General features: G+C 44.5%; 1 protein-coding gene across 1 annotated transcript; it reads right to left on the bottom strand.

The window, feature by feature from the left end:
• Positions 1 to 19092: 19092 nt before the first annotated feature.
• Positions 19093 to 77777, bottom strand: VBP1 (VHL binding protein 1). Its single transcript, XM_078688775.1, has 6 exons — positions 77623 to 77777; positions 63869 to 63993; positions 57111 to 57177; positions 31769 to 31867; positions 26157 to 26295; positions 19093 to 19524 (listed from the first exon to the last, which is right to left on the bottom strand). The coding sequence occupies exons 1-6, from the start codon at positions 77698 to 77700 to the stop codon at positions 19454 to 19456; spliced, it is 579 nt and encodes a 192-aa protein (XP_078544901.1). The 5' UTR covers positions 77701 to 77777; the 3' UTR covers positions 19093 to 19453.
• Positions 77778 to 121896: the final 44119 nt, after the last annotated feature.

Raw genomic sequence — 121896 nt, 5'->3', positions numbered from 1 at the left:
ACGTAATCTACGCGTGCCTGAAAATGTACTGTAAAATACGGTGCTCATAAATTGCTGATATAGTTTTGGGTCGACTTCGCACTATATAAATATGCTAAAAAATGAAGAAGAAAAAACAAGCATTGGCACACACTTCTAAATTTACTATACACTTTCTTTGCAGTATTGTAATGATTCAGTTTGTATGTTCGTATTTGTAGAATGAGCGAGAGAAAGTCATAATCAAATTTGTTACTGGCAGAGGTAAGATTGTTGCAAACGCAGTTTACAGCACAATATAGTGTGGTAGGGCGCAGGAGCAGCATTTTGCAAACATAATTACACAGACACAGATAGATAGTTGAAGTGGATAGGGGCACGTGTTGTCGACTCAATTTTATTACGTTGCTGTTGGTAACAAGTAGAACAGTAATCATGATATCATACACAGATATTCAATTATAAACGGTTTATGACTTTTGATGTACAAAAAGTAGGAGCACTATATGTGAAATAATACACAGAAGATTCTATCATAAAGGGTTCATGAGTTGTGGTGCACTAAGGTAGGGTCGGTTTGTGTGGAGCCAGCGATGATGGGTGGTTGAGGCAGACCGCAGTGGTAAGAATGCCTTTGGACTACTGAACGTTGCCTTAAGGCCACGTGGCAATTATTTATGGTGCACTGAGTTAGTGGTACATTTAGTGCTCAGCGTGTGCGCACTCTAAGATGATGCGTGGTTCAAGCGGTCTGCACTGAAAGTATTGTCTGTTGCCTACTGGACTGCATTATCTGTATTCACGATTGAAACAAAAGTTGAAACATGTATGGAATACATTGTCAAAATGTTAATGTTTCAGGTACATTATAGTTCAAGTTGTGACCTGTGCTGTCCGCAGTGTAGACTGCCATTGAGTGTGCCTTTGCACTTGCAGCGTGAATTTTGTTATTCAACTGAACCTAGAACTGATATAAAAGAAGTTTTTGAAGGAAGGCTACTAAAGGGATATTGTGTAGGTTTGAGGGACATTATACTTTGTTTGGTACTGCACTCTGCAAATAATGAATGAAGTGTCTGTTGAATTCTGCCTGAATACGGCCATGTGGCGATGAATTATGGTGCACTGAGTTAGTAGTACCTTTGGCACGGAGCGTGTACGTAACCTGCGATGATGCGTGGTCCGGGCAGGCTGCACTGGGAGCAATGTTTTTTGCCTAGTGAATTCTATCTTAATAAAGTCACGGGGAGATGACTTGTGGTGCAGTGAGTTTGTGGTACCTAAAGAACTCAGCGTGTGCGCACGCGACGATTCGTGGTTTGGGTGGGTCACACTGGTGCAATGTCTCTTTCTTACTGTAATGCGTCATATGCAATCGCCATTCCACGTAAATAGTCAGCCGTCACAATGTAGATAGAAGGCAGTACTCAGTACAGTCATTGAGGAATGTTTTTTGTCGCATCCTTTAACAAAATCTGAGGACAGAGTACAATTGTCTCTGCCTTAAATAAATCAAGGCTGAATCTCATGCTGTCCGTAGTGCAGATCCAAAGCTGAATTCAAATTGTGAACCCTGCTGTCTGTACTGTAGATCAAAGGCAATAGTCAGCACAGATAGATGAATTATTTTTGTCATTTATTTTAACAAAATCTGAACAAAGTACAATTGTCTTTGCATTAAATAAATCAAGGGCGAATTCCCTACTGTCCATAGTGTAGATGCAAAGGTGAATTCAAGTTGTGAACCCTGCTGTCCTCAGTGTAGATCGAGATCAGTAGTCGACACAAACATAGAGGAATGCTTTGTCACATCCTTTAACAAATCTGAACACATACAGTACAATTGTCTCTGCCTTAAATAAATCGAGACTGAATTCAATGTTGTCTATAGTGCTGATGCGATCCTGGTATCAAGTAGTAAACTCTGCTGACCACAATGTAGTTCAAAAGCAGTAGTCAGTACAGACATTGAGGAATGTTTTTTGTTGCATCCTTTAACAAAATCTGAGGATTTAAGAGTACAATTGTCTCTGTCTTAAATAAATCAAGGCTAACTTCAATGCTGTCCGTAGAGTAGATCCAAAGCTGAATTCAAGTTGTGAACCCTGCTGTCCGCAGTGTAGATCGAAGGCAGTAGGGCTGTGGCGCTGAGTTGACAATGGGCCTGTATCGAGAAGGCACGTGGTCATGGCGGCAGCCACGTAGCAGGGTGAGGACCGTCGCTGTGGCAGAGTCTTTTCTCTTTGCAGAAGTGAACCACGCCCAATTCGTAGGCTAATTATTTATACTCTTGCGCTGGAGTTGCATACGTTGGACCAGTCCAACACAGCTACATGACCGAGATATTCCCCAGAGTCTGAGATAATATGGTTGTGTCCACTGTGCAGTACACAATATGTATCAATAGTATATCTACACAAGGAAAACTTTTTGGTTTGTATAGTGAGGTGTGTATAGCATATCACTGGTAATGTTAGTATTGTGTACATTATTGTTGATGTGAGAGTTCCTTCCCTTACACATAGTTAATTGTCACATCTCTGAACATTAACCTAGTGTGCAGTTGAGGGGATAGATTATCTTGGGAAGGTCCGTTGTCCTGTTTTGCGCTGCCTCAGAGGTAGCTAAAGGGGGGGGGGGTCAGGAGGGGAGGTTGTAGTGGTGGTGGTGCTAGGTGTACCTCTTATATATTTGTCTTTAGATATGGGTGTGAGTTGGATGTATTTCACACAGTACATGGTCGACGTCCTTACACTACTTAAATGTTGATATTAATGTGTTCGTGATAAATGGAACTATTGCCTGTGTTTTTAGGTAGCATTGTAGATTTGGTTTGTTGAAAGTATGGGAAGTGGTGTTTTTTTCTAAGAGAACGCCTAGTTTGTATATTATTAACGTTAGTTGTGGTTCTGGTTTGTAGCGATTGTCTTGGAGGAAGGAATAAATTGAAGAGTGGTAATACATCAGTTTTTACTACGTTGAGAATGGGATAATTAAAAAAAGATAGAAAAAACAGATGCTTAATAAACATAATTGGGAACTACAATTTAAAAAACCTTTGAAATTCACTGAAAAAAACATAGGTTTCAGGCAGGTTACAGTTCGGAATTATCATTTAAAAAACCTTTGAAATTCATTGAAAAAACCATAGGTCTCAGGCAGGTTATAGTTAGGAATTATCATTTAAAAAACCTAAGCAATTCACTGAAAAAACCATAGGTTTCAGGGGTGATATAGTTAGCTGGACATTTCACTCATACAAAACCATTGAAATTCCTCCGTTATAGTTAACTCTCGTGCCCGAGGAATTTCAATGGTTTTGTATGAGTGAAATGTCCAGCTAACTATAACCCCTCGGAAAACTTTGGTTTTTTCAGTGAATTGCTTAGGTTTTTTAAATGACAATTTCGAACTATAACCTGCCTGAAAGGATAAGTTATTTACCTGTAATCCTAGTTCTCTTCCAGGGGTATACTCAAAGTCATAAGCACTGAATAGTCCCGCCCACGTGCGGGACCCCGGAGCAATAGCCAATAATATGCATATATATATATATATATAAATACACATAAAATATATATATATATATAAATACACATAAAATATATATATATATATATATATATAGATAGATAATATGCATATACATATGCAGCCTGAAATACACCATACTAGGCTCAAAAACTGCCATTATTGCATGTAAAACTTTTACATTTGCTAAATAAAGACATATACATTACATTATATGATAATGTAAAGAAGAAACACTGCCCTGGGTTTCTTTGAAACACACAACCATTATTTTCAAAGGTAAAAACAGGCAGGATCATAGAGGCAGATTTAGCCTAGATAGGCTGCATAGTAACAACTGAAAAACTTGGCGCCGTGCCTTTAAGACCTCCATGAGCCTCCAGGCTCCCATCATGCACCACAGGTGACAGGTCAGTTCTTTTGGACGGCGTACAACAGTGTGATAACAGCATGGGTAACATGTAAAATAGACAGTCCTGGTATTCGCCCGGGGAGGAGGGTGGGTTGCTTATGAATATGATGAGTATACCCCTGGAAGAGAACTAGGATTACAGGTAAGTAACTTATCCTTCTCTTCCAGGGGATACTCATCAATAGTCATAAGCACTGAATAGAATAGCAAGCCCATCCCATACCCTGCGGACAAATACCAGACTCTCTAAACAGAATACTAATAAATATTACCCAAACAAATTCCTCAGGGATGCTTGACCAACCTGAGCATCCCCCTGAGTATCTGAATCAAGGCAGTAATGGCGTGCAAAGGTATGAACCGAACGCCACGTAGCTGCCTTACAAATTTCATGAATTGGAACATTTTTAAGCATTGCAATAGTAGCAGCTTTTCCTCTAGTGGAATGCGCTCTCGGCTTGCCCGGGAGCTGCTTCCGTGCCAACTGATAAGATAACATAATACATGACACAATCCATCTAGAAATGGACCTCTTAGATGCAGGCAAGCCTGTATTCAGAGGGCCGTAGTTCACAAACAAATGATCAGACTTTCGAACACTCTTGGTTTTATCAAGATAAAATTTCAGAACTCTTTTTAAATCCAAAGTGTAGAGCTTTCTCAACTGGAGTGTTCGGGTTAGCAAAGAATGTAGGCAGTGTAACTGACTGGTTAATGTGAAAATCTGAGAATACCTTAGGAAGGAATCTCGGATGAATCCGAAGCACCACTCTATTCGCATGGAAAACGAGATAAGGTTCTGCAGAACAAAAAGCCTGAATCTCACTCACCCTGTGCGCAGAAGTGATAGCTACTAGGAAGGACACCTTCCACGACAGATGTTGAAGGGACGCCTTATGAATAGGTTCAAATGGAGGACCCATAAATTTGGACAAAACCACATTAAGCTCCCAAGGAGTAGAGGGAGCCCTCACAGGAGGATAAACCTTCTTGAGACCCTCCAGAAAATCCTTCACAACTGGCATTTGAAAAAAGGAAACCTGAGTGGGGGACTTTCGATTTGCTGTTATTGCTGCCAGATGGACCTTTATGGAAGAATACTGTAACCCTGCTTTGGCCAAAGAAAGTAAGTATGGTAACAGTACCTGTTCTTGACCTCGAATAGGGTCATGACCTTCAGCAGTGCACCACATGAAAAAACGCTTCCACTTGAAAGCGTACGACTTTCTTGTAGAAGCTCTCCTCGCCTCTCTTAAAATGTGCATACAATCCTGCAAGAGGCCTAAATGTCCGTATTGGACGAATTCAGGAGCCACACTGCTAGCTTCGGGGACGGCAGGTTGGGATGGAACATCCTGACGTTCGCTCTGGTCAGCAGATTCGTATAGCAAGGGAGCCTCCTGTGCGGTACTTTGGACAGGTACAGGAGACCCGGGTACCACCATTGGCGAGGCCAATCTGGAACCACCAGGATCAGGTTTGTCTCGGACTTGTACAGTTTCTTGATCACCAAGGGAATGAGAGGGATCGGTGGAAAAGTGTAGAGTAATGTCTCTGACTAGTCCATCCACAGAGCATTCCCTTTGGACCCTCATTGTGGGTATCTGGAAGCGGAGACGAGGCATTTTGCGTTTTCGGCGTCCGCAAAGAGATCGATTTCTGGTGTCCCCCCAGGCCTGGAAGACGTCTCTTACCACTTCTTCTTTTAAGACCCAGTCGTGTGCTTCTGCAAAGTGCCTGCTTAGGTCATCTGCTTGGACGTTGAGGACACCCGGCAGATGGACCGCCGATATTTTCATGTCCAGAGCCAGAAGCCACTTCCAGATTGCTTGCGCTTCCAGCGACAGAGGTCTGGATCTCGTCCCGCCCTGCTTGTTCAGATAGTACATCGTTGTTGTATTGTCCGTTTGAACAAGCAGGGAGGATGTTTTGATCGCAGGAAAGAGAGCTTTGAGAGCTAGGTGGACAGCTCTGAGTTCCAGCATGTTTATATGATAGTCTTTCTTTCTCTGACCACACCTTGAATTTGAAGAGACCCAAGATGAGCGCCCCATCCCTGAAGGGACGCATCTGTCACCAGCGATTGTCTGGGTATGTCCTCTTGATAAGGAACTCCCACTACCAGATGACTCCGCTGCATCCACCATCGGCTGGAGATCTGTACTGACAGGGGTAGTGACAGTTTGTCCTCCCAACGATTGGAAAACTGGGACCACTGGTCCTCCAGAGACTGCTGCAGCGGCCTCATGTGCAGCCTGGCGTTTGGAACGAGGAAAATACACCATAGACCCTAGAAGAGACAAGATCTGCCTGGCCGTGGGTCGAAGAGTCTTCAGTAGCGTTTGACACTTGAGGAGAATGGAGGATAGTCTCGCCTCCGAAGGATACGCTTTTGCGTCCTTTGAATTCGGAAGTGCGCCCAGGTAGTGTATCCTCTGCGTTGGATTGAGGATAGACTTTTTGAAGTTTACGTGCAGGCCGAGTCTCCGCAGCTGGTGTATTCAGAACGTGAGATGTTGCTGTAGCAGAATCTGAGATGCACTCTTTAGAAGCCAATCGTCTAGATAAGGATAGACGAAAATGCATCTCTTCCTCAAAAAAGCCGCTACTAGGGGCTGGTTTATGAACCTATATAAATGAAAACAATGAAAAACCCTCAACCCAATACAATTTGCTCACAGGAGCCCAGAGAAGTAAGGGAAAGCCAAGAAATCCACCCTCCACCATCAGCACAGAGGTGGCTTTTACTGTATTATTCTGAAAATGATCCTCCCCACAAAATAGATTAAATGTGTAGAGCACTGGTAAATGTAAGTATCTTGGCGGTGACTTTATTTTTTTTTAGTGCTTTGAAGCAACTCATGTTCTGTGGTGATTAATAAAAACCAAGTTCATCTTAAATTAAACTGAATGAGATATAACTACTGCATATGTTACACCATACTATCTGGTTACATAATGCAAGTAACATAAAAAATGTCTATCGTAATAACAAAAAGTTGGGGTAAGAGATCTGTAGCCTTTTCCTCCAAACCAGCCTCACTGGTTTAGTAATAACTCGAGTTTCATCAAAGGATGGTACACCTTCAAATGTCTTCCTATTTAATTCCTCTACTTGTTCTTTTTGTCATAAATCCAAAATAGACCAATTATGTATCTTTTTCAAATACCTCTTTATTCAAATTATATCCAAGAGCACAGCCGACCTGTTTTTCGAGGTAACTTTCCTCAGGGTTTATGTGTTGAAATGGACATCAATTTATAAAGCTTCACATTTGTAATATCACGAATGATGAATTATCCATAATTCTGAAGTTGCCCCATATAGATATAAAGTGCTTAGCAGCACAAAATTGTACCATTAGAGGTAATTCTTCCATTAATGGCTAGGTGGCCAGAGGAAAACATGACGGTTTACCTCGTTTTGATGAATACAAAATATCTACCCAATTTGCAAGATAGTTCAGTTCACAAACTTTATTCGGATAGACGATGTATCCATAAAAGTGCGACAGTAATTAAAAATAACAATAAGAATTAACAATATGTAGTGGCAGAGATTACAGTTGTATGGAGAGAATAGCATGAAACATTTTAGATGGCAAGTAAAAACAATACAATTTGCAAGATATATATCAATATGTTTCATGGTATGACCATCTTGGGGATTTAATGAATAGAGCTAGTTAAAATCTGATAGTATCATAACTGCCTGAACTTTTCATACTGATGGAATTGTGCTGTTGATGGACTGGAGGAGCGAACCAATTGCATTTGGGATTTTGAGGAGCAGCAGGATTGCGAGGTACAAGGAGCGAGCTCTCTTGGTACAAGTCGGACAAGAAAACCAGCCTTAAGAACGTGCATCTGGGTATTACTTTTTCTGAGATTATTATTTCCTAATTCATTTCCACTGGGAGAAAAAAAACTTATCAAAACACTTTAGTTCAGAAATATCTACATCTTATAATTTGCTGTACGATTCACGCAGATGTGAAATATGATGAAAAAGTGAAGCATGGGAACGCAATGGACCTCTTTGAGTAGGTCAGAATCCTAGGGTGTAAAATTGCCCCAGAGAATACCCATTACTACACCCCACATTTTATCCGCAGTCGATTTTACCGCCCGATACACAGCTAGACAGGTCACATTCAGGACTATCGATGGTTCTGGTTTTACAGCAGTGTAAGATCATGCTTCCTCAATCTCAAACAGGACATTTTGGAAATAATATCTTTGCCCATGATAATGTATAAACCTGTCACCTGGCGAAATTTGCACAGGGTTGCAGATCCAAGCATTATTTGCAAAGTACTAGGATTGTCTTATCGGGTACAAGCAACAGTTTTTGTCCAATTTGCAAGGCATCATACACCTCAAAATGAGTTTGTAAGATTACTTATTAATTTCGTTATAAAAGGGTTGTTTATCTGGTGTTGAACTTTTATTTATTAAAAAAAATAAAACAAAAAAAAAGCCGCTACTACTGCCATGCACTTTGAAAAGGTGCGAGGAGCGGACGTTAACCCGAAGGGCAAGACTGTGAATTGGAAGTGGCTTGTTTGGATGCAAAACCGTAGAAACTTCCGATGCTTTGGGGCGATGGGGATATGAAAATAAGCATCTTGAAGATCTATGGAACACATCCAGTCCCCTTGATGCAGAAGTGGAATAATTTGATGTAAAGCCAGCATTCTGAACTTTTCTCGCCGAATGAATATGTTGAGACATCTGAGATCTAGTATGGGCCTGAACTCCTTGTTTGGACGTTTCTTTAGAACTAGAAAATATCGGGAGTAAATGCCTTTTCGACGCTGGTACCTCCTCGATGGCATTCTTTATGAGTAACGCAGACACCTCTGGTCTCAAAAGATGAATACGATGGGTGACAGTCCAGGAATGGAAGGTGGGGGGGGACTTGAATCTGATGGCATATCCATTCCTGCCAATATTCAGAACCCATTTGTCTATTGTGATGTTTTTCCACTCTTCCAGGCAAAAACGAACACTCCTTCCCCCCCCCCCCCCTGGCGTGGGTAACGGGCCCAGGGGAAGCAAAAGCTCACTTTCTGTTGCTGTTGCTTGTTCCCAGGTGCAGACTGCCTGGAAATGCCACCTCTTCCTCTACCAGGGCAACGCTGGGAGAACTGAGATCTTCCTTGATTTTGCTGTGACGACCATTGAGGGGTTTGAACACTCTGCTGGTTCAGTCTCCGGTCGTAAGGACGGTATTTTTTCTTGAACTCTTTTCTTTTTTCAAGCCCAACAGCCTTCACTGTATCGAGCTCTGTTTTCATTCGCGCCATCTCATCGTCAGCATGAGATCCAAAGAGTGATGTTCTGTTAAAAGGCATATTAAGTATCCGGTGTTGTGCTTCCGGCTTAAGGCCCGTGAGCCTCAACCAAGCTGAGCGCCTGGCGCAGAGTCCATGCGCGTAACCATGCGTAGACAGATCAGCAGCTGCACTAATCACCTGGTTAGCCACTAGCCCACCTTCATGTAAGATCTCAAGGAAGTCTTGTTTATCTTCTTTAGGAAGCTTTTCTGCGAAACGAGACATGGAGTCCCAAAGTGCGCGGTTATAGCAACCCAGCAAAGCAGAAGCGCTGGCGACTTTCATGTAGGAAGCAGAGGTGGCACACATTCTCTTCCCTACTGAGTTCATAGCTTTACTGTCTTTATCTGGCGGCACAGAGGATGAAGCCGTTCCGGTTTGATTTTTACGTGCCGCTGAGACAATCACAGAATCCGGTGGTGGCTCAGCCCTCAGAAAAAACGGATCATTGTCTGGAGCTTCATATTTCTTAGAGATCCGAGAAGGGACCGCTCCCAACGCTGCTGGAGTTAGGAACTTGTGCTGCGCAGGCTCCAACAGTCCTGGTACCAGAAGAAGCAAGGGCCTTGAAGTTAGCTTTTGGTGCAAAGTTTCAAAAATTACCGTTGTCTTGGTGGTAGAGACCGGCATTTCGATATTAAGTTTAGCTGCTCCACGACAGAGAACCTCATTAAAGGTAATTGTGATGTATTCCTATAGGTTCTGTATCGATCCCCCTATTCCTGACCCTATTCTGGTTAACAAGTTAACTAGCAGCCATCCCATGAGGCAGAAAACCCCCATGATGCAGAAACCGTTATCTGATTAAGCCACACTACGGCACAGGAACGTGTTATCTGATTAGGTCATAACGCTTGCCATCTAATTAGACAAGCGATATTCCTCCAGCCCCTGATAAGGCATACGGAGTTCTCAAAACAAATCAAACCTATGACAGACCTGGGAAAAACCCTGCGGCCATTGTTTTGATTTCATCGAGAACTTCAGCAAAAGAATGTGCTAACGACCAGGTCGTATGACATCCTTATTGACGTATCTATGTCCATCCTTACGTCAATCTCGGCACCTTAAAGGTATAAATATTACCGATATTGCCCTATGCAAACACACGCGGTGGTGACGAGATCGGAGAAGCCAGACTTGCCGAAGCCCAGAGCAGAGCGCAGCCCCGCCTTCCTGACGCGCTGAGAACGAGACGCTGCTTTCTGCTGCCGAGAAATCCAGCTCCGGCGCTTCCGGGTAGCCCTCGCAGGCAGCCTGGAATATCGAGACCAGAGACGAGAGATACCATCCCTCATTCATCCTAGACTCCAGGTACAGAACTGAATAACCCCTCACAGAGAATTCTTGAGTCAGTCACTTGGCAAAACAAACTTAACTTAAACTGCTACTTTCTACTCCCGCCCACGTATTAGGCTTAGGTCAGGTACATCTGGGGTAGGCGTAGTTAGAAACACCAGTTGAGTACGATTAGTCAAATGTATATGTGTATGTATCTATTTTATCCATTTTAAACCATCATATGGCTTAGAAACCATATCAATGTTTTTACAGTATTATTTTATACTTCTGCTTTTAATGTATGCACTTTACTTAACCATAAGTATTGCAATAATATCGATCCATTGCTCTTGTATGAGAAAAGAGACTGATCAATAAATAACACCTTTTTATTGAACACGCCCGTCTGTTCCTTTTCTCTACAATCTGGTGAGACTAAGAATGCACGTACTGACTGAGTAAAATAAGTCGTCTTTTGTTTTCACACGACTCTAGAGATACACTCTTGATTGGGGGAGAGCAAAGTTGTCATGTTCTATGGTTGTCAGAAACTAAATCCCTTCTTGTCTATCCAGGGAGGTTCAACTCCTCCTTGCCTATTCGAGAAAGTTTCTAGTGAACTCTGAGCTAGCTGGCAAACCCAAAACTTTAAGTCTAATATCGACAGTAGTAGACCTAGTTAACGTCTGGTCTAGGCCTATACTATTGAAGGTATTATTCCAATGCGCAGAGCCTATTGGGATAATAGGAACTACACTACATAATCACATCATCAATCGGTGATATCCTACTCGGAGGAGTTGATGACCGTGTTGGAGAATAGTCCCTCTTCGAATTCGTAGACCTTGTTGAAGATCTTGGACTGCGCCTCCTCGAAGAGTGGCGACGTGATGATCTAGGAGAGGGTGAGGACCGCATCCTCACTGATGAAGATTTTCTCTGAGGAGTACGCTCACGTCTCCTTGGAGAGTGTCTTGGAGGCGATCTTGATCTTGATGCAGGTCTTTCAGTAACAGGTGACCTGGAAGAAGACCTTGGAAGATTAATTCTCCTTATCTTCCAGTCTTTAAGATCTCCCAGCCATCGTGGCGAGACATTAGTCGTTAGCTGAAGAGGGGAAGGTGCTCTCGAGGGCTCTGCACAATCTGTAGTCCAGGGGAGGAAGAGGCAATCCCAGAAGACACAGTAGCAATGTTAGACCGGTCTTTAGACACCGTTCTAGGCCGCTTAGCTGCCGGAGAAACAGACGATTACTTTCTCGGCGGCGACCTCCTCGGCGTCTATGATCTCTTAGGTGTCGACATAGTGCGCCTCGACGGCAATGGTCTTCTCGGCGTCGCATGTCTAGACGCCAAATGGCTGGGGCTCCTCGACGTCGAAACCCCTGCTGGCCGGTACGACGTCGAGGCACCTCTCGACGGCGACCTAGACATATGTTCCGAGCCTCTCGGCGGCAAAAGTCGACGTCGATGAGACGACGTCGAGTCCCGAGAAGATGGTAAACAAGCAATACAGACCGAATGAGGGTCTGTCTTGGCCATTTATTTACCACAGGCCGAACACTTAACAAATAAGGCCGGCATTCCGACTGGAAAAATAGGCAAAAACCAGGAAAAAAAAATTTGAATTAGTCAAGCAATGACTAAAGACGTCGAGTAAAGACGAAAAAATTTGAAATATACCAGAAGAAAGTGATAAAATATCACAAACTGGCGAGCTCAATGCTCCAGGATCCTCACAGAAGGAGCCGGAAAAAAGAACTGACCTAACTGTCACCTGTGGTGCATGATGGGAGCCTGGAGGCACGGCGCCAAGTTTTTCAGTTGTTACTATGCAGCCTATCTAGGCTAAATCTGCCTCTATGATCCTGCCTGTTTTTACCTTCGAAAATAAAGGTTGTGTGTTTCAAAGAAACCCAGGGCAGTGTTTCCTCTTTACATGATCATATAATGTATGTATGTGTCTTTATTTAGCAAATGTAAAGGTTTTACATGCAATAATGGCAGTTTTGAGCCTTATATATATATATATATATATATATATATATATATATATATATATATATAGATCCCAAAGAAAAGAGCTCAACACAACTCCGGGATAAAAGTGGCTTTAATGATCTTTTTTCACGCTTGAGGGGAGTAGTCCATGCAACACTTTGGCAGAGTTTCAGCCACAATTGACTTTTTTCAGTGCCGATCCCACGGGCTCATTTACCATAGGGGTAAAAACAATGCTGGTGTTATGGCGACCCCTCCAAGTCATGTGGTTTCTTGCCCCTCCTACTTAAGGATATATACACATCTCGCGCTCTCCCTGCCAGGCAGAAGGATGCAGGTTATTAAAGTCCTCCAAGGGTACCCATACAGTGATGCAGACATTCCAAACGCAAAGTGATGTCCCAAATGTTTGGTTGTCGGACCCCACACCAACTCGAGTGCCCAGAGCGATGATGGGACACTTCTACATCCTTTATTCAGGCAATACGTATTGCCTCCTCTCATATATATATATATATATATATATATATATATATATATATATATATATATATATATATGGCTCAATTTCTGTTCCCAGTTGAAACCACAGAAGTAACGGACCACCACACGGCTTGCAGAGTGTCACAGCGAACTTTTATTATCCATTTTGCAGCAGCAGTTCAGGTAGGCATGACGCGTTTCGGGCAGGGACTGCCCTTGATCACATGACGGAAATGCAGTTAGAGTCACTTTAAATAGAGCACACACTCATTTTTTTCATCTATAGTAATACCACGTGTTCTAATGATCAAAACATAGAAAACGGACTTTTTTTAAAAGTGTAAGGTGTTTTACATGTGCACAGAAAAATTGGTAATTTTGCCTGCATGGCTATAACCTTTTAGCAGCATAATATATATTGCACATAAAATAGAATATTTACAATTTAGTTCATTTTGCAATGAACATATAACCGCTTAAATGCGTTTTGACTTGTGCAAATTTAGACTGACAGCATAATTATTAAAAACCACACAATACAACTACAATATCATAGTAATTCAATATGTAAAACCATTGCAACCAATAAATAACATATAAATGTTAAAATAATAAAAAAGACCTTATATACATAACAGGTCAATTAATGATTTACATGAATACATATCATATTTAAAATGATTGTGCAAATGGCAATTCACCAAACAAGTGGCTATACTCGTAATGTAGCTGACTTGTGAGTTACTTTTTCATACTGTCTCATAAAAATGTCACACTTAACTGTCCCGTTGTTACATAAAAACATACTATTCATAAAGTGCTAATGCTGAACTAATACAAGAAGGATAGTGCCACTACCCTTAAGCCAATGGTTCCTTCTAGAAGGAATGAATAATCAAATGTATTGTAGGCAAAATTACGATGTAAAGTGCTGAGTGAAATAGGTGCAACCAAAATAATATGAAAGGTTTAAAAACTAGTGATCCTGGAGAGAGATGTGAAATTACAGGTTCAATAAAGGTCGCTCAGGGACAGTAGTCAGATAGTCATTAAGGCATCTGGTGTAATCATACAGATCATTGGCGATAGGATCACCCCAAGTAACATATCTAACTGAATCAGTGGATGGGGTATTGGATAGGGTACAGTAATACGAAATTACAGGAAGGTATGCATGTCCTCCCTGTCATTAAGGCCGTTAGGATGCTTAGAATCAAGGTTAAGAATGTATCTTGTCTCTAACTGCCTTAGAGCCTTGTCCCTATCCCCACCTCGCTTGGGAGCCGGTGCCTGATCAATTACAAAGTAAGTAAGACAATTCACGTCTTTATTGTGGCTTACTTTAAAATGTCTGGCTACCGGGTAAGCCGGGTCACTATGGATAATAGCCCGAATGTGTTGCAGGATACGCATATATACAGGATTTTTTGTGCTGCCAACATAACGTAAGCCGCAAGTGCACGTGAGGACGTATATAGCGTACTCAGTGCGGCAATCATATTTACCCCTAATGGATTGTGCTTTGGTTTTGAACGGGGTGTTATAGGTGGCAGTGTTGGCTCCAAAGTTGCATGCCCTACAGGTAGCACACTTACGAAATCCGTTACTGGAGGGCATCCAAGTTTTTATACTAGTAGACCCAGTGGAGATCTCTTTAGATAAGAGATTCCCCATGTTTTTTGATTTTCTGAATGTCACGCTAGGATGTTCTAATAGCGTGGTTTTCAGAATAGGGTCTGTAAGGACTATGGGCCAATTCTTGTTCATGATGTTTCGTATTTTGCGTTCCTGTCTACTGTAAGTGGTGATCAGTCTTGGGGAACAGGTTTCAACCGCTGTGCCAGCATCTAACTCAATGGTGTTTAGTAACAGGGTGGATCTAGGTCTCATTAGTTTTGTTCATGGCCTTGTCAAGAATGTCCTCGCTATACCCTCTCGCTCGCATGCGTTCCAGACTCAACTGACTGCAGATATTAAATTGTTCCGGCGTGCTGCAAATGCGTTTTAAACGCAGCAATTCACCGTAGGGTATGCTGGCTATTAAATGGCGCGGATGAGCACTGCATGCGTGTAATATTGCATTTCCAGCAGATGGTTTTCTATATGCTGTGGTAGTGAGTGTCTCATCAGTTATCTGTATTTGGACATCCAAAAACTCTAGCGTAGTGTCACTTATGTTTGAAGTGAAGTGTAGATTGAACTCATTGGTATTTAAAAGTTCAACAAACTCCAGTGCACTTTGCATATTGCCCTTCCAAATAACAAAAACATAGTCTATAAAACGAAGCCATGAAATAACATTGTTTTCAAACACAGTCTTGTGTTCCTTCATGAGGACCTGCTTTTCCCAAAACCCGACATGCAAGCATGCGTAGCTTGGAGAAAAGCAGGCCCCCATGGCCACCCCTTGCTTCTGTCTGTACAGTTCCTTTTCAAACGAAAAGTAATTGTTATTTAGACACCATGAGATGAGGGAAATTAACATTTTGTTGTGCATAGCATATTCAGCAGGACGTATATTTAGGAAGTGTTCAACACCACGTAAACCACATTCGTGACGTATGCTAGTATAAAGAGACTCTATATCTAGAGTTAATAAAATCCATTCCTTTGACCAAGTTATGTTACCGAGGTGCCTTAAAAAATCACCAGTGTCCTTTAGATAAGAGGGCATAGTTCTTACCAGGTCCTGTAAATAGAAGTCAATGTATGAGCCCACATTTTCCGTCATACTTCCTATCGCCGAGATTATAGGGCGTCCAGGAACCGGAGTAGTGTTCTTGTGAATTTTTGGTAGTAAATATAGGAAGGGTAGCCTTGGGTGGGTGTTGAACAGAAACTTATGTTCATCATTTGATAACAACCCCTCAGATTTCCATTTAGATAGTTCTTTCTTTAGATTGTCCTTCGCTTTATTGTATTTACTCCACGTTGTTAGTTCATAACAATCATTGTTATTCAATTGTCTCTTGGCTTCTAAGTCATATTGTTGTTTAGGCCACAGGACCACGTTGCCCCCTTTGTCAGATTTTTTGACAATGACCGAAGCATCCTTGGCTAGTTTGTCTGTTAATTTGTTTAGTGCAACATGTCGTTGATTGATGGTAACATTTTTGAATTAGTCAAGCAATGACTAAAGACGTCGAGTAAAGACGAAAAAATTTGAAATATACCAGAAGAAAGTGATAAAATATCACAAACTGGCGAGCTCAATGCTCCAGGATCCTCACAGAAGGAGCCGGAAAAAAGAACTGACCTAACTGTCACCTGTGGTGCATGATGGGAGCCTGGAGGCACGGCGCCAAGTTTTTCAGTTGTTACTATGCAGCCTATCTAGGCTAAATCTGCCTCTATGATCCTGCCTGTTTTTACCTTCGAAAATAAAGGTTGTGTGTTTCAAAGAAACCCAGGGCAGTGTTTCCTCTTTACATTATCATATAATGTATGTATGTGTCTTTATTTAGCAAATGTAAAGGTTTTACATGCAATAATGGCAGTTTTGAGCCTAATATATATATATATATATATATATATATATATATATATAGATCCCAAAGAAAAGAGCTCAACACAACTCCGGGATAAAAGTGGCTTTAATGATCTTTTTTCACGCTTGAGGGGAGTAGTCCATGCAACACTTTGGCAGAGTTTCAGCCACAATTGACTTTTTTCAGTGCCGATCCCACGGGCTCATTTACCATAGGGGTAAAAACAATGCTGGTGTTATGGCGACCCCTCCAAGTCATGTGGTTTCTTGCCCCTCCTACTTAAGGATATATACACATCTCGTGCTCTCCCTGCCAGGCAGAAGGATGCAGGTTATTAAAGTCCTCCAAGGGTACCCATACAGTGATGCAGACATTCCAAACGCAAAGTGATGTCCCAAATGTTTGGTTGTCGGACCCCACACCAACTCAAGTGCCCAGAGCGATGATGGGACACTTCTACATCCTTTATTCAGGCAATACGTATTGCCTCCTCTCTCCTATATATATATATATATATATATATATATATATATATATATATATATATATATATATATAGATAATTAATCTTATGGTACATAAGGCCTGTTAGGGGTAGTCTTGAAAGCAAAGCTGTAGCCATTCCATGACCAGCGTCACAGAAGGAAATATTGGAAAGTTAATAACGCACCTCTTCACATCATTGAGAATTTAGACTCCATGTTGGTGTAGGGCAGCAGAACCAAGAGTAGGAATGCTGCTGAGGATAAAAGTGAGGAATATCTTTAGTATAGAAAAAACTACTAGGACTACTAAAGCAAGTTCTCGGGGATTTAGTAATCATTGTAAAGAAAAGTTGACAATGTAAGAACAACAAATAAACTGTAAATTTTGAGAACGTCGTGGACACCAAAGGGATATTCATATGCAGAGATTAAGGTTTTAGATTTAGTTCATTTTAATTTATTAGATTTAACGCCTCCAAAGTATTTGACAAATCTTACAAATATTTGTGCAATAAAAAAACTTTTAAAAATATTAAATTCAATGATAAATTGAATGAGTGTCTTGGGCTACAACTTAGGGCAGAGCTTCTTTCACAGTTGTCATTCTATTATTAAACAATGGGGGGGAGGGGGAGTAATTTTCTGGAAAATAAATTCAGGACTCAACTTAAAAAAAATCATTTAATTCCTGGCTCCCTGCTTTAAATGAGAAAATCAGTTCCTCCAGGTTCATTCATACCATTCTCTCTGTAACTGATTTGAGTGGAAAACCCTCCGTCCTTAATAAAAATCTCAGAATTTTAAGACGGTCCAAGGTGCCAATAAATTCCTGAGTGTGTGTGTTTGCGGACATCCACAATTTTGCAAGTGGTCAACCTTGCAAAACTTGCTTTTAAAAACGTTTTTCTTCAAATCTAGTTTCATCTGGTTTGAAGAACCAAAGAAGTAAACTTCACTTAAAGACCGATTTAGTTGTTGCAGGGCAACAGCAAAGTTATTCTGGAATTTATAAGAAATAAAAGAATTGAAGGCCAATTCTTTCTTTCTCAAAGCTTGCACTGAATTCCTAGAAGCACAGGGCAGGCCACAATGTATTATTGACCTTAAAGCCTTTAAGTAACAAATGACTTCAAAATGAACAAATAGCTTTAGCATGCATATCCTTATTATCGTAGCCTCTATTTTGTTCCAGAAAGAGAATAATAAAACTATCTTCAATTGAATAAGTCTGTGCTATGCCTCTTTCAGATGGAAAATATGTACTATTGCCAAAATCTAGAAATGGCATGGATGCCTCTGCCAAGGCTTTCAACCTTGATTGTTCTTTAGGAGGGAAATCAGACATTTGAAAAAATGTCATATGCATGTATACATGGCATGGACTTTATGTAACGCCTCCTTGCCAGCTTCCAAGGTTTTGGAAGATTTTTTTCCACAGAAAAAAATTTGCTCGAGAGATTTCTTGTTAAAATGATCAGATATGCTGATAAAGCTTCTAAATCAAATGAAATCCAATTGCAGCAATAGCACAAATAAACACCAGCAGCATAAAGTAGTGTACACATTAAAATACTGCTCGTGATTAGAGAAAATTCCCTTAAACCCTCGAAAATTAGTGGAAAGACATGGAACAGGGAAAACAAAAGAGGGGCAAAAAAAAGTCCCTTGCTGTAGTCCTTTAGGTATTTAAAGTTTTTTGGTTAGTCTTTTTATCAACCCACATAAATACTTTATAACAAGAGCTACAGTGTTTCGCGCTGGCGCTGGGACACCCTGTTGCTGGGGAAGCCATGCGCTGTACAAATATTCTAACATAAGTTTATAGCAAACAATTGTTTCAAAAGACCAGGGGGGTGAGAGGTGTCTTTAGAAACTTAACACTGTTTAGTAGACAGAATAAACGCTTGGGTAACAAATATTCTGCAGCGTAAATATGCTATCTTCACACATTGGGCAAATTCATGCATTTTCAACTTGGATAATCTATAATCAAGACTATACTTTTCAAATGGGGACAAGTGCAAGACGTAAAGATCTAGTCGTCACATTAATTAAAAATTAGTTTTCAACGTGAATTAAACACAAACACACAAAAATGGTAAAAAAATGAAAGCATTTAATTACAATACCCACCTACAACATACATGTTCTAAGATTTCAAAAATGCACATCACATTTCAAGGTTTTGTACAAAGATTGAGCAGGCCAAATATTTGTAGATCTTCTCTGAACAAGTTCTCATATTTTGCTTTCAAATTTATTCTTGTTTCATGAAGCATACATGAAACCTGTTTTAGGTTACAAATAAATAAAGCAGTGATCAGGAATTTTTCCATTTTTTACTTTATATTTTACAATTCTCTTCGAATTGAATAAATCCAGGGAGTATGGGTAATTAATTTAAAATAAAAAAAGGTGTCTTGTACATTGGAACAGTACTTAAAATCTGACAAAACTATGCTTTGCTCTTTGTAGGATCGTCCTTATTTCTTCTTTTTACATCCCAATTATACACTCTGGCCATATCTGGAAGAACATCACTTAAGGAAAAAACCCTCAAATAAACAAATACATTTACTATAATGTTTGCACAACACATTAGTACCTTGCAGGAGTGTACAGACAGCATATATACCAGTGTGCATTTAAGTTGCATCTCTGCCACATTGCATGTCAATCCTACCCAGCAGATGACTGAAACATTTTAAAAGTACAACTCTTTACAACTGGGAAAAAGATGCTTGATGCAGTCAACTGACTTTTTGAGCCAAGGAAGACATGACTCCATTTTAACTGCTTGTCTTTCTACGCACTTGAAATTAATTTGACATAGTTGACAAGAAAATACGTTTTTCCACCACAAAAGTAACTTCACTAGCCTAGAACATTTTACAAAAGGTGGCATTCAAACCATTTTCAATGCGGTCAACCATTTCATGTTTGATCCAGTAGTGGGCATTTGTGCTCACCCGGATTATATTAACCATTCCACTGGCAAATCTGTTTTTCATACCTGAAAGTTCCACTCCTGATTGCGATAGGAAGCTGAAGGTTGGATACAAAAGCCTAACTTGACTACTGCTTGATTGTAGGCAAATGCATTTGTCAGAATTACAGATTAAAACATGGGTAGTTTGGTCACTACACCAAAAGTCACTTACATGATTCATTTCTCCCATTTACCCCCCCCCCTCCCCTTTTCACTTACTTTCCTTGCCTTTTCAATTTCTCTCCATTTCCTCCCTTTCTTTAACTATTGTCCGTAGCACTGGTTCACACTCATGAAGAAAATTGCAAGACTTAATAATGCAAAAGTGGGCTGTAACCAATCATTTGTGCTGAACGCCATACAAAGTACATTGTAGCTAAATATTTTATATCAAATCAGCAATAATTTGCCAACATGCGTCATCCAATACGCTCTCTGCTGCAGACGGCATGAGCAATATATGGGTCTTGTCGCCTGGTTGGAGAGGAGGCAGTCAGTTTAGCACATAAGGTAAATATTCAGTACAAATGTTCTCGGGAGTCTGCTTGGGCATGACAGTCCGACTGGGGGAGGATCTTCACTAAAGATCACTGACAATACAATATCGGGAAAGACATTCGTGTTACAAGAGGAAATAAGTAACAAAGGTGCAAACTACTCTGGCTCTGTGGGCTGCGGCATAGTTAGTCATTTGTGTCAGGCTATTCTAATCAGAAACAGTATGTTGTAATGAAACATCTGGTAGCCGAGGTATAAGTTATAGATGAAGGTTTATTAGTCTTAGTTGCAGATAAGTAAATTCATAGCTAGGTCCTTAGGACAGCCCCACAAGGTGCAGTCTTCCTGCTGCCCAGCTAAACTCCAACTGACACTCGACCTCACAGGCACCCAAGCACTCCATTGCATCACCATGCACTCCCACATTTTACACACCACATTCACACTGGCTGAGCTGCAATGGCCAGAGCATCAGGGAACATGCAAAGTAAAACACAAGATATAACACCTGTTGTACTCCACTAACCTGATGGATTCGTCCAAGATAAGGCTAAACCGAATATGCAAGATGTAGAGCATGAGAGCTTTCAGGATAGTAAGACAAGAATGTGGGGAGATGGGAAAGGAGGGTGAGAGGTGATGGCATGACCAAGTGCCAAAGATGGCAGATGTGTCCACCATGCGCTGCAGTGGGAGATTTAACCAACAGTTTTGCACCAATCCTTCAAGGGAAAACAAGTGGCATGTAAAGACCCAGGTCTCTGAAAGACCACAAACCATCCAATAACTGCAGACGAAGAAAAGAATAATACTGGCAGCTCAGAAAACTGTGCTGAGTGGAAGTTGGCAGGACAGGCTTCATCCATTGCTTAGGCTTCAGAAGGTGCTTTCCTCTTAAAGGATGACTGACTGTCACTATCCGCAATCTGGGACTTCAGTTATTTTTAAGATAACCGGCAGTAAGCAAGCATATGTAGTGTCACAAAATTCAGCACGGATTCCTCACCAAGACTCTCCCACCAAACTACCTCATCATTATTCTGGTCTTTTCAGGCCTCATCTACAGACAGCCTGCCATGAACACATACAGTCCAAGATGTATAGATGCTTAGAAAAACCCTATACAGCCTTTGGCTGTTTGCATGTTTTTGTAAGCTGCCAATAGCGCTACAGGCTTTCCCTACCTAAAGTCATGGCATTTCGTGGAAAGTTACAAGGGACTATAAATAGACCCTTTCGCAACCCATCCAATGCTCTGCCAGGCCCACTCAAACTTACCTACCCCCATCACTCTAACCTCCCTTCACCTGCTCAGGTGACGATGTAGGCGCTGCCAATAGGAGCGCTATTAGTTTTGAAAATAGGTGGTGCGGAAAACAGGTGCAGGGTGTGGAGATCGGGACAGTAATTCAGAGTTTTTAAAAAGTGATCTGAAGCAATCACCACAGGCCGAATCATAGTATTTTTATTCTGTCTGTATTTTGGGATGGTGGTAAAGAAGAAGAAACGGAGGCAGCTGGAGGAAAGATCAGATGGGGATAGATTGGCGGGGGGGGGGGGGGGGAGAGGGATGACATACAGCCGAATTTAGTTTGTTTACAAGCAGGCACTCAAGAGAGCTCACAACATACAATCCTCCTGAGAAGACCCTTTGACATTGATCAGTTGGTGGAAGGAAATGAGGGAGAATGATGCAAACCAATGGCAAGCTCCAAAACTTCGAGAACAAGATGTTTTGAAGATCGCACAAGCGCAGTCTAGGCAAGACCTAAAAAGTTCAAGGCCAACCAAGAAGGAAGCAAAAGACAGCCGATGGACAGAATGCAGAGCAAATCAAACATTGACCCCCAGTCTAGAGATCTGGGTTAAATCCATTGTTCTTTGGCTCACAATGCCACCCCAGTTGAGACCCAGCCATATGTAAATCAGTCTTGACCCTGTTTTCCACGTCTGTGCATACCCAGGGCACTTAAAACGAGGATAAATGTTTGATTAATTCAGCATTCCGCCCATCTGTTTTTTTTTTTAACATCTGTTTATTTCGTTTTGGATTTTGTTACAATTACAAACAATCATGTGTACATTGTCCAACAGCATTACAGAAAGTTAGCATTATGGTCCGGTTATTGATGCTTTGTTGTATGCTTGTCTTGCAACTGCCACAGCTTTCACAATATTTTGACATTCCAGCAAGCTTACAATGTCTATAGTTGAATCCAACGTGGATGTTGCACTTATAGTTGTTACAACAGGTTTTAACATGAACAGTAACTTCTGAGCATTTGACAATAACTTCCCTTCAGGCAACAGTTTCTTTCCACATTTATTTACATATTATGGGATCTCTATAGCGCATGATCACCCCGAGCTTCTAAGTGTTATACAAGCCGAGTAGGTGATGTGTGTGTGACATGGTGTGTGTGATCGAGTTACCAGGAGGTTTTGAAGTTTGTGGCTTGGGGTGAGGGGTGCACAATGATAATACTTAGTGAGTAGTAGACAGCCAATTCAACACCCTCACTATTTGAATGTGTTTCTTGGTACATCATGCTATGAGCAGTTTCTACAATTCACTTGCAGGTTCAGCTCCCTTTCCGCTGCGGGAGTGTACAAATCGTATCTATATGGGGTGCAAGAGGGGAATGATCCTTGTGGACTGCCCCCATAATGAGATCGCTATCCAGCCTGCAACTCCCTGCCTCAACAACCAGGAACACCGGGGGTGACCGGTGAGGGGGCCTGCGTGCGCTCTGTCTGCATTCCCTGAAATTCTTGTATTCTAGCCTCCCAATGTATTGCGATTGGTTCTTTGCGGAGGCCCCGGATACCTTCAGTTCGGAGTGCAATGCCCTACTTCCTGGCCCAAGCTAGAAGCGATTGACTCCAAGCCATCAACACTGGGGGGAAGGGGCGGGGGTGGGGGTGGGTTCTTCCTTCTTTTTGTGATCATATGCTTAGCTGTCAACATGCCTAAATCTCGGAAGCGGGAAGTGACCTTTAGCTTCTTGCCTCTGGGGTAAAGGTGCATTATGCACTGCTCCCATGTACAGGTTGCAGCACTAACTTGATGCTGGTAAGTGTGTAACGATAGCTTCAACCTTGCCAACAACTTACCTACCCATTGAAGTTGTGATGGTAGGTAGTATTGTTCCATATTAGGAACCGATAGAGCACCATTATCTGTTGGGAGGTAAAGTCTTGTTGGGGCTATGTGACATCAGGATTCATTCCAGATGAATTCCTTCATCACAGATTCAAATCTCCTGAAATGAGTTGGCGCCACGGAAATGGGAAGGTGTGCAAAATAATACAGAATCCTGGGAAGTACCACCATCTTCAATAGAGCAATCCGGCCCGCAGCTGACAAGGGGAGTGTGTGCCAGAAGGACATTTGCGTGCGCAAGACGGTGGTCGATCTCCCAAGGTTACCCTCAAATAGGTCTTCTTGCCAGTAATAAATACGAATTTCTAGATAGCAGAAGTGTTGGGTCGCCAATTGATGCAGAGCGCCAGGTCTGTGTCACCTGGGCTAAAAGGGTACAGACAGGATTAGCTCCAGTTGACCCGCAGCCCAGACAGACCGTCCATAATCTGTTCTTTTTGCATTTGTCGGCTTAAGTGGGACGGGTATGCCCAGGCATGGGTCCCGTGCTCGCTACACCACCCAATTTAAGCCAGCCTGGCTGATGAGGGGTGTTACCCTGAAACCAGTCCCAGGATGCTGGTTTCTGGTCCAGTGAAGCAGTGAAGACCTGGCCTGGCAGTTCACGCGGGACTGTTCCCATGGGGAACAGGGTTAAGACTGATTTGCATGCGGATGGGTCTAAACTGGAATGGAGTGAGGAAAAATAAGTATTTAACCCCGATCTGAGACTGGTGTTGAATGTTAGATTAATTCAGCATTCCGTCCATCATCTATTCTTTTTGCAACCAAGAAGGAAGGCATGATACCAGAGTCTCAGGAGAACAACAAAAGGTGGAAGCACCAGCTTAAGGATGATAGATATGGGTAAATGAGAGTGTAATTGGGACGGAAGCACAAGACGCCTAGTGCTAAATAGAGACAAGCATTGGCAAAGTGAACAGGTTTTACCCATGTGCGAGCTATTGGCTTTGCCAATGTCTTATAGCCATGCTGTACAGCACCTTGGCTGCTGTTTTGGCATAGAGTAGTATAGTGGAGGTCAGCAGTATTTGTGACCAGGCTTGGCCGGCACTCAGAGGAACCTACCAAGCTAAAGCATTTCATGTCAATGGGCCTACATGCATGGGGCCGCAATGAATGCGTAGCAGTACACCCACAAGTTGATTAGCAAGAGTTTCGAAAACAACCTATAAAATTAACTTCATGAGGTAGTAAATCTGCTTAACAAAACGCTTTAACACAGAATACTCCTCAATGTGGGAACCATTTTGTGGATCAGAATAGGTTTCTAACCCATAGCTCCTTTAAAGCCTTGTCTGCTGTTAGAACTTCCCAATGCTGGACAATAATATAGTAAATGTGCTTACTGTTACTATATGTGTGATGACACGTGTAATACACAAAAAGAGGCCCACATTGAAGAACTTGTTGCCTAAACTTTTTATCAAAAGAGACTTTAAAAAGAGGGTTCTTTACCTCCTAAAACTGTAGGTTTTTATAAATGCAGGATATGTATTGTATGTCAACACACATGCAACTATTGCCTTGAATTTCAATACAACACGCACTAAAGAGACAAAATAGAACACTTCCCGAATTGCAACACCAGATATTGTGTGTGATTCTATACCTTTGTCAGCTTACCTATGTGGAAAGTACCATCGGTCTACTTAAGTTAAAATTCAAGAACACATCAGATCCTTAATAAATGCAGAGGCAAAATCTCCTTTAGCCATGGTCTGCAACGATAGTCACCATTTAAATTAACTAGGTGAAAATATGTTTCTATCACTCAGTTCCTACAACATGGATAGTAGGACTTTAGGAGGCTCCTGTGAACTATGAGCTATTTAAATGAGACTGATAATCTTGATGACAAAAATATGCAAGTTACTATTTTGCATACCAACACACTTTCGAGATGCCTAATATACAGTTCTGTTTGCTTATAGCTGTACATTTTGTGGCTTCTTTTGCTTATTACCCCAATTTCCATTTTTTGGGAAATCAAGATTGTGGTGACCACATGCCCAGGAAATTCAGAGTAAAAAACAGAGGAAGCATTTTAACTTTATCATTCTTCTAGCATAAAGACCTAAAGGGGACAATGGTCGACCTCTCCGACCCAACGAAAAATAGAAAAGTCCTGGTTTTTATCACTTCTGTAATTTTCCTCTCTGGCTATTTTGGGCTTTTCTTCAATCACACATTCTACAAGCCAGGAGCCCAGGTACTATAGTTTCATTGGCAATAAAATCAATTGGTAATCTCACCCAACATTAAGCTTCCTGCCATCATGCTGAGATACCATGTCACTACAGCAAAAGATTATTTTAATTGCTAGGGTAATTTACTGTTGTGATTCAGTTACCTTTTTTACAAGTACAAGCAGCTAATTTTGTTAAACAATCATCTAACAAACATGTGTTTTTAAATCCAAGTCCCTCTACATTAAGCTAATGGTTTTATCACTGAACACTGGTAGGACCAGAAGGCAAATCATAGCTGCTTTAAAACAAAGGATACTGACTTCTGTTGTAGTGAACTGGTCTCGAAGAAAATCCAGATCCTCTTCTGCTGAATCCAGGTTTCTCGTGGCTGTAGATAAATTCTTCTCTAACAAAGTTTGAGCATCATCTATATCGTATTCTAGCATTACATTTGCCTTGGATGAAAAACACAATAAGTATAAAAGTTTAAAAAAAAATGGCTGTGATACACTCACTAATCTAAACATGAGCTGGACTAAGTTCACCTTGTTACTCTTATGCACTTACAACAGGAATGAGCCATTAAGGAGGCTCATGCATTGTATATTATACAGTAAAAATGAAATCAGATAAACTGCCACGGACGTCAAGCATGCAAGTCATCGAATGCTGAGGTTTCTCCGAGTTCAGAAAATTAAGACAATATAATTTCTTGTTCTGCCTGCTTGTCACAGTCCGAAAATCTGATTGCCGTCCCACATCCTGTGAAGACAATATTATTTGGTCTACAAATTGCAACTTGTTCAAAGCTCAGCAGCCATACTCATTCTGAACTTACCTGGCAAGTATCATATTTCACAACATTTGAAGGCCCACCACAGGCTTCCAATTACAAATCATTCACAGTTCAAAATTCTGTTCTTCACTCAAACTCATACATCTTACCAGCCTGACTACCTCAGTAAGAGACTTCAACTATCATCCTAGAAGACCTCTCTGCTAATCAAACGCTTGCAGCAGTCCCTAGGATGAGGTGTTATAAACTAGGCGGTTGTTCGTTCTCTTGCTGTCAAGATTTGGAATTTGCCGCCTGTTCTTATACATCTATTGACCATCTTTCTGAAATTCATGTAACCTACATCCTTTTTGCTCTTCTCCTGGAATATTTGGCACCAAGACACACTTTTTATATATAGATTCAAATGAGGTTGGTACACACCAAAGAAAACCAGCACTGGCAATACCAATAGGTCTGGGACAGTTTTTGGTTCTCTGGTGCACTGAGAATAGAAGCGAGGATCGAGAATGGTGCAATGGAAAATGAACCCAACATAGTGCATGGGATGATGGGTCTTCTGGGGGAGGAAGGTGGGGTGGGGGGAGGGGGGCTGAGTTGGAGCAGCTTTCAGTTCAGTTGGGGGGACCGGGAGTTCAGAGATGGCGAGGCGTGTCTGATCATTCTCCCTTACTGGTAGAGGTGGGTAGGAGACGGAGGGAGGGTCCCAAGACACTGTCTGTCGGCATGGGATCTGTAAAACGCAGAACTCCTGAGGGGACTCAGAGCAGACGTGAGGGTGTACCTGGCAGAAAATGTTGGCACAGTGGACTCCCGAGTGACTCTCTGGGAAGCTCTTAAGGTGGTGCTCCGGGATAGGGCACATTGTAGGCTAGCGGAAGACAGAAGGAAAGTTCAGGCTGAGTTGCAGGCGTTGGAAACGCAGATTCTAGCTGCTGAAAAAGAACACTTGCACTCCAGGGACCAGGGGCACCTTCGGCGTCTGTCAGATCTGAAAACCCAGTATAGACAATTGGTGACGGGGGAGGCAAAGACGCAGGCCCTGGCTACTTTGCACCGCCTCTACGATGTGGGAGACAAATCCGGGAGGCTCCTGGCGTGGCTAAGTAGGAGAGAGAGGGACGCCCGCTGGGTTGACAAGGTGGCAGATCCTAGGGGGGGCTGTGCTGACACAGATGCTGAGATAGCAGCTGCGTTTAGGGCAGTCTATCAATCCTTCTATAAGGCGCGTGACCTGGGCTCAAAGGAGGAGGCCATGCAGTACATGGTGCATATTTCCATCCCGGAACTAGAAGAATCAGCCCAGGCAGACTTGGAGGCGGACATATCAGAGGAGGAAGTTAGGGTGGCTCTGGCAAGACTCCGACCGGGGAAGGCCCCGGGTACCAATGGATACCCGGCCGATTTTTTTTTTTTTTTTTTAAACGGCGGATCTCCTGACCCGACATCTGCTGGGCTTATTCTTGGATGCTGAAGTGGAGGGACAGTTCCCACTAGACCTCAGACAGGCCACGATTATCCCGATCCACAAGCAGGGGAAACCGACGGACAATTGCTCGTCTTATCGCCCCATCTCCCTCCTTAATGTGGAGGCGAAACTGTACACCACGATCCTGGCACTCCGCATGAGCAGGGTGATAACGGGGTTGGTCCATCTGGACCAGACGGGGTTTATCCCGAAGCGGGCCACAAGATATAATTTGCGGCGGACCCACAACTGGCTCAGGGCAGTAGAGGGTAGGGCTGGGCCCCACTGGTTTCTTTCCCTGGACGCTGAGAAAGCGTTTGATGCTGTGCACTGGCCGTTTCTGGAGGGTGTGCTGGAACGTATGGGCTTCGGACCCAAGTATCGAAGTAAGGTGGGTCTCCTGTATACCGGCCCTAGTGCTAGGGTTAATGGGACGCTATCTGAGGCATTCCCAATACAAAGGGGCACCAGGCAGGGTTGCCCTTTGTCCCCCCTGTTCGCCCTCTCTATTGAGGTGTTGGCCTGTGCGATACGGCAAAATGTAAGGATCACTGGGTTCCGCATAGGACCAGCGGATGAGACTGAGGAGAAGGTGTCACTATACGCGGACGACGTCCTGCTTTATGTCACACACCCTGAAACCACGGTGCCGGCCCAGTTTGAGGAGTTCGACAGATATGGTGATAAGTCCGGGTACCAGATTAATTGGCACAAGTCGACGTTAAATGATCCACAGGGTCAGGGGGAGTGGCCCACGCTGCCTGAGACACTGCTCACAACCCGGGAGGGGTTTATGTACCTAGGGATATTCATCACGACAGATAGTGCCCTATCGTACGACCGTAATATTAGCCGGGTCGTGCGCGCCTTTTCGGACGACGCCAATAGGTGGCAATTGCTTACCCTGACGATTCTGGGACGGGTGGCTATGTTTAAAATGGTTACGCTCCCCAGATTTCTGTACGCATTCCAGAATGAATATTTCCCTTTGACGTGTAAGGTGTTCCGTGATATTCACGCGGCACTACGGTCCTATTTATGGCTGGGTAAGCAGCCAAGGGTAGCGATCTCGACCCTCCAGAGACACCAGTATGATGCTGGAATTTATCTGCCTGACCTGGAGGCCTATTACTGGGCAGAACACCTGGTGCCCATTAATGAATGGCTGCACATGCCCGCCACACACCCCACTTATGTCTTGGAAAGGCACATGATGGGCACCCACACCTGTCTTTACTACCTGTACGGACGGAGGGGACAGTCTGGATTACTGCCGGCTACGAGAATCACACTGGGAGCATGGAAGAGGGCGACGAGGGCTATACAATGGGAACACAAACCGACGAAGCAAACTCCACTGTGGCACTGCACCTGGCTGAAGGAATTACACAAACTAAAGGGGTTCCAAGGGTGGGACGCCATAGGCATCTCTACTCTAGGAGACGTAGTCCAAAAGGGGGCACTGCAATCCTTCCCGTCGCTCCAAAAAGAGTATGGGCTCCACCGCTCCTAGTTCTTAAAGTATATGCAACTTAGGCATGCCTGGAGGGCGGAGGGGGCATCGCTAGAGGAACTCCCCGAATACGCCTCGCTGGAGGGCCGCCTCCTGCAGGAACAGATCCCCAGTAAGGCAGTGTCCCTCACATATAAAACCGTCATGAATAATAGGCCAAACAGTGATGCCAAGATTTGTATTAGGGGATCTCTGTTTATTTAACCAGATTAGATTGGACAGGGGCTGCAACATAGGTCCACCATTACTTAGACCCCCCTCTGTAAGGCTTGGGATCACTACAAAGTGGAAAGTGCGTCACCACGTAGTGCATATGGACATTGGGCAGGGTCAGGCCCCCTCCAGTAGATGGGATTCTTGTTGCGGTCTAAGAGGAAGCCTGGCCCAGTAGCCGCTCTATATGAACTTAAAGATTATTTTGTGGACCTGTTCAAAAAGCAGGATGGCCTAAAAAAATGTGCAACTATCACCAGAACATAAACTTCAATCAAATTATTTCTTGCCACCCACTAAGCCAACATTGGTTTCAATTTATTTAGGTCTCCCATAAGGTCTTGCAAAAAGGGAATGGAGGATAGCATGCGCTGTCTGCATCGTGATTTCAATGCTCAGATTTTACCCATTTGAAAGGGCAGGTCAATCCTGCCACCGGGCCAAGAGGCAGGTTTAGGAACTCTGACGTATACATATTTTTGCACCTTGACACAGTTTTCAAATCTTGTAGCCCTTTAATGACCTGGGGCATTGAAGAGGTGTGGGGGTCTAAGTCGGGATGAAATCGTTCAGAGGTATTTTTGATATTCCCAGTTTTCCTGTATAGTTGCCGAATAGCAAAAGAGGCAAGGCAAAAGCTTTATGCTAAGGGCAAATAGGAGTGGTGATAGTGGACACACCTGTCAAGTTTCTTACCGATCAAAAAGGCTGCGAGATGGCCATTGGAGTAAATCATTGCAGTAGTTTGTTATTACCATAGCCACATATGTGGGTCTGCACTCTGATCTCAGGAGGACTGTTGCTAGTACATTCCAGTCTACCCGGTTGAAGACCAGGTCTGTGTCAAAAGATACAAGCAGGGTTAGGGTTTACGCCTGTTGAATCTTTTCCACCAGGTGTATTGTGTGTCTAATGTTGTGGGTCTACTCACTAAAAATCCACGCTGTCCTGCGCGGATCAATACCAGCAGGATTTTCTTAAGTTTAGTGGCAAGAATTTTTGCAGGAGTGCTATCTGCTTATATGAAGAGCAAAAACCAATATCTTGCCTATGTTTCTGATCACAAAGATGATGGCCTCGGTGATAGAGGAACATATGCTCTTACCACAACGTAATGATAGAACAGCCCAGTTAGTTCATGGAATACCCGCAAAACAAAGGATTTGTAAAACTTCCCATTAAATCCATCCAGTCCTGGGGCTTTAATCTTGAAACATGTGATCACCTTCGAGCCCTCATCTTCTAAAATAGGGCAAATTCTTGCCTGTACAGTGGAATGAGTGAGTAGTTATGACCTCTCTGTGCAATGTGACTGCTGTGCAGTGTTCCGCTCTTTAGAAAAGAGGGAGCTCTATAATCCCTATAGTTTCTCCTCCTTGGATTGCAGAAGTGTCCTAAGAAGCCTTAATTTATTTTAAAGTACAACCTCTTTTTAAATCTCCCTTGGCACGCTAAGCCTGCACCCAGTTTTTTCCAATCTACACACAAGAGCTGTGCTTAAAGAGGAATATGCTAGTTATGCCATCAGACAGACTTTTCTCAGTTGGCCTTTTGCGTTTGCTTCTACCCATACAGGTCCAAGTTCCTAGTGGACATGCATAGCTTTCGTAGGACCAAGCACATGTTCAGTTTCGATATGTCGATCATTTCACCAGAGAAGCACAAGACTAGAATGTGTGTTCCCAGTGACTGCTGGGAAAACCAGTAAATGGGATGGTGATTTAAGTATTCTGAGCTGCAAGTAGAACGGAGGAAACAACACATATCCCAATGGGGTCAACAAATTCCATTACAACCATGAACTGCGTTTTGTTACAAAGAAAACGTATCAGTTCTTGGTGTTGTATTCATTCTGCAGGAAGAATTTAGGCTAGAAAAAATTGTTTATTGCTTTGAACATAAAATGTTAAGACCTGAGAAAGCCCCAACTGTACTTACCCCTAACCACAAACAAACTTTATCCGTGGGGGGAACAGATGCTTTACAGTAAAGATTGTCAGCCAATAAAAACCGTGTCTCCATTGGATCTGTGGATTCCTTAAAGAAACAAATATTTTGATTAGAAATTAAAATACACCTAAACGCTTTGTGAAAGACTGCCCAGAAAATGGGCTGCTAAACAAAAACGTATATATGTAATCATTAGCAAATCATAAACAACTACCACCTACCAATATTCAGCTTACTACCCAGGTTAATTTGGTCTCTGGTAACCAGAGACAGTATAGTTTTAATTCTAGTATTGTCTGCTCCCAGTACTCATTTATAACTTGCCTATGTACGTCAGCATTCCAAATTGACCCAACAACATACATGCACAGTGTCTTCATTACGTAGTGTATTTGCAAACCTGGAAACAGACAAAACTGGAATGCCCCGATGTGCACGCCATCTGAACCTAGTAGGAGCAGCTATCTAAGTGTTTCTTGAATTAGGTATGCAATGAAGAAAAAATTCCTCCATTAAAGCCTGGTGTTGGAAGGGTTGATGGCCAAGGTCCATTTTCAGAAAGCAGTGTTGACAGTCTTCTCAGTATTGTACCCCAACAGAATAGATTGAGATTAAGTGCAGGATTATGGAAACTGGACTGCTCATGCTAATAACAACTCATTTGATACCTGCTATTAAATGCTCCCAAGACATTGTTGGTTGGTGCAATCTCTAGTTGAGAATCTGAAACCATTTTGCCCATGCCTTCCCATGACCTGACAATTGTGTGTGCGTCTCCCAGTGTCTGTCGCTACTGGGTATTTCTGGTTCGGTCAGTGCTTCCATAGGAAATTAGTTTTTGTGTTGCTAATAACTTTGGCCCTGTTTGATGAATCCCCACAAAACATTCCAAAAAGGTGTTACTTTTTGACTAATTTATGCATCAAAAGTTTTATGGTGATGTATCAAGAGGGGTGTTTGGGGGGGGGGGGGGGGGCAAAATGCAAAATCCCCATGCATTTTCCATAGCCTTATTTAGGCAGGGCTACAGCAAAAACTGAATTGAATTACACCAAATTCGCCCCCACCCTCCCAGAGCCATTTAGGCCCGGGGAACCCATAGCTGGGGCCAAACTTACAAAAAAAAGTGGAGTCAGCGGTTACTTAGAAAAAATAAGGTTGAGGTCAGAGCTGCCCCTCCATCCCCTGAGCCATCAATAGCCCGAGGACTCCATCCCCGGGGGCCAGCTAACTTGCAGTTTCCCGTGAAGCCCATCCCCAGTACACAGCATTTTTCCTGCCTGCACCAGCAGGGAACCTTGTGTTTGCTCCAGCCTGATTGGAGCATTTTAAAAACTCCGCCAAACGGGAGTAAACAGTCTGCTCCAAGCGTGTGGAGATTTAAAAATGCTCATGCGGGCTGGAACCAGACTTGTGATCCGTTTCGCGGGCAGGGAAACAGATCAGATTGTTCCTGCCCAGAGGGAGTTGCATAAATATCTACTCCCTCCAGGCAGGAGCTATGTCAGATTTAGCAGCATGTATAGAAATAGCTGGGGCTGTGGGGGACCTGGGGCTCACACGCAGCTCCCAACATTCTGCATGGCAAGTGCTCTGGGTGGGCACCAGGGAACCCACCTTCAAATAATGGGGTGCCCGGGACAGAATAGGCATGATGCCCCCTCCCTTTATCCCCCAAAAATTATTTCCACAGATCTCCCTTTAAATACTGCAGAGTATGCAAAGGAGCCAAATCACCTACAAACTCCACTCGTTTGGCCCTGCGACTTAGTAGTATGCAACGGTGTTCCTGCTATTATCTAGGCTGATGGGCAGTGTGTTTTCTTTACAACTGCACGTTGAAAAATTATCTAAATCCCATGATGGAAAAAGGCCAGGCCCGGTTGCCAAGCCCCTGCTTTGTATGGCCAAAGGCTGTGCGCTGCCAGGAGTTTGCTGTACATATAGTAATAAAATATTACTTTACGTTAAAAAAAATTAGAAATTCACTGAAGAAAAAAAAAAAAGGTTGAAGTAATGTTCTAGTTAGGTGAACAGGTCAGTGAGAACATTTACCTTTTGAACTAGAATAAAAGCACAGAAAGTCACCAGTTATAGTTAGCAGAGAAAACTAGAACTTGTGCCCCCGCCATGCACTCCTTATGACATCACCTACTACATCACTCATGACATATTCTAGGACAACTCAAATGACAACACTGCTGACATCTCATATGACCTCACTGTGGACCTCATCCAAAAATTATTTTGTACACATTACTCTATAAACTAGTAGGGATTAAAGACCTGAAAGTACAAAATAGCACAGAATGTTATGAAGCATCATGAATGCCATAACAAGTGCAACTCCCTTAAGTATCAGCAAGCTTGACTTGTACCCCTCGGAGTCCTTTTTGACGTTTGAGCAGGCTATGGAGTCATTTGACCTCGGCAGCGGGCAATACCTGCAGTATCAGGGGTTGCGCTCCATTGAGCGCGCGATATGGCCACAGTGCCCAGAGGTGACCCCGATGACTCAATCCTTACACATATTATTGACCTGTGGCAGAGGACGGCGGTTAATTGCTTTATTGTATGCGGCTATGAAACGGGATTCAGCCCCCCCCGGTGCCGCCCTGTTGGGCTGCCTGGGAGGCGGATCTGGGAGAGACCCTGGACCAGGGCCAGCGCAGGCGCATTGGGTCCTTGACTCGCCGGGTGTCCTGCAACGCTCGCTTTAAGCTAATCCCCTTTAACTTCCTACACCGCACCTACCTTCCGCCAAAGTCGTTGAGTCGCTATTCGAAGGATGGGAGGGATAACTGCCCCAGATGTGGCATCGAGGGGACGGGCTTTCTTTATCTGGCCAGGGAGTGTCCATTGGTGGGCAGTTTTTGGACGGGGGTTGTTGATGCCTAAAGGCTACCACTGGCCTCAGTCTTGAGCTATCCCCCTCACATTGTATGCTAGGGTTAGTGCCCAAGCCCAAAAAAAGGAAACTTCCATACAAACTGCTCCAACTCATGCTAGTGCTTGCCAGGCTCAGGGTTGCTATCACCTGGATGGGTGAGAGGGCCCCTATGGTCACTACTTGGCTCAAGGACGTGCGGGAGTGGACGCTCGCGGAGGAAACCCACATGCAAATGTCTAGGAAGGAAGATAAATTAGAGGAGGATCTGTTGCTGTGGCGCTCAATGTGTATGGAGGGGTTTGCCGCTGAGGGGCATGAGGCTCCCAGTGATTCAGAGGGGTCTAGTGGTGACCTGTTTTCAGCACCTGATTCGTGGGTAGAGGGAAAGGAGGGCGAGTCCCACTATGGGGATGCCTGAGGGGTACAGAGCATGCTGCCGGGCCCGATGTTCCTCACGATGTTTGTAATGTATGATTTAAGGTGCTTTTATACCTCATGGTCTTATTGTTTCCAGATGTTGTCTGCTCTCGTATAGTGCCATAATGAGACAGGCGGGATGTATGCAACGGTTATTGATGATGCCGGGGAGTAGGGGGGAAGTATTTGGTTGTGTGTAAATACAAAATTGAAAATAAAGTTTATTTTTAAAAAAGTATCAGCAAGCTTGTGTTCAGTGAAATATTGACCCTATACCATACTCTTCATGGATGGCCTAGTTCACATTAACAATCCGCCACAGATATATGTGAAACCCTCATTGCACACAGGTTTAAATATGTATACAATTGTTCAGAGAAAGCCAAGTTACTCAAGATACTCAAGATACTCCAAATCCATTCCAAAATTTCTGCCCTACAACGGACAGCTTGCATCTCTAACAACAACCTCACAGTCACAGAACCTACATTGAGAAATAAAGCTGACAGTAGTAGAAAAGTGGGTACTGTAACAGTGTTTACTCTATAGGAAGATTTTAAACTGTGACAGGCTCAAGATGGCCGCTACATAGGAGCTCTTTGTAAGAGCTCCTGGGTTAGGGATAACTAGATTTTAGTTTAAATCCCTATTAAACCCAAGCAAAAAGCCATATTCGCCCCCACCCCTCCCCCCCACAACACGAGGAATAAACGACAACATACCTGGAGGTACCTGGCGACGAGAAACGAGAATCCATCGCGATTGCTCCCTGCTGGACCGGACCGCCAGGACTGAGGATCGACTGCCTGGAGGATCGACCGGACCGCCTGGACGGAGGATCGACTGCCCGGAGGTCCGACTGCGACGCGTTCGTGCCTGACCCGCGCTGTGGCGGTGATCACGAAGGAAGGGAGGCAGCGTCCATGTTGCCCTAGCTGCTGGATGTCCCTGGAGGCGTTCTGGAGGTGCTGCAGCGCTGGTCATCCCTGGCGCCGACGCTGGTTGCAGCTCACCATTGAGACAGGGGGCCCGGGACTGGGGGCTGGCCTGGGAGCGGTGCGGTGCGAGGAGCGGTGAGAGAGCACTGCCGGCGCAACTGGAGGCTTGGGGAGGGGAGCGGAAGAGGAGGAAGAACGACGACGATAAGGCCAGGAAGCGGAGAGAGCCAGCGGGTGAGAGGCACAACGAGAGGATGAAAGAAAGGAACTGAATTCAATAAAGCAAACGCGGGAGCATTCGAAGCGGCGCGCCTGACTTTAAAATGGCGGCCGCTCGAGACATTTAACCCTCGTATACTGAAGGAAGTAAACAACCAGGAGACAAGAAAGTGAAAAAGGACAAAGAAACACCAAACACAGAGAAAGGAGCCTACAACAGAGATAATATTAGGCGAGAAAGGGAAAATGGACTAAATGAATAAGTAGAAAGAGAAAAAGTCCCCGGATTATAGCAAGTACCAAAACGGCGGACATCTTGGAATATCCAGTTTCTTAACCACTACACCACCTCAATAAGGGCTAGCAATAATTAGTGTTACCAGAAACCACAACTACAAGGCCCCAAGAACTCTATTGGAAGTGAAATTATCATCACTGACATATTGAAATAATTAAAGTCAATATACAGTGTGTAGTGTGTTCCAGCAGGGAACTACACAATACAAAATAGTCAAAAGGCTTCTGGAGACCCACAACGTGAAAGCGAAGCGGAAATGGAGGGAAGATACCGAGGGTCGTCCGGGTCTCATGCAAAGAATATAGAATATCCTACCACTCTATCCAAAAATGCTGCCAAAAAAATTCAAACATACTACACTGAGAAAAAATCCGGACACTCTGTTCGCGGACCCATATTTTGATAGAGTTAAAGGTATCATGATGAATGACCTGATATTCTACACAGACAAAACCGCTAAATGGCGTGATGTCTTTACAAAAATGCTGTTCACAAAAATGGTAAAAAATATACCACATGGCACAAAAATAACGACCTCAATAACTTTAAGGAGTAATACAGAAGTATGCATTACTATATACAAAACGGGAATAGTGCTGATACAAGCAACTAACAAAGAACTCGAGAAATTTGAGATAACTTTCCAAACTTTAAAGGAATCCATAGTAGGACCTAATCACCAACAAAATATAGTAAGACCAAATCACCAACAAAACATGACCCCACCAGATATCACACCCGACAACAACTACCCTGTCACTAGAGATGTCAATTTAACTGACAATCAAATCTCTAACTCCGGAGATTTATCTGTAACGGCGATGGCAATACCGGAGAATGAGACTGAAAGGATAGAGGTGTATAATATCATTGAAAACGAAGAGAAGAACCAGACCGTAATGGAAGAACCATTGCCGCCATCACACGTGGCCACTCCAACTGAAGAGGGTAGCTCAGATCAGAGCGAGCTCCCTTATGATGAGAACTACGAAAGGAACATGGTAGAGGCTATACACCTTCCCCAACCTCCTTCGAATACGAGACTAGAGGTCCACGGATCTTTACCCACAAAAACACCCCCTACACCTAACAATATAGGAAACAATGATGACACCCTTAATAGAATCAGGAATCACAACCAAATTAAGAATACAACGATAAGATATGTGGCAATGAGAACAGACCATCCACAGAGGAGAGCAAAACGCAGAACGCAAACTGCCAGATCTATCTCACTTAAGAAATTACCCCGAACACAGAAAGAAATCAAGGAGCTAAAGAAACTAACAAGCAACATGGCACAAGACTCGATGAAAGTTTCACAGACAATTGGGAAAATCTGGGAGATGACGATAAACACGAATTCCAAGATCACACACATCCAGAATCTAATACTCCGACCCTACCGACCAAACAGGACCAACCCCATTCCAAACGAAGAAGCTCATGCCCTACTTCGATCTTATGAACAACAGGCTTCGAGAAAGGAAGAGATTATCGAAATTGTACCTATCGAAATTGTACCTATTGACCCTAATAGAACGTCCCGAAAGAATGATAGGAAAGCAATCCACCACAACCTACAACATATCCAGGTAAATACAACCGAAATAGAAAATGGAAACAGCGTCAACTCACAGAAAACACTGAACTGCCTACTACTTAACTGTCGTTCGGCAAATAAACACGCTTCAGACATAGCCGCCCTAATCCTCAACAAAGAAATCGACCTGGCCATCCTCACGGAAACATGGCTCAATGAATCATCCTCTCCTACCATGGATCTTCTAGTACCACCACAATATAACATTGTCAGGTTGGACAGACCCAGGAAAGTGGGAGGAGGTATAGCGTGCATTCACCGCTCAGAGATAGAGGTCAACCAATTCCAATCTGACCCTATAGAATCCTGTGAATACCTTAGTCTTAACATAAGATCACCAAATAATCAAAATTACAACCTACATGCGTTCTACCACCCACCTGGAGATAACGCAAAGTTCACAGAGCATCTTATGGAGATCATAACTGCTAACTCTAACCCAGATGCCAACAACATATTCCTAGGTGACTTTAACCTCCACTGGGACGACGGCAATGACAATATGGTCAAATCGATCAAAGACTTCCTCAAGGAGCTAAACCTCTCTCAAATATGCACCCAGCCCACTCACTCACAAGGAGCGACTCTAGACTGGATAATTTCTAGAAACAAAGAAATCTCAATCACCGCTATAGACCTGTGTGATTGGTCTGACCATCACGCTATAACATTCGCGATACCTACAATGAAAAAGGGCAGGAACATGCAACCTCGCAAGGTCAAAAAACTGATACGAGATACAAAAGAAGCTAATATTGAACTATTGGTTGAAAGATGTGAGAAAGACCTGAAGCCTCGTAACAACGGGCAGAATGTAAATGAGCTGACTGATCACTACATAACCTCAATCGGTAATATAGTCAATGACACCTTGCCTCAAAAACTGAAAAGAGTCTCGGAAAAGCCCAAAAATCCTTGGTTTAATGAGGCTTTGAACGAGGACAGGCGAAAACTGAGAATGGCTGAAAGGAAATGGAGACAACATCCATCCTCCCCCGAACTGAAGGCCCTCAGAAAAACCAGAAAACAATATAACTTAAAGATAACCAGCGCCAAAAAAGAATTTATAAGGGCTGAACTGGACAATGCCATAAACCGACCTCGAAAACTCTTCGAGATCCTAAACCAACAGTCAAACAAACTAACCAAAACGGCCCAAGAGAACCCAAAAATCCCATAAGTTGTGAGAAATTCTCCTCATTTTTCACGGATAAAACTAAACGGCTAGAAGTTGAGCTCACAAATGCAGCGGCTAACCTCACGACCCATCCCGCTACTAAAAATGAGGCGAATGCGACAACGGAAGATCCTCTAACAAAAAATAAGGCAAGTTGGGAAACATTTGAACTTTACAACCAGGAAAAGATCGCCAAAACACTAGCGGAACTTAGACCCAACAACCACTACCAAGACCCGCTACCGGCAAAATGTGCAAGAGAAATCAGCCACACTCTAGTTCCGATCTGGACTGAGATAATAAATGCCTCACTAGCACAAGGGACCCTCCCTGACTGCCTAAAAACGGGGCAGGTAGTTCCCATCATCAAAAAACTGACAGCGGATGCAACAGACCCAAATAATTATCGACCAGTGACCAACATCCCTTTACTGGCCAAACTTATTGAGAAATGCGTGCAAGGCCAACTGAGTCAACACATCGCTAAGTTCTCACTACTAGATGACTGCCAATCAGGTTTCAGAACAGGACACAGTACTGAAACTGCGATATTACATATTGTTGATGACGCCTTACAAGCCCTTGACCAAAATCATGCGTGCCTACTGATTCTAGACTGGTCATCAGCATTTGACACGGTAAATCATGAGATACTGATGAACAGACTACATGACAGGATGGGTTTATCTGGAAACGTACTGAAGTGGTTTAACTCCTTCCTGCAGAACAGGACTCAGCTATTCCTGGTCAACCAAGCAATCTCCTCTCCGTGCCCTAACACAATAGGGGTCCCTCAAGGTTCAACGCTATCCCCAGATCTATTCAACTTGTATGTAGAACCTCTCACAGAGATTCTTCGGAAATCACAGATCTCCTACCACATGTACGCAGACGACACGCAAATATATATGAAGATTGCCTGCAGTGATGACATTGACCTTATGAATGAAACTCTAAAGAGAGCGTTGCATTGGCTAACAGCCAATCACCTGAAACTGAATGCCAATAAAACAGAATTCCTGTTAATTTCACCGACAAGGAGCCACACAGAGGCAAAGGAATGGGCGAAATTGGTGACTGCGCTTAACTGCACTCCGACCCTAGTTAATTCAGCCAAATCTCTAGGAATTACACTAGACGAGAACCTAGACATGAAAGAACACATCAACGCAATGGCCAAGAGCGCCCGTTTCCATTTGAACTATCTAAGAAAACTGAAACCCTTTATCTCAGAAGCAGATCTAAAACTTGCTATCCAATCGCTAGTTATCTCGAGGATCGAATATGGCTGCACTACGTTAGCTGGCCTACCAAAAACATCCACTGCACCACTAAAAGCCTGTCTCAACGCAGCGGCAAGACTCATCACGGGAACGAGGAAATTCGATCACATATCTCCCCACCTGAAGGCACTAAACTGGTTACCCTACGATGCTAGAATTAAAATGAAGATGGCCTGTATCACACACAAAGCGGTCCACTACAACACGCCGAGATATCTAGCCAAGAAAATTAAGCTATCGGGAGGTAACAGATCAACTAGAAGCGCTAAAGAGTTGCTACTACGGCCGGCCTTCTTCCGGAAAAAAAAGACCTATGACCGAGCTTTTTCGGGAGCCGCCCCCAGAGTCTGGAATTCACTCCCTCCTTACATCAGGAAGATTCAAAATATTGCAGCATTTAAAAGGGAACTGAAAAGCCACATGATGAGTAAATACCCTACATAGAGATGACCACAGACCAGTGGTATGATCATTTTCGCCAAAGAGGACTGGAGTCATCATGAACAATCGGAAGACTAATAAGACAAATGACTGATTCCACTCAAGCCTCGGCTTTACACTCTATTGCTACCTCATATTTAGGTGATATCTGCACTATGCCTCACACCAAAAGATACTACCCCTACCTTAACATGTTAATATTTATGATCGTTGCAACTAGCTATACCCATTCTACTCTTATTGCTAATTACTCTGATATTGATCTGATAATAATATACAATCCTACCTCATCGAACCTGACTGTATGACTATGACACAACCTAAACCATATGCACCGCTTAACGCTAATTGCTCAGGCGTTAGGAATATATTTATCTAATCACCCTAGATAGCATATGGCCTCCTACCTACATATTTGTTTTAGCTGCTATAATTGCTACTATAATGTCATATTTTTTTTTTCTTAATCTTCTATGTCAATATGTAATCCTCTATCCAATCACCCTAGATAGCATACCGCCTTCTACCTCCATATATGTTTTGCTGCTATAATTGCTACTATAATGTCAATCTGTAATCCCATATGTTAAGCGCTCTGATACCCACGGGTCTTGTCCGCGCTATATAAAACACTATAAATAAATAAATAAAAATAAATACCACACGCTATTTGCACAGTGAAGCTCTTCTGAGAAATACAAGAGTATTAAAATGTATCTACTAAGAATAGTGTACACTCTATGCAACATTTGATGATAAAATACACTATTCGCTTAAAATAACCACGGTCTGAAAGTGCTAAAGATTATGCTACTTGCAGCCTTAAAATAAAAAAAAAAAACCTTTACAGATAGCCTATCTTCGGAAACAAAAGAAGAGCACATGTACATAGGTTAGTACCTGCTGCACACAGTCTAAGTTAGATAGAAATGGTCATGCTGTGACAATTCTGTTTAATAACTCAAGGCTGCTTACAATACGTGGTATGTAGTTTTTAAACTTGTGTGGAACATGCTGAACACAAATGTCACCTGCACACAGAGTTACACTTAAATGCAAACATTTATAATGTTTTTAATACCTCTACAACCAATGATGCATTAGGAGCACATGCGTTTTGTAAACACTAACACCCTTTAGCCGGACACAGGCAGTACAAAATTAGGTAGAAGAGTAATATAGTAGCTAGTTGCCACTATATAAACTATAAAATAAACTAACACTACTTGGATGATATCAGGGATGTAACAAAAAATGTGATGAGTAATGTAATATGTGAGGTCATAAGCAGTGCATGACGGGGGCACAAAGTATAGTTAGCTCAGCTAACTAAAACTGGTGAACTTGTGCTTTTTTATAGTTCAAAAAGTTTATGTTACTGACATTCACATAGCTAACGTTAACTTAATCTTTGTTTTTTCCAGTAAAATACACAATATACATACATGTATGTATATATACACACACACATTATATTATATATACACATACACACACACACTTTGCCATATTTCACTCCTGTGAGAGCACAAAAGTATCAAGCACCTATTGCATAACATTTGCTTGAAATTTTAAACACAAAATCAACAACAGTACTTTTTCTGAATGGCAACTGCCATATTTATGGAAATCATCCAAAAGGAACGGTTCAGTTACTATTGACTAGAGACAGTTATTGAAAAATATTTGAAGGTTGTTGACAGTGTACCACATTGAACCATTGTTGCTTATCTATTTGGATTGCCTAGGGTTCATGCACGGTCCTATTCTTTTAAAAAACATGTAACTCTTTCAGCAGGTAAGTGGTTAAAAGCAAAGTTCCTACTAACTTTAGAAATCAGCATCTCACCAAGACCTTAAGAAATGAAGAAAAAAAAAAAAAGAAGGACAGACACCAAAGTCAGGTGGAGTGGACTAAAAGGAATCAATATTTGGGATTCATTATAGAAACCATTAACCCTTCATTATTAGTAGAGCCACCCAGACCCTGAACATACCGTGCTTCAGTGAATCTCCGGTTTTATTTATTTTCAGTTTATATTTATACATTCTTATAACGTGCACCCACTACAACAGGGTAATCATGCTTTTAAGAGTAAAAAAGTCGGAGATTAAACTATAGAGTAGATAAAAGTAGCAACTGACATGCGAGCCACAAAGCAAACATTTCAAAGAGCGAGTGATACCTAATGAAAGATGGAAAGGGGGGGGGGGGAGCAGGGAGATTGAAGTAAAGACATGAGAAGCAAGAGTTCAGGTAAGGGGATCCTGCAAATATAGCAAGGTCATGAGAGATCGGATTTTGGTGGGAGAGATCTGAAGAGATGGTATAAGGAGTATAAGTAGCAGGTTCACAAAGGAAAGTCAGAAAAGGGTCATGATTATTACAGGAATGTTCCCTGCAAGGTGTACAGTTCTGCTACCCTGCACTGTACAGAATGGAGTCTAGTTGGTATCTTGATTTTTTAGTTTGGCTGTGTAGGGGTCATGTATTAGGACTTCTGTGGATGTACAAAAAAATAGATTACGAAAAAAGTAAGCTAGAAGTGATTAGTACATTCATAAAAATGGCTGATGGATAAACATCAATGACATTTTCATTGTAATTATCTCATAGGTACCTCTGGTGCTGATAATAGGGGTGTTTTGTAACCGCTAACTCCGTTTTATACTTGGATTTTGGTAGTGCAAACATGGGTGGTAGGAGTGAAGTCTGAATGGGTTATGTGTTTTATTTGGTCAGTGGGGACGAGAGGAGGCTTTATAGATTTGTAGGATTAAATCATGGTTTTCTATTTGTTTATGCATGCAAACCAATAAATAATTGAGATATTTGAGAATCTCCTTTCAGCTCTTTATGTAAAGCTTTTTCTTTGGAGCTGGGTTTCTACTTTATTGATGTTTATTTGCCCCCCAGTGTACAGACCGTGGACTACTGTCCGGTCATGGGTTTAGTACCTAGATCCCATGCTGGCTGGGTATACACTTGTTCTAATCCACAACAATTACAAATTGGGGAGGTTGTAAGATTATTAAATTAAATAGCATCTCTGTACAGGACACTAAGGCAGTACGTACTGCAGAATCTGACAGGCTGGGCAGTTCCTGTAGGGTCTGCACACAGAGGCAGGAATTCCTGAAGGCTATCATTACATAGGCTATAAATGCTGTTATGGACTAGTTGCTTACGAAACGTAACAAAATGGTTATTTCATGTATGAGCAGTTTTGTAGCTGGAAGAATCTTATGGATTCACATGCTGGGCATTACTGCACCATCAAGTTTTTTTTTGTGGTTGGGTCCGGAATATTATGGTTAGTCCACTTTTGCTTTTTTACCCCCCTCGTTCTCTGGTCATTGTCTATAGCCATTTGGTGTTGTCCCTCTTCCTGCGATGTAAGAAGTGTACCCTGGAAGCCTCTGAGCCTGGTCAGATTATTTTTCCCCTTTGGCAACTACTTTTGTACTCGCTGGCCTCTTCTATTTTTAGGCATTGTAGCATTTATATTTAGTTGTTCACCTCATTTCCTTGAAAGGTAGAGGGCGCATTTGAATACAGAAAATTCTACAAGCTGAAAAAGGACTCCTATGGTTAAGTAACTATTTAATTTTGCTGTATGAATCCTTTTCTGGATTCACATGCCTTGCATTGACTTTGTAGCGGTATTCTGGGTGACTCATGGCGGTGGCATTAAAATGAGGTTGAGCTCGTTTCAGTACTCTCTGCCCACATTGTACCCACAATAGTGTTTTGTGAAGGTGTTTATCGATTACCATGTGGCTGCCATACACATGTTCTTCATGGGCACATTTGCTAGAAAGGCCAGCTTGAATCCTTTTTTCCTTGTGGCGTGTGCTCTAGGTTTTATGTCCAGTCATGTTCCCACCTTCTGATAACCCAACTGGATTGTTTTAGCTATCTAACTTGCAATGGTGTCCTTGTTGGGATTTGCAAAGGCTACAAAGAATGGACTTGCCTTGCTTATCTTCCTTGCCCCGCCTAGATTAGAGATCCCAGCCCTTGGCACCTCTAGTGTATGCAGCATTCTTTAGGCTTGTGTTTTTGGTTGTTGGAAAAATCCTGTTAACTGGACAGTCTGGTTCACAAAGAAGTGCAATAGGACCTTTGGGGGGAAACGTGGGTTGGTCCTCATAGTTATCCTGTTGCTGTGTTTTTTTGCATATATGTTTCTTCAGTGGTTAAATCCTGTGGCTCACTCACCCTGTACAATAAAGTGATTGCAATTAGGAAAGTGGTCTTCCAGGTCAAGAACCACAGTTGTGTCTTATTCAGTGGTTCATATGGTGCTTTCACAAGTTGCCTTAGTACCAAGCTGAGGCGCCACACCGGCGTCCGTGTAATCTGGATGGAGCTATTCTTTTTTACCCACTCCAGGAATCTTTTGATCATTGGAAACGCAAATAAGCTTCTTCCTATATGGCCTTGTGTGTAGGCTACTATCACTGCCAAGCTCACCTTTAACCAGGTGTATTTCGGTTTGTCGTCTAGTAAGAGGGTGAGATACATGATCACTGTAGTGTCCTCTTCTTCTGAAGTGTTGACCTTTGCACTAAAGGTCACATTTATGCTATTTCACTAATTATGTAGTATTTTATTGTGATCGGGACTCTTACTTCCTTAAGAACATTTGCTGATCTTTTTTTTTTTTTTTTAAGGAGATTGCAGTGTCCAAACTGTCCTCAGGAGCCAGGCAGCTAGACTCTGGCTGCATGCTTCTGGATGGAAGACCATGCATCCTTAAAAGGTCGCACTTTCTTGGCAATTGAATTATATTTTCCTGTGCCATTTCCACCAGGTCAGAGAACCAGGTTTGTCTTGCCCACGGCAGAGCAATTAGAATCCATGTCATTGGAGACTGTTTGAACTTGCTTTTTACTAACGTTTTGAGGGAACTGGTGGAAAAGCATACATAATTTCCCCTGACCAGTCTGTCGACAGTGCATTCCACAGGGAGAGGAGGTGTGGGTGCCTGGATGTGAAGTATTGAAATGTTGCATTTTCCTGGGTTGCAAAAATGACAATCTCTTGTGCTCCACTGTTGGATGACCTCTTGGAGCATGCTGATGTTTAGTTCCAAATCATGTGATATAGATGCTTGTCTGCTTAGTCTGTCTCTTCGTTTTCTAAACCCGGCAGGTGTATTATCATCAGGTTTCTTCCTCTCTGAACGGCACACCTCCAAATCTCTAAGGCTAGTCTTAACAGCGTGTGACATCTTGTACCCCCTTCTATGTTCAGAAAGACTATATTGGTTGTGTTGTGCATCAGAATTTGGACTGTCTTCAAAGTCACTAGTGTCCGAAAGGCTTTCACAGCCAGGAAAACAGTCTTTAGCTCAGTGTTTAATTTGAGCTGGTGGGTTCCGGTGCTCGGCCCCAGCACTTCATTGCCAACACCAGCAATTATGACAGCCTGCCACATGGTGTCGCTGTTTGTTTTATTTAGAGATAAACCCAGAAGTTGTTTATAGTTCAACAAATTTAAAAAGTCAAAAACTGTCACCCAAGCCATTCACATAGCTCTGGGTGCCTAGAAAAGTCTTAAGTGCTGCACTTGTGGGAATGTGATGCTAGTAGGTGCGTTTTTAATGTTACTGGAAGCGTTGGCCAAAGAAATGGGTGGTGAAAACAGCGGTGGCATCCAGACGAGGGCCCTAGAACCAGTTTAAAAAAAATAATTAAATTAATTAGGCACTTCTTTAGCTCCAGAACACGGATGTGCAGGATAGCATCTTCCACACTCCATATTACTCTAAATTCTTCGGTCTCTCATGTGCGCTCCCCAGGCCATGAGGGACACATCAGTGGTGATGGTCACTGTTGGGGATGGCTGTAAGAAGGGCCTGTCTACAGTTATGTTGCCTTCGCTCCACCATGCCATCTCCTCCTGTCCTCTGTGTTACAACCACTAGATCTTCCCAACTCCCCATCACCTGTGACCATTGATTCTAGATCCACTCTTGCAGTGGCCTCGTGTAGTCATGCATGTGGGATCAGCGAATGCATGAGGCTTTCATGCCCATCATCTATCGCCACCGTTCTCACTGTCAGACTGACCCTTGCGGTAGCAGCAAGCCTGGTCTGCTATTGCCTGAATCCTCCTATGGGTGGAAATCGCACCGTCACAGTTTTGATACTTTCTCCCAGGAGATCCCTCTCTTCAGCTTTGTGGAGGATTTTTGAGTAGATTGTGAAACCTAGTCTGTAGAGAGGTTACATAACAGTCCTGGTGTCCTTTTCACACGGAGTATGAGCTTGCCTTGATAAGCCAGTCATCTAGTTACGGGTACACATATATTCCTTTTCGTCTTAAGTAGGCCGCAACTGCCGCTAGGCATTTTGCGAATACTCTGGGTGCAGAGTTGATCCCGAACATAAGCACTGTGAATTGGTAGTGTCTTGTCGATTATGAAGCAGGCATTAGTTTGTGATTCATGGGGACATGAAGCATCCTTTAGGTCTAAGGTTGAATTATAGCCCCTTTTCCGCAGTCACGAGAGAACGTCTTGCAGTGAAGTCATTTTAAACTTGTGTCTTTATAAACTTGAAGAAACGAAGGTCCAAGATTTTTCTTAGTGATTTGTCTAGTTCTAGACAAGAAAGTATGCCAGGTAGTTTCGCCGATTGATTTCTACTCGGCCACCCTGTCTAGTGCCCTCTTATTGCAGTAGTTCCTGAATTTCACTTTGCAGGCAGCACCTTCCCTCTTCTTGATGTAGTCTTTGGTTTGACTCAGAGTGGCCTCTTTACCAGTTCTATGCAGTAACCATGTTGGAAGATTTGTATGATCCTTTTGTCTGTGATTAGCCCCCTCTAATCCTGGAGGAAATTCTTTAATCTGCCCTCAACTGGTGCTATGTGGTGGGGCGTCTTGTAAACAGAGTCCCTTGCTGGAGGATATGGTTCCTTTGGAAGGCTTCCTTCTTTCTCTGGCTCTGCCCCGAAAGGGCTGCAGTTGTACAAATTGCCCCGGCTGCCGAGTACCCTGGTGTTGAGCCAGGGGTTGGAATGACAGTTGGGCGCTGCGCTTTTAAAACTGCCCCATCCAGCGGTTCTTCTCACTAGGGAACTGCAATGCTCTGATCCCTTTTGCAGTGTCATTCTACTTAATTTGCAGTACTGTGTTGTCCACAGTAACTCCAAACAGGATGTCCGCTGCGAAGGGTGCGTTTATGATGTTCGCCTGAACCTCATTTTTAATTCCGACAACCAGAGCCACGAGTGCCTCCTCATGGATTTTCCAGTTGCCTACTGGCTGTATCGGCAGCATCCAAAGTCTATCTCAGGCATGTGCTGGCTATTGCTTTACCTTCTTCTACAACTGCAGTGCCCCTTTTTTTATATTGTCCAGTGAGGTGTTTCAGGAGTTCTCCAACCTCCTCCCAGTGGCTGCGGGCATAGCAGTTTAGGAGCGCTTTAAAGTTTGTGATCCTCCATTGTGCAGCAGACCCTTTCCCCCCTTTTTCGGACATACCATCTCCACTCTCTTCTTTCCCTACTCAGATGGAGGGCCGGTCAATGTTGGGACATTTAACATCTTTCTTTGCCGTGGCCACGAAGATTGAATTGCATACACCTTTGAGAAATGTTTATATTTCTTATCCATCCTAGGTGTTACTGCCTTGCTAGATGCTGGTTCTCTGAAGGCATTCCTCCCTTGATCAAGCATGCTTTGCAGCATAGGGAGGTATTGGTTTTGGCTCTGGGATTGCTGGAGTGTCTCTAGGACGAAACAAGCCTGCACCCCCCTCTTACTGTAGTTGTGCCACATACTTATCTGCCACCCCCTTCACTATGGCATTGTACATCAGAATGTCATTGGTTGGTGAAGGTCTCTAAGGCTATGTTTCAGCCTAGAGAGCGATCCTGCAGAGACTTCCAGGGAACACGTCTCACATAACATCAATTAGCTACAGAAGAAGCCTGGTGAAGAAGAGGGGGACAAAAAAATAAATTAAAATAAAAAATAATAAAAAAGTTGTTGACTACCAAGAGGTTTCCTCCAACCACTAGATGGTGGAAAAATAAACAGCATGTGAATTCTGGAAAGGATTTATGCTGCAGAACAAAATTGCCTTTTGGATTGCTTATAAGACGAGCCAGTTGGAAGTATAGAATACTGGCTATGTGTCTTCTCCTTGGGATGGTGCTGTAGGAGTGCCACACATGACATGCCTAAACAAATCTACTAACCCACTCATAAAGGCAAGACAGATTTGATCAGGTGGAGCTATATTTAGGACCCTCTCGCCCGTTCTGGCAAGTTGATGAACAGGTGTTCTGTTAAGTCAGAGTGAAGGAGCAATAAAGAGGCCTTTAAATCTTGTTTTTATCTTGGTACATTTGCTCTGTGTTCAGAGAGAGGTCAGAAGTCAGTTTAAAATTACTTTTCATCAAGTGCAAGATGTATAGGAGGCAGGCATTGTGCTCATCCATCACGAAATTAAGGTCTTAGTATCTTCAGAGTGCCAACTTCTGTACTGCATCTGCTAAGGAGGTCAGCTTTTCTTAGAAAAGATCTAAGAATGTATTACATACAGAACAGGTTACTTGCATTTATTAATGATCTATCTGGTAGACTCTCTAACCAACCGCAGATTAATGACCTTTAAAGTATTTCCCTGGCACCATGATGTATCTGAAAGTTTTTTATTTCACTGCTCCTGCACTGGCTTTGTTCCACCTGCAAGTGACCTAGCAAAGCCACATGTAAGCATCACACCTGCAGGCTGACATTAGGTTCTTGCAGGACTCTTTCCATACCCTTGGACGTGAAGCACAAACAATTGGAGTTGCTTGCTAGCAGATGTATAATTAGGGGCCTTTTTAGCTAGTTCCATTTAAAAACTTTTTTTTTTTTTTTTAATTTCAGTAATTTTTATTGAAAATAAAGAGCATATTTACATGGTACTGATCACTCCAAAGCACGCGGTGGTGGGAAGCTAAAGAGAAATCTGTGGTTAGATTATCCAAAAGATAGAGCGTTTCAAAGGGTAAGTAACTGGTTCTTCTGATGGATATTTCAAACCGCAGATTAGTCGCCTTTAGAATAGATAGCAAAGCAGTACCTTCTAAGGTAGAGGATCAGTGGAGTGAGCTCAGACCAAAAGGTTGGGCAGGACTGAACAGGCAAGAGCGCTTTGTAAATATGTGCACGAACAACATTGCGGCCTGATGGATGTAAAGAACAGGCACTCCGAATGCCAAAGCACAGGAAGAAGCCGTCGTCCAGGTGGCATGGGTTCCCAGAACTTCTGGAGCCTGCTTTTTGTCCAACACATTGCAAATCTAAATGTTAAGGACTATGCATCTTGACAGGGTCCTTTTCCGCACCACCTTACCTTTCTTTGCCCTTGAGAACCCCACAAAATGCAGTTTGTCCACCCGATGATCTTTGGTGCGATTGATGAAAAATATTATAGGTCTTTTGAGATGCAGCTTTTTCGAGGAGTGAGGCAGGGCAAAAAAAATTGCAAGGGCGATATATTGCCAAATGTGAAAAAGTCCTCAGCACCAGTTTATCTGAGAGGGGGGGAAAAAGTAGTATAGGGCAGTTGCACCAAGAGGCTGTAGCGGAATATAATGTTTAGAGACAGAAGAGGCAATGAACACCTGTGCATAGTCTTGAGGAGAGTACACATTAGCAATGACAGGACTAAATTAAAGTACCACAAAGGCATCACAGTTTGGCACTGTACATGTGTTAACCTTTTAGTAAACTGCATCACAATTGGCGATCTAAACAAGGCCAGTTAGTTCGGTCACACATAAATGCTGAAAGGGCAGATAAACTGTCTTTAATAGTGCCCATCGCATAGGCCTGCTGAGGCAAAGACAAACCAGAGCAACAAAATATACAGCAGCTTAGCTTGCGAATGGGCTGTCCTGCAGGGTCCACACCAGATCACAAATGTGTCCCTGTGCCTGGCATAACAAGACTTCATGGAAAAGCTCCTGGCAGCACACTAGTACTGTCTGCTCGCCACGAGTAATCTGTAGCATCCAGGCAAGCACGAATTACATACTTGGCAGCATCTTGAATGGTTTTTGTCTAGGAGGCCCGAATCTCTTTTGGGGCATCCGGGCATGTGTCAATAGCCTAGGTGGCGAAATCTGCCTCAAGGCTAAGCTGATCAAAGAAAGCATGCAGTTTCCCAAGTACCTCAATCCTTTTTTAATCCTGGTTGGGGAGGGGGTGGGGGTAATCCAGGGAAGTAGGAGAGTGATCTGTGATGCCTAGCTACCAGCCTGTTCACTGGCAGACATGAGCAAGGCTTAGACCTCCTCACAGGCAGCCACGGGGGAATGGGGAAAAATCTTACATCAGAGAAGTATGTAGCCCATTGCATTCCAGTAAATCCATGTCCAAACAGTGATGTGATCAAAACGTCAGTAAATCTTCCTCATTATCACCATTTTTATCTCCAGGTGGTAGCAAACTGTCCAGAATCAGACCAAAACGCTGATAAAGGCTCAAAGGAGTGTACGGTCTGAAGCAAGCTGAACAGAAACTGGGTGTGGTGAAGTGGAGTTGGATGGTGACTTCAGTTGGGGTCCAGACGGATTCGGCTTTGTGTTGGACATCAGAGTCAGGACTGGCATTTATGAAAGAGACACTGCCACGGGTCTTGGAGATGGTGCAGAACCAGTGGTAGGCTCTAGGGGCTAAGACAGCACAGAGGAAAGATCTGCCAACAGTAACTTGACTGGAGACCCCGTTGGATCTTCGGAGCCTGAAAGATCACTAGAGGGAGCAGGGAGAGGGCCAAAAATACAGAGTATGGCCTCCCTAAAAAGCCTAGCCCTGCTTGTGAGGAGGGGGGGAGGGGGGGGCAGGCGATGGTCAGGGTAGCACAGAGTATCCTGTTCAACTGCCAAATAAGCTCCTCAATCTGGGACAGGGAGTAGCACCCAGACACCTTCACAACTTCTCTTTAGAAAGAGTGGCGGGATGCAGGTAGAGTCCCCAGTCTACTACTTATGTTTCCTCTTGGAATAACCTCGGAAAGAATAAAAATCGTGAAAAATACAACTTTGACCTTGGAGTACTTTTTTACTGACAAGACTTACTGACTATTGGACTTCTTTGTACTTCAGTACTTTCTGCGCACGGACTGCACCTGCGCCCTTGACCGGGAGCAGGGCTGCACCCTTGACAGGGAGCAGGACTGTGCCTCTAACTGGGAGCAGGACTGTGCCCTTAACTGGGAGCAGGACAGGACTTGAGTGACGCCAGTCACTTCTTCTGATGCTTGGCGATGTACGGCTTTGCTTCATTGTCTCAGGTGCAAGAGAGCCCACTCATTGCACAACGGAGTTATGCCAGCATCCGAAACACCAAAGACATTTCGCGCTGGCCCATTATCGGCATCTATTTGATAGTCACACCACGGTTTGAACCCTGTAGTTTAAGTGGGGACATCGTTGCCTTGCACACTTGAGTTAAATTTCAAATAGCATCAATACCAGTAAAAACAAGCATTTACAATGCAATGGTTTCGCCTTTGGAAAAGTTAGTTATTGGCATTGTAAATGACAAAATTTGTATTGATGTGTTGGTTTTGAAAACAGATAAATAAATGGCATTGTCATTTACATTGCCATTAGCTTAATCTCTGCAGTCACTCTGCACTCTCTAGCACTCTCCACTCCCTCTGCACTCTCCACTCCCTCTGCACTCTCCACTCTCCACTCCCTCTGCACTCTCCACTCTCCACTCCCTATGCACTCTCCACTCCCTATGCACTCCCTCTCCACTCTGCACTCCCTATGCACTCTGCACTCCCTATGCACTCTGCTCACTCACTACTCTGCACACTCACTTTGCACTCTGCACACTCACTTTGCACTCTGCACACTCACTTTGCACTCTGCACACTCACTTTGCACTCTGCACACTCACTTTGCACTCTGCACACTCACTTTGCACTCTGCACACTCACTTTGCACTCTGCACACTCACTTTGCACTCTGCACACTCACTTTGCACTCTGCACACTCACTTTGCACTCTGCACACTCACTTTGCACTCTGCACACTCACTTTGCACTCTGCACTCACACTCTGCACTCAATTTTATCAAATACCGAGGAGAGGGGACTGCCTGGAGTGTGCTTATGTGGAGAGAGAGGCCGCCTGTGAGTTAAAACACCCCGTCATTTCTGCTCCACGTAGCCTGGGTGCATTCTCCAGGGCTCCTGTGACTGACATAGGGGAACTAGGTATGAAGCATCCACTCAGTACACAGGGCAGGCTGCATCTGAAGCGGATGATTAAAGTCCGTGAAAAAAAGATGTAAGTAAATGAGGAAGTGAATTTACACAGGGCACCAGTGCACTGCACACGAACGGTTGATGTACTCACCTCATTTTTAAGCTCTATCAATTCACTTTGTGGTCTGTGGTTACGGTTCAAAATAATGCACAAACAGGATGTCAGGGAAGCCCTTTGTCTGATGATACCCTACGAACGGCGGTCTCGGAGCAGGGATAGTCACAGCTGGGCTGAGCAGAATTCAACCAGTAACTCGTAAGTCTTACTCAGCCCCCAGCTTGGCCTGCAACGTTCAGTATAATAATTGGAAATGTACTTCCTAGTACTTCACTTCACACATTCTCTCTCTGCAGGTACAAGTCTTATTGGACAGATCCGCGCCCGTATCTTCTCCACTGTTTAAGGACTCCCGGTCGTCAAAGAATGTTTCACTTAATATTTCGAAAGGGGCTCTTCTCTTTACTCTCACTTACTTCTTCCTCATCTCTCTTCTAAACTCCACACCCAAAACACACAATGCTCTGCTCTCCGAACTTCCTCACAGCGACAACACTCTTTCTTAAAAGGGCAACGGCAGTCCTGCTCTTTTAAAGCGGCGATAGGAGTTAGAGGAAGGAGGATTGTTTGGAGAGAGAGAACGTTCCAGGATGTCACTCAAAATCCAATGATAATTAAATAATGGAGGTGGGCGAGCCAACGAATTAACTGTGAGAGCTGAGCATAGGTTCTTTTATATTAACTGTTGTATGCGTAGCTGCTAATTCCTTCACTGGCCGGGGTTCTATTCACTCTTGGGATGAAGCAAGACCCTGGATTTACTCGGATTGCCTTGTGCAGCCCTGTCAAGTGTCACGCTTTCCAGGTTAAACTACCACCTTTTTATAATATTTCTGCATCCCCGACAGGGACTACAAATTACCACGCAATTTCGTTGCACTTACCAGAGTCGGCAAAGTTGTCTGAGAAAATACAATAAAGCAGATGGTCGCGCACATTCCGCCCTATAGTTTATAGGAGAGAGGGTCCGTCTGCCCATAAAAAAAGCCTATATATAGGCTCTGTTGAATTCAAAGTGAAAGTTACTTTCTAAACGAGTGAGATCTTTGCAAAAAAAGAATTAAATAAATAGAAATATTCACATATTTTAAGATCATTTGTTCTGAGGATGGGGAACATATGTCTGTGTGAATAACTTAATTAATGATGTGGGTGAAGAGTTCCGATCTCAACCCTACGAAATGGACGCCAGGAGGCTCGCACGCTCTTATGAATGTGACTAATGCCTTTGGCCACCTCTGCTTTACAGGAGGACAATTTGCATTCTGCCCATTGACGCATCTCTTATCTTTTTAATTTACCAAGGACGGACTCCAAAGTCCCGGAATGTTCGGGTCAGTGAAAGGACATTGTTAACTGACCTTGCATATGTACTGCAGAAGCATCATGACTGTTTAAGGCAGAAATAACGAGGCAGTTCACGCATCTCCCAGTCTCTCGGCTGGTGCAGCGCCCAGAATCTCTGCACTAGTAGTAAGGCACTCTTACCCGCTGTACTTTGCAACTGGAACGATGGTCCGCAGCGGCTGGACAACTCCCCCTTCAGCGCCACGGGAGAAGTTGGCCAGGGCTCTCTCCAGCTGCTGGATGAGTTCAGGAAATCTTAAAAACTCCTCGACGACTTCTGCCGTTATGAAAGCCGGGCGCGCGCTCATGGTGGCAGGGTTCACAGCTGAAGAGGGCTCGTGCTGCAGGTCCTGCTGCAGTACAGGCGAGCGGTCAGCGAGGTTCGGCCACGCCTCCTCCTGTGCTCGGGCAAAACGAATCATCCAATCGGGACCCCAGTTCTGGTGGGTAGAAGCCTTTCCAGGCAAAAGGGTGCCTTGCAACTCACAACACGATACAGCCCAGGCTTGTGGCATGTGTGTGCTCTGCCTCTGCCAAAAGTGCATTTAAAGGTTGGAGGATGTCACCGCCTGATGCGTGACAGGGCAAATTTACAATGAACTGAGCTTAGAGGTCGCCTCCTGGAATTTTTTAGGCCTTAGTTACTTAAAGTGAAACTACAAGACAACAAGCACCTACGAGGACAGGGGGGGGGGGCGGGAGAGGACACGAACGGCGGGAGAGGACACGGACGGCGGGAGGGAGACGGGAAACGTGCACAGGACAGCGAGGGGATAGGGGACGGCGGGAGGAGGGACACGGAGGAAGGCAGGACAGCAGCAAGCACGGCCCGGCCGGACCAGATTCGGGGGCGTTCCCGGCTTTTGGCTGACGTAGCATGACGTAGCCAAAAGCCAAAGATTCTCGGGAACGCCCCCGAATCTGGTCCGGCCATGACGGACGCCTCTCTGTTCCAATGGCTAGCCTCCATTCATGGAGCTAGCCAATGAAATAGAGGGGCGTATTCAAGGCACCCTTACTAGAAACTACAGATTTCTCTGGAGGCGGAGCTTACGCTCCGTTCCCCAGCGAAACCTAAAAAGGGAGTGGAGTTCCAGATCGGGCCATGTAGGTTAGGAAAGAAAGGAAATTGGTACTTATATTCAGCTCTGCATCCTCAAATCCCAGGTGGAACAAAGCTAATTCAGCGCCACCTAATGTTGGCAAGGAGCACTGCAATGAAAAACTCACAGATCCATTCTGGCGCTTGGGGAATATTCTAAATGTGTAGAAGCTGTGGTTAGATGCATCCATGAGAAAGTTTTGGACGTTTCATGCTTTTGAATAATTCTTGGGAGACTGTTTAGAGAGTTACTTTTCTATATACATGTTCAGTGTCACCAGAGAACTGGGAGGTTTTTTTTTTTTTTTTTTAGAGTCCCTGGTTTTTCAACTGTGGATGAATTAATCAGAGAAGCCTGTATTGCATTTGTTGTTCAAGAATGTCATTTTTCATAAGATGGTTGCACTGCCTATTTCCTTAGGTACGGTTAACTCAATTCATGAGTTTCATAGCTGTTAAGCCACAAGTATAAACTTGATTTTTAGAATCAATGTTGAGTTATATTCGGAGGTAAAACATTTGGTGCTTTAGGGTGGAGTGCTATTTCAGATGTCAATTGGATTGGGCAGTGAATAAGTTGCTTAACCTTTATTGGGCTCACGTATAGTGTGTTTTAAGCAGGATGGTATAGTTAATGCTAAACAGGGATCGGTGTAGCTTGTACAGAAGGGGCGATTGCCAACAAAAGTCAGTGTGGTACGATCAGTGCAGCTGTTTCTATATATGGTAAGGTATTCTTGTACCATGTGGTGGTCTTCACAGCCCTATTCAGGTCCGTAGTATTAAACTAGAGGGCATTCCAATGTGACCTTGTCTTTGGTGGAGTATACTTTAAGAGCAGTTCAAGTAGTTGATGAAAAACAGCAGCATGTACTTCATAAGATGGATTACAAATTATGGACAGAGAGTTCCACCAGTATATGTGATTTGGAACAAGTGCCAATCGGAGGCACCATTTGTTGATACAAGCCTCAGAAACCTTTCCAAAGAGCAGTCTTATGAACAGTATGCTGCGGTTATAAACCCACAGAATTGAGTAATCCAGAGACTAAATATTTAAAACAGCACTTAAAACAAGACTAGGCTAGTAACTAAGCCATATATAAAAACATACCTCCAATCAGTTACTCACTCCAAAAATCCAAAGGTTGCATGCTCTGGTGATTTAATTATATAACTATGCAAGGGACATAGCCAGAATAAACAACAGTTAAAACACTTTTATATTGAGTTAAGCAACCAATGAATTTCAATCACAATTTACCTTTTTCTTCTGCATGTGTTTTAAGATTTCTAAGGTTTGCTTAATCTCAGGTATCTGACTTTTTAGCCTGTTGAACAAAGGAATATTACCATTACAACTTCACACCATATAAAATGCTCCGCATTAATTTCAGAAGTAAAACTTCACATCACTAAATTAAAGAACACAAACAAGGTGTTGAAAGTATCTTTAAAATGCATCTCAATTTTGTATGCAGATTAAATAAATCCACACCCCAAAAAAATATATAGAGAATTTACTCCATTGTCTTTTCCAAAGTTGCTCACATAAAGATGCTCTTCAATATCAGAGATTTAAAAAAAATCAGTTGCCAACCTGTAACTAATTTCCAATGTTGCCTTCTTTCATGGATTCAGATGCTTGAATCATTCCAAGTTGTCAGACTAGGAATCCCCAATACTTCGAAAACGGCAATAAACAGTGTAAACAGGCTTGCCCAAGTTTGCGTCCATCTCTCACGAACTTGTGAAGTTATATTGGTTGCCAGTAAGGAAGCGGATCCTATTTAAAAGCATGTGCATTGTCTTTAAGGCGGTCCATGGTATAGGTCCAGCATTCCTGGGGCAATACTTTCATTGGTACAAACCAGGTAGACTTTTGAGGTCAGCTACTCTGGGACTGATCAAGACCCCACGTATCAGGAAAGTGTGTTGGGGAGGCAGGAGTTTCAGCCGAGGGGCGGCGGTGGCCTGGAAGCCCTTCCAGTGGCACTCCGACTGTTCCCTGAGCTGATGACCTTCCGGAGAAAGCTGAAAACATGGCTTTTTGTAAATTAACCCGGGGATTTAGTTTCAGGAGCTATCAAGACAGCGCCAGGACACCGTACGGTAACAGTGCGCTTTACAAGTGTTAAATAAATAAATAAAATAAAACAGCCATAGGCCCAATAGTGTTAGTTTAGTAGCACATCAACCTCATTTGTAACAACCAAAACTTCAGGTAGTGATTTGAAAATGTCTAGGGGCGTGGCCAACCAAGATAGCCGATAACATCCTATGCTTAAGCGCCTCAAGCTCCTGCTGTATTAATAACCCCGTCTTCTCCCTCAACATGCTGCAGCGCTCATTATGAAACAGATCCATGAAGAAACACAAGAGGACCACAAAATGTCGCCAAATAGTCCACACTGGCACTCCCATACAGTTTAACAAAGGGCCACTCACTAAAGACAGAGGCCAAGCTGCACTGACAAAGGCCCGAGGCATCGGAGCCCCTACTGTATTAGGAGACTGCTTCTCAGAGGCTGGTAAAGGGCCTGGCCAACCCTTTAAGTGCGCCTGGGCAGCTGGGAGCCAAGACGGCCCATGGCTGAAGCGAGCTTCAGATCGCGCCAGGAGAGGCCTCTGTGCTATATTAATTACGCCCAGTAACTAGCAGTCTTCAATAATCAATGTATGGATTGATCCCCTTGAGGACAAAGTATCACAATTAACTAGCAGTCTACAATAATCAATTGACATCCAGCGATAGAGGGTTGTTTAACCCCAGAACTAGTAAGTGTCCACTTTCCAAGGGCACGATAGAAGAGCAGTCGAAATACAAGTAGTTTACCCCCTTCATCAAATGGAATCCATCCTAAAATAGGGAGACACCCTCTAACTAGAAAACAGGATTAACACACAGTCCCCATTTCCAATGCCGGGACCCTCTCTATGGCTCCTTTGTCTAAAGGAGCCGAGACCTACTGCAGTAACATGGACAAATGGTCCTCGACAGCTGCTCTGGTGTCGGTGGAATACACAGTGGATATGAAAAGTGTAATATTTTCTTTGAGGTAATACCTTATTCTGCTCAGATATGGTCACCATGTAGCGCAGAGGGCAAGGTAAAGTGATTTGTGGCAGTAAAAAAAAAAACTGAGCAGTGCATTGATCTTGAAGGTTGCCGATTTGATCCCTGGCCCTGGCCTTAAAAAGGACTGAGGGGGTCTGGTGCTGTGGAGGACTGAGGGGGTCTGGTGCTGTGGAGGACTACAATGGCATTGCCTTTGTGCCTTCTGACGCCTCAAAAGGGTTGAAACTGTCAGAGATACTGCCAGAGAGACACCAAAAAAACCCTAGGGAGCACACCTTAGTCCTGCTTTCCTTGAGGTGATCGAAGGCAGAGTCTGCATCATCTTCAAAGGATTGGAATACATCAAATGGCCGGTGCATTAAGCACCAATCTGCCCAAGCAGTCAGTGGTGTCCAGCCCAGAACAGATGACTTACTTAGAGTGTCCTGCCCATTCTGAATGATCTGTTCATGGTTGGTGTGGTGTTAATCAGGGACTGTTGGCAAATAAGTCCCTGACTGTGGAAAATGACTGAAATTAGGTATATATAAGCGGCGTTCATTTATGTTCACCACAGCCACTGTTGAAAGTAAAGTGAAAATCGTGAAACAGTGGCCACGCCATCTTGTCCCTTTTAGGCCCGTCCATGCACGTAAGTGGCAGCCATTTTGTGTGTCGTGGCCTCTCTGCCCACTGCCAATAGCCTGCGCGTCTCTCCCCCTCACTCCCCGGCCTCGCAAACATTCCCCCGCGCCCCGACAGCCCCCGGTCTCTCCTGCTTGGGCCATAAACGCACCTCTAACGCGACCCTGTCTCCGAGCCACATCCCGTGCTGAACCCCCTCGCTCTTTCATCTCATTCAAAGAACAGGCCCTTTTGATAACCTCTTCCTCCCTGCCCGATTGTCCGGCCTGATCCCAGGCCATCACCTAGCCCAACAGATGCAGTTTATTGCCCCCTACAAGAGGACCTCACCTCACATCAAAGGAGCGGGGATTAATCAATGCCTTCACACCCCTAGATCCGACCGATCGCCCACATTCCTGTTCCCAGCGGAATGCCCAGCTGCGCGATAGCCATCATGCTGAGAGTTGGGTGGGGACCTCTACTGTAGATATGTGTGAGAACGGGCCTGAACCGGGGATTCCAAAGATGCCTTTTTGAACTTCAAACCAATACCACGGATGTCATAAATGTAATAAAGTCATAAACGTGTGTATAAGAGGCCAGGCCTCAGAGATGCGGTTAGAGCACCTCGAGAAGATACCCTGTTGTCTGATTTGACGTGTTCTGCTCCGTCGGAATAAACTCCTGTTTCCTGCCTTCCTGTCTCCAGCGCCTGCCTCTTTGTTTGGTAATATTGGATGGTATGAGAGGCGGCTAACGCCGGGCAAACACTGAAGGTTCTTGGTCGACATCGGCCCTACCTTTTCACATGACCATATTCCAGAAGGCATGTGAGTATCATCCCAGAAGGCAACTGGCATATACTCCACTAAAAGAAAGCATTTTTTTCCGAATGCCTGCAGGCATTTTAAATCCCCATCAGTAGAGGTCGTAGGAAATGAGATAGGCGCAAGCCTACTTGTAGACGTTTGGACCACCGAACTTTCAGGAGTGGGGTGTTGCAGGAAAGGAGGGTCATCTGTGCCTTCTGGCAAACTGTTGGTTGGACTGGTCAGCAAGGTTTGATCCAGTTGTCTGTCAGTGTGGCTGTCAGGGCTTTATTAAATGGACAGGAGATGTAGGTCAAGAAGTTCAGCAGCCAGTCTGATCACCACAGCAAAAGAAGCCGTTTCTTCTCTGGGTGGACCAAGAGAAGAGTTCGACCTAGTATCTGGGAAAGTGTCTAGCCCGTTGGCGTCCTGAAGGTCCCCGAAAGGATTGTCCTCATCATAAATAGTGAATGAATCATCTCCATCACCATGTTTACGGTGTTCAGAGTCTGACGTGACAGGAACGTGAAGTATACTAGATAAAAGCAGAGTATTATCCACGTCAAAACGAGGCTGGACTGGTTGTGTCAAAGGTTGTGGAGAGTGTGGCTTTGGCAGAAGTTGTGCTGGGTTTGCTTTTGCGTCCAATGAGACAATGGGGTCTTCCTCTAGCAGCATCTTTGCAGGAGTCTTTTCACGAGAGTCCAGCAATGATTGCAGGAATGGGTCTGAAGTCCAGTTGGGAGTCAGACCCGTGAATTTGGGTTGCATCAGTATGAGCTATGAAAGATTATTCAGCAGACCGAAAGGCACATTGCTGTGCTTCCAACTTCTAACAAGAGTCGAGGGACGAGGGGGGGGAAGTCACCCATTGACTTCTTGTGTTTCTTTTTTGATTTCCCCGATGACAGTGTGAAGAGGTACTTTCATAGGAATGGCCTTGAAAAAGGGACCAGGTCAGCAACCTCTATTTTACCGGACCATCCCTTATGGGTCTTCGGTGATGGGTATCTGTCACAGACATCAGCTTGTGACAGTCTCTACAAGGTTTAAATCCTGTAGTCTTCAGTGGGAGATAATCCATTGAACACAGAAGGGAAAATGAAAAATAATAAATCAAAAAAATCCACAAAAGGACAAGATAATTGGAGATAGAGAGCTCCAGATCCGCATCCCAAGGTGTTGCTTAAACAAGGAACTACTGTCAGCATGCAGAAGTAGAGCATGTATGTGGCTCCAAAATCACTTTCAGGGTGAGACAAAAGCAGGCAGCGCCAGATCAAGTCTGGTTGCCGGGGTGGGGGGGGGGGGGTATTCACAAGGTCAAATGGAGCAGATGAGTCTTTCCTGTCTATCATTAGCGTCTAGTTTTCCTGAAAGGCAAAAGCCAGGTGGAGTCAGAGAGATGGGGAGAACCCAGATGTGATTGAACACTGAGGAAGCACCCACCAATAGCAAACAATTCTCAAGAGGATGTGCGTGAAAGGTGCAGTGCTCCTTCAAGTACTGAAGTAGAAGGTGGGATGGCAGGGTTATCTGAGGGTGACCTCAACAAGAATATTGTAGCTGGGGTTCTGAGAGACCAGCGTGCATTAGGAGGCGACTGATTCATTTTGCACCTCTTGAAGTTTGGGAGTGGGACTGGTGGAGATGATGTGTTCAAACACTTGGAGGGATATACCACCTATGATTCATCTTGTAGCAACCCCATCTGAATGGTGGCAAGAGTGAGAGTTGTGCTTTATACCAGCATGAAAATCAAGAATATAGATCAGCTTAGGTTAGGCGGAGACTACAGCACGCAAATTTGGAAGAATCACTAGTGTGAACCAGTACTTGGTCATTATCCACGCCCAGGAAGGAAGACTTGCTAGACTACTCTGTGCAACAGATCAGTAGTGCCATTGCCAGGAGGAAGACTATTCCCAGTCAGAGTTGGAGGATTTCATTCCTGGCGGTTCATTGGTGTCACTTTCCTGGCCTGTGACAACTGGATATGATTCATACAGAAAGTACAGTCCATGCTGATTGTAAAACAGTCCAGAGGTTGCCTAGGAGTTGTGAGGGTGATATCCTGTTGGGAGACAAGGAAGTTACCTGGGTAGGTTGCACGTGCTGGTAGGATCCAGAACTCCGGACTCTTCTCCATAATAAAATCCAATAAACTCCCGTGGAATCAGTAGAACCTTACTATGTATGAAAGCAAGGAAGTGGAGTGTTTCCTACTCACAGTATCATAGTGTATATAAACACAAAAACCGGACAGTGGACCAATTAGCCTACCACAGGCACCAACTCAGAAGGTATATCAAATATTTTTTAACGGAGAGATAATATTGTGTGCAAACTTCAAAAGTGCCCTCTGTCCCAAGGCACCACCCTTATACCTCAGGGTCAATTGTATCTGTAACTTGTATCGAGATTGCAGAATAATGCCCCAAGGGATTACCAGATAGATATAAGCAAGTTACAATCTGCACTTGTATGCGATGCTGATCATTTGTATACGGTTGCGTACAAGAAGCTAAAAAGCTGTTTTGAAAGTGTCAATTAGAATTACTTTTTATAAATTGTGTCATTGAGAGTGCCGTTTCTTTTTCTTGTCCCTTGTTGACTTTGTAAACCCTCATCTGTTTGTTAGCATTATGCGAATAGGATGTCATTGGGTGTATGGAATATACCCTTATGCATATATAGAACCAAGTTTTTTTCTTCCTTTGGTTGTATGCAAGATATGTGGTTATATATGTATTTATCTATGATATATGTGTTATGTTAAATGTGGTATATAGGTTTGTATTTATTATTGTTGTTATATGTGGTGTTTTATATTTTTTAACTTTACAGCCCTGAAGTTGTTTACAGAACGAAACGCGTTGGCTGTTTTTCTAAAATTGAGAAAATAAAATAAAAGACGACATCTGAACCAGCTCATGAAAATGGACTGGTTATTATTTAAGTTGACTGTATATGAATTGGAATGTGGTGCAATGTCGATACAAGTTACAGATATCATAGCGTATATGAATACACCATATTACTATCCCTCAAACAAGAGATTCTAAGCTTACGAGAGTCAGCAGCTGAAAGCTGTTGATGCTAGGGTACACTCTGCATAAAGCTACCCCATTAGTGGATAAGCTACTAAAGCTAATGGAAAAAAAGGTTAGAAACAGCATAAATAATAAGGGTGTTGCAGGCAAGGACCCAAGTTATGAAATTGCAGTGTGTCACAACCAGGTTCCTGATCCATAACATTTGGCTTAAAGAACTGGTGATGATGCACATACACTAAGATGATGAGGCCGACTAGTATTTTAAAATATGAATGTAACACATTCGATTTAGTAGCTTTTGTAGTTGTTTCCAGGCCAAGACTTGGCAGGGTACCCAGAATGTGGTGGACAGGCAAGGGACAAAACGCCAGAATACCTCCAATAAATTTACTAGACTTGGTGAATAAAATACATCGGAATTCTTGCAACCACTAATTGACCAGTATGACCACTCACAAATGTAAAAACCTACCTCCTTTTTTTCTGAACAAGGTTAAGTTCCATAAATTTATATTTCTGATACTGTTCATCCAACTTCTTGAGTACTAGATCAGCTGTCTCATTCCCTGGTTGCTTCATGTAAGATTCAACATCCTCCTGTAAAAAAAAAAAAAACAGAATGGGGGGGAAATTCATTCAGTCATACTTTTACAGTTGATATTTCAGAGGATTCCTGCACATTAGAATACAGAGCAAGTGCTTGGGATCTTCATAACATTCACCCAAATGGCAGGCAGAAGATCTACTTACAGCATTGACTTCAGCACCAGTAGTCTTAGCATTGGACCCTCACCACCCACCTGCCACTCAGGAAAACTTCCATGCCCCGTCCCTCTCCCCAAACAAATCCACACAATGAAGAAGGATTTAGTAAAACTAATTTCAAGAAGGAATTTAGTAGGGACTGCCTAAAAGCCACATGACAAATTCTCCATCCATACCAACTCCAATTACTCTTATTCTTTCAGTTTGACACACACAAAACTGATAAACAGCTATTTACAGGACAGCCACAATTTCTCAATCAACATGTTTTTAAGTGTGAAAGAGTCTCTAATATTTGGTGGCATCAGCGATCATGGTCGGAAACAAAATGTTACACATTTTCTGCCAAAAAAAATATATTTTTATACACACGCACACACACACGGAAAGAACTCAAAAACAAAATAGATAACAAAATTTAGCCAAAACCATATTCGCACTGGATTACATCTATGATCTGTATGCCCTTCCTCCATTGCCCAGCATGTATGTTCGCAAGATGTCTCATTCTGCTCAAATACGTTTAAGTACAGCTTGCCCTAATCTGAAAAAAGATTAAACGATGTGCAATAATACTGCTTTCATCACATGGAAAATAAACATACCCAAACTAATAGAATCATTAGAATTTAGAGACAAAAAGTTAAACCAAGCACTTCCAAAGCCATTTGTTTTGCCACTTGAACAATTTCTCACGCTTCATTAACACAATGAATGCACTATAACCAGCAGCAGTGCAGGCTTCCCTCTCAGACACAGAGCAGAGCAAAGTTCAGACAGCAACTGCTGTGCAACCATCCCTCATACGCATAATATTCCCAAACACAGAAAAAAATAGAATAGAGAACTTACCCCTTATAAAATACATTCTAGTACATTACAATGGAAGACTCAAAATGCCATCATTGTTCATATATGTATTCTTCAATTTAGATTGTACAATCTGTTAGGTTTGAAGTCTCAGCTTAAGTTTCATTGCACATAGAATAAGCACTGGCAAAGCCAATAGGTCTCACCTGCATGACCTACTGTCTTTGCCTTTGGTTTGCCAATGGACACAAAAGCAAGTGGGAATGTGGGAGTGAAATGCAAAAACAGTGGTTAGGGGGAAGTAACATGGAAAGTGGAAGAGGGAAGTAATGGAGAGAAGTATATAGGGGAGAGCAAGAGAGGATGCAGGGAGAAGCAGTCAGGCAACAGAGCAACATGGAGTGCTGGGGAGATATGTATACAAGGGAAATGGAATCCCAGCGTCCACGTTTACCCAAATTGTATGATCCTGGGCAGACCACCCTGCAGCGTAGTGCCTCGTGTTTCTTCACTGGCAAATTTGGGAACAACAAGGTGATTCTCTTCATGTTATGCACTGTAAAAACGTTATTCATATGTGTTTAAAGATATTATGATGTTTCTCAGTATCTAACGAGGCCAGATTGTAGGCTGGGTTTGGCCAGGGACTATGGTGTGCATGTAATTTTTCTAAAATTGCCCCACTGTACTTGCACTGTTGTATTTCTAGCACTATGGAAACGTGTCTCTGCCCCTCTCACATCTCTCTGCTTCATGCCATAATACTGCCCACAGACACCCAATAAAACGCAGATTCTACCAATCAAGCACAAAAAGATTTAGCGGTTTACTCAATTCCCTAGAAGGCGCTCCGAAGCCTCGTTCGTCATAGAAAGCACTATTGAAAATAAAATGCTAACATGGAATGATAATACTATGGGGCGGTAGGTTAAACAAGCACTGAAATACAATTAAGTAGTCACTTCTAAGCTGATGCTTGAACAACGCACGACAATAGCACACAGAAGTCCACATCATGCCTCACCATGAAAACACCTAAGAATGCCCACCAATACCAGACACCTAAAAGATCGCTGCTTTCTGACTAACTAGATCATATTATAATTTTTAATATCAACTGTATAGTAAAGCTATGGCTATATAAATGTAATTACAATACAATTATGCTATTTTTATATATTTAGTAAGTCAGTGAGAGACTGCACAGGATACATAGAGCATGGGCTGGGATGAGGCTCAGGGGAAGAGTGGGCAGAGCAGCGGCTTAACGAAAGGTGAGGGGGCTACCCACTTTCTGGACCCTGTCCGGAGCTTTCAGTGCACCGGCCTGTCACACCTGCAAAATTCCGGTGGGGGCTCCCTGGAGGTTGTGGGACCTCCGCATTGCGGAGGCTATGGGGCTAATGTTACCTGCTGGGGTAGAGGGGCAAGAGATAAAAGGGGTAAACAGGGTAGAGAGCAAAAGATAGGGCTAGACAGCATGAGACAGCTGGTAGGGTGCAAAAGCATGTTGTGCAGCGCTGCACTGGTGCTATTTAAAACCGGTACGTAGAAAAACAAAAGAAACCGAGGGACAGAAAGAGGGGAATTAAAGAGACGACAGAAGACACCCAGTGACATCCTACACACAAGAGACTGCTAAGAGCAGAGAGCAGGGAGCAGGGGGCTGGACAGGCCTGAGAGCCGGGGGGTGTGGGGGTGGAGGAGTATCGCCACAATGGAGAGAAACCTGGAAAGAATGAGGAAGTGAGGCCGTCCCCAGAGTTCCGTTGTCCCAGGCTCGTCCCCTCCCACACACACCTGCACTTCAAGCGCTGATTACCACTTTCGGCTTCGTGGCACACACTGCACCCTGTCACAAGGTCACAGTGTGCGACAGTTACAGCAGCCTCCGTCTTAAGCACAGCGCAGCCTCACGCTGCATGCAACCTTGAATAAAGAAAGGAATCAAGGCGCTGTGCAGGGGGGGGCTGAACTCCTGATGTCACCAAGGTCACAGTGTACGCTAGTCACCGCAGCCGCCGTCCTAAGCACAGCGCAGCCTCACACTGCATGAAACATTCAATAAAAAAGGGAATCAAGGCGCTATGTAAGAGGGGCTGAATACCTGGAGTTACCAAGGTCCCAGTGTGTGACAGTTCCCGTAACCGCCGTCCTAAGCACAGCGCAGCCTCACACTGCATGAAACCTTGAATAAAGAAAGGAATCGAGGCGCTGTGCAGGGGGGGGGGGCTGTAGACCTGGGGTCAACAAGGTCACAGTGTGCGACTGTTACCGCATCCGCCACCCTAAGCACAGCGCAGCCTCACGCTGCATGAAACCTTGAAAAAAGGAAGGAATTGTGGCACTGTGCAGGAGGGGCTGAAGACCTGAAGTCACCAAGATCAGTGTGCGATAGTCACCGCAGCCGTCGTCCTAAGGAATCGAGGTGCTGTGCAGGGGGACCCGAAGACGTGGAGTTACCCTGTGCGCCTCTGAGCTCCGTGCCTGCTTAGTTGGCCTGGCTGCTGCAGCTCTGCTGCTCCCTGTGCACCCATGGGCTGTCCCTGCCTAGCGGCAATACACGGCAGGCAGAGTGGGGCCGGGGCCGGAGACACGGACAGCGGGAGGGGGGGGGGGGCGGGAACGGGCACACGGACAGCGGAAGGGGGGCGGGAACGGCACACGGACAGCAGGAGGGGGGCGGGAACGGGCACATGGACGAGGGGAGCCCTCACCAGGACTTTTCCGGCGGCGGTCGGCCTGGAGGAATGACCCCCAAAAAAACGTTAAATTCTTTTTTTTTTTTTTTAACACACCGCCCACCGCCGCAATGACGTTCTTCAAGGGGCGGAGAGGGGGGGGGGAGGAAATAAAAAAAAACAAAAAAAAAATAAATAAATAAATAAAAATAAAAAAATCGCCGGAATGCCCACGGATCGCCTCGGACAATGACGGACATATCTCTCTTCCAATGGCTAGCCTCCATTTATGGAGCTAGCCAATGGAAGTGAGAGGCGGGACAAAGGCACATACTGTCCCAACATAAGATTTCGCCTGCGCGAACGCTGCTGCGCAGTGGACGCCAGGCGAAACCTAAAAAGGCATGAACACGACATTGAATGCTGCCATCTTTGCCCTCATGCTGCTTAACTCCTGGCAAAGGCTGTAACCTTGCACCACTATGACAAAGGCACTTTGGGCAGCCTTCCAAGTCCAAAAACACCACAATATGTGTTCAAAAATGATCTGGTGAATACCCTGAGCACAGGCAAACACTGCGCTTAAACGTTTTCCATGGACACAGGCGAAACTGGATTTCAATGCCTTAGTGTTAAATTACGGAAAAGAAAATGTGCCCTATCAATGCAAGTGTCATCTTATTTATGCCCCTGGGTCTGACACTTCAGAGATGCCCGGTGACTGTAGGGTTCTCTGGGTGTAAGTCAGCCCAGGGCCCGACACTATCATCATCCCCATCAGAATCATAGTTGTTGCTTTTAGTGCATTCTGGGAAACTGAACGTGCTCCGATACATGCAAACCCCTCCACCCTGGATTACACTAGGCTTTTGGTTTTCTAGCAATTCAAGCAATTTCTAAGCATTTCCACTGTGAGCCTTTCTTGTCCTTGTTGATAGACCCACTGACCAAAGCGAGGGTTTACATTTTGAATCTAGAGAAGTGTTGGAACCGTGGGACTGCGACTTTTGTAATTCCACAACAATTCAACTCACAGAAATTAGGAAATTATTTTCTTTTACTCAAAGTTTGAAAACTGCAGGGCATTCTGGGTAAGAAAAGGTAGCAGTATCGATGCAAAGTACAGCACCCTGGACCAACTGTTCACGTCCCCCACACTGGTGTTTAGTTTTTAGAAATGTCTGGGGCTAATAAGTTCCCCCTTGCACTGGCTGACTGGTTCAAAGAGAGCAACACCCCATCCCATAAAAATCCTAAATTCCAAGCAACTCAACTTTTTCACAGAGCATTTTGTGGCCTTCTCTGTTACTTTCACATATGGGGCACCGTTGTATTCAAGTGTAAAAACACAGGACGGTAAGAGTAGAGGGTTGCTTTCCACTACTGACCAACAACAGAAGTTCAAAGTAACCCAAATTAATGGCAAGTAGTAGTTATTTATTAATTATTTTTATAACCACTGCAGTACGATAAAACACTGAATGACCAGCCGAGATTGAAACCTGTGACGAAGACAGAGGTGGGGGGTCCAAATACAGATTTCAGCAATGGAAGAATTAGTCGATTGAGAAACCAGCCCTAGCTTACTACTGTACTTAAAATATAAAATGTTGTCCAAATAAAAAAGCTACAGTGGAGCCCTGATGGTTCTAACTTGATTGACTAGACTTGTAAGCTTAGTAGAATTGTTAATTTTTGAGGTCCTGCAGATACGTTATTTTAGACATAAGAAGTTGCAGGAGATATTGACAATGGCCTAAAGCCGACCCCTTTGCCCCCCTTAGTCAGCTATCCCACCCTTCTCTTTCAAGATGGTACTACATCAAAGCGTGTTATACTGGAGATAGTACAAATGAAAACCCGATGAAGAGCATTCACTCTGTACACTTTGTCATGGAGATTTAACAAGTGATAGGACTTCAGTTTGGGCCTCAGGGAAGCCTGGCTCCCAGGGAATCTTCATAATGCCACATATTTTGGAAAATGTAGAAACATTAGAACCAAACATGGTGTGACCTTAATGTGCAAGATCCCTTTTATTCACAATGCCTTTCAAATGTCAGATCTTTGAGATGACGACTGTTAGGCACATTTGTTTCACAGCAAACATCAAATTCACTACCAAAGGGAAATAAATGTTAGGAAAAAAAACAGACTGGAACGTGACACGAGTAATTTACAGTGGGCGAAAGTTTTGCATTCCATGCATAACGTTTGTGATTTCTCTGCGCGATGTCCATAATCATAATTTGTCTAGAGTTTTTCAGTATCAGAACAGCTACACTGAAAGACAAGATAAAATTAAGTGCATTTTCCATGAAAGGCAGTACTGTCCTCCTAAACTTACTAGCTCTTTCTACAGCCTTCAATAAATCAGATCACAAGAAATAACTGGTTGTTCTGGGAAACAGACTGGGTTTTAGAGATAATGTTTCAAAATGGGTTACCTCTTCTGGTATGCAGCATCCACCAGAGTTGAATGTCGTACCCTACACTGTTCAAAATTCTCTAGAACCAGTCAGTATATATTGAGAGTTTGGCGTTACAATTTATCAATTCACAGACTAACAGTTGTACATAAGATATAGGATTTTTAGGTTTCGTCCTGGCGTTGCAACTGCGTAGCAGTTGCTCCGCCCAGGCGAAATCTAATGTTCTCTCTATATTAGGGACTTGGGACCGCCCCTTCTTCCATTGGCTAGCTCCATAAATGGAAGCTAGCCATTGGAAGAGATTGGCCGTCAATCACGTTTTCCAGAGAAAACGCGATTCGGGGGCGTTTCTGGGTCTTTTTTTAAGCCCCGCCCCTTGTTGCAGTGTGTCCCGGGCCGCGCTGTGATTGGCTGCAGGCCCGGGACACCCCAGTGACATCATTTCCCGGACCGCGCTGTGATTGGCTGCCGGCCCGGGACACCCCCGTGACGTCAGCCAATCACAGCACGGCCCGGGACCTGACTTGTTATCAACTGGCTATGATTGGTATGTTTCACACCAAGAACTACGTTAGACTGCAAAAAATATCCGCCATCTTACAGTACCTGTGCTGGAATAAAACAATGTAGAGCACTGAACGCCAACAATAAAAAGTAACACTAAAGCGCAAAAACAAATCAATATAATTGATGCACTATAACTTGAAGTATTAAACGCTATCACATCTTCATTTCATCCTAAGAAAAATGAAGATGCGTTGTACATTTTGATTTAACTCAGCTATTTCAAACAGCTGAAAAACAAAATATATTTTTGGATTTGTTCTAATTTACTGCATTTTGAAGACAAAGGAAACAAATTGAAAATCTTGACTACATCCACGAAAGAAGAACGTTAGAAAGCAGGCTATACTGCTGTGTGTGGCGCATAAGCATGTCCTGTTAGACGTTCCGTACGCCAGCATTGTTGACACTTCTGGGTAGATATTGTTTTCATTCGCTCTGCCCTGATTCTTAAGGCAATAGGCACGGAATAAGTCAGAGGTCGCCAACAGCGAACACTGCTTTAGCAACGCATGCGCTTTTTACTCGCTGACACAGAGCCTAATGCGCCGGCGCCCTGGGCCATAGACTGAAACATGTAATGATTGTTCCCAGCACCCCCTGCGCCTCGGTCATCTCCTTTCAGCACTTTGCATGATGGCGTTTACGTCTGCGGCCTTTTGTTATATGCTGGCTCTCCTCTTAACGGCGGCTCTCATCTTTTTCGCAATCTGGCATGTAAGTATGTGGTTGTGGGGTATGAAATTCCGAGTCGGTAGAGGGTATGGCTCTAACCCAGTTCATTCTTGTCGCGTGGATGTGCTGCCCGTGGCTGCAGAGAGGGAGCTGCAGCCCTGCACTGCCAGAATCCACATCACCACCTATTCTAGTCTTTTGCATTCAGGGAAGGGTATTGGCCATTCAAAAGTTGCCAGAGATGTAAAAACCAATTGATTGATTAATTAAGTTGCTGTGTAAAAATGCACCTTGAGTTTATTGCATATTTGTTTTGCTTTAAGATATTTGGTTTAGACACAAATGCCTGTGCTTTAAAATGAATCCTTCGGATTGGCGTGATAAGGTTGGAGTAGGACTCAGTACGAGAATTCAAACCGCCTTTTCTCCTTACCTCTGACAACACGGCTCCAACCGCAAACGCACCAAACCTTATTCTGTATTTGCAGTTATATGTATCAGAAACTTGCTCTGAGACCATTAGTGATTTAATGCCATCACCATATTACATTTCACAAAGTCAGATTTAATATTTTAAGCACGTGTAGATGAAGTGATTTGCCCAGGATCACAGGCTGCTTAGCCAACGTCTGGACTCCATCTGGTTTTCCAGTTATAAAGCGGTGGTCAGGCCACCTCTCCTCCCTGTTGTTTTATGTCGGCTTGTTAACTCGCCTTCATTTTGTTGCTACCACTTTATCAATGAATGATAGTAACCCTCATAAAAATCTAAATGCCTCCATAAATGTACACAGTGTTGCTATGTTTGTAATCCTGCATTACCTTATGTTCCATCGTTTAATGTAGTGCAAGGATCTACACCTTTTTATAGATAAAGAGCTACGTATGTTCTATAAAAATCACCCCGATCTATGGACCCAAATTATCAGTGTTATAATAGTGACCTTATCAGACAAAATTCCATAACAAGCAGGATTACTAGCAGTGACACATTCGGTGCATCATGCAAGGTTGCCAGCTGTAATGTAAATCAAGCTTCATTAGTGTTAATTATGGATTTCTCTTCATGTGATAGCAGTTGCATACACATTATTCTGTGGCAACTATGAACGAACATAGGGGCTCCCTGTGCACAATAAATTACCACGTATACATCCGAGTTAAAAATATTTTTTCTGCAAAAAGTAGCTTATTAGTTCTGCAAATGCACATTTTACTTTTAAATCTATCCTTTTTAATTTTAAGAACATATATAACAACCAAACAAAAGCTTTGCATTTACCTGGTTGGGCTACTCGCAGTTAGCTAGATAGTTACCAGTAGCTCCTGAGCTACTTGGAGGAGCCTGCTCTAGTAAGGTCACCTTCTTAAATATCTGGCCTTACCCTAGTTCAGGAGTAAACCTGTTGATGCATATGTTACACCTGGAGGTGGACAAGACTGCTTTGTACAGATATTCCTGGGATTGTGCTTTGTTTTTAAACCTACCTCTCGCGGAACCCGCTTTGCGGGTCCCGCTTCGTGGGGGGTGCTTCGTTGGTGCTAACGGACCTTGCCGGTATCTTTGGAGGAGGCGTGTGTGAGAAGCGGGGCTGCGAGCGAGTGCGAGCGCTGGACTGGGACTACACTTCCCAGGAGCGCCCGCCAGCCCGGATTACCAGCACCTGGGCCGCTCTCCCTGACTGCTCCTCCCCACCCTCGAGCATTTTAAAAACCCCAGCCCTCGGATTCTCAGTGGGATGCTCTGCTGCTTTGTACAGATATTCCTGGGATTGTGCTTTGTTTTTAAACCTACCTCTCGCGGAACCCGCTTCGCTGGTCCCGCTTCGTGGGGGGTGCTTCGTTGGTGCTCACGGACCTTGCCGGTATCTTTGGAGGAGGCGTGTGTGAGAAGCGGGGCTGCGAGCGAGTGCAATGTCTTTTCTTTACTTATTATGATGATGTGTGTCTATGATATGGTCATGGTGGTGACATGCATGTGGTAGTTACGTGCCAGTGTGACATGTTTGTGATGACATTTGTGGCAATATATTTGTATGGGTTATGCTATGTTTGCCGTGACTTGTGCATGTAATGATGTACATCTTGGTCAAGTGCATTTTAAAGTATGCGTTTATTTGTATGTAATTGAGTATGTGGCTCCTGTCTGTGAATTATGTATTTGGTGATGTATGTGGTACTAGTGTGTGTATATGATGGCGTACATTGAAGGAGGCAAGAGTTAACATAGCATTTCTGCTCAGCACTTATTATTCTAAGCACAAGCATTTAATGGTATACAATACTTTATTTGTTAACAAGGGTTTTCCATTTCCGGACTCAATATTTGGTGTATATTTATGGTTTCAGTACATTGAAATCTAGCCCACGACTAACAACATACTTCCAATACCACAGCTGTCCGGCTGGTTTGCACTGCTCACCAGATATTGGCCTTGATCATAATATTATAATGTGGCCTGTGTATTAACTAATTAAACATTTTACTTAAACACTTCTGCATTTAGACTGCGTTTACATAAACAATGTCAGCCTGTCATTTATTTTATGGGTTCTGATGTTTTCCTTACTTAACAAATTTGGTTGCAATGCTTCTTACTCTCCTGTTTGTGGATTGGGTATTCCCTCCATGATCACGCCCATCGTTGCCAGATCTCTGATTTATTCTTATCAAGTAGAGCTGCTTCCCTGCCCCCTCGGTTTTGTGTGTGCCTCTGTTGCCTGCTTGTGACCCGGTTTTGTGTGTGCCTTTGTTGCCTGCTTGTGACCCGGTTTTGTGTGTGCCTCTGTTGCCTGCTTGCGACCCGGTTTTGTGTGTGCCTCTGTTGCCTGCTTGCGACCCGGTTTTGTGTGTGCCTCTGTTGCCTGTTTGTGACCCGGTTTTGTGTGTGCCTCTGTTCCCTTCTTGTGATCCAGTTTTGTGTGTGTGTGGGTGCAAATGCAATAGGTGTCGCATTTGCGAGAGATTAGGCTATTGGCTTTGTAAATGACAATGCCATTTATTTAGGTTTTCAAAGCCAACACATAAATAAAAATGCTTGTCATTTACAATGCCAATAGCTTTAACTTTTCCAAAGGCGAAACCGTTGCATTGTAAATGCTTGTTTTTAAATAAAATTAATAAATGCACTCAATAAAATAAACTACAACCCGCAGCAGAAGATTATCGGGTGGTGTCAGGAAAAACAATTCGGTCTCTGCTTACGAAATCAGGCTACTAGGTCCCTGATCATACTAAACTTTATTTCAAGGAAAGCACCTACTCATTAACGAAGACAAGCGAAGACAGTGGAACCCTACACAGAACTAGCACCTGATCTGCTATCCCCAATTGTCATGCATATATTAGTACCCAAGGTTGTGTGCGCACACAGTTAGCGCACCCACTGTCACAGTGCTATCCAGTACTGGAATTTAACAACTTCTAACAGAAGCAAAGGTGCACCACTAAAAGGTCAGCAAACATCAAATTATCAGATCCGTGTTCAGAGATGTTTCTTCAAGTTCTTCGTTTATTCAAAAAGTTTAAAAAATGATCATGTTGAAATGAACAGCCGACACGTTTTGTCCAAACAGATGGACTTCTTCAGGGCATGAATGAGGCACTCCTACAAATGTGACGTCAGAGTGTCTACGGATGCACACCAGACACCTCTTCAGCACTAAACGCATCACTGCACCAAATAACTACTTTGTGTTATTTCCTTTAGTCTTGAGGTTATTAAAAGAGCATGCGCTCTATTAATAAGACTGCATATTTTGCTCTTATACGGGGCTGCGTGTACCCAATGTAGCATGTGAAAAATAAGTACACAGGTGACTGCAGTGCCTAACTTAAAACTTGCAAATGTCCTCATATTATAGAGCTGCACATTATATTTTAGTTAAACAACCCTGCAAAATTATGCTGCTTGTTTGTAATGCAAACACAAGGCCTGTACTAAATAGGACAATCACTCTTACGGCTAAACAGAATTAAAAAATACATAGATGCCTACATGCGCAGTTTCAAAAATGTTTTTTTTTTTTTAAATACCACACAATTTGTACCTACAATAGGCCGAAAGTAGATCATGATGCACTAACTGGTCATATTTTTTCATACAAATCCTTTTTGTAGATTTATCCTTTTAATATATAAACTTAAGTTCACATCTTCTCACATTTTACCAACTTTACTGTCCAAGTGTGCTTTAAATACACAAGTAAACATTACTGTTCTAAAAAAAAAAATCAATGGGAGAGAAGTACCAACAGACCCTATGAAGTGGTATTGAAATGTTTTATGCTATTAAAATGCTATTTTTCCCCCCCGAGTGCTTCTATAACCCTTGCTCACACTCCAATAATAATAAAGTGGCCAGGCAAACTCATAAGGTATGTGGTAGAGGGTGATTCAGAAATAACGTGAAAGTAACTTTGTAATAAATTCATTTTTCAAATAAGCAACTCCCTCCTCAAACTTAAAGAGGTGCACCTTCTCAGCAGTAATCAACCGACACTACCACGAGCAATATCATCATCCACACAACCAGCGTATTCTGGTCACCAGAACAGACTGTGACGGTTAATGACAGTCACCCAGATTCTTCACATTGGGAGCTCCGGTCTTGCTCACTTGTACAAGCATGTGACACCCCAGGAAGTTGTAACGGCACCAAGATATTTGTTAACACATAAGTGGAGCAGCTGCAAAATGGAGACTTGGGGGAAGGGCTGGACGGCATGACCAGGATAATGTTTTACAGGATATGACACAGAGTTTTGAAGTGTTTAGGGCTGTCGTTTTCGGGCCCGAATGGTTAAATTTGTTTTACAACAGTTATATAATAGTCACCTGCTCAATATTCAATATATGGATACTTGTAAGCTACAATACTTTTGCAATGTCTGCAATTACTATATCTGTTGACTCAATAAAAAGAGTTATGATAAAAATGGAGACTTGGGCATCCTTATCAAATCGATGGCCAACCTTACCTAGAAAGGTTGAATAAATTCTCACCACCTGCATAACTAACTGTCCCGGTTCAATTCAGGTTTTATTAAATTTTCATGCTTGCATTTCACATGTTCAATTCAGTTGAGGATTTCCATTCTTTCGTCACGATCTCTCAATTTTAGCACCAGTGGTCTGCTCACTTTATTATTCTCGATTCGTACCCATCTTTCCAAATACGCTTAAACATGTTCCAGGCTGCAGACTATCAACTCAGCTGCGAAGACTTTTGGTTCAGTCTAATCTTCAATCCACCTTCCAGGGCTCATATGAACCTGGCAAATTGCAATGCCTTATTATCTCGACATACACCTCCCAACTAGGACTTCTAGCCATGTAGCGAAAACATTTGAAATAGCTGACATTTTATTCACTTTACATTTCTTTTTTACTCAATGTATAAAAATATTTAAAAAGAAAGCATTGCATGGTTACCTGTAGCTAAAACCATAGCCTATTTTAGGAATACATCGGAAACCCCTTAATCCATAGAATAAAAATAAATTCCCATATATGCAGTCCCTTCACAAACTACGATAAAGACCAGACAAAGAATGAAACACGTTATTTTAGAGATGGAATACTTTCAAAGAGTTGCTGACAAAGCACAGTTAAATTAACTAAGCAAATGTGAAACGTTCACACACAAAAATAATACTCGGGTTAGAATGAGAACATACGTGCATCAAGCTTCACAGTACTTCTCGCAGACTTCAGTCGTTAGTACCACACACCAGTACATGAATTTGCTTTGTTATACACGTACAAGCCTCAATCTATCACAGTTATGAGATAGCCACCTCATCGACACACTTAGTCGAATTTAACCTACAATCAAATTAGAATACATCTTCATAGATCTCAGTTTTAGAGGGTCAGATGAAAATAAAAGGTTTGAGATAATGACGGTAAGTATCGCTACACCACCCTTTAGTTCCCCTAACGTGGACTGATACTCTGGCATTAATATACAAATAATGCCAACTTGCATTTGGATACCGCACTGCCTCTGTGGAGCAGTTTCGTGGAAAGAAGTCGAGTAGCAAACAGTAAGTATAAAGACAACTATGAAGCACTAACGACAATCCACGAGGACGCAAAACCGCTGTGTGGGAGGGGGCGCACCTTCTAGGACCGAGGCAAAACACATGCCGTCTCTGCCATACAGGGCGCTGCCTTGTAAGGAGACAGCGGAGCAACATGGAGAAGGTTGAAAGGCTCGGGACGGCGGGTCTACCGGAACGCCCCTAGTTCCCACTTCCTCTCCGCACAACCATGCGCGCATAAACTGGGTCCTTACCACGAACACCGCCTCGGGGATGCCCAAATGCACCTTCTTCAGGCCGCCAGCATTGCAGGTCTCAGTGGAGGCTGCCATCTTCCACGCCCTGACGACGACGCCTGCGTCGCTCAACAGTCGTAAGACGTAGAAAAAAAAATATCGCGTTCAGTGACGGCTCGGTAGACCCACCCTCTGCCCGCGCTGATTGGTTGAGAGAAGTGATAGACATGTAACGAGGAAGAGCAGCTATAAAGGAGATGTAAAGGGTGCCGAAACGTTGCTGATCAGCCGGAGTTTCCTGATTCAGGTGCATGGAATAGAAAGAACGTTTTGCACACTAAGCAAAACTTCAAGTTGACTTTAAAATGAAGTCGGGCACCGGACACCCACGTGTCCAACGTTAAGATGCAAATATCCCAGCTACAGCCAATTGAAAGGGCTGGGCCAATAAGTTCTAGACCGTTCTAGAGCCGTACTCAGATGGTTCTTTTTCGCAGCATGCAAGGGGCAACTTCTTAAGGTTAAGACATCATTAAACCCACAGTAACATCCCAACAGTTAGTTACTTTGTTACACAAAGCCAAAAATAACTGGTCATAGAGACACCTCAACACAAGTGTTTAGAAATACAGAGGAATCAGCATGAAGCCAAAGTTGGTATCCAGTTTAGACAGTGCAGCATGAGCAACACAATTCAAGTAGCAGAATACAGAAGATCAGGAAGCATTAGACCAAATTTCTCTGCATCAAGGGTTTAATAATTTCTTCTACAAATGTTTTATACTCGCAAAAGAAAGCCAATATTTGAAGTTCACCAACATAGCTTGATGCTGATTCTACGGGTAAATGTGCTCTTTTGTAAAATGTATGTCTGTCTAATGTTACGTTTTAGCATGCTTTAAATCTTGTATCTAAGGACTTGATGGCTGTAGCATATTCATCCTCTACACCATTACCATCTATTAACAAAACAGTGTTATTATATCTCACCTTGATGAAGTAAAAGATAATGACGCCCCTTCTCTGGCAGGCAGGAGGGTCCCAGCTATTATGTTTGATGATGACACCCTCCTGCTTTCCAAAAGCCCAATGGGGATCCAGAGGATTCTGGATGGATTTGGTATTTTCTGTAGACAACATGGTCTAGAGATCAATACAGAGAAGACCAAATTCATGATTTTTAACCCCTCACCAAAGAGAAGACCAAATCCCACTCTGGGTACAGCTAGCTTAGAAAGGGTCACAACCTTTCAATATCTGGGGGTGACTCTGCACGATAATTTATCTTGGGATCCCCAGATAGTGAAATCTCGGCTAAAGCTGACCCAACTATCTGGTGCAATCCTGAAGGTTGCAAATACTTCAACCTACAAACCTATAAGTCCGGCACTGGAACTGTACAAAACGCAAGCCAAGGCGGCTGCAATGTACGGCAGCGAGCTTTGGGGGTACAGAGCAGGTCTGGATCTCGCCAGAGTAGAAAACACTTTCCTCAGATGCCTACTGGCCCTCCCTCGTGGCACACCCCTGATTCCCCTGAGATTGGACGTGGGTTTACCCTCTATCGCTGCTGAGCTGGAGTCAAAGCCAGTACGATTCTGGCACAGGCTTTGGTCCACCAGCGAGCTTGAACATTACAGGAGTGATCTCACCCACGTTTTGGCCCTGAATCAACGAGAAAGAATCCCCTGGCTGGCCTTTGTTAAGAAGGAACTGTACCGTTTAAATCTGTCCGAACTCTGGGAAGCCCCAGCAGTAGGCTGTCCAAGGCTATCCCGGAAACGACTTGTTCAAATCTATAAGGAAAAAAGCCTCGATTTACTTTTGACCTCGACCAACAACGGCACCCTAACTGAACGTTTTTTACAATCCAAAAATTCTTACGAGTTTGAGGATTTTATGGATATTATTTTCCCAATCCTGGCCAGGAAACTGTTTATACAGTGGAGGTTTGGCACTTTACCGATTAAAACTTTTACCTCCAAATGGCTTCAGAGGGATGATAAATCCTGTCCAGGTTGTAACTCCCACGATGAGGAAGAAACCCATCTTTTTTTCTTCTGTCCTGCATATTACAGACCAAGGAAATACTGGTTGGTCCCTCTTTGCAGGAATTTGGGTTTCAGGAGCTATATAGATGCCTACAGAGTTTTAAGAACCAGTACTCTGCCTCATGTAGTTTTTGCTGTGGCGAAATTCATTATGGCTATGTGGCTCATCAGGAAAAAAATGTTAACTGCACATAACCCTAAACTATGAACTTGTCGTTATATCATGGACTGTGCTTTTATCAATTTATGTCTATTCTATTCCTGATTAAGAAATGTTCACTTTTTCCCCCACCGACCCTGGAATGATATGTTACCCATTTAGTGTACATGTGTCTTTATATTTGTAATTCTTTTTTTTAAATGTTGCTAGATGTATATATCATGTATCTTTTATGGTCTTTTAGACCGAAATAAAGAATTTTTGGATTGGATTGGATTAACAAAATAACCATCTTAGGAATGTGTTTGAGAATGCTGCGACCTTCTGAACCTAAACAGTGTCTTAGAATTGCGCACTTCTTTTTATGTATAAAAGATTCACCGTAAAGAGCATCAAGTTATGCTTTGAATCCTTCCTTCCATCTTTCCCAATCAGCTTCTGGGGACACAGGATTAGGTATGAATGCAGCAGGTAGCATTATAGTTTGTTGCATATTATAAAATGGTGCATAACAAAACTCCAACTTACACACAGAATAAAGCTTTATTTGAGGTGACTTGACAGACTTGGTTGAAAATTATTTATACCAATGTTAGTATTCCTTTCCTTCTGTTTTTCTCCAGGAACTGTAAATTGTTAGTGCCAATGTTTGTTTGAATAGAGGAACTGGTGTGTGTATAGTTAGTTCCTGTTTATTTTTTATTTATTCCTTCTTAGGAAGTGGCACATGCTTTAGATTGGTGTGTGTATCACCGATTTGTATTTCCTCTCTTTTTCCCTTAGGGAGTGACACCCGTTTTAAAATTGGTGGGTGTGTCACCGGCACAGCAGAAACAGAGAAATGCCTGGTCTCAAAATGACCTCTGACATGCATGTGTAAGGAACAAGGTCAGGCAAAGTCAGGCACTCTGAGATGGCTACCGCAACGGCAGCTCGCGGCAGGGGCTCGTGGCAGGTAACGACCACGGTGAGCCCATCTCCCTAAAAACTACGCAGTACAGGTACTAGCGCTCCCTAACGCGTGTACGCAGTATAGGTGAAACAAGACGTCACCTTGGCGGTTCCAAGCAGAATGAGGAACGACCAACTCCGGCTGCCAAACGGGTCCCGTACAGAGTACAGGAACTATGTACAGGAAGGCAGACTTCTGGACTTCACACACATGAGGGTTCCTGCTGGCAGGGAACTCGTCGCCAATCAAAAGATGGACTTCACAGGTAAGATGAAGTTGATGATGTCTTTATTGAAACCAGCAGGAACATCACAGCAACCTTCTTCCTCCAAACCGTCACCTCCTAACTCCCCATTCCAGAACCCCACCACACATTCTCCTCCCAGCACACAACTGTGACCTAACAGCCAACGATTGACAGCTGGACAGCCCTCACCACCGAAGACACACTGATAATGATGAAGTCAATCCACTCAGGGGCCCCCACGGACCCCTGCCCCACCACATCTTTAACAGATTCGCCGACACCATCGCCCCCATTCTTCGCAACACCATCAACTGCTGCCTCATGAACGCCTCCTTTCCCTACGAATTCCCCTCCTGAAGAAATCCTGGGCGGACCCCACCGAACTCAAGAACTACAGACCCATCTCCCTGCTCCTGTTCCCAGCAATAGTAATTGAGAAAGCCATCAACAACCAACTCGCCACCTTCATCGAAGAGCACAACATCCTTGACTCCTCCCAATACGGCTTCAGAAAGAACCACAGCATGGAAACCACCCTCCTCGCCGCAACAGATGACATCCGCTCCCTTTCGGACAGAGGAGAGACGGTAGCCCTCATCCTCCTCGATCTTTCAGTGACCTTCGACACAGTCTCTCAGCGCACCCTAACACGTAGACTTCACGATGCAGGGATCCGGCACAAGGCCCTCAACTGGATCCGCTCATTCCTCTCCGACAGAACGCAGCGGGTCAGACTCCCTCCCTTCCTCTCGGACCCCACACCGACCACCTGCGTAGTCCCCTAAGGATCCTCCCTTAGCCCTACGTTGTTCAACATCTACATGGCTCCGCTCGCACCCATTTTCAGAACTCACCGTCTCAACATTGTTTCATACGCAGATGACACCCAACTCATCCTCTCCCTATCCAACGAAACCAACGTAGCCAAACACAACTTTCAAAAAGGCATGGAAGTAGTCGCCAAATGGATGAAGAGCAGCTGTCAACATGGACAAAACAGAAGTACTCATCATGGGCCCACACCCGATGCCTGCAAAGAACCTGGTGGCCCCCCGCCCTCAGAAGCTCGCCCACCCCCACTGACCACCCACGCAACCTCAGAATGATCCTGGACTCTGACCTCAAAATGGACCGCCAGATCAACTCCGTTGCATCCTCCTGCTTCCACACCCTCCGCCTCCTACGCAAGACCTTCAAATGGATCCACCTCGAACACCGAAAGACTGTCACACGCGCCCTCGTCACCAGCAGACTTGCCTACGGCAGCACACTCTATGCCGGAATCAACAAAAACCTCACCCGCAAACTTCAAAACTTCCAAAACGCCGCCGCCTGACTAATCCTCAACCTGCCACATCACCCAGCACCTGCGCACACTACACTGGCTCCCCATCAAGGCACGAATCACTTTCAAGATTCTCACCCACGCACACAAAGCCCTCCACAACACCGGACCAGCATACCTGAATAGCTGACTCACATTCCATGCACCCCAAAGGACCCTGATCAGCCCAGCTCTCATACCAGGAAGTCCAGATTGGGAGGCCGCTCCTTCCACTTCCTCGCGGACAGAGCTCGGAACGCCCTCCCGCTCCACCTCAGACTGACGACATCACTCCCCAACTTTCTGAGGGACCTCAAGACATGGCTGTTCAATAGATCTCCTCCTTGATGGACCCAGCGCCTTGAGACCCTTACTGTGAGAAGTCGCTCTCAACAAACCCCTGATTGATTGATTGACTACTTTTCTGAATAGTCTGAGGTCAAGTTTGTTGAAAGGGCAACCATGTCTGAGATGTTGAAGTTTCTCAGAAAGCGTTGTACTAAGGAAGGATTCCCTAAAACAATAGTCACTGATAAGGGTGTACAACTTACTTTCACTCGAAATGTGTGAGTTCCTTCATTAGCATCGAGTTAAGCATATCAGAGCTATGCTATATGATCCTCAGTACAATGGCCTTGCTGAGCATTTCAACCATTAGCTTAAGGATAATGTACACCTTTCTTTAAAAAATAAAAAACATGAATGTTGGCATACTGTATTTTCCTGGGAATGCTGTAGGCCCATTTAAATTACTCTGCGGGAGACTTACTGCCTCAGAAGCTTGTCCCTTGCGGCTCAAAAGTATTTTCATTTTGAGAAGGGGAATTAGAAGGCTGTGGTCTTCAACAAAGTAAGATTAAAGCTTGAGGAACATCTAACCAAATCCAGTCAACATTATGATGCATTATGTAGCGCTAACTGTTCGGAGTTTGAAACAGACTTCCCATTAGAGTACAACAGGCCAAAGTTTCCTAGGACCTTGAATGTTGTTAAAATTAAAAAAGCAAGAGCCACCACTCATGATGGTAAATTCTGGAGTTTCAGGAGGGTTGTTAAGTTTGCATGTGAAATGTTTACCTATGGAAAGAAATGATCTGAACCAGGGCACAATTACTTTGAAAGTCCAGTGGGCATCACTGATAATGAGAGGATAGAGTAAAATAGCAGAGAAGTGTAGAACTTTCCTACCACAGATCCTCAAGCTCTACCTGGTATTACCGATGATCTGTTGAATGAAGTTTATATTACAGAGCGTGTTCCATGAGGAGCCAAGCTTCATCCTGGAGTTTCCCTCAAGAGTAATCTCTATTTTCAGTTCTTTCTTCCTCTCTTCATCAAGTTGCTATTTATGCAGTTTTTTTTTGTGGGGTGGGGTTCGTTAGACCATTTTCTTTTCCCTCCCCCGTTCACTGCCTGTTAGACATGTCAGCCTCAGGGTGGTCTTCCCCTAAGCATTTTGCCTTCCTACTTAATTTTTGCTGATCTCGTTTTTACTGGCCTCGGGACTCGGCACACTTTACCACTACTAACCACTGCTGAAGTGCACATGTTCACTCCTTAAAACAAGGTAACATTAGCTTAGTTCCAATTGCCATATTTAATTTACTTATAGGTCCCTAGTAAAGTGGTTCTACATGTACCCAGGACCTGTAAATTAAATGCTACAAATGAGCATGCAGCACCTATTGTGCCAGTCCTTTAAACTAGCCTGCCATTGCATCCTGTGTGTGCATTTTTAAACTGTCAGTTTGACTTGGCAAAAGAAAACTTTAGACAGTCTCAAACCTTCCTTTTTAATACATATAAGTCAAAGCTAGGGTAGACCGTGGACAGCCCAGAGGGCAGGGTGCAGTGTATTTAAAAAGTTGGACATGTACTTTAAACTTTTACATGTCCTGGTATTAAAAACAACTCTTAAATTCGTTTTTCCCTACTACAAGGCCTACCTTTTTCTTAGGATACATTGAAGTTGCCTTATTACATTTAAGAAGCTGTAATTTCCAAATGGGAGAAGGTAACCAGTTCATGTTTGTTGTCTTTGGAATTGTAATGAAAAATCCTCTTCCACGGTAAAGTTGGATTTTAAACTACAATTTTGAAAATGCCACTTTTAGAAAGATGGCATTTTCTGGCCTTAGCCATTTAGTACCTGGGGCCTTTCTCTGGGTCACAGGACTGTGTGTAACTGACATTTGGGCTTTGTGTATTCCCATAGACAGCCATACACAATAGAGAGCTTAGTTTGCGAAGCTTCTTTATATACCTTCTGCCGCATCACCTCAAACACTTTCTTGCTTCCTTGGAATTATTCAACCTCTCCCAGTGCTGTCTTCTGGAGCCGCAGATCAGGGATATCTAAAGAGAGTTAGATATTACTTGTTTGAACTGTGAAATTCCTCTTGGATCCCTGTATTTACCTCAGCACCAACGTACTGGGGTTTTGGCATGCCCTCAAAGTTGTGCTGTAACAAATGTCTCTTGGGCCTCAACAGTATTGTAGCATATTGTGAATCTTTCTTTCTGATGGGTGTGGTGGAGTATTACCAGCTGCTGTAGGACATCACAACAAGACAAGTCTAATGACGATTCTTATGGCTCTAGCAAGATAAAGGTGCCACACCACTGAAATGTTGAATGAGCCATGAGGACAGTTCAATGCCGTCTGTGATTCAAACAGGTTCTGGGTGCTCGTACTAAAGAATAGGTATATCTAAGGACTTATCATAGGCAACAGCAATGACATTTCCCATTGTTCCTGAGTCCAGGAGGACTTTTATGGCTACTCTGCATTCTGCAGACAGTACTAAGATATTGAGTATGGCTAGATGATAGAATTATTGAGTTAAAATATTGGCATGAACATAAGAGACCGAAATTGTGTTTGTGCCTGACAGAAGGTCTCATATACTGTCGGGCATTTGTGTATTCCTGATACTCAGCGACATTGGTTCATGAGTACAGAGAACTTTTCACTACTATCAAGAAAGTCCTCAGTTAGGACAAATGTTTGGGAGGTGGAGTGATCACTATCAGAGCTATAGTTGGGTTCCTACGGCGATTCAATAAGTGAGACTGGGATGAGGGTTGGATGTCAGGATTCGAACTTGTTGCAAGAGGGTTCTGGGCATAATATTTATATTAATATTTCTCTAAATCTTTGCAGGAACCCTTTGTCACTTTGGCCCGCGTGACCAGGCCTACACTTGTCAAATGGAGGCTCATGTCCTTGTTTGTGTAAGGAGGGACCCTTAAGAAGACTACAGTGCTTAGAAAAGGCTCTGTCAAGCCCCACCCATGGAAGTCAGGTGACGATGCCCTCCAAAACGCTATGGATTAGGCACACTTCCATGTCACTGGAGAGGTCTTCTCCGTAGGGAGCTGGCTCTTGGTTTGCATGCATTTGCTCCAAGAATGTAATGTGCATGTGGGCTTCTCACCCCATCACAATGGCACTCCAGCATGCTTTGTCTGCTTCCTCAGAAAGAAGTCAGGACAGCAAGAGAGATGAGTGAGGCGGTATGCGAGAGTTGAAAATGTGAGAGACACAAGAGAAGGGCGAAATGGGTAAGGTGAGAATGATGGGGTGTGATAGTGCGTATAGAGATGGAAGTTTGAGGAGAGGATCATCATGACGGAGGGAACCATCATGCAATATGGAGATGGAAGGTAAGAGACTAGCTAAGGTCGAGAGGAGGTGGAAGGAAAAGAGATTAACCGTGGGAGAGGAGGATGGATGACGTGAAGAGGTGAGGGGAAGAGTTAACAATAATGGTGGTGAGGAAGGGAACAGGAGCCTCGGAGTTTAGTCTAGCTTTGGTCTTTTTTTAGTATTAATTATTCGGAAGCTCTTCCCTCATTTTAGGAAAGAGGCTGCACTGACGCCATGCCTACTATTCAAAAAGGCTTCTTTTCTCAGGCACCACTTTTTTTAATAAAAAAAAAAAGTCAAATCACCAATTTGTTTTTTGCTTGGTGATTTATTGTTTCTCTAAATGGACAATAATATCTGTTAAGTACATAAATCTCTAGCACCTATGTCTCCTACCATGTGCCAGGACCTCAGACAGGATGGCTCTTGCTTAAGTGACATGGTGTATTTTCCAGTGATGACATCACAAGGGCAAAGTTCACAAAGTGTAATTTTTAGTAACAAGTTCAATATGCTAATTTGACATTTTTAAACATGAAAAAGTATGTGATCAAACGCATTTCACTTTGTCTGGGTCTTTTTGCATTTGAGATCTCTGCCTGTGCTTCTCCGATCTTTTCTATGCAGAGCTCTCCACACACATACGCATATATTTTTCTAGTAAATGTGGAGGCACAGAGGGGAGTGGCAGAAAAGGAATAGATACTACAAAATGGCAACGGCAGAAGGAAGGTGTAGGAGGAGTTTAGGAAGAGACAAAGACTCACCAACAAAAGTGTAAGCCCACTGCTATTTTAAAACTGCACCTTTAAAGTAACTGCCAAAATGGACCCAAAACAGTGGTAAATGTACTCCAGCTCAGCCACAGAGAATGCCCAGCTCCCCACATGGCCAACCACTGCAAGACATTCCCATAGAAAATGATGTGGCCACAAAAAATCTATAGACATAAAATAAAGGACGTTTTATTCGTATTCGTTTGTAAGTAACAATAATTTAATACAACATTTTGGGAACATGTGCAATGTTATTACAATTTTTTATTGAATATTTTTATTTTCTTTAAAGCTAATTCTGTTTATAACCAGTATTTGCAATGCAATAGGTCTCGCATTATTAAAGTTTGAGCTTTTGGCATTGCTAAATAATGCAACACCAATAGCTCAAACTTTAATAATGCGAGACCTATTGCATTCAGGACAGAAGGTCAAAATTCAGGACAAAACTTTGTGAAAAAGGTGACGTTTTACAGACACATCAGAGGAAGTTGCGCAATAGTATACAGGAAGTAAATAGACAACCACTATCAGCTGACTATCGATGGCAGAAGGGGGCTTCGGGGGATTTGGGGAGCCGCTCGTGTCCTTGGTTTGTGGTTCGAGGCCCAGTTTTCGTGCCCTCGGCCTTTCGTCCATCTGAGGCCAGGGGGATCAGGGGCAGTGCCGTGTCAGCCGCAGTGCCGGTGGGTGCTCGGGGTGGGCAGAATAGGGTGCGTTGGGGTGGTGGGGGTTGTCTATGCTGGTCGGGCATGGCCATGGCTTGTTACGTTTTAGGGTTTCCCGAGAGTCTGACAAGCATCTCTCTTTAGGCCAGGCCTGTGTTAACAACTACAGACATTTCCACTTGATTTCCCCAGAGGCTATGCAGAAAGCACTAAGTTAATATCCTATTCCTCTGAGTGGGAACCTAGAGTGTGATGTGCTCGCCTTAGAGCATTGGCTCCAACTTCGTGCCTTGGAATTGGCGAGCTAGGCTAGTGGGCAATTTTGAGCCCTACTCTGTTTAATTTGTACATGGCCCCTCTCGCACTCATAGCCGAGAAGCATAGTGTGAAAAGAATTTCACATGCGGACGATACCCAACTGTTGTTCACATGTGAGAAGGAGGCCGAGTTCAATGGCAATGCTATTAAAAACAGCTCATCCGAGGTTTTTTCCTGGCTCAGAATTAACCAACTGAAATGTAACTCAGACAAATCTGAGATTATTTTTGGGGATCCGGCCTCTGCGATGATTGCCTTAATTGGTGGCCGCAAGATATGTCCCCCCCTTCAGCACCAGTGACCACGGCAAAAGATTCAGGGGTTAAACTGGATTCTACCCTCTCAATGAAGGCCCAGATACAATCAGTGGCTGGAACGTGCTTTGGGTTGTTGAGAATGCTGCAAAACTTTCATCCCCTACTTCCTGTCCCGCATAGAAAGACATTCGTACAGGCCTTGGTGATCTCTAGGCTGGGTTATGTCAACTCCCTCTACCTAGGCCTTCCTGCGTGTCTGGTCGGCCGCCTTCAAGTGATCCAAAACGCTGCGGCCAGAGCCATTTTTCTGGCAGGTCCCAGGACACACATGACCCCTTTGCTGCTCTCCCTGCATTGGCTCCCGGTTCAGAAACAGATCCATTTTAAATCATTGATGCTGGTCTTTAAAGCCTTCCATAAGATTGGGGCTCCTTACCTCAATGAAAGATTTCAATATTACATTCCCCAGCACACTCTGAGGTCTTCCGCTGAGCTTCTGACTTTTACTCCTAAGGTCAGGCTGTCGAGGATTGGGGGCAGATCCTTTCAAGTAGCAGCTTCTCGTTTATGGAACTCTCTGCCACTTGGTCTCAGACAGGCGCAAGACCTGGATGTTTAAGCTGTAAATCTTACGGATTACTTTTCGCAAACAGAGTTTCTCTTTCTGTTAGTTGTTGCGTGGTCTTTGTTTTAGCGCCGGGACACTCATGGTTCTGGGGGAATGGGATTTGGGAGTTGATGACATGCTGGGCTCCAGGGGCGGAGAAGGTGACAGGGGGTCTGTGGAGGAGGGGGGATGGGCGTCCAGGGGAAGGAACATTTTTCCAGATGGGGAGAACTGGGGGGTTGCTGGCCGGGCGGATATGGGGGTTGGTGCCATTCGGACAATACACGGAGTGCCTTAGGGTGCAGGCATGAGTGGAATGCAAATAACAAGCCGTAGGGTACTGGAGGTCTGGGCTACATGAAATAGAATGCATTTAGGTAACGGTTGGGTAATGTAGGCATCTGTGTATAGGAAAAGAAACCCATCAGCCCACCCAATGGCGGAGCATCATCATCTGGGTTGAGTTGAAAGACTGGTATCTGTGTCGGGTATCTCACTGATAGTATTATGAGAGCACCCCGTTTGGATCCACCAGTGATGTGCCAAACCAAAATCAATGCAGAGATATAGTGGTGCTGGAGATAATTTGCAGTGTAATAAGTAGTGAAAAACAAAATGTAATAGTGAAATTAAGACCAATACATGGTAGGAGTTATTGTACGATTATTATTTTTCACAATATACTTGCAGTAGTGTTTTGAATCTGCTCCTGAAGAAAGTCACCGGTCCATATATTGACCTTAGTTGGCTGCAACATGTCGACCATATGTATCATCACAAGATAGTTACCATTTTTTCAGACTATCTCACACTATTTCTTAATCTTGACATTATGATGACCACATAATAAAGTCTTTTAGGTATCATAATAGTCAATCTTAATTTCACTATTACATTTTGTTTTTCACTACTTATTACACTGCAAAATATCTCCAGCACCACTATATCTCTCCATTGATTTTGGTTTGGCACATCACTGGTGGATCCAAACGGGGTGCTCTCATAATACTATCAGTGAGATACACGACACGGATACCGGTCTTTCAACTCAACCCAGATGATGGTGCTCCGCCATTGGGTGGGCTGATGGGTTTCTTTTCCTATACAGAGATGCCTACATTACCCAACCTTTGCCTAAATGCATTCTATTTCATGTAGCCCAGACCTCCAGTACCCTCCGGCTTGTTATTTGTATACTTAGAATGGGGGATAGGGTACTAAAAGGTCTTTAATCTCATTTCCCCTTGGACCCTCACACAAATTGAATTTTACGCATGAGTGGAATGCAGTCTAGGAGGTGGACATGGCAGCCATGGTTTTGGTTTGCTGGGTGTGACAGGTTTGGTGGGGTTGTGAGTGCGGTTTTAGCCACGGTGCTTGCTGCTGTCCGGGCAGTGAAGACGGGGAAGGCATTGGGTCAGAGGCTGCACCCATTTGGGCGGCTGGGGGCTCTGGGAGAGTCGTGGAGCTGCTGCGGGTCGAAAGGGATGGAGGGGTGCTGGCCTAGTGATTTGTGGATTTGGGAGTGTGCAGTGCAGCGCTGGACGGTGGGGGTGCTTGCAGCGGGGGTGTTTGCCTCGGTGGGGGATGGCTGGGATTTGGTAGTACACTGGCTCTGGGAAGGCGCAGCATGAAGGGAGGCGTAGCGCGCCAAGGGGAATGGTGGGGGGGCACTAACCTAGGCAGCCAGGGAAAACACAGCATGGGGTTTAGTCACAGGGAAAATGAAGCCGTCCGAGTAAAGGAATTTATAAGATAAGGAGATCAGGGAGGGCCGGCTATGGCCTATGGGGCGGTCTGGCGAATTGGGTCGGTACGGGGTGGGCGGGAGCTGCTCCACCAGGCATGGCAGGGAGCGCTGAATCCATGTGTTTGGTGGTGGGGATGCGGGGTGGCAACAGGAGGAGTTGGTACAGTTGGGCAGGTGTGGCGGCAGGTCCGCAGTGGGGTGCGGCTGGGGCGAGTGCCCCCCTTTGGACCATGCACCAGAGAGCATGGAGGATTGCCAGCAGGGAGCTGTGTGCCCCCTCCACCGTGTTTGCTGAAGTTAAATAATGAGACAATTGTCAGTAACATATGGATACAAATGTTTCCAATACAATTTGTAGTTACGAAGTTTAATTGGGGCATAGTGATTGACTGACTTCTGCCTCTCAACGGTGTTAATGATCCCACTCCTCGTATCAGCAGCGAGAGCGTGATCAACAAAGATAAAAAGTCTGAAGCATTGTTTTTTCAGGAAGCAGGTATTGGCGTCATTTCTTACAATGGCAGGAGTAATTTGCTCACGGGGGTAGAGGCAGCAGTCCGCAATATCACGGAGCGCACTCGCAGGTAGAGAGAAGGTGTTGCAAGTTTTGTGCACCGCAGGCGGCCTCCTCCCTCCCTCACAGCCTGCCGGTCTTTGTGTCTCTCCTTTTTCCATGGGAGTCTATAAGCTCTCCTGCCTTCAAAAAGACAAGACCACCACCAATTTGCGATACCACATATCATTGTCCTGCCCTAAGAGCCCCATATAACGCCTTAATTTGCTAAAGTGTGAGGGACAGTACAGCAGTGAAAACTGGATTAAAAGGATAACGCCAGCTGCGGGGATTAGATAATACGGGGCGTGGCTTAAATTACGTGCAAAAAATTGGTGCGTAGCATAGTGTGCCGCCCCACTTGTGTTTTGCTGTTTCGGTCATGGCATCCAGATCTGTGATACAAGAAGTAGCAGCATACCGATAATAAGTCGGATCAGTGGTGGCTGTTTGCATTTGAAAGTGGTGAGGTGCAAAAACCGTTGATATGTTGCATCACGAGTGAGCTAGGCTAGTGGGCACGACCGTCACAATGGAAGTTTAGGGGGCTCTCCCCCGAGAAAACTCTGAAAAAAGAGTGGAAAAATCATACACTGTAGGAAGGTGGATACCTGACTATGGTTACCCCAGATTTTTTGCCTAGTGTTTAGCTGGTTTTCGACTTAGTTGGCCTGGGATCCTGCTATTCAGGACCCCAGGCTATCTGCTCTCTCTGTAAAATGGACTCCATGTACTTTAGGTACAACCACAATTGAGAATTGGTTCACCTTATCAGCCCCTGTAGAAGTGTACCCTAGGTACTCAGGGCATAGGTGTAACCAAGGCCTACCAGAGGCTGCAGCATGTATTATGCGACCCCTGGCTGGCCACTCAAATTGACACAACTGGCAGATCACTCAGCTGGGGCAAGGTCGTGTAATCACCCCTTGCTTATGTTATGTTATGTTATTAAATCATTTATTAAGCGCACTAACACTGATTAGTTTCTTGCTTAGGTATAGTATTCCTATATCTACCCTTAAATATAGACACACAGTAACCTATAAGTCACTCCTATGCCAGGCCTTAACAATGCTGGAGGCAGAGTGCTTGGTTATGTGTGAGATGGTGCTCTAGAATGAGCTGAGCCTGTCTGCAGCTTCCGGAACCATGTCCTTCTAGCTGTTCTATGATATTGCCATACCATATACTCTTAAGTGCATTATAATCCTCGCGGTTGTATGCTAACTTTGGTTTGGCTTTAACTAAACATGTCGTGTAAGGTGTCATACACTTTGGAATACCACCCCCTCGCCAATTCTGGCGACAGGGGTAGCATTCCACCCTTCTAGAGGGAGAAGACATGTTGGAACTACTGTACCCGGTTAAAGTTAACCAGAGCCCCAGCATCACAAAATGGATGCTGCTGCCACAGACACAAGTCTGACCTCCTGCTGCTGGGAGTCCTTCCAGCGAGGGAGGCCTGGACAATAGGTTTCCTGTCTGGAGAGGAGCGAGCACCACCCCAGACAGGTTTTTTAAAAATGGGACAGGGAGGGCTGAAAAGAAACAGACACTGCTTGGGGCACACTAGGTGCTCCATGCATAGTCCAGTTCAAACCGGTGCTGGGGCACTCCAGCCCCAGCTCTGGCGCAAAACTGGACAAAGGAAAGGGCGTGTAACCATCCCCCTTCCTGGTCCCACCCATAGGAGGGACCTAGTGATTAAACCAGCACCCTTTAGTAGTATAAAGATAGGAGCTAACCCAGGAGACTTTAGATTTATCCTGATGAAACTTTGATATGAAACTCTGGACCCTTCGACATTCAAACTGACTTGAAGACTGAAGAATCTCCCTTGTGGCCAAGGAGTGACCACCCTGGGCAACCAGGCACCATCCAGCAACTCGACGGCTTGCTTTGTCCCCATTCCCGCCGGAACTCGAGCGCAGAGCTTGACAAGACCTCGACTCCAGGACTCCTCTGACCCCACTGCACGACTCCAGCACAGCTGAGCTCCGTGGAAGGCGTCGGAATCCGTGGAACCAGGCAACTTGGAAAGTCTTCAACTTGCTAACAGTGCATCTCCTGAGGCATCCTAGAAGCTGTGCACTGGGGACTGAGACACCCAGACACCGAGCTCCACCTGCACCGAAGACCAGCCCTCCACACTCCACGAGATCTGCGTGGGGCCCTTCTACTTGTGTGCCATTCGACGCGTTGTCCCGGTTGCTGGCCAGTTGGCTAGTAGCCCTGTGACGACGATTCCTTTGAAAATCCATTGCTGGTCTGGTTGCTCCAGACTGGCCCTTGCTTCCCTGAAAAGGTGAAGTACCCCAGACCCTCCTGGTCTGCACCAGAAGATCTTTTTGTATCCTGCGTGGGTTGCCTTTGCTTAGGCTTGTTGGCTCCAATCTTGAAGTCGACCCCTCCATCTGCGAGAACCTTCGTGGGACAGCTCCTCTCCAGCACCTGCTCATCCTCGACGCCTCCTGGGCCCCGTGGCTGCAACGACAAACTTCACATCTGCACCTGATTGCTCCTCGACGACATCTGGTTCCTTCCTGGTTCCACCTGGTCACTGGCTAGTGACCTAGACTCTGTCCCCTCTGCTTTCAGGTCCTCTTCATCCTAGATCCACCCTTGGATCCACCCGGACATCTTCCTCCTGGTCGCCTGCAGCATCTTCTTCCAAGGCTCCTTAGGAATCGAGAAAACCCGACACACTTTGACACCTATGCACCCGCAGCCCGTGGGTGAGGTAACCCGAGTACTTCAGTGCTCCTGTAGGGATTGACTATCCTAGTGTCTAGTTTTGTTAGTTGTACATTCCTAGTTAGACTGGAAGTGTCCTAAATCTTCGATTACTTACCTTTAAAGTTCTCATTGACTTTCTATTGACTCTTGCGTGAGTGTACTGACACCACACGCGCCGCCTGTGGACCTCCTACTCCTAACCTAAGGGTCAGATAGTGTAGCCCCAGCGACTCCCTAGGCCCTAGGCCTTCTCCTTACCCAAGTCGTGGTTCTTATACCACATACTTAGTATATGGTTTTACGTGCCCCTAGGGCCTAACTGTAAATTGTGCTATTTAAAGTATTTATAAGTGTAACTTGTTATGTGCTTTTGCCTCTGACCTCATAAAGAGTTCAGAGGAGTGTGTTAGTGAATAAATACATATATATTTCATATATATATATCCTGTGTGGTGTCCTTTCATTTGGTATTCAAGGGGTTACATATAGTAAAACAGCTGGCTTTACACGCCCTCAAGAGTCTTTTAGCCTAAGACTGTTCTGTCCACGCTACCACTAGGATAGCTGGTCTATAAGGTTGACTTACAACCATCACCATAAGGGTTGTTTGGACTGGTGCAAGGTGCTCACTAGAATAGTGAACATCATATACCAGGCCAACTTCTCGCATACACCCCAAAGCAAATTTGATGACCACAAAGCAATAGTGGTGGCATAGACCCGTAATATATAAACACATGAAAAACACTCCACATTTTGCAGAATAAAAATTTCCCAGTTACTATAGTATGCAAATTCTACAGTGCAATAAGCTAGGTCTTAACAATCTTACCTGCACAGTATACGCACGTTGTCCTGTCTGTCCACTCTCTGCAAAGCACCTGCCTGACACCCTCCTCCTACAGTCGTACCATGACGACATCCAATGACAACGACATAGCTGCTCCATTCTGCAACTTTCCAATGGACAACAGTGCTTTGTACCTCACACATTTCTTCATTCACTCATTCCCAATGCCTGCTCCACAAACCCCAAAGACAGCTCCCACAATCCAAACCACCAAACTTCCCCTCATGCCATCCCTGGGACCTGCAAGGGTTGGGCTTTGTGAGTGGGTCAGTGCTGGGTCAGAAGTGATGGAAGAAGGGGGAGGGAAGAACAGCGAGGAGCTCCAGCCCCAGGCAGACAGCGAGGCCATACCCCATCCGATCTGTTATCAAGCCGAAGAAACACTACAATGCACGCAACACAATACAATTGAAATGAGACACCAAGGCTGAAACCAAAAGAAATAATGGGTACCTGGCAGTGCAACCTCAGTCCTGCTCGTCTAGTGACCCCCATAGAGTGCCCAGAACATCCATCTTCATGTAAGTCCTCGCACGCGGCGAGGAGCAGGTCAAAGGAACGGAAACATGCAGGTGCGCCGCCCTTAGTACGCAGACACAAAGCACTCTGCAAACCATTGACACAGGAAATCGCGAAAGTGAAAGCGTACCGCCCGCCATGTGGTTTCAATTATCGTGCCCAGACACGGGTGCGATAATTGAAAGCACATGTCTCGCTTATCCAACTTAAAGCCCTGGTTATAATCTAAAAGGGTATTTATGATTCACAAACTTAAATAAAACAGTTGTGTATAGGGATACATGTGTGAGAAGAAGCACTATATGAAAACATGCTATTATTAAAAGAACTGGGTTAGATATGGCATAACACCGCAGTTGCTTCTGATTGTAAGCACTGTAAATTGGCGTTCCTTTTGCCCAATTGAAAAGTACTTAATTTATCAACCACGGAAGGATGAAAAGCGCAGTTGGCCTTTTCATGGTTTCAGATTGTGACCTATGCATCACATAAAATGAAAGCCACAAACTCTATGACCGAGGCAGAACATGAGCCACTGGTCGCTATCAACACGAGCAAAATCAAATGACAGCCAAACGTGGATACTCTTGTGTCGCATAAGCAGCGTTGGGCTGCCTTATAAACGCCTAGGTGCAGCAAACAGAGTTCGATCACTTTTGTTTTACTTCTGCCAGTTGTCGCATCTGCACAAGGATACAAAATGAGAAAATACAGTTTGTGCTGTATTTTCTGCTCTGTGAGTATCGAGTACTCGCAAAGCAAGCTGAATTTGGCTCCTTTGTAAACCTGTCCAACCCATTTCAAAAGTGGAGCAAAATGTGTTTGCTTTGCTCCCTGTAAAACCAGTAGGAAATATTACTCATCTCTATGTTTTGTGCTGGTGTAAAATTTAACGGAATGTCCAGAGTTTTGACCAATTTTGCTTTATTCCTTGATATTCAGGTGTAAATGTGGTGCAAATTAAGCTGGTATCTGCACCAAACTGACAGTCATTAGAAAGTATAGAATTCGAGGATGTTCCGGGGTTTACCCAAGCAACTGTACCCATGTTCCCTGTGTGAACCAGGGGTGCTGAAGTCGCTTGAGAGCTGAGTTCTAGTTTCCAGTTTGTCGTTCCTTATTATGGTTTTAGGACACACACCTACCTTCACCCCTTACTTGCCCACCCCCACACACCTCCCCCTCGAAAATGGTTCCTTCTCCAGTGCCCCATCATTGTGTCATACGCAGATGTGGCACGCCCCTCGCTGCCTTATGGACTCCCATTTCCACCACCACACCCCCTCACCCAGTCGACAGATGATAAAGCCAGAATGAGTAAGGGAAAGCCAGGGGAAGCAAGGAGCAGCGGGCCTCCCCCTGTGATGTTTTATCCTCACAGCTCTCCAGGTGGGATAGAGGTGACAGGGTGGTAGGTCGGTGCATTGAGAACTAGCGCTATTCTGGATGTGGATAGATCAGCGGGATATACCATGTTTCTTGGCTACGGGTGAGTTAAGCCTCAGACTGGCCACCCCGCACTGGTTCAAAGATAGCCTGTAGTCGCGGAAAGACAGACTCTGTATTTTCTAGTCTCCATTTCTAGGAGGTTTATCCATGCTGTAACCACAAACCCCAAAGACAGTTGCGCCCTGTATCATGCAACACAAGGCACTCCGCAAACGTTTGACACAGGAAATTGCAAAAGCGATCTCTTTAGTGAACAAACAATCCTGAGAGTGGTGCACAAGTGGTCCCGTCCGAAACTACCTGCACCCTGTGAGCTCAGCCAGCTTATCGCTGAGGCCATCACATGGCTGAGCCAGGAGCTGCAGCAGAACATCGTCACCGTTTACAGTGTTTTCAAAAAATTGCTTTGCTGTGAAATGGATCCAAAAAAAAGAAGCTCGCGAGTGGTGCGCGCACGTGTGCCATAGCGAGACGTGGTTTCACTTATCGCGCCCATGTCTGGGCACGATAATTGAAACCACATGGCCTTTGGTGCGCGTAATAGACACCAATAGGCCATGGGCGGAGCAATGAGCCCGCCTTTGGCTTATTGCGTGCTTTCTTGATGAAAAACATGCACGCAAAGGCCAATCACGTCCCACAAAAGGAAAAGCACACGCGATTCCTGGGTCAGTGCTGAAACCCCGTTTTTCACCTACTTAATGTCTCGCGCTGCGCAAGCAATGCTGCGCACTGCACCGCTAGGCGCGAGACCTAAAAAGGATTGCAATACTAGTTACAGTCCTGGTAAAAGTAGGACTAATTGTTTCACCACCCATCTACAGGTGAAACCCATTTCAGTACCAACTAATCACATCCTGGCTGATCACATAAAAAAGGAAGTAACACACAACGTTTTGAGTCTTCACTACCTCTCTCAACATTTTTGTTGTTTTGCCTCTAATTATGAGGAATAATTATTTGAGGAGGAGAGTGAGGGTTTACAGACTAAGGCATAACATCTCCAAGATGTCCAGGGAAGCAGCCATTGCCAGGTACCTCTTTTCACCTGTGATCCTTGACATGGTTGCAGACTGGGAGAAGGAGTTTGATTCACCTACAGCCAGCTCTCAGGCTATGCCTGTCCATACCAACATTTTGCCTGCGCTCTCTTTCAGGGCCACTGGATCTTCCCAATGGTGAGTTTGCACGGGAAACATCCTTTACAACGGAAACGTTACAACGCGGTACCGTTACAATGCAGGATTTACAACGAAAGTCGTTACAACGACTTTCGCTGGAGGGCGCTCTAGGATAGGGGATAGTTTAATTTACTATCCAACACCTTCCCTACTATCCACAGGCAGGGCCGGCCCTAGGCATGTGCAAACTGTGCACCTGCACAGGGCCGCCAAACCCCAGGGGCCGCCACGACGAGGATCCGTTCGTGGCACTGGCGGCCCCCTGGCAGGATTTGGCGGCCTCCCCTCCGGCGGCTAGCAATGGCAGTGGCCGGCCAGCGCCGTTGTTTTGTTGTTTAACTAATCACTGCTAGTAATTACTAGTTTCACTTTCCCAATCCCAGAGTGCAGCCAGCAGTTTGGGTCCCAGGGCCGTCAATCTTAGCACCAATGACGTGACGGCCCTGGGACAGCCCCCGCGGCGCGCGCTGCCTGTGCGCAGTGCGCAACTCACTACCTGCTGCGCAGCTAACGCGGCGTCACGCCCGGTCACGAGTGGTGGTCTGGTCACGAGACTAGAGAGTGCGTGCGTGCGTCGTCACTCGTCATCGAGAATAAAGAAAGATCATTATAACGCGCAGGCCACCCTCACAGAGATTGAACACCTCTGGCTGTCCGACTCCGGTTCGTCGGTTCCCCGACCCTATTTGGAAGTGAACGACGGTGAGACGCTGAGCAGGTCTCAGGCAGCGGACGACAGCGGACTTGCACTGCAGGTATGTAGACTGACAGTACAATTAATTTCAAATTTGAATCGATCTGTGAATATTACAGGCAGGCACTGTTGTGCAATGTGGGACGGTGCAGGCCTCGAGTCGAACAGACAATGAAACTTGAACTTGACAGCCAGCAGAGGGAGGGGCGGGTATATCCGTTCTGGGCAATTCCAATCAGGCTCCTCTTCCCAGGAGTATATTTCATCTGTATTTTTGTGCCTCTTGCTGTTCCATTTTCATTCTAACTTCTAAGCGTTCTGCCAGTTGCCGCACAGGCTGTTTTTAAAATAACTGGGATTTTTTTAACTAAACTTGTGTATCTGAAACACGTGTACAAATACAGTAGAGATGAGGGTTACAAACAGTGGCTCGAGGAGTCTCAACAGCGGGAAGCTAAAACGGGGCCGAGTAGGTGAAAAGACAGAGAGATATGGGGTAAGATAGGAAAAAGGGACAGTGAGAGGGAGCGAGAAAAGGGTGAGCATGAACAGAGAAGAAGGACTAGGAAGATGAACAGGTGGATGAAGAGACAAGACGGGGTGACGTTAAAGAACGGGAGGAAATCAGAGATGTACGCATGGGATGACCAGGAGAGAGAAACAGACAGGATGGAGTGGGTGAGAAGAGAACACTGGGTAGACGAGGCATGCGAAGGAGCAAGAGACACGTGGATAGGGGTGGGGGGGACTGGACCTGGGGCAGAATGAAACTGGAGAGAAAGTCATGGGAGGGAAGAAGATGAATACGCAGAAGACTTGATAAAACAAAGGGAAATATATGCAGTGCTTGAAAAGGAAAAATAGAAGTGCAGGTACCAGAGTATCTGCTTGTTTTGTGAGAAGTGCCGGTACTCTCCAATGCAAAGTATTGCTTTTCTTTTAAAACGGTACCGGTAGTGCCCCTTTCAAAATAAAAAAGTGCCGGTACTCCATACCGGGCAGTACCGGCCCATGTAAAGCACTGTATATATGGGGTAACGGTAGAACTGGAGAGGCTGGTGGTGAGGCGAGAGGAAGAAACCCTAGGAAACTGTGGGTGCAGACATTTAGAAGGACATGGACAGGCGACGCGTGGGAGAGAAAGGCAAGTGATGGATAAGGGGAAACTGGGGAGACACATGAGAAGGGTAGAAAGAAAACAAGTGGGGAAACAGGACGAAAGGGGAAGAGAAAAAGGTAACCGACGGGGTGGGGTGCAATGTGGAGAGTAATTAAAACATGAACATGGAAGAAAGAGAGGCCAGGTAGAGAACGGGGCTAAATGCACAGGAGAAACAGGAACAAACTGGAGAGAAGCAAGGGAGAGAGGGGCGAGACATATATAGTCGAGATGGAGGGGGGCAGCGTTGAGTGGGCACAGGGCGAGGCAGAGAGGGCGAGCGCAAGAGGGCGATAATCATCTAACGACTTTTCTGGACGTATTAATAAAACACCTTCCTGAGCTCCGCCCCGTCCGGACCCCCTCTTCCGGGGCCCCCACCTACGCTCCCTGCACAGGGCCACCATGAGCCTAGAGCCGGCCCTGCCACGGAGACTGGAGTTGGAATAGTAAATTAAACTATACACTATCCAGCGTCCCCCCAACGCAAGTTGTTGTAACGAATTGCGTTGTTAAACCTGCGTCGTAAAGGTACGTGTTGTAACGTACGCGTTGTACCGTCATACATCCGTTTGCACAGGCAAGTCAGTCATGAAGTTTGAATAAAGTACTACCTTTGCTGCAGAAGCGCCCAATACCCGCCCTACTCTATGCGGACGAAGCCGTCATTATGGCTCGAACATCAATAGAACTGCAACGTGGAGTCCACCACAACATATCCCTATTTAGGTATCCTAATCGACGATAAGGGCTCGTGGCGACAAGCAATAAAAGTCAGGAAGCTTCTTTTTATGAAGACTACCACGGCACTGGTTAATTTCGCGCAGAGGCTAGGCAAGAGGCCACCGATGGAGATGCTCCAAATATATCAAGCCAAATGTATTAGTACAGCGATATACGGGGCTGGAGTTTGGGGTTATGGAGGGGTTGATGAACTCCAGAAAGTCGAGAATGCCATTTTAAGGTATCTGTTGGCAGTTCCACAAGGTACCTCAACATCTTTCTGCCACTCAGAATTGGGAATACCGTTTATTACCGACATAATAAAAGCTCAACCCGTATTATTATGGCACCGCATTTGGTCATCCCAAAAACACCATTCAATCAGGAGATTTTGAAGGATTGTCTTGGTCTTGAAAACGCACACAAGATTGGGTGGCTAACTTATGTGAAAAACTTTCTGTCGGACCTGGGCTTGTTAAATTACTATAATAATCCCATACTGATAGCTCAGATCCCTAGGAAAATGTTCAAAAATCAATGCATGAGCCAGTTGGTGGAGGTTAGATTCGCCACTGAAGCACATAAGTGTTCGCTACAAAACAACTTAATGATGCAAATTAGCCCTTCAATTCAACCACATCTAACGTTCAATCTGAGCGGATATGATAGGTTCGTCCTGGCACGCTTCAGGCTGAATATATTTCATCATCTGGTAACCTTTCCCAAAATTAACGATTGGGCCAAAACTTTGGAAACCTGCCCCTGCGATGATTTATCATTACAAACATCAATGCATGTGGTTTTGCTCTGCAAATTTTATAAAGAGCTGAGGAGAAAATGGGTAATACCTATTTTAAAAATTTGGGGTATGAGACAATGCCGCCCAGCCTACCTCGCTCTCCAATTTCTGGATGCGGATTGTTTCGCGAAAAACATTGCCACATTTTTTTAACTTAGTGTTAGGCACAGAAAAAATGTATAAAAGAGATTGCTCTTGTAAATTCTCTGTGTGAATAAGATCTTTCTTCTGTTTTCATATTAACTACATATCAGCTGCTTCTGAATATGTTTATTGATCTTGGCGTCCACTAACGTTGTAATGAATTTTACTGACTGATTCGAATCTTTTAAATTATTTAATGTACATAGTGAACGACGGCTTTTTTAATCAATGTTCTTAAATCTGTACTTTTATGGCTTTTTGTACTTATATGAAAACCGAATAAAGGAATTGAATTGAATTGAATGAAGTACTCAACATCAACAAAAGAGTGCACCAGTTTATCACCATGCCACAGTAACAGGCAGAAAGGCAAAGGGGTTTTTGTGCCTTTTCCCACTTCCCTCATTTGGTAATAGTGCCACTGACTGAACCCATGTGGCATTTCAACGACCTCATTAGAAATGTTAGAATGCACACCATCATATCAATGTGTTCAATGTTTCTTGATGCTCCAGGCAATAATAGATGAGTGCTATCCTGGAACGCGCTCCTTTAGTGCGCGTGAAATACATCAGGAAACACTTGGAACCTTATCAGGCACCAAATCCAGGATGCACAGCGTGTATACATAAATCGTCCAATAAAGTTCAGACATCTTCATTCAAATTTCAATCCATTTTTATCAGAAAGTATTCCCAAGGTCATTAGTGATTTTATGTTTTCATAATTCCATGTTTCATTTCAACGAGTGCCCTCTTATGACATACAGAGGTTCAAGATTATGTATAATCCAATGTGAAGAGTTCTTGACCCAATGCATTTCGGCAAGAGTTAGATGAGTACACATGGACGATCTAAACGCGTCGGCTTACATTACATAGTGAAGTTACTCCTGAGGAAGGGCAATAATTGCCTAAAATGAATTGGGTCAAGAACTCTTCACATTGGATATATATATTGATATATATATAAATTTAGCCTTACCATTAAAATATATATGTGTATGTATTATATATGTATATATGTGTGTGTGTGTGTATTATATATATACTAGCAGCCCGTCCCGACGTTGTCCGGGTATGAATTGCTGCCGGCCAGTAGTATATTGTTTTGTAGGATTTCGTTTTGATAGCATTTCTTATCTGTGACAGGCCTGTAAAACGCTCCGATTCACAGTGCGCGTTCAGTAGTGTGTGAACTCGAGTTTCCCTACTTTATTTTTCCTTGCAATATTATATAGCACGAACTCGACAACATGGCATGAGCACAATTTACATTACAGAAGAACACATTCATTTGTGGTAGGCACGGGGTGACAGAGCGAATCGCCTGGAATCACAGGATGTTGAGCTGATGCCGAGATTCGAACGCAGCTCCCCAGCTCTAAAGTTTGCAATTCTAGAACTTGTGGCGGGAGGTGTGTCTAAAAGTGTATGTTGGTGCTGGCCATCAATGAGAGAGACCTGTGCATTTTTTAAATGGGTGGTGAAAAAATATGAGTATGTTGCTGGAGATGTGGGCCGCCGTGCCACCAATGTACTTACCAGGGGAGGGTAAACACCCATTATTCTGCAACTTTCTTTCCGCATACCATCACTCCGCATACTTTCATTACGAAAGTACCATGACTCCGCAATGCCATTATAACGCATGGCATTACATTTTATATGCTTTTACCACGCATACATTTACAACGAAATTCGTTGTAAATGCATGAATGGTAAAAGCATGTTTTTTAAAAATGTTTGGATAAGGTAAGTATGGGTATAGGGGTATATGTTTTGGGTTACTGAGGTATATGTTTTGTGGTGTTTGGGTATTTTAAGGGTTCAGATATAGTTTTGGGTTATGGGGTACAGGGGTAGTTTTAGGGTTTAGGGATAGGTATGGGTTTGGGGGTACAGGGGTATTTTTATGGTTCAGGACTAGGTTTGGGGGTTGGGGTATAGGGGTATTTTTAGGGTTCAGGGGTTGGTTTGGTTTTTGGGGTACAGGGGTATTTTAAGGGTTCAGGGCTAGGTTTGGGTTTTGGGGTACAGGGGTATTTTAGGGTTCAGGGGTGGTTTGGGGGTAGAGTGGTATTTTTAGGGTTCAGGGCTAGGTTTGGGTTTTGGGGTACAGGGGTATTGTTAGGGTTCAGGGGTAGGTTTGGGTTTTGAGGTACATGGGTATTATAGGGTTCAGGGCTAGGTTTGGGTTATGGGGTACAGGGGTAGTTTTAGGGTTTAGGGATAGGTATGGGTTTTGGGGGACAGGGGTATTTTTAGGGTTCAGGGCTAGGTTTGGGTTTTGGGGTATATGGGTATTTTTAGGGTTCAGGGGTAGGTTTGGGTTTTGGGGTACAGGGGTATTTTAAGGGTTCAGGGCTTGGTTTGGGTTTTGGGGTACAGGGGTATTTTTAGGGTTCAGGGCTAGGTGTGGGTTTTGGGGTACAGGGGTATTTTAGGGTTCAGGGGTAGGTTTGGGTTTTGGGGTACAGGGGTATTTTTAGGGTTCATGGGTAGGTTTGGGTTTGGGGTACAGGGGTATTTTAAGGGTTCAGGGCTAGGTTTGGGTTTTGGGGTATAGGGGTATTTTAGGGTTCAGGGCTAGGTTTGTGTTTTGGGGTACAGGGGTATTTTTAGGGTTCATGGGTAGGTTTGGGTTTGGGGTACAGGGGTATTTTAAGGGTTCAGGGCTAGGTTTGGGTTTTGGGGTATAGGGGTATTTTAGGGTTCAGGGGTGGTTTTGGGTTTTGGGGTACAGGGTTATTTTTAGGGTTATGGGGTAGGTTTGGGTTTTGATGTACAGGGGTATTTATAGGGTTCAGGGCTAGGTTTGGGTTTTGGAGTACAGGGTTTTTTAGGGTTTAGGGATAGGTTTGGGTTTTGGGGTACAGGGTATATTTATAGGGTTAAGATGGGTTAGTGTTTAAGGGTGTTGGGGTATTTTAAGGAGTAAGGGTGGGTTATCATTATGGGGTGTAGGGGTATTTAAAGGGAGCAGGGTGGGATTAGCACATGATATGAGACATGGCATGAAGGGCGGAACGTACCACATGCCCCCAGTGTTTGTCACGCCCCCAGCACACGCCCACAGCACAACGCAGACACGCCCACAAGAGACTACTTTGCTGGCACGGTTCTTTTACCTTTTAAATGTATATGGTGGGCGTCTGCATAGCCTATGTCCTTCTGCTGCAACTGCCCTTTCCAACGCTGTATTGGGTGTTGTGATTGGTGCTGTGGTTCCTGAGATTACCCGCCTCAAAGGTTTGGGCTATCTCTTTATTATATTAGTATAGATATACTAGCAGCCCGTCCCAACGTGTCCGGGCGCAACAGGCTTCCCCGACCCCCACCCACCCTGACATTGTGCAGCAGCCCGGGCCCCCGCCCGGCCCGTCCCCCGCCTGCCCCGACCCCCGCCTGCCCCGACATGGGTCCCCTTACCTGAGCTGCCGCTCCTCCCGCCTGTCCGCTGCTCGCACCGCCGCTGGCCTGTCCGCTGCTCCTCACGTCACCGCTCCTCCCCCGCGCCATGTCCGCCGCTCCTCATCGCGCTCCTGGATGCCGCTCCTCCCCGCGCTCCTGACATGAGCACGCACGTCGCGGCCGGCGCTACTTCGGAGGGACTACTTTTTTTTTTACTGTGAATTTTTTAAATCACGTTGTTTTAAAAATTTATATAGCCTATAACCATCTACACACCCTGACGATTCCAACGGTGTATCGGGTGTGTGGATTGGCGCTGTGGTTCCCGAGTTTACCCGCCTCAAAGGTTGAAAGTTCTTCCTTTATTATAGTAGTATATATATACATATACATTTATATGTATATATTTATATATAATCACTGAAAAAAACTAAGATTACTGGGACGTTATAGTTAGGAATTAGAATTTAAAAAACCTTAGAGATTCGCTGAAAAACCAAAGGTTATAGGGACATTATAGTTAGGCTCAGATTTCACTTGTACAAAACCAGTGAAATTCAGAAGTCATAGTTACCTGAGCTAACTAGAACTTATGCCCCCGCAATGCACTGCTTATAACCTCACATATTACGTAACTCATGACATGGTCAGTAACATCACTCATGACATCTGTGATGACATCATCCCCAGAACCACTAACACATCCATACGACCACTCACTCACCCATCCATACAACCACTCTCTCACTCATACAGCCACCCAAACACCCACAAGTGTACTCACTCACCCATATAGACACTCACATAGACACTTGCTCTCCAATACAGCCACTCAAACAACCAATCAATTAACCAAACACCTACTCAAACATCCACTCACTCACCCATACATTCACTTACACACACAGTCATGCGCCCAAACAGCCACTCACTCACTAAACAGCTACTCATACACCCACCCAATTACCAATACAGACACTCACACAGCCACTCACTAACTGATACAGCCACTCACAAACCCACTCACTCTCAAATGCAGCCAGTCACACAGCCACTCCCACACACCCATACAGTTACTCACACATACACCTATTTAGTCACCCATACATCCACTCACACACCCACTCAAACACAGATACACACAGTCACTCACATGATACATGTTAGAAATAGTATCACCCATTAGTAGTACACAAAACAGGGTAATTTACCTTTTGTAGTACCTTAGTGTATATGTTTAACACTCATAAACATTTAGAAAACACTCACAATCATTCGATGATGTAATCAGTGATGTCATTTGAGATGTCATCAGTGGTGTCATGAGTGATGTCGCCCCTGCAACCTTTGGTTTCTTCAGTGAATTTCCAAGGTTTTTTAACGTTCAGTAAGATGCCCAACACAATGCACGGGGATGGGGGGATTGAGTGCAGGGCCTGGACTGCCATTGTGCTGCCCCCACCGAAGCTAGCTGCTCCTGCTCCCCTCCTCCTTGTCATCAATGATCCAAGTTCATGACCCTGCTCTTCATTACAGCCATGTGCGGCCGCTGTTCTGTCACTGCTCTTCTCACCTGCCCTAAACAGTTAGCTTGCTGCCTCCATCCAGCTGCTGCCTAGCATCTATTGTCCGAGTCAATGCACCAACCCCTCCCTATTGCCCTCCATGTGCTTCCACTAACCCTCCTACTTGCCATGCATGTTCTTATGTGCTGCCACAGCCCCTCCCACCCGCCCTGGTTGGTCATCTTGCTCCCCCTGACCCCCCTACCTTCCCTCCAATGTCTGTGTGTATGCCATTATATTCTCATGGTTGCCCTCCATGGTGTGTTTTGCTTTCAGTAGCCATCCCGCCTGCTCCCCATGGTCAGCTTGCTACTCCTGCCCTGCCCCCGTCCCCCCTGCCCTTAGTTTTCAATGTGCAGACCCTTATCCCCTCCCTCCTGCCTTGTCTGGTCTGTTGTTGCACACCTGCCCCCTCCCTTCTGCCCATCATGGTCTGTTATGCTGCATCTGTCCATCCTGTCTGTCTTGTATGGTCAGCTTTCCAGTCTGCTCTCTGTAACAAGTCTGTGTGCAAGCCCCTATCCCCTTCCTTATGCTTTCCATGGTCCGTTGTGCTGAAACGTCCCGCTTGCTCTGTGTGCTGTACTGTGCTGCTGCAACCCCTGAGGTCAGTTTGATGCCCCAGCCCTCTGTTATCCAAGTACATGTCCCTGCCCCATTCCTCCTTGACAACATTGTAAACTTGGTAACAGGGAGATTTTTTAATTTCCCCATTGACTTACATAAAAAAGAGGAGTGTTTAGGCAGGAGGCAGATAAAATAAAGCGCGTTGGGCCTAAAAACATCAGGAGTCTCCTGCCTGAATCAGGTCTGTTGGCATGTGTGGTTGTACTGCCTCTTCCTTCTGCCCTCAATGGTCTTTTATCTTGCCACAAGGTATCTTGCCTGTACTCATTGGTTAGTTTGTTATCCCTGCTCCCCATTACCCATCCCCTCCATAGTCCCCTATGCTGCAGCTGCCACTGCCCCTCCCTCCTGCCCAGCATAGTCAACTTGTTGCTTCTCTACCCTTCTCCACAAGAGGGTTTTATTTCCATAGAAATTATGGTTGGTGCTCTAAACAACTAAAATCAGGACTTATTTTTAGAGTTCTCAAATGGCGACAAATCACTTTTAAATAATGTGCTATCTTTATGGGTTTTTTATCCAGTTGATCTCTTGATTATCTGTTACACTCAAGGGAGAGGATGTGGCGTTATGGCCTGAGCTTCAGGCTTTGTTACTGGGGAACAAGGTTTGAGTTTCGGCCTCAGCTCGACATCCTGTGATTCTGGGCAAATCACTTAATGCCCCATTCCTAAAACCAAAATGAATGTGTCCTTGTGTAATGTAACTAATGCTCATGTGAAGCACTTCAATACCTTCAGATCAAGTTTGCACTATATAAAACTGCAAATAACCAAAAACAATTAAAGTATTTTGCGTTCTTCTCTCATTGGGCTTTACTAGGGCTATATTTGGGTGACATTTGTGCTATATGTGGGCTCTTTTGTCTCTGGTGGCTATCTTGGGAGACTTGTTATAAAGCTCCCTAAGTTCCTCATTTACTGCAGTATCCTTAGTAGAAAATGCTTACAGTTTCCCACTTCGATTCCATCAAGATGGCATTCAGATGTGGCACATTTGTGGCATAAATTCAGAATGTTAGCACTCTTGTTGCTCATTAGAACACTGTAGTAAAGCTGATGATCACGAGGGAGTTAACTGACAGTCTGCAGCTGGTGTTGAAAGTGCATGTTTCAGTCTGGATGTCTGCATGTCAGAATGCTTTAATAAAATAGAAGAGGAAGATTTTGAGAACTCACTTAAAATGTGTCCTAATTTTTCTACAGCACTAACCATAATTTCTATGACAAACTCAACCCCTTCAGAGTGTTTGTTTCTAAATTAAATGTTTTAAGTTTTACCAGTTTGATTCAAAGAACATGGCTTCAGGCGTGACATACTTTTGTCATAAGTAAGACAGTTAGTGCTCTAGTTGTTCTTTAGAACACTTTCGGAGGCTGCAGTAGAACACAAGGGAATCAACTGACAGGCTGCTCCTCTTGAAAGTACATCAGTTACTGAGAATGTCAGACTTCATTCTCATATATCTGAGGAAGATAGTGTGAATTTACAGAAAACATGTTCTCATTTTCTCTTTTGGAGCACCTTCTATAAACTCTGTGGGAAAATCATGAAAAAATTGTTTTCTGTCAAACATGATTCAATCAATCAATCAATCACACACATATCTAAAGCACGCTACATACCCATGAGGGTCTCAAAGTGCTGGGTGGAGGCCCTACTGGTCGAAGAGCCAGGTCGTGAGAAGTCTTCTGAAGGCCAGCAGGTCCTGGGTCTGTCGTAGGCTGTTAGGGAGAGTGTTCCAGGTCTTGGCGGCGAGGTAGGAGAAGGATCTGCCGCCGGCGGTGGCTTTCCGAATACAGGGACTGTGGCGAGGGCTAGGTTGGCTGAGCGGAGGCTTCGGGTGGGGGTGTGGAAGCTGAGTCGGTTGTTGAGGTATGTAGGTCCGGTGTTGTGTAGTGCTTTGTGTGCGTGGATGAGGAGTTTGAAGGTGATCCTCTTGTTGACGGGGAGCCAGTGCTGGCCTCTCAGGTGGGGTGTGATGTGGCTGCGTCGGGGGATGTCGAGGATCAGTCGTGCCGAGGCGTTCTGGATTCGTTGTAGTCGTCTCAGGAGCTTGGATGTTGTTCCTGAGTAGAGGGCGTTTCCGTAGTTGAGTCTGCTGGTGACGAGGGCCTGGGTGACGGTTTTTCTCGTGTCGGCGGGGATCCATTTGAAGATCCTGCGGAGCATTCTGAGGGTGTTGAAGCAGTATGCGGAGACGGCGTTGACTTGCCTGGTCATGGAGAGGGTGGAGTCGAGGATGACCCCTAGGTTGCGTGCGTGGTCTGTGAGTTCCGGGGCTGTGCCTAGCGATGTGGGCCACCAAGAGTCGTCCCAGGCTGATGGGGTGGGTCAGAGAATGAGGACCTCCGTCTTGTCTGAATACAGCTTCAGTCTGCTGTTCTTCTTCCAGTCGGCTACTGCCTTCATTCCTCTGTGGAGGTTGGCTTTGGCGGTGTGGGGGTCTTCGGTGAGGGATATGATCAGCTGGGTGTCGTCGGCGTAGGAGATGATGTTGAGGCTGTGTTGTCGTGCGACGTGGGCGAGCGGTGCCATGTAGATATTGTACAGCGTCGGGCTGAGGGAGGATCCTTGTGGAACGCCGCAGATGATCTTGGTGGTTTTTGAGAGGAAGGGTGGGAGGCGACGCTCTGGGTTCTGCCGGAGAGGAAGGATGTGGTCCAGGCCAGGGCCTTCTCTTGGATTCCGGCGTCGTGGAGGTGTGCTGATAGGGTGCGGTGGCAGACTGTGTCAAAGGCTGCTGATAGGTCCAGGAGGATGAGGGCGGTTGTCTCTCCTTTGTCCATCAGGATCCTGATGTCGTCAGTGGCGGCGATGAGGGCGGTCTCGGTGCTGTGGTTGCTGCGGAAACCGGATTGGGAGGGGTCCAGGATGTTGTTGTCTTCGAGGTAGCGGGTTAGCTGTTTGTTGACAATCTTCTCTGTCACTTTTGCCGGGAACGGGAGCAGGGAGATGGGCCGGAAGTTCTTGAGGTCTTTGGGGTCCGCCTTGGGCTTCTTCAGAAGGGCATTGATCTCGGCCTGCTTCCAGCTTTCCGGGAAGGTTGCTGTCTCGAAGGAGATATTGATTGTTTTCCGGAGGTGGGGCGCGATGGTTGTGCTGGCTTTGTTGAAGACGTGGTGAGGGCAGGGGTCAGATGGGGATCCGGAGTGGATGGAGTTCATGGTTTTGATGGTGTCTTCATCGCTGACGTGGAATCAGGCGGTCAGGCGGCTGGTGGTCGCAGGGGTGATGGACTCGATGGTGGGTGCGAGGGTGTCTGAGTTGAGGCTGTCGTGGATGTCGGTGATCTTGAAGAGCTCTTTGGTGTTGTGTGCGTTGTTGTCTAGGCGGTCTTTGAAGGCGGTTCTCTTGGTGGTCCTGATAAGTTGGTGATGTCTGCGGGTGGCGCTCTTGTGGGCTGTGTGGCTGTCTGGTGTTCGGTTGAGGAGCCATTTCTTTTCCAGCTTCCGGCAGGCGCACTTGGAGATCCAGAGGTCTTCGGTAAACCAGGCGGTTTTCTTGTTGGTGTGGTTGGTTGTGGAGGTCTTGAGGGGGCGAGGGTGTTGGCGCAGTCGTTGATCCACAGTTTGAGGTTGGTTGCGGCAGTGTCTGGGTCGGTGGGGTCGGAGGGTGGTATCAGGGCGAGGGTGGCAGTGAGTTGTTCCTTGGTGACTTTGCCACAGCAGCGGCGTGGTAGCTGTTGGGTGCGGTGGTGTGTGGTGGGTTTCCTGAAGGTGAAGTGGACGCATCTGTGGTCGGTCCAGTGGGGTTCGGTGGTCTGGTTGAAGGAGACGTGGGGGTTTGTGGAGAAGATGGGGTCCAGCGTGTGCCGGCGGCGTGGGTGGGTGTCGTCACAAGCTGTTTGAGTCCGAGGTTGTCGAGGTTGTCGATCAGGGCGGTGGAGTTGGCGTCGTTGTTGTTCTTGAGGTGGAAGTTCAAGTCCCCGAGGAGGATGTAGTCCGTGGAGGCGAGGGCGTGGGTGCTGACGAGGTCGGCGATGGTGTCGCTGAACAGTGGTCGTGGTCCGGGTGGTCTGTAGATGAGTGTTCCTCTGAAGGAGGTGTTGGGGTCAGTGTGGATCTGGAAGTGCATGTGCTCGGCGGTGGTGAGGGTGTTGTCGGTGTTGGTCGTGACTCTGAGGGTGTCCTTGTGGATGATGGCGATTCCCCCTCCCACTCCGTTGGTGCGGTCTCTGCAGGAGATCTTGTAGCCCTGTGGGATGGCTATGGCGATGTCAGGTGCTGAGGTGGCGTTCAGCCAGGTCTCCGTCAGGAAGGCGACGACGTTCATGAAATCCCAGCAGAAGGATTTTTCACAGGGTAAAATCACCTTAGAACACACAACAATTCCTAAAATTAATATGGTGCCATCACAAATTATTGATACTGTAACTAAAATCTGTTATCACCCTTTATACATTCTTCTTTTTGTGATGTTCAAAACCTGCCAGTCACTACTATGCATTTTAATGAGGTGCTATCATGTATATTGTTTTGTTGGAAATGTCACAGCAACGGGGATGCGGTGAATAGTCAAACGCCGGCCTCAGATTTACATCGATGTAGTGAGGGTCCGGGAGTCCGGCTGAAATCCGGTCGTTTTAGGACACTTTTTAGGGAATCTCTCTTTCAAAGTAGAAGTCATTTTGAGTTTTCCTCTCTTTAGAGAATGGCCCGGCTCTCTGGTCTCCTACAGCTGTTAGTTTGCAATATGCGCAGGCGACGTGCCTTCGCTCCCTACAGTACACAACCCGGCAAACGCTGCTATTGCTGATGGATGACAAAATAACACACACAATCCTGCTAATCTGCCTCCTCAGCGGAACTTCGTGAATAGTGATTACAGAAGGAACGCGCGCACTCTGGGAGTTTCGTCGTGTGTGCTGAAGTAACACTGAAACAGGGACAACAACCCACGCACTTTGACATACAAGTTGTGTGTCTGCACCCTGGCACGCAGCAGCCTGGCCTGCCTCGCTGGGTAGCGCTTGCAGCTTGCTTTTAGCGTGTTCAGCTGGGAGGGAAGGCAGGCAGAGGGGCGGGGGCCCAGAGTGGTAGAGGGGGTGCCATCGATGCGGCAGGCTTTTTTTATTTTTGTGCTCTTATCTGGCACGAGGGCAGGCCTTGTCGAGCAATCATTTTCATAGTAATAAGGCTTTGCACGCAGCCTTGAAAACAACAACCATAACGGAATGAAACTCTGTCCAAGCCGGCACTGCGTCTCTGGCTTCACCTTTCTGCCAGCAGGACTTTCGCAACATTAAATACACAGCGTAGATGTTCGTCAAGTTCTTGCGCACGACTTTTCAAGGGCCGGCGACACTGACAGTGCCTGGGGGTAGCCACAAAGCGGCCTGCTTGAGGCTCAAATAGGGCTGGAAGCATCGTAGCACCACCATCTTTCTCCGAGGCGAGGCAGAAATGCCTCGGAGAAACACACGGCCATTTTGCGATTCGGGGGCGTGTTTTTAGCAGTTGAGTGACGGATGACGTCACAGCTTAAAAACTTGCAAAAAACACGCCCCCGAATCGCAAAAAGATGGGGCTTGAAGAGAGTGACGCCCCTCTCCTCCAACGGCTGGCCTCTGTTTAGGAAGCCAGCCAATGGAGAAGAGGGGCGGGTTCAAGCCCCCCATACTGCCAAAACATAAAATCTCGGACTCCGCCCACTTCGTGGGACGCTAGTCCGAGACCTAAAAAGGGTTCACAAAAAGCGTCCTTTCGTGGAAGAATACACTCAGGGAGTGGCAAACATGATATGCTCCACAGCAGGGACTAACTCAAACTGGGCAGCCTAAAAGAAATAAAAACAATCAACAGAAAGCATGCAAATGTGAATGACAAAAGGCAAAGCCAATTGTAAGCAATGAGTGAAATGCATTTCTGAGTCAGCTTCCAGCATGTCACCAATATGCCTTTGCAACCAGAGAGCTGTGCTGCCTGGTAGGCTTCGACATAAACATGGATAAGGGCTGGGTAAGAGTTCAGGGTGGTAAGGGTAAGAGAGGGTAGTGATAAAAAAGGTGGTGACTTCTAGGGTTACCTTATAAAAAACAGAAAATCAAAAAAAGGAAAAAACTGGGTTTGGGGTTATAGATAGACAGATAGATAGATAGATAGATAGATAGATAGATAGATAGATAGATAGATAGATAGATAGATAGATAGATAGATCGATCATCCAGTGGCGCTCGCCACTGGGTAGATATAGTTAAGTCTCTGTTTCCGTAGGAAGCATTTGTTTGTTTGCTTATAACTTAGGCACCATTTGATGAATCTTCACAAAACTGTCAAATCCACCTCAGCTCTTGCCTAGAAAGCTTCAGGGTGATCTGACAAGCGAGGGCTGAGAAAGAGGAGGGGGTCCCAAAACTACTTTTCTCCATTTATTTTTTCATAGGAAAATGGATAAGCGATACCCCAAAAATGGATAAACTGAATTGCACCGAATTTGGTAGAATTGCTAGATCTTGGTCCTGAAAGCATGTTTTTTTCTAATTTGGTGTAAATTCGTTCAGTGTTTTTTGTATATATCACGCCGTGTAGGATTCGCAGAACTGACAGATCTAGAGGTAAGATCTGATTGGCTATCATCACATTGACAACGATATGGCGGCAGCAATCTTAGGACTTGAAACTTGTACTGGAAAAGATGTAAAAAAAGATATAATGGGGCAGGGAAGGAATACCCCACCACTTATTCCTGGGAGAGGGTTCCTGAGAGACCTCTTCCTGCTCCGGGGGCCAAAAACATACATGCCACCCTCCTCCCTGAGCCGCCTCCTGCATCCAAATTAATTAATTAGAAGAGGGCGGCGTGAGGCGCTCCTGTGAGCCCCATTCCCTGGGACAGAAAGTTTTTTTAAAGTGAAGGGAGCATGAGGCTGCCCTCCCCGAACCTCTTTATGCAGGCTGATTTTGTTAATAAGGGGGGACGCGGCCCCTGCCCGAGCCATGATGAGGTCCAAGGTCCCACCACTGGGTATGACTTTTTTATTAAGGGAAGAGGACTTGCAGGCCCCCCTCCCTGATTTGGCATTAGGTGCGGGGACCCCATCCCCAAGGACCCAATATTTTCTGCTCTGGGACACTTTGGATCCCTGCCCAGGAGAGAACGGGCATAACTGCACACACTCTCCAAGGCAGGGGGCAGACGTTTGCTCCCTCCAAGCGGGAGCAGTGAAAAATGTATGGTGCTGGCAAAGGAGCTTGAAGGGGCCACTGGGGCCTTGGGGTTCCCCTCATGGCCCTCAAATGAAAGGTGTGAGTACCCCTTGGTGGGCATCGGAGCACCCACCTAATAATTTTAAAAAATGCACAGCTCCTGCCAGGGGAGCTTGCTGGTGCCATCGGGTCCTGGAGCACCCCATGCAACCTCCAACAAAAATGGGCCTGGGGGTGCCCCAGGTAGCTAAGGATAAGGTGGCCAGGTATGCTTTAAGGTTTCCAGGACCCAAAGGGTAGGAAACTGCGGCTCGCTCATCGCCAATGAAAGGATGGCCCTCACAGGGTTAGGTGAAGTGAAGTTTAATCAGTATCAAAGTATGCGACCAGCATCCTGACTCCAGCAAATGACTACGGTTCAAACAGTAGCATCCTATTTTAGCACAAATATATCCGACTCTTACATTCTATAAGCAGATAGGACCCACCAGCCATGATGCCCATGAGAGGAAATATTTATTTTGGCATGGGTGTAATTTTCAGTGGGAGACATTTCTTTTATGTAGAAAATAGTCTGTCTCCTGAAGACAATATTTGCAGTTTTTGTGTCCAGAGTTGCTCCCTGGCATTGGATAACTTTAACTGGCTGTCAAATAGACTTGGTCTAGTTGGTATGCAGTCCCAAATCTCTAAGAAGAATGCATATTTTCTACAGTCCTGCTTAGGCTTTTGTAATGAGTAGTGTTTGATCAGCCTACCCAACACACAGGTATAAGAAACCACAACTTCATCAAAGAACAGCCGCTACCATAACCATGCATTTGGAAAAAGCCCATAGAGCAGGCTTTAATCCGATTACAACAGCTTTGACTGATAGCGCAAGCTCAATAACCATAGCTTTACGAATGTTCTGTTTCATGCATATCAGGATCAGACAGCGTAGTGTTGTAGATCCAAATCACTCCACTGTAGATGTGAGAATATTTGTTTCAGTCTAGTACCCTGAATTTTTCTTTTAACCTATTAGTTAGTGAACTTTAGAATGGAAAAATGTTCCAGAGTGGGTGCTTTTTACAGGCTTGGATTTAGTGGGAGTAAACAACCTTTTTCCTTCACTGTTTTGAAACCATCTCTACTGCTTTCTTCTGCAGAAGTAACAGAACGTCCTTTACAAGCTGGGCCATAAGAATGAATCTCAATGCCTTTGCAGGGTAAACCTGTTTTGTATCTATTCTTTAAAATAACAAACAGTGAATACTATTATATTATCTTTATGAGCAGAAATGGATGGTGATGTTTCTTCTTGTTGTAGTGCTGCTCTAAGGAATTGGCAGAGTGAGGAATTCATTGCCTTGGAGGGGAATCCATTCCAGTGGCCATGCAATGCTGTTGACCAGCACATCCCTTGGGAGCGTATTGCCTTTAACAAAGGGCCCCCAATGTTGTGGATGCATCTTTCTAAGTTGTAATTGAAGCAGTCTTTTCCAATATGGGTACTCTGTTGACCTCGTACATAACCTTTGAATTGGAATTCCTCTAAACCCACTGATTTTACAGGTCAGTCTCGTTTTCATCAATTACAGTGCATCGTCCGAATGGGGTTCAAAAAGAGAAGAATTATCAAACAGGCGATTCATTATATTTTGCTTTCACTGAGAGGTCATGGATGCTCGTCTAAACCAAGAAAAATGTATCTTTGAGATAATATGGCAATATCCATGATTTTTCTGCTCTGCCAAAGCACACCCTCTTTCATAATCTCCTTTAAATCTTCCCTTTTCTATCAATGAAAGAGACCCACAAATTGCTCTACAAAAACCCACAGTACCATATTCTTTCTGCCCAGGAAAGCTAAGAAGCTCCAAAATACGTTGATGTGGTTAAGCACAGCTTTTTCACCAGGGAGTCAATCTTCCTTATCTTCTTTTTTAGGAGAGCTGAAAAAGTATAACCCAACATGCACCATAGCGTTTCTTAGCACTCAAATCTTCCAGGGACTCTAAATTATCTCAAAGAAAAAAGGGATCAGAGTAGAGTTCTGTAGGTATCCATTATCCTCTCAACACACATTATGGAGAACAAAATCGATAATTATGAATGGTTTGTTCTAGTAAATGTATAACGAAAAGAGTCAGTGGTCTGATCTGATATTTCAGAAGTAGGGTGTCAAAGATAACCTCATATTCTATAGTGATACATTCAAAATAGAGTTTCTTGGCAGCCGGGTTCATGACTTTGAAGGAGCCGAGTTCCGTATCTGAAATGTACTCAGGAACCCTGGGCCGATGGACCTTTGGTGCCTGCTTTAGAAGTGTAGAGGGGAGAAATAACTCATTCAGTTGGAATCCCAGGATCCAAGAATCAGGACTCAGAAGAATCACAGACTCTAGGCTACCAAGTTTAGTGGGTTTATTACAAAGCCGAAAATAACTGGACATACAAACACCTCAAGACGAGGTTGTAGAAATACATTGGAACCAATACAAAGCCAAACCTACGGCCGAAATTTAGCTTTTGGAACATGTAAAAAATGACAAATTCCCAAAACAGAATGCAGGCAATAAGTGCTCCCACGTCTAGAATAGTCTTCATTGGAGGTTCATAAGTAAAACCGTTAGTCTGTCCCTACACTACCACTAACGTGACATCCCTACTTAGCATTTCCCAGGCAAGTCAGGAAAAGGTGTCAGCGTGTAAAGACTTCCTAAGAAGTCCACTCACGTTGTATGGGTCAAGTAACCAAAGGCAGGAGAGCTCGTTTTAAGATGCTCCTTCCCCCTCATTGACCTCTCTTCTCCTAACTCAATCCCCGGGGCAATGTCCCTAATTCCAACACCGAAATCTCAGATCACGCCCACTGCTCATCTTCCGATCACCTCATCCAACAACACACTCCCCATAGGTGACTTTCAGTTTAGTTTTGATACTCCCAGCTCCTGACTCAATGACCTTGATTCCCAGGCCTTCTCCAGTGAGAAAGAACACTGTCCCACGTTATCAACGCTTCTTGTGGGGATGTATCTTCTCCTCTCCCTAAGCCTAACTCCTAAAACAAAAGTTGTATTCTAACTAACAAAGACGGTTTTCTCCACCTGCAACAGAAAAGTGAGAAAAGAACAAGCCCAACATGCACATGAAATTCTACTATTAAATCTGAAATGCAAGAGCAACAGGGAGACTACATTTCAGGCCTACAGAAATCGGCCAAACATAAGAGAATAATACAGGACATAGGCCTCATGAATTTACATATAAATGCTCTTTTACTGAGCGTTTCTAACTCAACACTTTAAAGGGCACATCAAAATAAGTGAGTAAGAATAAATATCTGACACAATTCTGCACATTAATGTTTTCAGCTAAATACACCTGCATTGCAACTTTAATTTCTTCACGTTTATATGGAAAATATACCTAGCACATCACGTTTCACATTATTACAGTACACATTCTACTGTCACATGTTAACACAACAAAAGAATAAATGTAGGCGCAAACTACTCATGATTATAAGGCACCCCTACTAATGAAAGAGCACCGTCGCGCTCTATCAACTTCCTAGAATGTTACCACTTCATCAATTGTTGTGAATCAAGATTGCAAAGATTCCGGAGCTCTGGCTGAACAAGTGATCCTGTGCAGGCCATCAGTTTAATTCATACTCGGCAGTGAAATGGTTATATTCTAATGTTAGATGGTAAAGGGAATGACAGCACACAGTTCTAAGATTAGAAGTAGAATGTTTAGAAATGAGTTGGAGCGGAGGAGGAAGAGAGGAAAAACGTTAGCTGGCTGCTGAGGACGAGTTTCTGAAGGAGCCTTTTACATAACTTGCACTTGAAAAAAATAAAATAAAGAACTTGCCGTATTGCTGTGTGTGAGCTTCTTCAGAAACTTTCCTTCCTGGTTGGAGGGAGTGGGATATCATTCTGCATATGCCCCTGTCTTGGTCTTTCCAGAGTGTGGTGCAGTTTCAAAAAACCTCTATAGTGCAGTTTATTTTCATGCCTTGAGTGACAGCAACACTGTTGCTCATTTCTATGCGTCCTTATGTGAGGATTACTTGTAATAGGAGTACCATTCATGCCTTAGATGACTACGACAATGAGGCTCCATTCCTTTTATGACTGTGCTTTAACTTGGTGGAGGAGCAGAGGTAGGCAAGGAAGAAAATAAGTTTCAGCCCATTTGAGAGTAGCACAGAGACACTTTCTGGAATGATTCTACAAGTTCTGGTTAGGAAGGGATCACGCTGGTCCTTTTAAAAATAGTCACGGTGAACCAGGGACAATCTGGATTTAAATTGGTGGTATTGGAGCCTGGCTTTTGAGAAGATTACACATAGAAGTTACAAAATGGCATTTGAAGATTGTTTATATGCAGGAAGTGGGACCTTCCTGCACATAAACAATCTTCCCCTCAACGCTATTGTTTTAACAACACGCTTAGCCACTTTCTTGTAAATTGCCCCTTAGGGTGGTATCTTGGGATCTATAATGTGGGATGAGGGTTCTATTGGGAGATGGTTGGAGAGATCAAGAGCTGCAGGGTGGATGAGGATTTTCCCTCAATTAAACTTAAATCTGTTTAATCTGCTACTGGGTGGTTTTCCTTTTCTACTTTGGTGACGATCTGGGAAAGGATACCTGGGCAGTCTAACGCCTTCACATCTCGTTCGGGCATTCATTGCTCCCAGATGGTGAGACTGTATTCTTTACCGGCAAGCTCTTGTATGTTGCAGTGGTATTTCAGGGGAGACTTCGATATTATTTTTTGGGGGTGATTTTTTCACCATCTATTGGGATCCTCGGACTGCGCATACGGTGCAAGTTTGTTTGCTCACCATTGATAACCAACTGTACTCGGGTGCACGCGAGATCAGCTCGTGGATTCCAACATGTCTCCTCTGTGACGTAGAACATTACTTTGTAAGGGAGTGCTGTGGTAGAATTTCATCCCCACATGGGACACCACCTCCCATCTTATGCTGATTGGCTTATGGTCTAATGGTCAATCCTGCTTTGTGTTGAGTGGCATGTGACGGCTCGCCCAATTGGACCCATGTTCTTTAGGAGAAAGATCTTTGGCTTTGGTGGATCTGGAAGAGTGAAACTTCCCCAGAATCTGGCGGGGACACTCTGCGGAATTAAAGGACACCAAAGGAGCACCATTATCTGCATAGGCGACTCAGGTTGCTGCTTAGTGCACCGGATTTCTTCTACATGGATTGTGTGTGCCTCATATTTATTTGGATACTTAAGTGCCAGGTCGAGTACCTGTGGTGTTTGGAGTGGTTTTCTACTGTTTGACTGTTTTTTTTCTGTGGTTACATATCTGGGAGGGAGGGAGTTTTTGTCTTGTTGATTGACAATGCAGAATATTGCACCACAACTGTTTTCTTTGTATGTCATGGAGAACCTGTATTTCAATGGGCCAAAGGGAAAAGAAAGTGTTTGCCCACTACGGAAGAGCGCTGAAAGGAGGACCTATTTTCCTCTTCACTGTTTGGGGCCTGAGGATCAAGATGTATTTGAACCTCTTCAAGACTTAGAAGATACTGAAGCTGAAGGATTAAATGAGGTTGAAGTCTGTATCAGAAATCTGGACAAATAATATTTGCCTAAGGTTAGCACAATTGTAGCACAGTACCATTTTGAGAAGAGAATTCAGAGACCGCAATAATCTGTGGAAAACTGTTACTGATTTAGATAAGCTGGCATCTACGTGTAAGTTTACGGGTGCATTAGAAAAACGTGTTAGAGACCAATTTATGTTGGGGTGTAATATAGAGAAGGTTAGGGAGGAATTATGTCAAAACAATGATCCAAGAGTGGATGAGGTGTTGCTTATAGCCAAGGAAATTGAGCATTCTCTGCGTGTGTTGATGCGATACGAAGAGAGAATGGGATTACATTGAAGGAACCGGTAGTGTGGTCAAAATGAGAGCAATGATTTACAGAAGAAAATGTTTTCAGCAAATTGTTATAGATGTGTCACGGTTGGTCACATGGTGAATGATAAGAATTGCCCAGCAGGGGGGCTGTGTGCAAGGTGTGTGGAAAAAGGGTCAGTATACTGAAAATGGTATATCTCAGTATTATAAAACAACAAGGTTGAAAGGTGAGGTCAATGATGATGGTGGTGAATGTTAATATGATGATCTGCAGTGTGGTGAAATAGTTCTACAAGTGCAGGGTCAAGGGCCTGTGTACTATGTAATGGCTTTAAAGCGTGGATACTGTTTGATTCAGGTGTGAAAACCTCAATGGTACTGAGAGCGTTTTATGAACAACATGTTGTTAATAAGGTTATATCATATAAGCCAAACATCAAACCTCTAGCGAATGGGGGTCAACCAATCAATTTGGTTGGTTACTTTGGAAGTGAATTAGAGTAGAAAGGATTCATCACTACAGGCAAGATTTATATTCCTTATAAGGGGAAATCATATAATGAGCTGTTTCACCAGGGAGATTTGGAAGTGATATTGGATCCTAATAGCTCTCCTCCAATTGTTTTGATGAGGAAGTTGTCTAGTGCTCCTCATTGTCATTGTTCTCCACCAATGGCAAGTGATTTCAAGAATTCTTCTCCGGTTATTGGGAAGGACAAGGAGTTTAGTGAGGTCGGTGTAGTCCAGGATGTGGTACTGACTGAACAGGTGAATATTTAGCATCTGGAATTTTAAGATATTTTCAGTGACTAGAATGCTTGACTGACTATGTGCACAAGATTGTGTTGAAAGATATTGCCGTTCCAGTGAGTTGTAACGTTTGGGGAGTTCATTTTTCTGTAAGACAGGCAATGAAAAATGAATTGGACAGATTAAAGAAGGAAGGTAATATTGAGGAAGTGAAAGTCTCACTTGTTGTATTGGGTTGCAAAGCTTTCGATGAGATTATATTTTGTGTTGACTTGAGGGCTCAATAAATTGGCGGTTGTGGAAAAATATCCCCTTCATAATATAATGGATATGTTGTCGCAGCTTGATGGTGCTGTGGTGTTCTCCATTTTAAATCTTAGGTCAGCTTATTACCAAATCAAATTGGACAGGCTTTTCATGGATTTTACAGCATTCATCACTCCTCTTGGGGTGTATAAATTAACTAGGATGCCTTTTGGCCTAATCTCAGTGGGCTCAGCTTTTACAAGGGCTATTGTAAATGTATTGAGTGATTTGTCGGGTGTTGAAATTTACCAGGATGATGTGCATGTATTTGGGAACCACACAGGAGGAACATGCTCTTCTGTTGAGATCTGTACTTAAAAGGTTCCGGAAAAAAGGACTTACTGTAAAGGAGACCAAATGTAAACTGAATTGTAAGGCCATTGTTTATTTTAGACCCAGGATATCTGGGGGTGATGTGAAACCTAATGAAGAGTTAGTAAACATGATAAGCAATTTGGCTGCTACAGAGAGTAAGGATGACTCATGGCTGAGTGCTACAAAAATGTTAATTCCTTCATTTGTTAGTTGAACATACACTATGAGAAACCTGCTTAAAAAGGTGTGATGTTTATATGGTCTTTGCAGTGTGGATTGGAGTTTGAGGACTTGGAAGGTGCCTTGTCGAATGATACTTCATTACAAAGCTTTAGGATGAAGGAAAAGTCTGTTTTGATTACGAATACCACTGCTAGAGGACTTGGAGGGGTGTTCAAGCAGCGTGAGGGAAATAAGTAAAGGATGATTATGTTTATTTCAAGATGTTTGAGTAATGATATTCTGTGGTAGTAAAAGAGGCCCTTTGTATATATTTGGCACCAGTTTTGTGTTCAGGTCTGATCATAAGTCACTTAAAGAGATTTTTGGTAAGAAAGGTTTGGATGCGGTGTCAAGCAGAATTTGCAAATGGGTAATTTCCTTACAGGATTTTGCAGGAGTGGCTGTTCCACTCCAAGGCTGACCTGGTCTGTATGTTTCGCGTGAAATCTGATGCCATTTGCTGTCTGGAGATGCATGTTGCAGCATC

Source organism: Lissotriton helveticus, chromosome 4_1, assembly GCF_964261635.1.
Source record: "Lissotriton helveticus chromosome 4_1, aLisHel1.1, whole genome shotgun sequence".
NCBI classification, from domain to species: domain Eukaryota; kingdom Metazoa; phylum Chordata; class Amphibia; order Caudata; family Salamandridae; genus Lissotriton; species Lissotriton helveticus.
The sequence above is the reverse complement of the archived record's forward strand: the minus strand, read 5'-3'. Positions and strand labels throughout refer to the sequence as shown.

Excerpts from the sequence above, each read along its gene's own strand:
- VBP1 (XM_078688775.1), bottom strand. The coding sequence starts at position 77,700 with ATGGCAGCCTCCACTGAGACCTGCAATGCTGGCGGCCTGAAGAAGGTG. Across the intron at positions 31,868-57,110 it reads AACACATGCAGAAGAAAAAG|GAATCCACAGATCCAATGGA; the intron begins GTAAATTGTGAT and ends TGTTTCTTTAAG. Across the intron at positions 26,296-31,768 it reads AAGTTTGTTTGTGGTTAGGG|GCAAATGTAATGCTAGAATA; the intron begins GTAAGTACAGTT and ends TTTTCATCCAAG.